We start from the raw sequence: 144,179 nt of genomic DNA, 5'->3' as shown, positions 1-144,179 counted from the left end.
GCAGCAATCAAGATTCAAAGAATATGTTACCCTTACTTGTGAAGTGTGATCGAGTGTGCATAATACATCATTAAATGTAAGCCTTAGAACCTATTTAGGTATTGAAATGAAGTCATCTTTTCTGAAGTGCTTTTTGACAGTCCAGTTGATATTGACTTTCCTCTTTTTTTCTTTTTAATGTCATCAGGGGAATTTAATGAAGTTGCATTTGTACATACTAGTGAATTGAAGGCTAAGCATTGCAACTACAGGCTCCTATATCAAAATAAAGTAGTTCTAGTTGTGGGATTCATTTCATATTATTTTCTTAGTTATCGTATTCTCCTGAGGTGTTTCAGTTGCTATAAGCATGTTCATCTTATTCTTATATTAAATTGTGTGAGAGAATTCTGGCTTATCAGAGATCTTCTCACTGGCCACTGTTTTAGATCTCAGATTGGTGCTTCAGAATTGAAACTCTTGCTCTTAGCCAGAATTGGTGGTGTCATCAACTTGTTAAAATGTCTATCCTGTTCTCTTTGTTTGTTTTTGCTTGCTTGCAGATGGAATGTCTTGAAGAAGAACTGAGCACCATATTTCCAAGTTATTCCTATTGCATGAGGATTACATCTCAGGAATTTGACGAACAGAAGATTTCTGTTTCTCAGGCAGCAGTAGCTGAACTTTTGGAAAATATTATTAAGAATAGAAATTTATCTCTGAAAGAGAAGAGGAAAAAACTTAAACAGGTAATGAGATTGGTGAACTGTTTAGACATCATTACTTGCCAAGAAAGCCTCAAGTAATTTTGGGGAGATTGATTTATTTTTGATAGATCTGGATAACAAAACTATTTTTTCTGGAAATAAATGTGTTCTGTGGAAAACATAGGACTGCATCCCTTTAGCTAGATTATTTTTGAAAGCTTTTTACAGTCCCACTTTATATCACCACTCTTACCTATTGTGGTGCAATGAGGACTTAGACTGCAATAGCAAAAGTGGTGTTTTAAGAATCTTTACCTTTTGTCAAGAATATCAACTTTGACCTAAACCGTTGCCTTAGATTTGTGAAGGATTTCCACTATCTACTCCCCTGCTAGAACCTTTAACTAACTATTATACTGGATCAGGCTTGTATCTCTGTTAAAGATATGAGGTGATATCAGCACATTTAAGAGTGGTGAAATAATTATTAGTCCTCTCTTTTTATATCCTTCTTGGATGAGTACAACATGGAAGGATTTTCTAGAATGGCAGGATGACAGTTCCTATCCCAGCCCAAACAGTTGTGTTAAAACCCATAATGGGTAAACACAACATCCTCTTTTCCAGAGCTGCAGTCTAGAAAATAACACATAGAGTCAGACTAAATGGCAGGGCATTTTGAAAACTAGATTTGCTGCCGCATTGTGTGTTACACTAGGAACAGACAATCCATGGCATTCCAGAGATATCACCGCAGGCAATGCTTCCTCAAGGATGATTTATAGTTGAGCAGTTACTTGAAGTGCCACAGGTTGCGTGTTATTACTATTAAGAGCAAATTAGAGATTAGGAAAATTAGAGATTACCACTAGAGATTGGGGAAATGTTCTTTACTCTTGGGATTACACATTCCCTTAATCCAGAGTGTGTGTTGGATTGTTACATTGTGTTTTGCAGTTAGCATCATCTCTGACATTAATACTTTTAAGATGAATATATTATGAAAACTTGCATATGATACTAGACAATTGTTTTCTAAATATTTACTTGCTTTATTCAAGTTCACCTGACACAGTTTATTGTAATCTGCTTTGTGGCAAAGTAGAACATCTATGGCAGAGCTTAATACAGAGGGATTTTTTTCTGAACAAATTGCTTCATAGAATTATACTTGTCCTAGAATGTATTAAACAAGTCTCATGACTGAAGACTGGCTTTAAATTACCAGAGTTTAAGCCACAGCATTGAAGTTACTGTTCTTTATTTTTCCCTGTTACGTTCTTTGTGAAGATTGAAAAAAGTTGAGAAAAAAAGTTGAAAAAACTTGAAACTATTTCATTTAAAAGTCCATGACTGTGTTTTATAACATAGCTAGACTTTAAAGTTTGACATCTGTTATACAGCAGCATGTCTTCTAAATGTGGTGGATTACAACTCACAAGATTCCAAATTAGTATGACTGTTGGACAAATGTGCTAGGAATTTCACTCCAATATATCTAAAGGGCAGCTTTAGATATGTACACATTCCATTTAAGAGGAACAGCAACGAGTCCTGATTCTCATATGAATATGTTAGTACTCACAATCATGAAATGCATCTGCTGTTATGTAATTTTAAGTGTAAAGGTACATAAGTGAAAGAACTATATCCCTTATTAGGCATGATAGAGAGATCACAACCAACCATTGTTTCTGTTCCAAATTCTGGCAGAACACACAACATTTACACATACGCACACACATACATCATCTCTTTCTGGTCTTTGACTACTTTTAAATTTAGAGTTGCTTGAATAAGAATTTATTGGTTGCTGAGAAAAGACCCAACAATTTTCTGATTCCAGATTTCTAGCTGTGTTTAGTTTCTCAGCTAGAAAACCATTGCAAATCACTGCCCATAACTTTTATAAATCCTATCTTTGTTTTGACACAAAATGGTTAGTAAAATTAGGGATTAGAAGTTATATATATATATATATATAAACAATGAACTTTTAAATAAGTTATTCTTTAACCTTTGAAACAGGTAAAGATGTAGGCCCATAGAATATCACACACTTCCTGCAATGTGATTTTTTATGGAAGTGCAAGACCAGAAATAGGAATTTACATTTACATGTACAAGTTTCCATTGTACATTTAAGGGTACTTGTGATTTAGGAATAAATATTTGCAAGAATTGTTAGTTGATTTGGCTAAAAACCTTGTAATATGCATGTGATAACATATATGATTTATATTGATGATTTACTGTTTTGATTTACAGTTCCAGAAGGAATATCCAGAGATTTATCGGAGCAGATTTCCAACTTCAGAAAGTGAAGCCATCTTGTTTGATCACAAGCCTACAATTAAACAGCCAATGCTTAGCTTGCGAAAGTCCAAACATGTTACCTTGAAAAGTTAATCTATACCTCATTTATATATTTATAAAGAAACTTTTTGAAAGTGAACATTAGAAATCTTTCAATAAGCATATTCATGCAAGTATGCATTTTATGAAAATTTCTTCATGAATCCTGAAGTGTATTTTATAAATGCCATTGTTTACAAAATAATTCCAAAATTATAAATAGTTCCATTTTTTTCATGCTTAATGAGATATAAAGAGCATATTAAATATACCAATAGCAAACAAATATAGTAGTAACAATTATAAATACAAACAACATGTGTTGTAACTCTTTGCACTGTTTTTAAAAGAAACATACTGTGTTCTGAATACCACAATACTGTGTTAATGTTGATCTTCAGTATATAATCTATTTATATATTGTATGTGTTAATGCTGAGTTAAATAACACAGCTGAGAATAGTGAGCATGGAGCATGGCCATAAAGGTAATGATTGCCAGCCTCACTTTTATTGTAGAAATTGAACTCTTGGTTAGAAAAAGTGAACAATATTGGTTATGCAGCCATAAAGCAACCATTCATTCATTCATTCTAATCGTTTGGAATGGTAATTAATGGTCCTCTTGTTTATATGTGCTCACATCTTTGTTATGCTTAACAAAGTTAGCATAACTTTGCTAGTTGTGGTTCATTTTTTTATGTTGCTTTAGTAGAATTAGATTCCTGAGACTATCTTCCCCATCTTACTCCTGTTTGTGTTTTCCTTCTAGGTATTTTCTATTTATGATATATATTTGCAAATATCAGATTGTTAAGAATCGCTGAAGAGATTGTTTAATGAAACCTATCTAAATGCTAATAACTCAGTTATATTGTGTATAAAAAAAATGTTTCAGAAAATATATTACTATACATATGCAGACCTGAATTTTAAATGGAACAATTTAAAAGACATTGTTTCATTCCCTTTCTATGCTCCACTATGTGAACCATTTATAATGTACCATAAACAAGCTTTTGCAGTGAGCCTTGAGTCTTCTGAAAGGAGCAGAAATATTATATTCTGTTATCTAACTATAAGAATAAAAAAAGGAGCTTGTATAGTGGGGAAATTATTTAGTTTTCTTATTTTATTAAATTTCACAGCAGATGGATCTGATTAAAAAATAAATAAAAATCAACAGTTAAAACTGTTTATAAAAACCAGTTAATACAAATATAAATTAAAAAGACAAAAGGGAACATATCAGAATAAAATTCATGATGCAGCCAACACATTTTAATTAGCAAATTAAAATGTTTTAACCAACTACCAATGTTAGTTGAGCAGGCTAAGAAACACTTAGCAGATATTGGTTAAGTAGCTGAATTGTTGATGAATTTTATATAACTGTTATATAAATAAATGTCATATAAATCAAATTACACTTCAATGCTTTAAATATGAATTCTACCTTTATAGACTAAATAAGACCTGATGCCTGTAACAATCTTACTGCCTGGCTAGTCAAAGTAATATATATATGCATTTAACTTCACCACTTGTGGCGAAGATTTTGTTGATTTTAAGTCATGCTGCAGTAGCAACAAGGAAACTACCGGTAAATGTTTTTGTTCCTTTGATTTATTTAAACCCATATTCTCATCAGAATTTTATTCAAATGCTGACTGTAGATCCCCTAATTGCAGCTGAAAAGTTATTCACTAACATCTTTAAGAAAATGCCCTCATAATTCAGCCTTCCAGATCCTAGCCAAAGCCAGCTGACAACTTTTTGACTTGATGCTGACATAGCATTTTTCATTTTTCTCAAAGCAAGTCTGTGTAACATTTGTGTGGCTCCAGCAGCAGTTGTAGCAGGGATGTAGTCGGGCTGGATCTGTCCTGCTCCTACTGAGTGACAGCAGTTCTTGCATACATATGCAGTTTTCTCTATCACCATTGACTTTCCATGACTACTATGGTTTGTGTTGCTGAATTGACATGACATTAGCTGCAGAACCCAACTACTAAAGGAAATGATAGACCCAGGACCATTTTAAAGCAGCCTGCCTCTGAAACCTGTGTACAGAATCTTTAGCAACTGTCTTGTTAAGTGACCATTTGCAAATACAACTAGTAAATGGTAATAAAAAAAACATTTTCTGACCAATGTGTACATTTATACCCACAATTCCGGGCATGACAATAACACGCTGGAGTGTAACACTGGTATTTCTGCATGAGAGAACTTTTAAGTGAAACAGCTTCAACTTGCAATCTGCAGCATGTCACTCCCTTGTGGTTTACTCAGTGACCATTTTGCTGGAACTTTGTGGTTGCTAAACAAGGATTATCTGCATACACTAAAACACAAGCAATGACCTCTAGGGCCTCCAATGCCCTAGAAGACAACCTGCCTTTTGCAGTAGCTATTGTCAGGCTTCCCTCCTTGAGTTCCAGACAGAAAAGTTAATTGAAGGAATAAGAATTCAGGGGATCAGATTGCTTTATTAGAATAAAAGTTTTTAAAACAATAACAACTACCTTACTTTCAAAGGAAGCACCTTTAGGCAATTCATGGTAGCAAAATGCTTCTCTATTTCTTCCTGCTTTTTTGATACAAAAAATTGGAATCTTGTCTTTTTAGCAAAAGCAGGTCTCTCTGTGTCTTCACTATTAAATAATAGCTATATTTTTGTGTTTGGCACTCTGCAGCAACAGAGCATATTATGTCAGAAATCTTTGCCTCCTGACCTGGAGAAATATTTATCAAATCAGTTGTTTGGATGTGCCCTCACTCTCATTCTCTTTGGGTAGCCAAGGTCTTGAGTGGCCTTGCTTACACTCCTCTCATCTTTCATAATATCTTACTCAATTTGTATTTGCCTTTGCTGTTCTTTGAAATTTCTTTGAACCTCTTTTTTAATATGATGTCCTTTTTTGCTCTCTGTTTTTCCCTTTAAGTTTCTCTATGCTTTTTCTTTTTTTAGGCTCTTCATGTTCCTTCTACTAACGAACGTTGATCCTGCCTTCTAGCCCACTGGTTTCTAAATTGTCTTTCTGATACAATCTGGGTTTCTATTGTGGAGAATCGGTATTCCTAGCCAAACCAAAAATATCCCCCTTCCAACAGAAGCTGGACTGCTGTTACTCAGACAACAAAAAAGTTAATATACAAAGCATCCAATATCATATCACAAATCATCATGTTTCACTCCCATTTGTACAATAACAATTAATTTAGTGTTCCTGGACTCAAATGGTTTGCTCTGACCCAGAATTAAAAGTAAAATTGAAATAAAGAAGGGAATTATACATTCTAATTTATAAAAACTTCGTGTTTATACATCACATAAATATATATAGTTGAATTAGTATTTATCCTTGAATCAGCAAACTCTTTGTTGGGCTTGTATGCTATTTAATTGCTGGCAACTCTGAGCACCCATAAATAAGGTTGAAAAATAAAGATGCAATATGTACAAATCCATCCATCCATAGACAAACTGACTGATTTTATCCGTAAGAAGGTCCCTGAGAAGATCAATGAAAGCTGCTGTGCAATTCCAAGGAAAAACTACATATTTATGTATCTTAAAATAAATAGGCAAAAGTTTTTTTTATTTTTTTATTTATTTTTTTAATTTGATTTATATGCCGCCCTTCTCCGGAGACTCAGAGCGGCTTACAATGCATTAAGCAATAGCCTTCATACTTTTGTATATTTATACAAAGTCAATTTATTGCCCCCATAATCTGGGTCCTCATTTTACCTACCTTAGAAAGGATGGAAGGCTGAGTCAGCCTTGAGCCTGGTGAGATTTGAACTTGCAGTAATTGCAGGCGGCAGATGTAAGTGGATGTTAATAACAGTGCTTTAGTCTGCTGAGCCACTAGAGCTCAGCGGTCAATAAATGAATTATTGTAAATCTAGGATTACCTACCTGTATGGCTCTACATTAGAAGGATGAAGCTTCCATCAATATGAAAGCATTATTAGGCTTTGCACAATGTGCACACCACAAATGACCAGAACCATGATGAATTTGGAGAATCCTTGAAGGTCTTAAGTGGAGGTTAAAGTATTTTATTTAACCCTAACCCATTCTTCCTTATCCTTTATCCATTCTTTTAATATGCAAACAAGAAGTTCAGGGAAGAACAAAAGGAATGTTGGCAGATGATATTTTTGTGCTGTGCCCTTAATAGATGATGATAATGATGAGTGGAGGCTTGCTCTTTGAAAATATATTGAAAAGTCTGTACAGGTTACCTGACTCAAAGTAATTCTGTATTAACTGCTGTAATCTTTTGTTTATTATTATCTGAGACTTCCTACTAAATAGAAGAGGGTAACCACTGAATCTGTGGTGCATTGGGAGACTCCTTTTCCCCCTTAAAATCGGAGTTAGCAGTATGCCAGTGTCTCTAAGCTGGAAGTTTGGAAATAGGGCAAAGTGCTGGTGCCAAGAAGAGCAAGTTACAGACTGTGTGACTATAGCTTTCTTTGTTTCCTCTTGTTGTTTCTTCCTAATCCATTTCTGCTATGGGGATTTAGGTCCCTGGAAAATATGCAAACCACAGCAGGACAAAATCTCCAGCAGAATTTGAGCCCTGAAAGATGCTTCTGTTTCTTGGGGCCAAGCTGATTGGTTCATACGTTTCCTTAGGTAATTGCTTCCATCAGTAAGACAATGTTCATATAAATATCCAGCACAAAACCCTTACTTCGGTGCTCTGTCTTTGGCTCAGGAAAGTCTCCATTCTTTCCTGAGGAAAAAATGTCCAGCCGGTAAGTATCCTCTAGGATTTTCTATGAATAAAGATTTACTGTTGACCAAATAAGTCTAGTCCTGCTGCTAGATAGCCTATTTCTAGAAGCAGGAGGGACATCCTGTATGCTGTCAAGCATTGTGCTAAGAATCTGAGGGACTTTATGGAAGAAAACAAGTAAAAATCCTATAGATGATGAGAAACTGAATATTTAGAAGCAGTTTTTTCTCTACTTTTAACTATTGAAATTGAACCTATTGTATAAAGATCTATTGAGTTAAACTTCCATTTAATAATAAAATTATTCAGTTGTTCTTCGATGAATTAGTTTTTTTTTTCTCCTTTGAAGAGCAGACCCACATACGTTTCATTTATTAATCTTTCTGATTGTCTGACCTATGGAGAACTGTTGCTATTCAAAATTATATATCTCCAGAGCTTCACTAAGCAAGCATAGCTGAAAACCTGATTTTCAAAAAAAAAGTCTTAGGAGGAGGTTACAGAAAATAATGCTACTGAAGGGTTCAGGTATATGCAAGACTGCAGGAATAGGAAAATAATTGGCACATGTAAGTGTACAATTTCATCTACTGAAGGAATTTTATATTGTTAGACTATTATAGCTGCTGTTGAAAATACCCCTTCATTCCCGAGCAGGTATCTAGAAACACAACAACTATGCTAAAACAAAAGACTTTCCAGATTTCTTCTTTCATCCAATTATTGGGAAAACTATTAAAGAAAATGCTAAATGCTTTGATTTTCTTAACATCTTGCAGATTTGAGCATCCAGCTGGTGGATACAAGAAGCTTTTTGAGACTGCAGAAGAACTGTCTTCACCAATAACTGCTAATGTTACAGGTTTGTGCCTTGCAAGCAAAGCACAGTCAGTCCCGATTAGCACATAGATAGGAGTCCAGTGTTACAGCCTAGCCTGGGAAAAAGAAATGGGAAATAATTTTTGTACAATTGTCAAGAAAACTATGGATGTGCCAATGTAGTCCTCATGAGTTGAGCTCATGTTGGTGGCATCTTTACCTTTCTGCAGCTTTCTTTTGCCTTCGTGAAAATGAAATCATCTCAAGATGTAGATAACGAAAATGAATAGGTAGAATTTACTGCAGAAAACCAAGCCCAGTTCACATAATTAAAACCAGATAGATTTGTATTTTCTAGGTGTTTAGAATTGCCATTGCTCCAGTACCTGGTCACTGGCCATGCTGATTGGGGTTGATGAGATCTGAAATCCAAAATTTCAGAATGATGTCAGATTGAGCACACAACACTAAACTGTAATGTGCTTTTTTTCTCCTTTTGCTGATATCTCAATAGAATATTACAGAACATAAGGACTCATATGAAAACAATGATTTCACATTATAGTTTGTGTTAATGCAACCTTGTTAAAATGGGAATCATTTTAGCGAATGAAAGTGGATAATCCTAAACTACATTTTATTTGCAATATTAATTTAATTACAGTAGATGTAAGGTTGAATTTCTGAATCTTTTTATTTCCACAAATGAAGAACTTGGTTTATTACCTTGCTCTAACTATAAATTCTGCAGCAATTCAAGCTGAAATCATTGTGTATCAGTCGGCTACAGTCATACAGTAGTTAAACTAGCAAGCAATAGGTACCAAATCACAGAGGGACTAATGTTAGAAAGCAAAGGATTCCAGGTGATATCAAGTTTCCTGTGTTACCCAAGATCAGAACTTATGCATCTCTGTACCTACTCCCCATAAGAGTATTTAGGTCTAGGGCTTTTCTAAACACTTAAATTGTGAGGGTAATATAAAGTTGTATGCTAAAAAGAGTCTAATTTGTTTCAGAGATCCCAACTGTTCTCACAGGTGGTCATAGGACTATAGTTGTTAATCTTGCTAGTGTTGAAAGAGCACACAAGCATTTTGGAATAAGAGCTGCTCATTTCCAAGTGATTTACATCTTAAGAGAAAGTTTAGAAGGAATGGTTTGGCTGGCAGTTATACAGGTAGTCCTTGATTTATGACTGCAGTTAGGACCAAAACTTCCGTTGCTAAGCAATTATTAAGGGAGTTGAACCCCATTTTACGATCTTTTTTGCCACATTTATTAAGGGAGTCGTTGCAGTGATTAAGTGAATCATGCAGTCATTAAGTGAATCTGGCTTCTCCCACTGACTTTGCTTGTTGGAAACCAGTTGGGAAGGTTACAAATGGTGATCACATGGCCCTGGGACAATGCAACTGTGATAAATCTATGCTGCTTGCCAAGGGCTTGAATTTTGATCACGTGATTGTGGGGATACTGCAACATTCATAAGTGTGAATAACAGTAATAACTTAATTTTTCCAGTGCTGTTGTAACTTCAAACAGTCACTAAATGGACTAAGTCAAGGACTACCTGTATATTCTGATTAAGATTGACCAAACTTTTTCTCAGTGTAATCTTCCTTTCACTGGTTGTGTGCAACCAGAGGCTGAGCAGCAATTTGTTGGTAATACTTAAATTAAATTTAGTGTATTAAGTAGGATGTGTGACCTAAATTGTCCTGTCTCATATTCTGATACTATAAAACAGGGGTGTCAAATACACGGCCTGCAAGCCGGATGCATCACATGCTGGCCATGCTCAACCCCGTTTTAGCGAAGGGGGGAAAAGTAGCAATATGTCACGTGACAATGTGGGTTTGACACTCCAGTTATAAAAGCAGCTCCATACAGAACATAGTACAGTTGTGCTGTCTGGATGCCAGTAATCTAGATAACCAAAGCGAGAAAGTTTATACCTATCTCAGACCTGCTATAACCTTCTATTCTTACTATAAGTAACCCTCCATTGTCTAAAATATGTTTCAGAAAGATGTGGAATGGAGGTTTGTGAGGCAGGCAGATAACTAGGCAAATATCCAGCCTTGCAATCCCAGAGGTGGTCAATCCTGCATTTCCAGCCACCATAACCAATCCTGAGCGAGATATTCTGGAAATTCAGTATTGTACAGCTTTAGCTATTTGACTAAGAATGCTGAACCCAATTCTGCTCAGGAGTCTCAAGTCCGTAGTAATAAATAAGAGGTATCTTTACTTCAAACAGTGAAACCTCAATAGGACCTTCATTTCTCAACCTTTTTAGTAGATATTTTTTGCTCGTTTGCAACAGGTAAAATTCCAGTTTGGCTGAAAGGCAGTCTGCTCAGATGTGGGCCTGGTTTATTTGAAGTTGGATCAGAACCGTTTTATCATTTGTTTGATGGCCAAGCACTTCTTCACAAGTTTGACTTCAAGGAAGGCCATGTCACTTATTACAGGAGGTAAGTTACACTTCCTGCCTGCTTTTTCCATCCTGCAGTCCAGCAACTCATCCACTCTTACCAATTCATTAAAATCCAATTTACATTAAAAGCTTATTCTGTTCCAAAAAGAGAATATGAATTTTTGACTGCTTAGGTTCTGTAAAATGAAAATCTGTTTCAGAAACTGTATGGAGGGAATATGAGGACTGTAAAGCACATAAACAATGAATATATAGGTAGTCCTTTACTTATGACCAGTTACTTAGTAAACCTCTGACAATCCGTCACTCCTGTGACCACATGACAATACGTTGAACACTTGGCAACCTGTCCACATTGGACTACTGGTCTAACATGGACATTTGTTGTATCCCACCATCACGTGACTGCCTTTTACACCATTTTTGCCAAAAACCATGCCCATAGCAAACCAAACCTTAACAACTGTAGATTCACTTAATGACCATGGTGATTTGCTTCACAATCATCACAAAAAAGGTGATAAAATAGGGTTGCTCAAATGACCAACCTGCTTTACGATCTTCACAGGTTATGACCGTGATGGGCAGTCTCCATTACAGTGGTAACTTGAGAACAACCTGTACAATTGTTTGTATCTTTATCCATGTCAATGTTTCCTTTCAGAGTAACTCTTTCAGACAACATTTAAACCAGTTTTTCCTTAAAGAACTTTGCATGTTTGCTTTCTTGCAGCATTTGCTCTTTTAAAATGAATATCTGCAAGAGGCTCATGTAGAAGTCAATTGGACTTCTCTATTGCAAGTATTTCCATATTAAGTCCAAAGAAAGCAGGGCATTTGTTGTGTCGTGAATGAATTCAGTGTTCATCCAGATTAAGTCTCTATTTGTTTGCCTTCATCAATTCCAAAAGTCCTTCCTGAAACATTGCAACACTTTCTCTAAGATTATTGGGAGGAAATAAAAGGAAGATTTTTTTCTTTTCATCCGTGTTCTGCTTCTTAGATGTGAATGGAGTATTTACTAGCCTCGTTTACGAACCTGGGATTGGGTTTCATCCCAGAGATGGCTCTGGAATATATTAATAGAAGTGAGAAATGAGCTGGTAAAATGTAAGTAGAACATAATACATAATCTTGCTTTATTTCTCCATAGGTTTGTTCGAACTGATGCCTATGTTAGAGCAATGACTGAGAAGAGAATAGTACTCACAGAATTTGGAACATATGCTTACCCAGATCCATGCAAAAATATATTTTCCAGGTGAAAAAAAATAAAGGTATAATTATGGAAAGCCTGAAACATATTGTTGTATTATGCAGCAATCTAGAAATAATCTACTTTCTTTGTGGTTGTGTCCGGCAGATTTTTTTCATACTTCCAAGGTGTGGAGATCACTGACAATGCCCTGGTGAATGTGTATCCTGTGGGAGACGATTTTTATGCCTGTACTGAGACAAACTTCCTAACAAAAGTCAACACAGAAAACCTGGAAACAATTAAAAAGGTCTTTTTATAGATTAAAGACAGACACAAGTGAAAATTGGAAATGAGTATTGATGGCACACATAATGTATCACTTACAGAACACCTAAAATGGGAACAGTAATTGAAGAAGTATTTATAGAGCATTTTATTGTAATATAGTCTTATACAGAGCTATATATTTTATCTGCTAATTAGAATCTCATTCAATCCCATTTTCATTTAGTACAAGAATTACCAGAAAGCACTATTAGAAATAAAAATAAGACTGTTTAGAATTAGTACTAAATCCACATAAGATTTTGTTATTTAACAATGGAAACAGAAGTGATGTTATAATTCCAGAGCAGTTGTGTGATTTTTTTTCTTAGTAACCATAGCTCAGCAGTTGAATTGTACATCCTATTTGTGGTCAGTAAGTGAAAGGGATATATATCTTTCAATTGAATGCTATGTGCTGGATGCAGGTGAATGCAATTGCACCCCTGTAATAATATTCTCTGATCTCTTGTATTCATCCCATCAAACCCAAAAAAAATTTGGAATGGTATAGATCTCCTGCCACGGACAAGAGAGTTGGACTAGAAGACCTCCAAGATCCCTTCCAATCCTATTATTCTATGTTGTATGTTCTTTGAATCTTGTTTGTTTACATTCTGAAAGAAAAGTTTTTCTAAGCTAAATAGAGAATCATGGCCTTCTCTAAATTCACAAAAGTTGCACCTGTAGTTGTTCAGAAACTCATTTCCATTGCTATTCCACAAAGCATTTACAGATACTGTATTTCTGAGCACAAGGGCTCAGTTTTGTAACATAAGGTTAAGATTCCTGTTACGCTGCCTTCTAGCCTAGGATACGCTTTCTATTCCCACCTAATTGATCAATCTAGTGTAGTATGCTTTATTTAAAAATCACAAAATACAAATTTTTAAGGATAATGAAATTACCGTCTATCTTATTTAAAATCATAAAATATATTCAACACAATGTAATGTGCTTATAATCAATGCATTTTGTTGGTGACCAATGTATGGATTTCCCCCAAATTACTCTGTTATATTCTTCAGGTGGATATCAGCAAATATGTTTCAGTCAACGGGGTCACAGCACACCCTCATATTGAAAATGATGGAACAGTTTATAATATTGGCAACTGCTTCGGAAAGAATTTATCCTTTGCCTATAATATCATAAGGATACCTCCCATCCAAGCAGGTCTGTTCGCTTTCAAGCAGCAGCTGCTAAAATCAGAATGTTTCTCCCTTCCAGTGCAGATTAAACCAACTTGATATAGTTTCTTTTTCTGAAAAAAAAAAGGCTTTTCTAATATTCAAAGAATCAAGACATGTATTTAAATTCTGAATGTTTATTTATTCACTAGAATTGTCTTTTCTTTTTTTTGTATGAATTTTGATTAATTAGCCTATACAACTAAACACAGGTAAATGCATTGCCACCTCCTTGTCTTTCTCAGATAAGAGAGATCCAATGACAAAATGCGAAGTGGTGGTTCAGTTTCCCTGCAGTGACAGATTCAAGCCGTCTTATGTGCACAGGTAAAAGACAACTCCTCAAAAAGATGTATTTAAATATGTTAGGCATAGCTTTATAAAATATTTATTTCTTTTATTTATCATTTTACTTATTTAAGTTTTAAAACCATCTAATAGCCAAAACTATTACAATAAACACCCTAAAGAATACAATCCAAGTTAAAACATATACAATCAAATCAAATACAAATACAAGTGGACAGGAGCAAGACAATAATTGAAAAACAAATAATATGCATTAAAACACTATTTTAAAATAAAAAATGCAGTTAAAACACTATATAAATATCCTGGGAAAATAGAAAGGTCTTTACCAACATGATGTTAATCTGGGCAGCATGGAGGACCACCTCATGGGATAGAGCTTAAAATCCAGGTAGGTACATGAGGGTGAAAATGCTCCTTCAGATAACCTGGCCCTGAGCAGTCTAAAGTTTAAAGTTCAAAGCTTTGAATTTGACTCAGAAATGGACCAGCAGTCATTGCACATGATAAAGTATTGGCCTAAAATAATTGTATTGGCCAGTTCTATTGATCAGTCTAGCTGCTTTAATCTAAACCAATGGAAGTTTGCAGATCACTTTCAAAGGCAGCCTTATGTATGTTTTGTAATAACCCAACCTGGAATTTAAGAGTATGGGTAATGGTTGCATAGCTGTCTCTTTCCAAAGAGTTGCAGTTTTTAGATAAGCTGAAACTGATGAAAGGCACTCTCCATCACTGAAGCTACCTGGACATCTAGTGACAACAATGAATCTAGGTTCTGTCTCTCCTCCCCAGTTATGAACCTGCTCCTTTGAGATGAAGGTAGACCCCTCCAGTCCTACATGGACCCAACATTCTTGTCATATGTATAAAAGTGTTTACTGAGTTCAAATTTGAAAGTGATACATTTAGCCTAACAAGAAGCAAAAAAGAAACTATTGGCATTTGAAAAATGAATAGCTACATTTTGAATCTCATGTACATATGCAAAATGCTATGCCATCTCATATATGATCATCAATTGTCTTTCCTAACAGTTTTGGGCTAACTCCGAATTACATTGTTTTTGTGGAAACTCCAGTGAAAATTAATTTGTTCAAGTTTCTTTCTTCCTGGAGTCTTTGGGGAGCCAACTACATGGACTGTTTTGAGTCAAATGAAAAGATGGGGGTAAGTTTTTTAAATTTATTAGTCCCTTTGCCATGCTCTGTGTGTGTGCGCGCACGGATGTGTAATTGTGTGTATGCATGTGTGTGTAATTGTATGTGTATATACATACATACAGGTGAAACTCGAAAAATTAGAATATTGTGCAAAAGTTCATTTATTTCAGTAATGCAACTTAAAAGGTGAAACTAATATGAGATAGACTCATTACATGCAAAGCAAGATAGTTCAAACGTTGATTTGTCATAATTTTGATGATTATGGCTTACAGCTCATGAAAACCGCAAATTCACAATCACAGAAAATTAGAATATTGTGAAAAGGTTCAATATTCTAGGCTCAGTGTCCCACTCTAATCAGCTAATTAAGCCATAACACCTGCGAAGGGTTTCTGAGCCTTTAAATGGTCTCTCAGTCTGGTTCAGTAGGAATCACAATCATGGGAAAGACTGCTGACCTGACAGTTGTGCAGAAAACCATCATTGACACCCTCCATAAGGAGGGAAAGCCTCAAAAGGTAATTGCAAAAGAAGTTGGATGTTCCCAAAGTGCTGTATCAAAGCACATTAATAGAAAGTTATGTGGAAGGGAAAAGTGTGGAAGAAAAAGGTGCACAAGCAGCAGGGATGACCGCAGCCTGGAAAGGATTGTCAGGAAAAGGCCATTCAAAAGTGTTGGGGACTTGAACAGAGAGTGGACTGAGGCTGGAGTCAGTGCATCAAGAGCCACCACACACAGACGGATCTTGGACATGGGCTTCAAATGTCGTATTCCTCTTGTTAAGCCGCTCCTAAACAACAAACAAGGTCAGAAGTGTCTTACCTGGACTAAAGACAAAAAGAACTGGTCTGTTGCACAGTGGTCCACAATTCTCTTTTCTGATGAGAGCAACTTTTGCATCTCATTTGGAAACCAAGGACCCAGAGTCTGGAGGAAGAATGCTTGAAGTCCAGTGTGAAGTTTCCACAGTCTGTGTTGATTTGGGGAGTCATGTCATCTGCTGGTGTTGGGCCACTGTGCTTCATTAAGTCCAGGGTCAATGCAGCCGTCTACCAGGAGATTTTGGAGCACTTCATGCTTCTTTCCGCAGACGAGCTTTATGGGGATGCTGACTTCATTTTCCAGCAGGACTTGGCACCTGCCCACACTGCCAAAAGTACCAAAACCTGGTTCTATGACCACAGGATTACTGTGCTTGATTGGCCAGCAAACTCGCCTGACCTGAACCCCATAGAGAATCTATGGGGCATTGCCAAGCGAAAGATGAGAGACATGAGACTGAACAATGCAGAAGAGCTGAAGGCCACTATTGAAGCATCCTGGTCTTCCATAACACCTCAGCAATGCCACAGGCTGATAGCATCCATGCCACGCCGCATTTTATTTATTTTATTTTATTTTATATAACTTATATGCCACCCTATCTCCATAGGATTCTGGACGGCTCACAACAATTAAAACAAGCCAATAAAAACATAAAATACATACATAAACAAATATTAAAACCCATTAAAATAATTGAAAACCCCCTCAGTCCAGGCTAGGTGCCACGAACAGCCATGTTTTTAATTCGCGGCGGAAGGTGCGGAGGTCAGGAGCCAGCTGAAGTCCCAGGGGGAGTTGATTCCAAAGGGTGGGCGCACCCACAGAGAAAGCTCTACCCCTGGGGGCCGCCAGCCGACATTGTCTAGCTGACGGTACCTGGAGCAGGCCCTCCCTGTCGGAACGCACCGGGCGATGGGAAGCTGTTGCTGGTTACAGATGGTCCGCCAAATATCCTGGGCCTAAGCCATGTAGAGCTTTATAGGTCATTACCAGCACCTTTAATCTCACCCGGAAGGCAACCGGCAACCAATGCAAGCTGCGCAGGAGAGGTGTTACATGGGAGTATCGGGATTCTCCCATCACAACCTGCGCGGCTGCATTCTGTACCAGCTGAAGCCTCCGAGTGGTCCTCAAGGGCAGCCCCATGTAGAGAGCATTACAGTAGTCAATACAGGAGGTGACTAGCTCATGAGTAATTGTGCGTAGGGCATCTCGGTCCAAATAGGCTGGCACACCAGACGAATCTGGGCATATGCCCCCATGGTCACGGTTGTTATATGATCTTCTAGACTCAATCGCGAATCCAGGAAGACACCCAAGTTGCGTGCCCTGTCTATGGGGTGGGGTAAAACTTCACCCCCTATAGCCAACGATGGAACTTCTCCTTCGAACTGAGATGCCGGTATCCACAGCCACTCAGTCTTGGCAGGGTTGAGCTGAAGCCTGTTCCTCCCCATCCAGATCTGCACCGCTTCCAGGCACCGGGACATCACATCGAGGGCATCACTGGGTTGATTCGGGGTGGATATAAAAAGCTGAGTATCATCAGCATACTGATGGTACCTCACTCCGAAACCACGGATGATCTCCCCCAGCGGTTTCATATAAATGTTGAACAGAAGGGGCGAGAGAACCGACCCCTGGGGCACCCCACAGTGAGGGGCCTCATGGTTGATCTCTGCCCCCCTGTCAACACCGCTTGCGTCACCACGAGAGATAGGAGAACCACCGTAAAACAGTGCCTCCCACTCCCAACTCCTCGAAGCGCTGCAGCAAGATACCATGGTCGATGGTATTGAAAGCCGCCGAAAGATCTAACAGGACCAGAATAGAGGAATAACCTCTGTCCCGAGCCCTCCAGAGATCATCCACCAGCACGACCAATGCCGTCTCTGTGCTGTACCCGGGCCTGAAACCCGATTGGTATGGATTGAGGTAATCTGCTTCATCCAGGGCCATCGAGAGCTGACGTGCATTGACGCAGTAATTGATGCAAAAGGGGCCGAAACCAAGTACTGAGTACATATGCATGCTTATACTTTTCAGAGGTCCGATATTGTTCTATGTACAATCCTTGTTTTATTGATTTCATGTAATATTCTAATTTTCTGAGATTGTGAATTTGGGGTTTTCATGAGCTGTAAGCCATAATCATCAAAATTATGACAAATTAAGGCTTGAACTATCTCGCTTTGTAATGAGTCTATCTCATATATCTCACCTTTTAAGTTGCATTACTGAAATAAATGAACTTTTGCACAATATTCTAATTTTTTGAGTTTCACCTATACATACATATACATACATATATACATACATATATATTTAAATCAGCTGAAATCGATGAAAGGCACTTTCCATCATTAAAGCTATTTACATATACAATTACACACACACGCATGCATATACACAGTGACACAAGAATATAGTTTTATTATTTAACAAAGTTTTAATAATATTTAATTTTTAAAGGTATGGATGCATGTTGCTGACAAGAAAACAGGGGAGTACCTCAACATCAAATACAGAACTTCACCTTTTAATCTTTTTCATCATATTAATACTTATGAGGATAATGGATTTCTTGTTGTGGATTTATGTACATGGAAAGGGTAGGTACTGAAAAACCTATGTGTACAGAAAATGCTACAACTATAATTAAAAGCAATCTTTCTAGCCCCGTTACTGGACTCCAGGTGCCATAATCTTCTAGCTGAGGATATATTTGAAGAATGTTAGTTCAGAAGACTAGCTTTTGAATGACTTCTATATATTCGTTTTCAATTATTCTTTCTTCATATATTTGCAGTATAACAGATTGCTTTCAGGGATTATCACATTAGTTTATTATTCTGTTCAAATGAGTAAACAATAACACAATAAAGTCAAGAGGTAGTTAATTTAGTGGCACACATAAAAATAGAAGAAAAAACAAAGGAAGCACAAGAATACAGGACTAGCATCAGTCTGCCTTTGGCAACCACAGTAAGGAACTCTGATTGAATAGAAAGTGAAATTTATTCTTAACAGTACAAGTGACATTTGTTAAAGGTCGGTTTTTCTTTTTAAGAGTAAGAAACAAAGATTGTGTCAGCATAGAATAATGCTGTGATGACAAAGAACTTAACAAAATATATGTGACTTTTCATGAGATACTTCAGGATATTGAAAGGATTCTGATTTGGCTAGTACTAATAGTTTTATTAATTTTCTTGTGGTTACTTTTTGTTTTATTTATTTATATGCCACCTTTATTATTTTTATAAATAACTGAAGGAGGCAAACATATCCAACACATTTTTCTCCTCCTATTTCCCCCACAAGAACAACCCAGTGAGGTTGGTTGGACTGAGATTGGGTGCTTGGCCCAAAGTCACCCACTTGTTTGCAGAGCTAAGGAGGGACATGCACTCATGGTCTCCTGCTTTCTAGCCTGGTGCCTTAACCACTAGACAAATTGTCTCTATATTTTGTTTGTAGCTGTACTTGATTTGGGTGCCATTAACTAGAAAAATATAAATTTACACAGTAATATTTTTTGGCACTTACATTTCAGTGACCCAGAAATTATTATTCTGCCATAGTCAAATAGGTAGCTGTTCGGCTAGATCCCCTGACCTGTTCATTGAGAAGCTGATGCCTTTTATTCCTCTATAGATATGAATTTGTTTACAATTACTTATACTTAGCCAATTTACGAGAAAACTGGGAAGAAGTGAAGAAAAATGCACTAAAAGCTCCTCAACCTGAAGTTCGACGGTATGTCCTTCCCTTAAATATTGAGAAGGTAAGAATTAAATATTATACACTGGAAAGAAAACCAATATTTTGCACATGTAATGTGTACAGTTATTTGCCAGCAAGGACTTCATAGAGAATGCAATGTACATTGGGCTGGTTGGGTGTGTGATCATGTTCAGACGTTCTTTGCAACATTATTTTCAAGCGCAATATTTTGTATTTTCCCAAAAAACAAGAGGCATTTATATACAGGAATAATAAAAAAGAATGTTTTGAGGGAACATGGTTGAATTAGTGTTTCAATTTCCCCTCTTAAAATCAAGACTTAAAAAAAAAAAAAGAGTTCCTGAGATCTTTTACTTATATTGTTGGAATGTTGAAAAATGGGGCACTGTATAGAATGTTTCTTCTTACTTTCTTTTTTTGGGGGATGTTCTAGGCTGATACGGGGAAAAATCTAATCACATTACCTAATACAACAGCAACAGCAATTCTGCACAGTGATGATACCATATGGCTGGATCCAGAAGTTATTTTTTCAGGACCACGACAAGGTAAGGCTAAGCTCAGCAAAAAGCAAAAAAGACCATCCTAGCAAATACAAAAAACCAATTAAATGTGTTTGTTTTGCTTTATAGCTTTTGAGTTTCCACAAATAAACTATGCAAAATATTCTGGGAAACCTTATACATATGCATATGGTCTTGGACTAAATCATTTTGTTCCAGACAGAGTAAGTATTAATAGACTAGATTTGTTTTTGCAAAAAGGCAAAGAAAAGTTCAAGTCCAAACTATTTTATGTGGCTCATAGGAATATAGAAGATAGGTGCATCATCTTGAACTGCTTCTTTTGCTATTCAGGTTATTACTACATTTACTTTTAAGTCTATTTCCAATTTAACAGGAAAAAAAAATATCATTGTTGGGGAGAGGGAATGCTCTATTTTCCCTAGGGTGTTTGCAAACTACCTATTCTGGATGTCTATCTTTATTATAGGAAAAAACATACCAAGTATGAAATCCATAGATAGCAACTATACAATAAATCTTTCTTCCAGATCACACTATATCAACAGCAGTCACAGTTAACACAACGCGAAAGGGTTGAGTTTCTCATAAAGCTTTGTTCCTAATAGATTTCCATTCAAACAGATCACTGCATTGCTCATCCTAGCTCAGACTGCTCCTGCGCTCAAACGATCAAGAAAATGCAATGTATTTGCCCAAATGAACAGATGCAAATGTTTCATACTTTGATAAAAATAGATTTGATGCCGTCTGAGACTTGCATTAAGATTCATCTTTGAGCATGCTGTATAAAACCAAATAGCCTTTAAAAATGTAGTCAATTCTAACTTATCTGTTTTGTGTTCTCGGACAAATCTGATTTGTATTTGAACAAAATAAAAACAAAATAAAACCCTGACTAGGTGGCTCAGTGGCTAAGACACTGAGCTTGTTGATCAGAAAGGTTGGCAGTTCAGCTATTCAAATCCCAATACAGGTCTCCTGTGTGAGCAGGGGGTTGGGCTAGATGACCTCCAAGGTACCTTCCAACTCTGTTAATTACTTAAAATACAAAATGTATTCTTTTTAGGCACTAAAATAATATATATTTTGTTATGCTGTTCTACAAAAGATTATGAGCCTCTTGTAAGGCTGAGTTTTCACTTTCAATATAGGGTGATCAAATCAATGTGACAGCTCCCTATCTCTTGATTATATTGTTGTGGTTCCATCTTATACCTCATTTTATTCCATTCACAAGTTGTTCAAGTCCATTGTGGCTTAGAGTCACATACAATATACAAAATTTAAATTTTAAAATTTACAATAAAACAATACTTTGTTTTACAAACAAAAATATTATCCAAACAAATTGATCATCATTTCAGATCAGACAACCCCCAGAGGACTGGCTGTTCTCTCTAGCCCAAAGCCTGGGAAAAGAGCCAGTCTGAGGGACTCATCTAAATATGGTTGGGATGAGGTTCATAAGAATATCAGGGGAAAGTTATTGCAGTGGGCAGATACTACAATACAAAAGGTGGCATTACTTCATTGATGGGATCCAGAACTTGCCAATTCTGCCAGACTAGATAAGGCACAGGTGTCACTCTCATGGCGTCACGTTGCCATCATGTGATGTTTCGCAACATTTTTCCTATTCATGGAACTGGGCTGCTTGTGGGCTGCTAGTTTGACACCCCTGATATAAGATGAGCAGCAATTATGGACCACAGGTGGTCGCTCAAGTAACCAGGTGCTATGCCATGAAGGGCTTTATAGATGACAACACCATGAATTGCACCTGGAAGCCTGCTAGTAAGCAGTGCAAAGCCTATATTGCCTGACATAATTAAATGGGCATACCAAAAACCTGAAATAATTACATGGGCACACCAGAGCCTGAAGTATCACATGAGCATACCAAGGCATCATCATCTGTAGCTTCCAGATGGTCTTCAAGGGCAGTCCCAGGTATAGTGCATTGCAATAATCCAAACTTAAGATAATCAAAGCACAAGCTACTGTCTTAAGAGTCTCTCAGTCCAGCTATGGGCACAACTGGTGAATCAATTGAATCTGTGCAAAGGCCAACATGGCCCCAGTTGCCATTTCAAGCAGGAATTGTGAGTCCAAAAGATCCCTAGAAGAACTAGTCACAGAGGGCATAGTATAATTCAGAACTAAAGATGGAATATCTAGATCAGGGTGATCAAATAAATTCTTAATCAAAAGAGTTAAGTTTTAATCTTCACTTTTTAAAATGCAGTTCATTTAAATGCACGATAGCAGCAAGTCACAACAAAATGCAGAGCAGACCAAAGCTTATGCAACCAACCTTAGCAGGATTATCGATACAAATGTAAAGTACAATATTGTACAGTAGTCCTCAAGTTACATCCATTCATTGAATGATCATTTGAAGTTACAAAGGCACTGAAAAAAGTGACTTATGACCATTTTTCACATGACCAATTGCAGCGTCCCTGTGGTCACGTGATGAAAATTCGGACACCTGGCAACTGGCATATACTATTTATGATGGTTGCAGTGTCCTGAGGTCATATGATCACCTTTTGTGACCTTCTGACAAGCGAAGTCAATGGGGAAGCCAGATTCACTTAACAACCATGTTACTAGCTTAACAACTGCAGTGATTCACTTAACAACTGTGGCAAAAAAGGTCATAAAATGGGGCAAAATTCATTTAACGACTATCTTGCTTAGCAACACAATTTTTTGGCTCAATTGTGGTTGTAAGTTGAGGGCTACCTAAATGTGCACTGACAGAATGGGACAACTTGCAGTGACCATGGTCATCTTGCCGCAGTCAACTCTCTGTGGCCAATTCATGGCAGCCATCTTGCCATGGCCAACTCACCACAAGAAAACTTACTACAGGACAACTCATTGCAGGACAATCCACATGGGGTAACTCCATGCATTAAATATTTTCTGTCACTATTTCTTTGACATTATTTCCATTGACAAAAATGGGAAATAATGAATTGATGTTCAAAACATTCAAAATTGCCATTTTAAGATTGGAAGGTTTAGGAGCCAGAAGGTTTTGTGCATCGTAGTAGTGATGCATTGATTGATTTACCAGCCTTTTTAGAAAAATGCGTTTTTTAAAAATGAATTTTTTTTCCAGATTTGCAAAATGAATGTTAAAACTAAAGAGACGTGGGTATGGCAAGAACCAGATACATATCCCTCTGAACCAATCTTTGTTCCTCACCCAGAAGATATAGAAGAGGATGATGGTAATGTTATGACATTTTGATTAAAGTTGAGAAAAAGACCAGTGGTGAAATCTAAAATTTGTTACTACCGGTTCTGTGGGCGTGGCTTGGAGGTGGTGGGGTAATGTGACTGGGTGGGCATGGCCTTCTTCTTCTTCTTCTTCTTTTTTTTTTACTTTTAAAACCATTTTTTCTACAACCTCTTCGGCGAAATAATGCTTTCAAAAGGCTCTGCCGATCAGGCAACTCAGCTGGGATCGTCAGAGCTTGGATCGTCAGAGGCATTTAAAAGTAAAAATCTTTTTTTCTTTTAAATGGCTCTGACGATCCCAGCTAAGTTGCCTTGATCGGCAGAGGGTTTTTAAAAAACTCTCTGATGATCGCGCGGCTCAGCTGGGCATGGGGGGGGCGGGATTTTTGCTACCGGTTCTCCGAACCATCCACCTGCATCGCTACTGGATCGGGCGATCCGGTTCGAACCGGGAGCATTTCACCCCTGGCTTTATCCAAATTTGGCTCTATACATAAGAAAAGGATTTAATAAATATACTTAATTTATACCCACTAAATATTCCCTGGGGGAATAATGCAAAAATTAGTATGTTTCTGAATTACTGTATTATCTAACCTACTATCTGTGCTAAAGTTTTTGTGTTTCTTTGTTTATTTATTTATTTATTAATCAAATTTCTATACCGCCCTACTCCCGAAGGACTCAGGGCGGTGAACAGCCAAGATAAAATACAGATAATACAAATATTAAAAATCCCTTAAAATTATTAAATATTTTGGCCGAAGCACAGATTAAAACACCCAATTTATAAAAGTAATTTGCATTTATTTTGATACAGGTATTATTCTGAGCATAGTCATCAGTCCTGGCTGTGGACCAAAGCCTGCCTACCTTCTGATCCTGAATGCAAAGAATATGAGTGAGGTTGCCAGGGCACAAGTGGACATAAATATCCCAGTTACTTTCCATGGATTCTTCAAAAGAGCATGATGTCTGTCTTGTCTGTCAATCTTTCTTTTTAATACAATGTGCAGAAAAACATAAAGCATTCTTCTAATTATCTGCCAGTAATTTGCAAAATTAGTTTAACATTAACGATTTCCTGTGCTGAGGCCCAATTTTAATTTTAATACTTAAGAAAGTATCCATTTTTAAGAATGTTTTCCTGACTATAATGCACCATAAATAAGGATAATTAAATGTTGTTAGTACTGTAGATTCTGAGGAACAGCATCAGCATTATAATCTCAGTAAACTTCAGATAAACATTTACAATTAAAATTAAAATTGTTAAAATTGTTTGATAATAGAACATGGGTGAAACACAACAAATAACCTTGAACTCTGGCAGATTAAGTAGTGAATAATTAGAAATAAGTATTTAGCAAATTATTAGTTTGGAAACAACTTTAGATTTCTTATAGTTTTAATATTTGAACATAAATTATTTTTAAAAATTAAAGTAAAATAATTCATCTTTGTCACTTATCAGAGAAAATGATATTTTGAATTTGATCTCTCTGATACCTTAAATATCTTTATTTTACAAATAATGATTTGTCTAATAAAAATTATGTAAAATGTGAATATTTTTTTAAAAAATATTCATAGCTTCTCCTTATCTTCAACTGTACTACAGGTAGTCCTCGACAATTCATTTAGTGATGGTTCAAAATTACAACAGCACTGAAAAAAAACTTATGACTTATGATACAGGTAGTCCTCGATTTATGACCGTTTTTCACACTTACAACCATTGCAGCATCCCCATGGTCACATGATTGAAACTCAGATGCTTAGCAACTGACTCATATTTTTGATGGTTGCAATTTCCTGGGGTCATGTGAGCACCTTCTGTGACTTTCCAACAATCAAAGTCAAAGGGGAAGCCATATTCACTTACCACCTTTTTATTAACTTGATAACTGCAGTGATTCACTTAACAACTGTGTTAAGAGTAATAAAATGGGCCAAAATTCACTAAACAAATGTTTCATTTAGCAACAGATATGTTGGGCTCTATTGTGGTCATAAGTCGAGGGCTACCTGTATTTGTATCTTCAGATTTGAACACCTATATATTCACAGTATGTTCTGTATAAACTCTGGGAAGTGAAAACCTTTGCTTTAAATCTTTGAGACTTTAAAAAAATAATTTCTTGATTATATAAATTCTACATAATAGTGTTCTAACATTGGAGTTACATTGGGAAGTAAAAAATACTTTTCTTCTATATTGTAGCCAAGATCACAGATGGATGTGTCACAATGGGCAGGAGTCAAGATTGACTTGAGAGTGTCTGTACTTTTACCTATAGCATATAGATAAGAAAAACACATGATTAAATGGCAATATATAAATATTTGTTATATCCAGGTACTTTTTATATGATGATGCCATAATGATATTTTACTGACAACTTTCTTATATTATTATTTGACATCAGCCCAATCTGATACTCAAACTCAGTTATTTATAAGCCCACTTACTTCCTTACATTCTCATGATAGGAAAAGAAGATTGTTGCACAGACACTATCCGGTATCTTTGTTGCTTCATAATTCTTAAACATTGTCCAATAACCTGTCAAAAGATAAAAATTAGTATCAGTGATAATAAGTATTACAGAATATAGTATTAATGTCTTAAAGAATCTTTATTCCAAAATTCAGGTATTTGAAATAACTTGGTTTGTACAAATAGAACAGTCCTAGACAATTTTTCTCCAGCGTTTTTATATTCCTGATTACTGCATTCTCTGAAACTCTAATGTTTTACCATGACACCATAAGCGATATTTTCTTCATAGAAAAATATCCACTACATTTTAATATAGCATAAACAAATGGCATTATCTTCTGATATTCCACTACAAAAATGTACTGCATTAAATGTAGTTTTAAAACAGAAGAAAAGCCAGGATGGATACACTACCGCCATACTGGTTCTATCAGGAATTATCCATAAGTCTGCAATTTTAGCAATATACCCTTCTGAAATGTGCCTCTGACGTTGTGGGCCAATTTTCACCAACAAGTATTTCCATAAGAGAAGATTAAAGACAGGATGATACCACAGGTTTCTTGAGAACAGAAAGGAGCACTGCCTCCTTAAGTGCTGATAAGACTATTCTCTCCTTCAAGCATAATCCATCACTACCTGGATCCAATAATGTGTTCTCTTTTCAAAAATATTGATCAATCAGGAAGGACATGCATCTAAAACATAGTTGGCTGTGCTTATAGCCCCGAAGACCTTGTCTACCTCTTCAGTCTATATAACCAAGTCCATATAACTAATTTCCCAGCCCAGGTACCTTGAGATTGTTACTTTGAGTCCAACTAAAAATGAAACCAAGTAACTTTAACTAATAGATGCTTTAAATAATTTATGCATAGCCCCATGGATTTTTCACCAGTCCCTCCTTACCAAGGAGGGATTGAGATACCTCAAACAGGATTGCTGGCTATCTGCAGACATGATAAGAAAACTATTTGTTTTGTCGCTTTTATTATTACAAAGTAATTCTTAACAAAGCATTATTTAGTTTTGTTTGTTTGTTTTTGCTCTTTGGATACCACTTTGCCTGAGTGAACTTAAAAGGATTTTATTGTTTTAAAAGAATGTTTCATTATAATCTTCATCATATGAAAGACTATTGCACAGCTATCTCTTGTGATTTCAGGTTTTCACCAGATTTTCAGAATTCTTTCTTTTCTGGGTTTGTTTTTCCTTAGAACAGCAATAAAGGTACCTTGATAGAAGGGATAAATGCTCCAGATGGACAAACTAGGAATGTAAGGAGGATTAGTCTGATTACTGATAGTCTACTAATCTACTCTACAGTAGTCCACAGAAGCTTTCTTTTTTAAACTGGGCAATCTTTGGAAACTTTTTACCAACAAAGTAAAATCATCATCTCTACCAAGTTCATAACACTGATTAACAATAAAATAAAGAAGGAAACATACTATAAATTAGACTTTTCAAACCACAATGCCTTCTGAAAGTATAGGTATCCATTTCCAAACTTTCTGCAGACATGGCCATAGGTGAGATAATAAGAATTAAGATTAACATATCCAAAGGATGCCCAAGTTAAGATAGATTTCACAATCTCCATATTGTTTTCAAATCTAAGAAAGCAACTTATGGTAAGGTTTGTCTGGAAAAAGAAGCATTGCATTGAATACTGCTCAATGTACAGCAGTGGATAATTCAGTCTATGGTATCTGGTAAGATTAACAAACTAAAATAACACAGGTGATTTTAAAAAGAAAAATAAACTGCAATTTAAAAAATGGTTCTCTTTTGGAGAACAAAAAGAAAGAAAAGTCCTAAAAACACATTTAGTGCATACCTTCCTTGAACTCTGGGGCAAGATTACTCCATCATCCCAGATCCTGGCAGAAGAGTAAAATGCATTACTTTCATTTTGCAGCCTGGAAATATAAGAATTTGTTTTTTAAGAGACACATAGCTATATCTTCAGCTTTATATAAATGAAGATTCTGTATGGAATTATTATGTGCTTAATAAAAAAATGACAACATACAGTTTTTTTTTTCCAAGAATAAGGAGCAAAGATTGATCATTAGGTATGTACAAAACCCGTTGTTGTGGGAATGTATCATTCTGGAGAATTCTGAAATATTCTATTTCTCCTCTAGATTACATTGATTCTGCTATCAGATGGTGGTTTCTGAAAGTTAACTTTACAAGTTAGGAACAGTCTATGCTATTCTGGAATACATAGACCAAACCAGATCTGTTTAAGTCACCATGAAATGACAAATGCACCATGAACAGCTATTTTGCACCAAACCCTTAGAATCCCAACAGCTATCAAGAGATTTTAGTTTTGGCTCATTTTGATGAGTTCTTTGGGTCATCAGTTCCTCAATTCATAAATGCTCTCCAAAATACAATTAAAAACGTGTCTTTCACTGCCAAAATCTGTCTATCTGTAATATAGTCACTTTGCCAAAGCATTTTCAGCACAAAAGATGCAGTAAAGACAGTTCAAATGTTTAAAGTTTAGAAGTTACACATTGAAATATCAATGCTTTAATGTTTTAATACACTTACTTTCCTTTTAATAATTTTAAGTCTATTTCTGGTTCTGAATAGTTATTGTTCCAGAGCTGTGTGAATGTGAAACAATGTCTTGAATCCACAAGGGCAATTCTTGCATTCGGCCAAAGAAACAGAAAGTTTGGATCAAACGATCTTCCACACTAAGAAGGTTAATAATATAAAAATAATTAATTCAGAACAAAGCTCATTTTAAGTTAGCTGAACAAATTGATGACTTATGGATAACATTTAAAATCACAGAAATACTAGGAAACTTAATGGCAGCATTTGGCTCAAAAATTAAGTAGGATCAGGGTTGACAGTACATGGATGGAAGATATCCAAGAATAGCAAGGATGCAAGACATATTGGTAAGTTAAAAACATTCTGAAAGAAGGAAATGGCAAACCACTTCCATACTACTGCTTAAGAATATTAAATGGATACGTCCATTTCATCACCAAGAGATGGTCTTCATTTCAGAAACGTAATTTTTATCTTAATAATTGCATGGAAATACTTAACAGGTTCCACGTTACAGACCTAAAATGACTGCAACAACTATAGCACTAATTAATGTGTATATTTTATAAAAAAATATCATGAAGCTGTTAAAAAGGAGCCTGAGTGGCATAGGAGGCTAATGCCTCCTACTAAGGCAGCATTTAACATCCAGCTGCCTGCAATTACTACGAGTTCAATTCTCACCAGGCTCAAGGTCAATTCAGCCTTCCATCCTTTCTAAGGTGGGTAAAATGAGGACCCGGTTTGTGGGGGCAATAAGCTGTATGAAATATACAAAAGTATGAAGGCTATTGCTTAACACATTGTAAGCCGCCCTGAGTCTCCGGAGAAGGGCGGCATATAAAAATAAAAAAAATAAAAAATAAAAAAAAGGAGGGAGCTTGTGTCAAATCTCACTTTTGTTTTTAAGCTATTAATTGTTGCAAACCTACTGAAAACCAGCATATCAGTTATTTTACATTATTTTTATTGTATAATAGAGACTATTCATTAATTTTATAAAAAGTGTTGTGCTATGACTGTTTGAAATTGGTGATTAGGACAGGCGAGCTGATTCTCACACATAATATCCTAAAATATCATCAGGCCTGAAGAATACTTTTAATCAAAGGACTTCTAATCAAAGGGCAAGAAACCTCAGATTACCCCCCCCCCCAAAACAGGATGTTCAGCATCTTACCATAGCATAACTTTCATTTCCTAAACAGCCACCAATCACAACTGTTATCTTTGGTACAGAGGCACAGGCAACTGCAGCCATCATGGAGGCCTGTGCCTTTAACCTATTAGCTTGATCTTCTGCCTAATTTAAAATGCAAACAATTGAGTTATTTTATTTTATATAGAACAAAGAGGTTCTATTTATTCCTTTTAATTAAAAGTTCACTTGATTACACTGTTCAATCAGTTCTGATTTGGAATAGACAGATAAGTTGCAAACAAATAAAAATAAAATGCCAGAAAATATTTCTCTGCTAACATCCTGTTAATATTTCCTGTTAATATTTAATCATTCGTCAGATGCTTTGTTTTTAGCATGCACAAATAGAAGAAATAAAAAGATATGACTTTTCAAAACAAATCCAAGCTATATTCCCAGTGAATAATTATCACTAGAGGTAAATATATAATTTCTTATGTTTCCATCTTGGCACAACAATTTTCATCTTAGAAACATAAATTGTCGTTACTGTTCATGCATCCTTTTTCTACAATGTGCTGTTAAATCAATGGAAGGGAATGGGAATCCCAAAGGTGCTTTTTCAAAGGCAACTGGACTTTCTGATTTTTCTTTGAAGACATTTCGCTTCTCATCCAAGAAACTTCTTCAACTCATTCTTGGATGAGAAGTGAAATGTCTTCAAAGAAAAAACAGAAAGTCCAGTTGCCTCCTGAATAAACACCTTTGGTCCAACCATGACCTGGATGACTGAGAATCTCCATAGACAATGGAAGGGAACCAGTGAGGACCCAGGCTAAACATGGACAAAGCATCGCAAGATCAGTTGAGAAAAAGAATAAGATCATTGGTGTTGGTATCTTGGGTCATGGGCAAGAATATCCCTTGTTATTTATATATTTATATATGCATGGATATGGAAAAGAAACTTACCTTGATCTAGTGACTGAGATGCATACAAACAAAATAAATAAATAAATAAATAGTTATTTTAATAGAAAATCCAGCAGTAATGAATTAAAGCTCCACAGGAGAGACATGATATACTATCTCAGGATAATTAAATGTAAAGATCCTTCAGTTGTTCCCTTCATTTCTCTCAGAATCTACAACTATCAAAAGTGGCAACCAGTTTGCTAAAAGTTATAAAGAAAAGTATGTATTGGTTTAACACTAGTTACAAACCACTTGTCTCTATCCTAGCCAAATAACATCCTATGAAATATTTCACAATAATATCTCATCATTCCTCAGTTGATATACAATACTCAAGTAAAAATGGCCTAGGTTTTGGTTTTCAGATTTAGATTTTGAGAGAAATGCCAACATACAAAGAATTCCTGCCTGTTGCAATAATATATAGCTATACTAAAAGAAAAAATAGAACCTGTGAACATGGTCTTTAAAAAAATCCATAACACCCACCCTTAACTAAGTGGCAGTACCAAATTGATCTTAACTGATTTAAACATGTAAAGAAAAGTTGACCTGGTTATTACTAGGATGGTGAGAGATATGCTAGAGCTATAGGACAAATTAGAAAAAAAAAACATTCCCCAAAGGCATTGGAAAAACCATTTCCATACTGCTGCCAAGAAATCCATAGGGATACATGTGTGAAATCACTGTGAGAAGCTAAGCTTTACCTTTTTTTATATTCTTCTTGAAGGAAAACTGATCATTTCTGAGCCAAAGGTTGCTTGGAACAGAGTTTAAAAGTCCACTATCCTAGATCTCTCTCATACTCCTACTTGGCATAATAGATATTAACTTTTTATCAACTACTTGGGGCAGTAGAGATCTAGAATGGTTGTTAAGACTGTTGCTCTTCACTATCAAGACTCTGATCTTTTGAACTAATAAAGCTGAGCTTCCAAGTTAGAGCCACCTGAATGCATTCCGTATTAGTTACTTACCTGTATGGGATTAGTTGCCTCTGCAGTATATGGAGCAGTATTCATGAGAAACAGGATAGGAATGTTTCTTTGGCTACAAAGCTGTATGAAATGGCAACCTTTTAGAGAAGCATTCTGTGTCAGCTCACCATTGTTAGCCACTATTCCAACTAGTTCTCTAAGAAAAACATAAAATACAGTCTGTACTGCAAGAACACTGGCCATCCTGAGGTCTGAACAGCAAATGTTCTCTAAACATTTAATAAATATTATAAATAATATTGTAAAAAAGCTTCTGAAAATATGTCTGATCTGCCCACAAATTAGTTTGGAGGCTAACAATGCAGTGGCTTATATTTTTGCAAAGCTGTTTATTCATTAAATACTACATGGTTCATCAAAGGATGAATACATAAAGGAAATGGGCATTGGTCTTACCTTGAAGGGCAAATTTCTTTCATAGTTGTGTCATCGTCCAGATGTGGGCTGCTTCAGTCGGATCTGTCATTGGCTGAGCCATAGTTTTGTGACCACACCCCTTGCTCCTCCCTTTGGGGCCCAGTTTGGCGAAGGAGGCCACAGGAAAGATCTGCAACAGGAACCACCACCGTCAGAGATAGAAACTGGTCCAACGGGACAACTGGAAAATAAACTCCTTTAACATTAACAAACTGTACAGGCCCTGAGACAGAGGGAGGGGATGGACGATGACACAACTATCAATAAATTTGGCCTTCAAAGTAAAACCAATGCCCAATTTCCTTGATTTGGTTGTGTCATTGTTCAGATGTGGGACATACCAAGTTTTGGCAATTCTAAGGGCGGGATGACGAAGGGCCTGGGGAGACCTCTGTTCGGTGCACCTGTTGCAAAACCCTCCTGCCAAATGACGCTTCCACAGAAGCAAAGATATCTAACTTGTAATGTCTAATAAATGGCGAGGGGGTGGACCAGGTAGCCACCCTGCAGACCTCCTCGAGGGAAGCGAGTTGCCCAGGCCGCCGATGTAGCCGCACTCCAGGTGGGGTGAGCAGTAATTCGACCGGGAATAGGGACCGCCTGGGTTTGATATGCCGAGGCAATGCATGCTCTGATCCAACGACCAACAGTTGCAGAGGAAACCTTATGTCCTAGGGAACTTGGCAAAAAGGAGACAAACAAAGCCTCAGATTTTCTGAAAGGGGCAGTTTGTTTAATGTATATTTTTAGAGCCCTCTGCACATCTAAGGTGTGCCACTTTCGCTCCAAGCTATGGGAAGGTCGAGGACAAAAATTGGGGAGAATGATGTCCTGAGATCTATGAAAAAGGGAATTAACTTTGGGAATAAAAGAGGTATCGTGTCTTAAGATGACAGTGTCAGGTCTGAAGATACAGAGATCCTCTCTAACAGAGAGAGCTGCCAGCTCTGAAATACGGTGAGCTGAAGTTATGGCCACTAGGAAGGCTACTTTAAGAATGAGGAAACGAAGGTGGACTGTGCGGAGGGGCTCAAAGGGAGATTCAGTTAAGGCATCAAGGACTCTGGGTAAATCCCAAGTGGGATACCTATGAATTGAGGAAGGTCGTAAGAGCCTGACTCCTCTTAGGAATTTTTTTATAACAGGGTGTTGAGTGAGTGGCTGGTCAGAGGGACTGGATAAGCCACCATGTGCCTTCTAAGGGTGCTGTGGGCCAGACCGCAGTCCAAGCCATCCTGCAGGAATTCTAGGACCTGGGGAGGGGAGGCTGAAAGAGGGTTGACCTGGCGGGACCTACACCATCTTACAAAGGCTAGCCAGGTGATATTGTAAAGCCTAACTATGGACCTGCATCTATAAGCCTATACAGTAGGAATCACCCTATCTGAATACATGTCCCATCTTAGGAGGGCCCTTTCAAGTGCCAAGCAGTCAGTTGGAGCCATTGAGGTTCCGGATAGGTCATGACTCCTTGCCGCAGGGTGATCTGGTCTGATGGAAATCTCCAATGTTGTGATATGGAGAGATTGACCAGATCCGCAAACCACGGGCACCAGGGCCAGTGTGGAGCTATGGGGATTATTTCCGCCCTGTCGGCGACCACCTTCCGAAGCAGAGCTTGGATCAGAGGCAGTGGTGGGAAGGCATAGTGAAGACCGGGTGGCCATGTGAGTCGGAGAGCATTGATCCCTTCCGCCTCCGGAGTCGGGAACCTCGAGAAGAAGCGAGGAAGTTGAGTGTTCAGGTTCGTTGCGAAGAGGTCTATGTTCGGAAACCCGAACCTATTGCATATTGCTTGGAAAATGTCCAGATGGAGCTGCCACTTGGCATTGTCTATCTGGGTCCTGCTGAGGAAATCTCCTTGGGTGTTTTCCGTCCCCACTATGTGATCTGCTCTGATGGAGAGGAGATGTTGCTCGGCCCACTTACCTAGACGAAACGATTCCTCCATGAGACATCTTGAGCGAGTTCCCCCTTGACGATAGACATGTGCTTTTGCAGCCATGTTGTCTGTCAGCACCAGAACGTGATGGTTTTACACAAACTGTTGAAATTGTGTGAGAGCTAGGGGGATGGCCTTCAGCTCTAGCCAATTTATAGGGTTGGTCAGGTCTGATGGAGACCAACGACCCTGAGCCACATGCGATTCGAGATGAGCTCCCCAGCCATGGAGACTGGCGTCTGTCATGAGGGTGAGTCTGTTCTGGTCCATGAAGAGACATCCCTTGTCTAGAGAGGGCGATGTCCACCAGTTTAGCGATCGCCTGACTGAGAGTGGGACTCTGACAGTGGCCATGGTGTGAGCTTGCCGCTTTCTTTGGAAAGGAAGTAGAAACCACTGCAAATGTCAGGCGTGAAGATGTGCCTAGGGAACGATCTGAATGTAGGAAGTCATCTTGCCTAGAAGTTTTGACAAGGTGGCCAACGGAACAGAAGGGTTTTTTTGAATGTGAGCTATCATGTCTTTGATATCGGCTCGTCATTCCAAGGACAGGTAGACTGCGCCTTGATGTATATCGATAATGGCGCCCAGGTGGACAAGTCTGTGGACTGGCACTAATTGGCTCTTTTTGTAGTTGACCAGGAACCCGTGTTCGTTCAAGGTTCAAATTGTGATATTTAGATCGTGTAAGGCTTGGTCGTGAGAGTGAGCTAGAATCAAAATATCGTCCAGGTAAGCCTGGAGTCTTACTGGTTGTTGTCTCAGGTGAGCTGCTACGACCGCCAAGACCTTTGTGAAGACCCTCAGGGCCGATGCCAGTCCGAAGGGAAGGGCTCGGTACTGTAGATGTTTCCCTGCGTAGCTGAAGTGGAGATCCTATCGATGCTTTGGCAGAATGGGAATGTGAAGATAAGCCTCCATGAGATCTATGGAAACTAGAAAATCGTTGGGACAAATCCCCTGAAGGATAGAGTTTAGTGAACACATTTTGAATCTGCGATACACTATGTAAGAATTGAGAGACTTTAAATCCAGTATTGCCCTCCACCACCACCCCCTGACCGTTTCGGAACCACAAACAGGATAGAGTAAAACCCTTGCTTCCATTGGCTTTGGGGAACCTCCTCTATGGCGTGTATTTGCAGGAGGTGTTGAACAACTTGGTCCATCAGATGGCGTCTGGACTCGCTGCTGTAAGGTGGGTACTGAATGAAACGGGCTGGAGGTATGGAGAGAAATTCCAGAGGGAGGCCAAATGTTACTATAGAGAGGACCCAGAGGTCTGGGGTTGAGGCTTTCCACCTGTCTGCGAAGAGGGCCAGGCGGCCTCCAATGGAAGGATTTGGCGATGAATCACTTATGGTCACAGGACTGGCAGTAGCCGGAGCCGCAAAAGGACCATTTAGATTGTGTGAATTGCTTGCCCCTATCCCGAAAGGACTGATGGTCCGAGGACTGACTTGATCCCTGAGGGTATCCCTGCTGGGAGGTGCTTCCTTGGTAATAGGGACGAAAGGATGCTCCCCTGTAATAAGGAGAGGCCCATCTGTCAACATGTGTAGATGTTGAAGGCAGAACCTTATGCTTGTCCCGTGTTTCAGTAAGGAGAGGATCAAGTGACTCACCAAATAATTTCTCCACAGATAGGGAGCTGCAGCCAAACGCCATTTGGCCCGAAGATCTGCTGGCCACTGATGAAGCCAGATCATCCTGCAGGCTGATACAGTAGAGGCTAGGGCTCTAGAGGCAAATTTGGCCAAATTTAGAGTGGCATCAGCTGAGAATTGAATAGCAGCTATGATTTTATTGATATCCTGATGGAGGTGAACCTCACTAGGGGGCACTCTTGCTTGCAATTGCTGAAGCCAAAGGATGGTTGAACGGTTGAAAAAGGAGGCTGAGGCAGCCGATTGAATTCCCATGCTGCACCTTGGTGATTCTTTTTCCGCAGGAAATCTAATTTTTTATCCTCTGGTCGTAGACCTTCAGAGGTATCCTGTCACATAGGAGGAGGAAGATGAGAGAGCTGCTACAGGGCTGTCCACTGGAGGGACTTGCAATAGCTGAGCAAATTTGGGTGCAACAGTATAATATTTCTTATCTGAGGCAAGGGCAGAGGCCATGGTTGCAGGACTAGACCATTGTTTCTTAACCACATCTATGAATAATTGAGGAATTGGAACAAAGGTTTTATGACCCTGGTGAGTTCCTTGCATTTCTTTAATGTAATCATCGTCTTCTAGAGCCGCAGTAATGTAACAGAGACTTAAATTTGTTAGGGGGAAATAAACCTGTGAAGGCAGGTTGATCCTGAATTACTCCCTCATCATCTGATAAATCAGAATGGTGATCCTCCTCCAATGCAAAGGTTTCACTTGCTCTAGAAGCTGCAGGGAAATGAGAGCCAGTGAGGCTAACTGCAGGAGAGGCTCTAACATGAGTGGAATGCTCAGAAATTATTGAGCCAGAACGATGGCCTTGACAGACATCCGCCACCCGAGAGGCGATGGCCCAATCAATTAGGACTTTTAAGCTTTCAGGCAAATTTTTAAAAGGGTCCTCTGAGTTCTGTTCTTGCAAGGGCGACTCCCTTGCAGCATGAACTGGTGCCACATTTCTGCCAGAATCAGGAGTAGCAGGAGTAATTAATTTACTTGCAAATGGATTTTGCAGAGTGCCTTGTTCTTCCTGTATAAGAACCCCACCCTCACCTTCTGAAGACCAAGCCTGGTGAACTTCAACAACAGGGAGGGGGGGAGTAGTAGGGGAGGAGAAATCTCCTTACTGGCCACATGAACAATAGCCTTTATAATGTGCTTTTCTAAAGCTTTATGTCTCCGTTCCAAATCTTTTTCTTCTGCTTTAGAAGAGTGCTTACGTTTGCAGGCTGCTTTTTTTCCTGGAGACATGGTATTTCCCTCCCCTTGGGAAGAACACTCCGCCATTGCAATAGTATACTCACTGCAACCAAGATGTCGACTGGAAAGATTTAGTTTCACTTTCGCCACGTGGTAAGAGAAACAAAAGGCGGAGGCTCTGGCATTTTGCTCAATGGCTGCCAGGCAACACGTGAGCAGGATATACGCTGCTCTAGAGGTGACTGTACAGGAGAACCTAGAAACAGCCCCTGTTAAGTGCCTTCACAGCCACAAAATTCCAGGCTGTAATATTGCCACGTGGAGAGTGCAAGGAAACCTTACAACTCTCCTCCTATAGAAGCTCCGTTGGTGGTATAGGAGGATTGAGGCCAAAAACGTTAAAAAACCTATGGACTTGTTGGTGGCAAAGCGGCAATTATTACCTTCCTGAAGCGCCGTGGCACTTCAAAGGGCCACCCTACAGCTGATTAGCGGTCTGGGAGCTGAGGGCAGCGGTGACGGCCGATTTTAGTGATTCTGGGGTTTTTCCCAGAAATTCACTACAAACATTGGTGGCAAAGTGGTTTAAAACACCTGCGCTTTCATTGGTGGTATAGGGCTAAAAAGCCCCACCAAAGGAAAAAAGTTTTTTTTTTAAAAAAAAAGTGCACGAAAGACTTCCAAAATGGCCGCCGCCTGGAGCAAGTGAAGTCTGATAGATCAGGCTGCTCCAATACAGGGTATACCGGTAGGCTACAAAAATACAAAAAAAAATTTTTTTTAACTAGCGTGGTAGACCGGTACCCTCAGAAAAAATACAAGTTAAATTTAAAAATTAAAGTCTAAAGAAGAATTAAGGAATTAAAAGGTCAAAAAACTTACGATTTAAATGAAATCGAACAGACCTGGGCTGAGAGCCAGATCTGTAGGAGATGTTACTCTCAGGCCATCTGAGCCTAAACTGGGCCCCAAAGGGAGGAGCAAGGGGCTGGTAAAAAAACTATGGCTCAGCCAGTGACAGATCCGATGGAAGCAGCCCACATCTGGACGATGACACAACCAAATCAAGGAAATCACTGGTTTTTACTGATGTGATATTTATACAAAAAAATACAAACAAACCAGTTTCAAATACCAATACAGGAAATAATTAAATGTGTTTGCTACAGAATTTCAAGCTCTTGGTGCATTTTTAGCCCTAACTTATTTTTATGTTGAACCATTAAAAAAACCATCTTAATAAATTACATTTTCACCACTGGGGAAATCAAGGAATTTAAATTTGCAGTATGCTTTATTAATCCTGGCAAAATAATTTACTTTCTAACCCTATTTCAAAATCAGGTTAATATTATCAGAAAGTATTAGGATTTAAAAAATAGCTCTTTCACAAACTAAATTAAATTTAAATATTTGTTTAAAGGTTTGAAGGGCTTATGAGAATAGCCTTATTAACACTTCTAAAGAAATAAAACTTGTTGCTTAGGACAAGATTAATTTTTACAATGTATTTGTACTGGGAGAATTTCTTCAGGTTCTTTCTTGTTATATTATAAATACATACTGGTCTAAACTCATCTTAAACAGCTGGTTTTATAGACTGGGTTTTCTGCACAAAAAAACATTACATAAGAATAGAGTATCACTACATTGCTAAAATAGAAGTAGCCCAATAACGTCTATAGGATTTAGTTACCAGTATACTGAATGGACTAAAACAGAGATGATCAAAACATCACTACACTTAGAAAAAAAAACCCAGCCTTATCTAATACTATATTTCATTCTAAAGAGGCTGTATATGTATGAATACTGAAGAATACTGTAAGAATGAATGTTATGAAAGACTTGCAAAGCTGCAATGTTATGTATGAAAAAAAAATTCTTACTAATATTTGTCAAGATCCTTCTTTACTCAATAATTTAAGGCTAGATGAATACTCATAATCAAACATCACTGAAGAATACAGCAGGGAGAAATACTTTCACACAAAATACTTTGAAAAACAAATTGAGCTTTTGAAGGGAGAAAAACTGGAAGAGGACTTTGTTATGTATCATTAGTACTGTGGCAGCTAATACAAACACACAACATCAATGATAGTCTAGTTACCACTCGTATACCATTTAAAAAAACCTTCCCTTCTTACAACCCTGTAATCCCTTAATTCAGGGTAGAGTCGGGGTGACTGGATGGAGCTGAACATTTTCTGGCCAGATGCCCAGCATTCACATACTATATGCAATAAAAATATTGTTGTAGGGAAGATTAAAAAGCAGATTTCCCTAGGAACTGATACAACAACAATACGCAGAGGACTGCAACTACCCAATGATTTTATTATATAAAACAGTGTTTTTCAATCTGTATTCAGAAGAATCCTTAGGATATACTGGAACTTGATTAGGATCCATGAGAAACTAAGGACAAAAATAAAAGGTCAGTTCAGCTGAGTGAATTTTCTATCACAAGACCTTTATTCTCTTCCTTTTTTAAAACTTACGGGTTCTCCAGTTTGAAAAACTATAAACACCTCTGATCTAAGAAAGCTTAAAGGTAAAGGTAAAGGTTCCCCTCTCACATATGTGCTACTCGTTCCTGACTCTAGGGGGCGGTGCTCATCCAAAGACATGTGGCCGGCATGACTAAATGCCAAAGGCACACAGAACGCTATTACCTTCCCACCAAAGATGGTCCCTATTTTTCCACTTGCATTTTTTACGTGCTTTCGAGCTGCTAGGTTGGCAGAAGCTGGGACAAGTAACGGGAACTCACCCCATTACGCGGCACTAGGGATTCGAACGCTGAACTGCCAACCTTTTGATTGACAAGCTCAGGGTCTTAGCTTATAGGGCATCAATTAAAAAAATATTCATTTTTTGAAGATTATTTTTGGATGCTGGCAGTAATTTGCAGCACATAGGCTTCCAACTTCAAAAAATTAAAATATTAATTAAGGAGCTTTTAAATGTTGGAAGGGGCAAGGAGTCTAGTGTGCATCAAGAAAGGTCTTGCAGCCTAAAAACAGGCATAAAGGAAATAACATTTGGCAGTAATTAAAATTAAGATAACAATAAAAGTGGAATATATCTGATTTTTGCAGATAAAAGGGTTTTCACAAAGATAAAGTACATCTGATTCTTAGTCAGTAGAATTATTTTCAGTGCAACTCTATAAACTTAATTCAGAAGTAAATCCTGCAAAGTTCAAAGATGATTACCTCAGTATAAGCATACTTAGGATTTCAGCATCTGAAATGTGCACATATTACAATACTGGGGTTATCTAAATAAAAGGACTCAATTATAGTTAATAAAATTAAATCATTTATTTTGAATAATGCATTCATAAAAATTATTAAAATAAGTTGGCCAGTTATTTCAAATTTCACTCTCACCCTTCTATGTAGGCAAATCCTGTTACCAAAGTTATACCATAATTAACTTTGAATTCTTGGAATCTGCTGCCATCTATTATCCGACTCAGAATCTGTAAAATATTGTTAAAGAAATGAAAAATCAGCATGAAGTCACTTTTCTTCAATAAAAAAAATATTGGCTCATTTTCAATTTTGTTTGATAAGAAAATCAAATCAAATACAGAATTACGTATAAATGTTTAATTTGATGCTTAGGCATCAAATGTATACTCAGAATTTAATTTTATTTTCAGTCCTGAAAATCCTTCTTTTAATTAATTAAATCACTTCAACAGAATATCTACACTTAATGTAGAGTCCTTTGAGGGATATGGGTGTTTCAAAAATCTTGAAAAATTAATTAAAATATAATTGCCAGTAACAATAACGGCACTAGTCTATTATAGCAAAATTAATAAAAATCCTAATAAATCCCTAAACACTTATTTTAAGTATAACATCTCTGGAATTTTAGCCAGCTTTTTTAGATGTATACTATAACCATCACTGAAAAGTAAACTTATATGTGAAAATATAGGTTTACACTTCATATATGAAATAGACTCTGACCCACAAAAATGTACCATAATAAAACTTAAGATTTTAAAATGCTCGTTATTGTTTTCAGCAATAAAATAAGCTTCCATGAATGATCTAAGCAGGTTAAGGATCTCAAGACTTCTGTTTTAATCACTGATTTAAATACCCAAATAGGCTGCTCAGTCTTTCTATATCAGAATGATGTAAATCAATTTAACTGTGTTCCTGCAACTGGATTCTTACCAATTTTATATGTAATGTGTAACTATAATCTTGTGGTGCAAGTCCTAGGAGGTCATCATCACCATACAAGGGATTATCAAATTCTAGACTCTCTTCTATAGGAATTGCATAATTCAGTGTTGAAATAGCATTTTTAATATATTCAAATGCTTCTTTTTCAGAAGTTGCGAAATGATCAACACAGCCACTGATCCTAAAAGAGAGATTTCCTTTATATATAAAACTAGTATAAAATACAACATTCAGGTTAAACCATTAAAATATTAGTTTTAATAGTGAAAGCATGAAAAACTAAGATCTATTTCAAGTAACAGCGAGACCCATGAAAAATATTAAATATTACTTTTCATTATGCTACTTCAAAATGCAGATTTGAAAATATTGCCAGTATATAAAAGCTTATATGAAATACAGTAATTTCAATAGAGATATGCCTATGTTCAAGGCAACTTGGCAGTCACTCTTCCTAAGTCAGATGGCTTCTCATGTATGACTTAGTTATGGGCAATACATCATACTAATAAGACTATGCAGCAATCTGGATTTGAAGGACAAAATGTGATTTAGCTTGCATTTAAGTAGCTATTACTTAAATGCTTATAGCACCTTAAAAGTAGCTGCATCTTTTATCCAGCTCCATCAGCGATCTCCACTGGTGACATACTATTATGGGAAAGATATATTTGGTTACAGGCATTCTCAATAGACAAATGGAACATGCTGATGCATCCTCCAAATCACAATTTGCATCTATATAGCTGCACAAATACTATTACTATTATTACAGCATTCACAAAAGTTAGAAATTTTGTTTTCAAAGCAGGTAATGGGACTGAGCCCTTTATGCATTTGAATCAAATTAATTCTGTATTGGCAAAGCTTAGTTTCGACTTTTAAAAAGTTCTTCATTCTCATGATGTATTCATTCACATGAATGGAAGCAGTTAAGAAAGGGAGGGGAGAAGGGAATGGATGATGTTGGGAAGATTGGGAATAATGGGGGGGGTGATTTTATTTTTTATACTATATTAATTTATTTGATTCTTTTTATTAGTTTTATTGTTTTAAATGTGATTTTATATTCTGTAAACCGCCTTGACTCACCATGCGTGAATAGGTAGCAATATTAAATAAATAAATAAATAAATAAATAAATAAATAAATAAATAAATAAATAAGACAGCGTAATATGCCGGGCTGAAAATCTGTTCCTTTCTATAGTACTGAGACCATCATAATAAAGTACAGAAGCTCAAGCCAGTAAATCTCTTGGAGAGGCAATGGAAGGAGGGAAGAGAAGAAAAAGCTGGAAAGAAGATGGTGATAGGTTGCCCAACATTCAGGCTATGTAGAGGAGGGTAAAGAGGAAAATGTGGGCCAGCCCTACCTACTCCTCCTGCAAATCTGTCTATATACTGTTTGTGTCAAAACTTGGAACAAGAACCGCCAATATATCCTGGCTTTGTTTCTGCACTACTATGGCTGATCCAAAGTGGTTTAGCATATAATCCAATATGAGGCACATTTTTTTTCAGATTAGACAAAATGATGCAGGGTATGTTATGTAGGGGCCATCTAGTGGGACCAAGAAGAGGGCCTTCTTAGTCCCACCAAGAGAGGGTGACACTCCCTCTCTGTGGAACATCATCCCTGTGGAGATAGCAATACCGATAGCGCTTAGATTTATATACCGCTTCAGAGTGCTTTACAGCCCTAAGCGGTTTACAGAGTCAGCATATTGCCCCCAACAATTTGGGTCCTCATTTTACCGACCTTGGAAGGATGGAAGGATGGAAGGCTGAGTCAACCTTGAGCCGGTGAGAATCAAACTGCCAAATTGCAGTCAGCCAGCAGTCAGCAGAAATAGCCTGCAGTACTGCATTCTAACCACTGCACCACCACGGCTCAGAAGATTGGCTCCTGCCTTGATTTTCTTTCAAAAAGTCCAGAAGACAGGGGGATATGGAGCCCATCGAGTGGTTTTTTTTATTGTTGTCATGGGAGGGGGTGTCCACTGAGTTTTGTATCTGGGGTTTTAGTTCTGTTAAGTAGCTTAGAGTCACCGGAGTTACCAGAGTTGAGCGGCCATATCACTATATTACCATTTTGTACACACACCCTATTTTGTTTCCAGTCTCCTGACTATTTTGATAATTCTCCTCTGGACATGTTCCAGTTTGGCAATTTCTTTTTACATTGGCTTTGAAATATGCTTTTCAATACCGATAGTTTGAGTATATTTCAGGCAAACCTTCATTATAGAAAATTACCTATGACAGAATGTACAATTCAATCAATATTAAGAGCTGAGAAACTAATGTTTTACTTAGCATGCACACTGGCTCCTCCTAATTCCTCAGGATTAGTATCTTCTCCTGTGGCTGCTTTAACTAAAGGGGGACCACCAAGAAACACTGTCCCAATTTTGTCTACAATGGATGTTTCTTCTGACATCACAGGAATATAAGCACCTCCAGCAGTACAAGAGCCACATACAATTGACACCTAGAAGACACAAGATAGCTGTGTAAGAAAAAAAATAAATCAAATTAAATTTAAATTTCTAAGTAAGTTCTATAGGCATGCTGTCTTCGTAACATATTTTGGAGAAGCATTTAGTAATTTCAGAAAACCCCATAGACATACAAGAATAAAGATTTTTATTTTAGGATACAGAATCAAAACTCCCTTCTAAATTCTACATTATAGCAAAAATATTTAACATATAAACAGTATATTAACAAACAAAAAAAAGCATGTGTGCACATCTCTATCTATCATATATCTCTGGTAATAATGGAAAATCTGTACTTGGTTTGATATAATACCCCAAAACAAACACAGACTATTGGAATTTTGAAATGACTTGTTTGTTTCTGAATAATTGTATATGATCCACTTACTGTGCCCCAATAATTCATTGCAGAGAACAAGATAAAGAAGCTATATAAATGCTTAATACCTTCATTAAATCATTAACCAGAGAGTATCTACAAAATGTTTTCTGAATCATAACAGAATTCCAGCACATGAAAAACAATAGCTCTTCTGAAATTATTAAGTGCTATGCTCAACAGTTGTTTATTCTTCTGCTTATTACTTAATTTTGCTGAAAATACATTTTGAAATGTACTGTCCAATATAATATTATACCTGAGGGATTTTCAGTGCAGACATTACAGCCTGATTATAGAATATTCGGCCTCCATGGAATTGGTCAGCAAACAGCTCAGCCTAACAATTCAGAGGCAGAAAAGAGGAAAGGAAAATAAGCGTCAGCAATGTATAAATTTAGAACCTATACATATCATAATTTTGCATTTTAACAAAAGTCATATTATGTTTCTGTATTTCCTTCACCCAGGTTTAGAAAAGCAATATTATACAGGTAGTCCTTGATTTACAACCATTCGTTTAGTGACCATTCAAAGTTACAATGGCACTGAAAAAAGTGACTTATGACTGCTTTTCATACTTATGACCATTGCAGCATGTCTGTGTTCAACATGATTAAAATTTGGATGCTTGGCAACTGACATGTATTTATGACGGTTGCAGGGTCCCTGGGTCATGTGATCACCTTTTGCAACCTTATGATAAGCAAAGTCAATAGGGAAGCCAGATTCACTTAACCCTTTACAGCAGTGGTCCCCAACCTTTTTATCGCCGCGGCCCGCTGAGCGCGCGCAGGGGTGGGGGCACGGCCCAGGAGCTTTTGTGCACAGCCCATTGCGCATGGCCCAGGAGCTTTTGCGCACGGCCCAGGAGCCTTTGCGCTGCAGCGTTCATGTCCCCCGGCCGCTGCGCGGCCCGGTGCCAGGTACTCCACGGCCCGGCACCGGTCCGCGGACCGGGGGTTGGGGACCACTGCTTTAGAGAACAAAAATAAAGTTACATGGTAAAAACCTCCTCTCCATTAATTTGCTTATGTTTCCAAACTAAAGCAAAAGGATCAGATACTACCACAAAATGAATACAGAGTGTGCCTTCCTATGCAATTAAATAAAAATAATTTATAAGGCATTGTGTTGGGAGCCCAATCTGTTTTACTTGTCTCTCTGAAGAAGAAAGCAATGAAAAGGGGAAAAAACTATGTTTCCTAATTGTTGTAGAAAATCTGCATTCAATTTTCAGTTCTTATAAGACTGCATGCAATATCAAAAACATTTCTGTCTGCTATTGGCAAAAATTTAACATGTAATTTTTGTACTGAATGTTGTGACTCTCTCTGGAAAACAATATTTGCCTGGCAGCGAGGCATAACTCTTCTGTATATATGCATACTCACATATGCATACAAAAGCATGCATCATGAAGCTATGATAAATCTGCTATTACTGTAATAATAATACTGTACTTCATTTTATATTTATAATTTGAATCATGTACAACATTCAAGCAAATTCCATTATACAATGGCAATTTCTGTGCCTAAGCAATGTGGTTGTAAAATGTGATATTACATGACCAGATTGCTTAGTGACGGCAATCTCTCCAGTCCTCACTGTCAGCCCTGTCCCTACTTGGGTGTTTAGGAACAAAAGACCCTTGACTCCATTTGTAGCGAAAGGTATATTTTTACTAAAGCCAAGTGGTTACAATGTAAGCATAGCCAGATCTGAATATTCCTGTGTAAACCCAGTAATTTTTTCCTTCTCCCAGGTCCTCCACCCCTTGGTCATCTAAATGTCCAATGGTATTCAAATTGTTAGATGACAGTTCATTATGTTCTATGATTGCTTAATTTAAATCTATTCATTACAGATATTTTTCAATGTGCAGTTTGCTGACTCAAATTTTTAGTAACAAACTTAAATGCTTAGTCATAAGGAGGTAGACAGACAGACAGACAATCTATATTTGATTCTGCTCTTGTGATTTGAGTTTGTATTCTACCAATATATTCTTGGACCCAGGAAGGAAAACCACACCAGAAGCTGAAAAGAATATTTTTAATGTAGATTTCAAAAACTTAACATACTGTGTATGTATTTGTGAATAAGCCAAAAATTTTAGGTGTCAAAATACACCTTAAAAATTGGGTTTGGCTTATCCATGGATAGGCTTGTTCAGAAGTACATAAGGCATTTTTTAAACTACAGGTAGAACTTGATCTATATGACCGGTAACTTAGTGACTGTTCAAAATTACAATAGACTCTCCAAAAGGTAGTTGTGGCCTGCTTCTGAAATTCTCAAAGCCAGCCCCACCCCACCCCATCTCATGATGACCAGCCCGCATTTACAATCATTGGTTTAGGAACTGGGTACTTACAAGATCGCCTTCTGCTACCGATAGCCTCCCACCGACCAATACGCTCCCACAGAGAGGGACTCCTCAGGGTGCCATCGGTCAAACAATGTCAACTGGCAACCCCCAGGGGGAGAGCCTTCTCTGTGGGGGCACCTGCCCTCTGGAATGAATTGCCCCCGGAGATACGGATGGTCCCTGACCTACGCGCCTTTTGCCGTGCCCTCAAGATGTTATTGTTCCAACAAGCTGGGCTGGCCTAAATATGAATTTTAATGGTTGTTTTAGTTTTTTAATAATAGTGAGGCCAAATTATTTAATATATTTTAAATTGTTTTTAAATTTTATGTATATGTGTGTTTTATTGTTGGTGTGCACCGCCCTGAGTCCCTCGGGAGAAGGGAGGTATAAAAATTTAAATAATAAATAAATAAATTTGTAACTCCTGCAGTCACAAGACTACAATTTACATTTTGCCAAAACCTAGAATTTACTTTCCAATTTTATCAAGTGTGAAAAACTACACCCACTTGGAGAAGTTTCAGATTACTGATTTATTATTAAAGCATGTGCACAGGAATCTCTCAGACTAACAGTTAGCACCTGATTAGAATAAGTGTCAACAGCATTCAAGTATGTAACGATTCTAAACTGATGCTTCTTTTAACTCATTCCCCTGGCTCTGCTAGTCCTCCTATAGGTTTTTGGTACAAAATTCCATAATGAACAAAGGGTTCTCTTAATGACCACAGCATTCATTTAATGACTGCTGCATAAAAAGACAGTAAAATTGGATTATCACATATGTGAAAACAATAAAGAAAAAAGACATCATACGAAACCAGCATGGTTCCACAAAAAGCTCTAAGACAAATTGAGGAACAAATATAAAAAATGGAAAGAGGGTCACAAAACTAAAACAGAATACCAGCAAATAGCCTGAATCTGTAAGGAAATAGTTAGGAAAGCTAAGGCTCAAAATGAGTTAATACTGAGAACTAATGCAAAAAATATATATAATTAAGAAGTTTCTTTCAATATATATAAGGAACAAGAAGGAAGTCAAGGAAACAGCTTGACATAAATACTGGGGAAAAGCTTCAAAAAAATAATCAAGTAGAAGATCTTTGAGCACATCTGCCAAGACTTATGACTGTAACTGGCAGGCTCCATTACAGTCATAAGTCAAGGACTACCTGTACCTGTATATCCTGTATATACTTACATATATGAATGAGATGCATATATAAGATGACTTTCAAATTTTTAACCAAACTGCTGTGAGAAATGGATGCTCTGTGAATTACCCAGAGATTGGCCAATTGTGGAAATTAAAACAAATGAAAATTTGAGTTGGCTTATTGAAGGTGGCACATTTTTCACAGTACTTTGGTTAAAAATGTGACAGATAGGCTTATACACCTATCCGTCTTATAAGCCTTATATGCCTAAGTCTATACAATATTATATGTAATTATAACTTATTTGTTATATTATTGTTTTACCTGAAGTGGCAAGAATGCTCCCCCACTGTCTACCACGTAGACAAATGGAAGTTTATTTTTAATTGCTATTTCTTGAGATCTTAGTATTTTCTTCAGTGTAATAGGATAAATGGTTCCACCTTTTATTAATGAATCATTTGCCATGAAACAACACCAGATTCCAGATATTCTTCCAATTCCTTCAACAAAAGTGAAAAGAATTATCGTGAGAAAAACATTAGCAGGCTTTCTACAAATGTAAATAATTTATAATTGTATACAATTTTAAGGTATACTACAGAATATTCCAGTTAGTTTTTGATAACTTTTGTAACTGAGCTACCAAGGAGATAGCTTGATTTTCAATATCTGCTGCATCACTATGATGATAGGGTTGAAAAGCAGAGACAAAACAAATAACTCGTTTTTTCAAAATCCCCAAATACTGTATTTTTCGGACTATAAGACACACTGGAGTATAAGATGCACCAAGATTTCAAAGAGGTAAACAAGAAAAAAAAGGTTTTTGCCCTCCCCGGCCCCAGGAGCACTCTGCAGGCCTCCCAAACCTTCTGCACATCCTGTTTTTGCGAAAAGTCAATTTTTCCCAAAAACGGGACGCGCAGAGGGTTTGTGAGGCTTGCAGAGCGCTCCTGGGGGCTGGGGAGGGCAAAAATGTGGTGTGCGGGGGGGTTTTGGAGGCCAAAAATGAGGTGCACAGAGTGTTTGGGAGGCTTGCAGAGTGCTCCTGGGCCCGTTTTTGCCCTCCCAACCCCCCCCGTCACATTTGTGCCCTCCCCAGTCCCCAGGAGCACTCTGCAGGCCTCTCAAACCCTCTGCACATCCTGTTTTTGCGAAAAACAGCTCCGTTTTTGGAGAAAACGGGACGGCACGGGGCGGGCTTTCAGGAAGGCAAAAATGGCTGTATTCGGTGTATAAGACACACCAACATTTCCACCCTCTTTTTTTGGGGGGGAGTATGTCTTATACTCCGAAAAGTACAGTATATTAAAACCAAATTATCCTGAAAACTCAGTTTGTGCCCCAATTTTATTTTGCTCTCCTTTTAGTTATTACCTTTGTTTTAAATATAATTTGCTTCTATCAACTTGAACTATTTAATTCATTAATAATTTGGTTTTCAACCGATCTGTCTATAATTTATATTTATTTCTGAATTAATTGATACAATTTTGGAGCTGCTTTTCATTTTAAATTTACAATATGTATTAATTTATTCCAGGTTATTCTATTTATAACTATGTTCAATCTACTTGCTGTTCTTATTGTAACAATGTGACTACCAGATGTTCAGCATTTAGTGGGTTAGGGTCAGAGGATCAGAGACCAATCTTGTCATTTATTATAACACCAACAGCAAGTAGATATACCGATGACCAATTTACACACCATGATACAACTAGCAAAGCCACTGGGGCCCTCTGTCTTTCTTATCTGATTGTTTCTTAGGCAGTATCTCTTCTCATCATTCCTCAAGGTCATCCACACATTGTCCCATTTACAACTTTCCCAGAGTATCGTCCCTGATCACAGTACTAAAATTCAGAGATAAAATTGACAATTTTCATCCAATTTCCTGTTTTTGTATATGTTTAACACAGGTTAAATGGGTACGTTTAAATTTTACATCTTTTCATTTACCTCTTAAACCATCTTCAAGCACTCCAAAAAAAACCTAAACATTTCAGTCTTGCATATTCTGCCAATAACATACCATTGCCATGTTTTCTAGGATCTCAGTCACCAGTAAATATCACAGGCTTTCTCATCATAAATTATATCATTCTTCCAATCTTGTATATTAAATTCTGCTTCTAATAATTATCTGCCACTTATATACAATGGGTGGTACAGCTAACCAGAAAACCTACAGATTAGCTAGGTATTCAGAAATTTTCAATTACTAAAAGAAATATATATAATGTTATTTTAAAAGTATCCATTTTAAGCACATCTTCACCTAGAAAAGTGGTAATTGTAAGCTGGTGTGAATTTGGGTCAAACTATGACAATTTTATAAGATGTATCTTAAAAACCCCAAAAATGTGTCTAAGAAGTCACAAAATTCATACTGATATCTCCCCTAACTCTGTATTCAAAAGTATATCTTTCAATATGCATCAAATTTCTTTTCTTTTTTATTGCTGTCATTATTGACAGAAAGTCCAATTCCTACCACATCTGAACTGGTTAGGAGTTTTGGACACACAAATGATGTTATGTATAGGTAGCCCTTGATTTATAACCACTCGTTTAGCAACCATTCAAAGTTGCAATGGCACTGAAAAGAGTGACAATAGGGCCTCACTCTTATGACCATTGTGACATCTCCACAGTTGCATGTTCAAAATATGGGTGTTTGACAACCAACATGTATTTACAATGGTTGCAATATTCAGGGTCATGTGATTACCCTCTCAGTTTGCTCCTGACAAGGAAAGTCAATGGCAGAAACTGGATTTGCTTAATGACCACATAACTACAGGGATTCAATTTTAAAAAGTGGTAAAAAAGATCAGAAAATCAGGCACTACACACTTAACAATTGCCTTGCTATGCAACAGAAAGTCTGGTCCCAATTGTGGTTGTAAAATCAATGACTACTTGTACATTGAATTTCCCTTTATACCAAGAGTGGGCAACTCTGGAAATTTTACGAGCTGTGGACATCAATTCCCAGAATTCCTGGGCCAGTTATGCCTTATACAAAACTTACCAGTAATACATCCTCCAGCAGGAATATCACCATAGGGCATATTAAGCCCTGCAAGAGGAGAAAGCTCAAGAAAAGATTCATCATCAAGAAGCAATTTTAAGCGTTCATGAACAAGCAATTTCTTTTTCCTCTGTGTATGAATCAATATTGCATTTTTTGTTTTGCTTTTGACCTTCTCAGATAGCTCTGAATATCTAATATGAAAAAGAAACAGTCAAGAGACCAGAAATGTTTCCCAAATCTCCTTATCAATGTTCTTATAGATGCTAAACAGCAGTATGTATATTATTTTGCTATCATACGGGTATGGTAGGGAAATAATGCGATTGTATATAGTTAGATGAAAATTCCACATACTTAATAGTTACTAGTATTTTTATTATTCAGTATGTAAAGAAAAATAAACTTATATGAGAGTCTGGTAGAAATAAAACAGCCTGAATTAGCATGCTTAATTGTTCATGGTAAGCCAAAATTCTTGGCAAAACTGGCTGCTTCCTGACATATAAGCATGCCATTCTTGATTTAGATTTGACTACTGGTATGTCTGATCTGTTCTATTATAAAGAAATCTTTTGCCATGATAGTGAATATCCCAGATCTTAAAGAAATCTACCATTTAAAAATACTTCATTCTGATTCTTGGATTTTGGCTTTCTCAAAAGATTCTCTGGAAATTATTAAGCTGTAAGAATTTATGAAAAGTTATTCCTTTGCCTTCATGTTACTCTTTCAGTTCTTGTTAATGACTCTGAATAAAATCCTTGTAAAGTTCTTGCTTTCTCTGTTTTTATCTGTGGAACATGTTTAACTGAAGTAAACAGGCATTCATTTGGTAGGATTTTACAAAAGATCGAGTAATTACAATATAAATATCTTGCATTCAAATTAAAATTTAAGACCACCTTTCAATAATATAGATTATTTGTATTTATTAAAAGTATCTAGTTTTGATTACTTTCTTAGCCTTGTATAGCTGCTAGAAAGAGAGCTGCTGAGTATTTATTTTCCTCTGAAATTATATGGAAGATGTTTAAGGAGGAGGAATTAACTTATATTTATAAATAGCAGTGATAGAAGGCCTTTCTGTAATACCTTTTTTAAGAATAGAATGTGTTATCATAATATTGATACTTATGACCCTATATACTATTTAAAGATGTAATGATTCTTTATATTATTATATTATACTTAATATAATATTAATTATTATAATTACTTAGTAATTATATAGTATAATTACTTAATATTATATTAAGTAACTCTTCATTCCAAATACTTTGAATCAGATTACTGATTTTAAATATTACATCTTGGTACTATATTCTTGATGTTTTTGAGATGACAATATAATTTTCTGCCATTCTACACCCAAAAATGATTCTAAGAATGTACATAACCTATGGGTAAAGAATAAATATATGTGTATCTTTATCCATCCATCTTCTATCCTTAATAATCTATGGAAACCTTTTGAATACAGTATGTGAGATGCTTGTGGGGACTTCTCAATTATTTCTGCCCACCACACATTGGACAGAATCAGCATGCACTGCGTTTTATTGGTGAAGAGTATCACTTGGTGGGCCCATGGAAACATCCCTATATTGATACTTGTCTTGTGAAACAGCCTCCCTTCCATTAAAACCATGAAAACCTGGCTGTTCCCCAATACACTAGGCCCAGAGTACTAATTGAGTTCCCCTTCATGGTTCATTGCCTTGTCGTGGCGAAGGGGCTTGTGTAGCTCAATGAAGCTATGAGGTATGCCATGCAGGGCCACCCAAGATGGACAGGTCATAACAGAGAGCTCTGACAAAACGTGATCCACTGGAGAAGGAAATGGCAACCCACTCCAGTATCTTTGACATGAAAACCCCATGGACAGTACCAAAGGGAAAAAAGATATGACGCCAGAAGATGAGCCCCTCAGGTCGGAAGGTGTCCAATATGCTACTGGGGAAGAGCAGAGGGCTAGTACTAGTAGCGCCAGAAAGAGTGAAGCAACTGGGCCAAAGCCGACAGTTCACTCAGCTGTGGATGCATCTGGTGGTGAAAGGAAAGTCTGATGCTGTAAAGATTTTTTTCGCCATAGGAATATGGAATGTAAAATCCATGAATCAAGGCAAGCTGGACGTGGTCAAACAAGAGATGACAAGACTGAACATCGACATTTTAGGAATCAGCGAACTAAAATGGACAGGAATGGGTGAATTTAATTCCGATGATCATCAGGTATACTACTGCGGGTAAGAATCCCTCAGAAGAAATGGAATAGCTTTCATAGTCAATAAAAGAGTAAGAAAAGCAATACTGGAATACAATCCCCCAAATGACAGAATGATCTCAGTTCGAATCCAAGGCAAACCATTCAATATCACAGTAGTCCAGGTCTATACCCCAACCACTGGTGCTGAAGAGGATGAAATTGACTGGTTCTATGAAGCCCTACAGCACCTTATAGAATTAACACCAAAAAAATGATGTCGTCATCATGGGATATTGGAATGCTAAAATAGGAAGCCAAAAGAGCCGAGGTGGCGCAGTGGTTAGAGTGCAGTACTGCAGCTACTTCAGCTCACTGCTAGTTCAGCAGATCAGCAGATCAAAATCTCACTGGCTCAAGGTTGACTCAGCCTTCCATCCTTCCGAGGTGGGTAAAATGAGGACCCAGATTGTTGGGGGCAATATGCTATTTAGTATACTGTCTTTGGTGTAAGCCGCCCAGAGTCCTCGGAGAGTGGGCGGCATAGAAATATGACAAATAAATAAATAAATAAATAAAAGATAACCGGAATAACAGGCAAGTTTGGCCTTGGAGAACAAAATGAAGCAGGGCACAGGCTGACAGAATTTTGTCAAGATAATACAACGGTCATAGCAAACACTCTTTTCCAACAACCCAAGAGATGACTCTACACATGGACATCACCAGAAGGTCAGCACAGTAATCAGATTGACTATGTGCTCTGCAGCCAAAGATGGAGAAGTTATGCTTAAAATCCTACAAGCTAGGCTCTAGCAGTATGTGGATTGAGAACTACCAGAAGTACAGGCAGGATTTCGAAGAGACAGAGGAACTAGAGATCAAATTGCCAACATAAGCTGGATCATTGAGAAAGCTAGGGAGTTCCAGAAAAACATCTACTTCTGCTTCATTGACTATTCTAAAGCCTTTGATTGTGTGGATCACAACAAATTGTGGCAAGTTCTTAAACAGATGGGAGTACCAGACCATCTTATTTGTCTCTTGAGAAACCTATATGCGGGTCAAGAAGCAACAGTGAGAATTGGACATGGAACCACTGATTGGTTCAAAACTGGAAAAGGAGTCCAGCAAGGCTATATACTGTCACCCTGCCTATTTAACTTATATGCAGAGCACATCATGAAAAGGGGGGGGGGTGAAGAAAGAGAGTGCAAAAGTTGGCTTGAAACAACATTAAGAAAACTAAGATCATGGCATCCAGCCCTCTCAATTCCTGGCAAATAGATGGGGAAGAAATGGAGGTAGTGACAGATTTTGTTTTCCTGGGCTCCAAGATCACCGCAGATGGGGACTGCAGTCAAGAAATTAAAAGATGCCTGCTCCTGGGGAGGAAAGCTATGGCAAATCTTGATAGCTTACTAAAAAGCAGACATCACCCTGCTAAACAAAAGTACGTATACTCAAGGCTATAGTTTTCCGTTGCAATGTATGGCTGTGAAAGTTGGACCATAAGAAAGGCTGAGCGCCAAAGAATTGTGGCCTTTGAACTATGGTACTTTGGCCACCTAATGAGAAGGAAGGACTCACAGGAGAAGAGCCTAATGCTGGGAAAGATTGAGGGCAAAAGAAGAAGGGGAAGACAGAGAACAAGGTGGCTAGATGGAGTCACTGAAGCAATAGGCATGAGCTTAAATGGACTCCAGAGGATGGTAGAGGACAGGAAGGCCTGGAGGAACATTGTCCATGGGGTCGCGATGGGTTGGACATGACTTCGCAACTAACAACAACTAATGGTGTTCTGATGTATATGCAATTGTCTCTCTTACATTGTTTGTTTTTCTTAAGTATTTGATTGTGATTCTGGTTTTTCTTTATCTAGTCTGCCCATAGTATCTTTGGTAGATGAGTGCTGATATAAATAAAATAAAAAATAAATTATTGATTATATATAACTCTGGTTATGTGCTGACAAGTTAAATGAATCCACAATCTCAGCTAAAACAATACAAAATTACTTCCGATACTAATATATAGAATGTTTATTGTTACTATTACATTTTTAAACTCCTGTTTGCTGCCCAAAATTGCAATTGTGAGATGAGCAATATATAAATCAATACAGTAAATATATGCATATATAAATATATTACTCCAAATTGTTTGATGATGAAGTGAAAGATGAAAGTGGTAGGAATATTGCGAACAAAAGAATTACCTTTGAATACATGTCTTGCTGTTCCTCACATTTCCCTCAAATATATGTCTACAGAATGAAGGTATTTCACCTTCCAATACTGGAAAATTTCTCATATCCTGACACTTATTTTTTAGGTTTAAAATCACAGGTGTAGAATGCATCATGTTATATGGAATTTTATTGATCGATTTTATTGTAGACTTGCAGTTCAGCAAGTTCCATATTTGTTGTTTGCCCATGTCAATTTCCTGCTACTGCCTCTTGGTGTTTAGAATAATCTGAAGTAGGATGTAAACAAAGGGCACTCTGAATTCCTGGAGAATGGAATAAAGGGAACACAATTCTACATCATTCTGGATTGAAAAAACAACAAAAACAGTTATTAATTAAAAAAACCCATAATTACAAAATCACATAATGTAATAAAAATCTTTCCCCAATTTTATGGTCTCCAAATAGGTTGAGCTATACCACCACAATTTTCCAGGTTATTTGACCAATGACTTTACAACCCTAATTGAGTCCCAAACGTCCATTGCAAAGCAAGACAATTAAGTGAATTTTGCCCCGTTTAATGACTTTTGTTACCCCAGTTGCTAAGTGAATCACTGCAGTTGTTAAGGTAGCAACATGGTTGTTAAGTGAATCTGACTTCTCCACTGACTATGCTTGTTAGAAGATCGCAAAAGGCAATCACATGACCCCGGCACACTGCAACTGGCATAAGTACATGCCAGTTGCCAAGCATCTGAATTTTGATCACATGGCACAGGGATACAACAAAGATTGTTAAGTGTGAAAAATGGTGATAAGTCACTTTTTTCAATGCTGTGTTAACTTCGGCCTCTAAACTCATGGTTTTAAGTTGACGATTATCTGTACAGTTATGTTTGTTATATTATTTATCCTAATTCAATATCAGATTTTCCTTTTAGATAAAATGTACCAGCCTCTTGTCAGATTCTGAATCAGAGCTATCACATCTGAGATGCAAAAGTAGAGAACAGTGAAGATACTGTTGGAAGATTAGTAACTAGCAACTAGTAACTGGATATCAAAGCTTCAGTATTATTTGGAAACAGTTACTAAAAAGTTATTATTAGTAACTATTTTCTCAAGCTTTACTCAAGCTTTAGTATCCAGTTCCAGGGATTTTTCAGAATTAGGCATGAAAATGAAGAAGGAAGATGAAAATGAAGAATTTCCCAAACATTTTAAAGCCTGAACAAGCTCAGAAATGAGTAGTCTTCCAGATAATAAGATTGCAAATATTTGGGGGTTCACTACAGTCATAACTATCAGTTGGAATCATATGTAAAATAGATCAGCTCCTAGGCTTTTTGCCATCAGTACAGAAGTCCACTGGCCGTTTCAGATCGTTTCCAACCCCTTTTTGAAAACACTTCTGGACAGAACGTTTTGCAATAGTAACTGAGATATAGTCACAGCAGAAAACGCATTTGATACATCTGGGGGGGGGAGGGAAAGAGTAATTTATTAGTGGCGCAAATGCACTTCGACTGCTCCGAAAACCTGGATACCCAAATCCCGAAAGGACACCCCACACTGCAAAACCTGACTTTGCAACTGTTGCATACGGACATGCTGTGGCTCGGTATTACTCCATAAAGGCGGTCCCCGACGAGAAATCCTGTAATTCCGTAATCAAAAAGCAAACAATACGACCCCGCACCCTTCAGACCGTTGAAAATTTTGTAGCGAAAAAGAGCGCTGACGGAGCACAGCGGAGCCCGCCGAGAGTTAACGATCCGAATTGGCTCGAAGCGGCCCCGTCCGCCCCAAACTCGGCCGTTTTATACCGTTTACCAGGCGTAACGCTTCCCAGAAGCTTCACTCCGCACTACGACAAGCGGCGCCGCGCCTTCAGGGAGGGAAGGGACGGACGGACGGGCCGCCTCTCCTGGTCTCAGTAACTCCGGTCTCCACAAGCTTGAACTCCCAGCCGCTCCGTGGCGGACTGCGCAGGCCCGCTCCGCTTCCTGGCTGCTTTTACGGCTCCGTCCTTCACTATGCGCCGTGGAAGCGCTGAGGCGGTGTTGCCTCATGTGAGACCCAGGAGCCGTTTGTTGCCAGGCCGGTCGGTAGGCCGGCACTTTTCCCGCCAAAAGTTTCCCTGAGCCTCACCATTAGTCGTTCATTTTGCAGTCTAAAGTAGGAGCTCGTTTTATTTTCCTTCCAAAAGCCCCATAGCTCCCTTTCTTTTCGTCTTCGTTTTACCAGGCGCTTTTTAAAAACATCGTCTGGACGGGAAGGTTCAGGAGGAGCCTCACCTGCGATGGCGGCTACTAAACCTTGGTTGGATTATTTTCCTTCGGGCGTGTTAATTTCACTCCGTGAAAAAAAAACAAAAATAAAGCTGAAGGTTACAGCGGAACGCTGATTTGTGGGGCGGGTCCATAAAATGGGTCAAAACTCACTTAGTGGCTGTCTTGCTTAGCAGCGGAAATTTTGGATTCGATTGGGGACTGGGATGCTACCTCCCACTCCTCATGATTGCTTGCTGGGATTTTAAAAGTGTTATTTGTTTTTCAACAGAAGCTTTCAAACCATTTGGGATTTTGCAAACCCCTGGGAGAGTCTTGGGGGACCCTCTGTGGTCCTAGGGCAACAACTGAAGAAATACTGCCTGCTTCAGTTTTTTTTTAAAAAAATATGTAGAAAGTTAGCACCCACCCCTCTCCTAAATGAATGAAATATTTTGGGAAATATTAAAAAAGGCAGAATATTATATTTCCCTAAAAGGGAAACTTGCTCTTGGAAAGCAGCCCCCACCTTTCTTAATATCCCCAGCAGGACTGGGCCAGCCTATCTACAAGACAAAAGACCTTCAACTTCAGGGTGATGGGATTAAGACATGACCCTTCAGGACATAATAGGATTAGCCCTCTACCATCTAGCAGCAGAGCTCATGACATGGCACAACAAGCCCCTTCATTGCATCACTCAGCAAGCTTCAACCAAGCCTGGGACTCAGACAGCCTACTAAGTTAGCAGTGACCTACAGCAACCAATAGAATACATGCTCTTTCCACAGGAACAGGAAGCTCAAGGCCCAGGAGAGGGTATAAATAACCCTCACTCTCCATTCCATGTGGTCAGTTGCCCAGGACCTGAAACCCATGTAGTCCTGTCCATCAATAAACCATCTTTCCAATTAGCCCCTACATTTCCAGTGTCTTTCTTTCCACTTGGAACTGAACCAGATGGTTATTTTTTTCAACAAATATAGGAACTGTTGAAGGAAGAGGATACAGGTAGTCCTCAATTTAAGACCACAATTAAGCCCAAAATTTATGTTGCAAAGCAAGACAGTTCTTGAGTTTTGCCTGATTTTATGACTTTTTTGCCACAGTTATTAAGTGAATCATGGCAGTTGTTAAGTTAGTAACACTTGTAGCTAGCTTCCCCATTGACTTTGTCAGAAGATCACAAAAGACGATCACTGTCATTGCAACTGTCATATGAATCAGTTGCAGGCATCTGAATTTTGATCACATGACTTTGGGGAGGGTGCAACAGTCATAAGTGTGAAAAATGGTCATGTCACTTTTTTTCAGTGCTGTTGTAACTTCGAACACTAAAAACTGTGGTAAGTCAAGGACTAAACAATCTTAAACATGATTTGTGTCATATAGTATTTAAACAGGATTCAATTATGTGTGCTTGTTAAGAGTTCAACCTTATGTTAGGAGCCTGGTTTAGCTCAACAGACAGAAGCACTGTAATTTAACACCAGCTGTCTGCAATTAAAGTAAGATCGAATCTCGCCAGGCTCAAGGTTGACTCAGCCTTCCATCCTTTCTAAGGTAGGTAAATTGAGGACCCAGTTTGTGGGGGCAATAAGCTGACTTTGTATAAATATACAAAAGTATGAAGGTTATTGTTTAATGCACTGTAAGCCGCCCTGAGTCTCCGGAGAAGGGCGGCATATAAATCAAAGTAAAATAAAATAAATAAAATAAATGTTATCTGGGTTAGATGGACATGGTTTTTATCCATAGATATTTTGTTCATAGACATAGATAATTGTTTTTATTTTTCTTCCACATATATTAAATATGGCCATTTTCATTTGTACTCCTTCTAAAGAAGTACCAATTGGAAAGAAAAGTAAATGTAATTTAATGTAAATTAATGTAAATTAATTTAAATTTTTATTTTAATATTTATATCAGCAAATATTTGATGTTATACAAACTTGTTTACTCACATGTTACACAAGACAGTGCTTCCTTTTACTATTCCACAACCACAGTCCTACTTCCCACTGTTTCTGGAGCTGGTTTGAATGGACAGGCTAAATTGCTAATAGAATTAACCACTAGTTTCAACCCATTTGAAACAAAAAGGTAATTTCCCCTTTTTTTCAGTTAGGGTTACAATGTAATCGTGTACTGTACAGCATTTTAAATTCAAAGGGAGTAAAAGCGCTTTGGAGCATGTGGGATGGCTCATATAAAACCTTTCAGTTTTTAATAGCTGCAGTTTTATTGTATTACATGGCTGCCCTTCTCAGCTGTGATGTGATCCCAGGAAAAGACATGTTTGGTTTACGGAGTTGCTTAAAATCTGAAGTGCTGGTTAGCCTCCGCTGAATAAAGTTTGCATTTCTTTCCTTGAAATTAGTGAGGAAAGGGACATTTAATTAGTAGTTGCCGAAATGTTTTCACTCGGAAGATTCTCATGTTGACTAAAACTGAGCTTCAGATATTGATATAGATGACAGTTCTTCCTCCTGAATATAAATTTATGGGTTGGCACCAAATATCTCCAGGACCATATACACTTAACTACAACAGTGTAATCAATTTGAATTTGTGGCAAAAGAGCTGGTAGATCCCCACTTTTAGCAGTTGTAAACCTAGAGGCACGCTTTTCAGTACTAATACTGGCCTTCTAATCCAGGAAGTTAAAAAAAACATTGTGGAATAAAGAAATGACAAATTTCTTCTGAACTTTGCCAAGAAAATAATATGGCTAAATGATCAAGTCATCAATCATCAATACTTGACCTCAACCTGAAGAAGACTTCATCAGTTTTGTCACATCATGAAAGAAGAAAGTAATAGTTGCCGAATCAAAGTATAAAGAGTGTTTAGTCCCATAGAACAATAATGACAACCTCTAATATTTCAACCAGAGACAATGTGACATGAAAGTGGCATTGTGTCCCTTTCCTCCTTTTTTAAATCATCCAGTAAATGAAATATTTGAGGAAATTGATATATTTGTATAATATGACCCGCAGATAATTTTATGTTTAGAAGAGAAATTCTCAAAAGTCTCAGGGTCAGCTATGTTAAAGTCATATTGCTTTTCCACTGGATCACTAATCCTTAAAATGTTCATATATAAACTTGTTAAATATATTAACATCTCACTTTGTCTGACAGCCATCTGCTCAAGATTGGAAAACATTCCTTCAGAGTTACTCGCTGGCATATTTTTATTTAATTAACATGGTGTCTCAATGTTCAGCATCACTGGTAGCAAGCTGTCATAATCCTCTGAGGAAGGAAACATTTGCTGATGAAGTAAAAGAGAAGAATACAGAATTGGCAATTAAAATTCTATTTTCATGTGACTTTTCCCACTGCTTGCTTCTTTATCCAGAATCTTTTCAAGGCAAGAGTGTAGAACTGTGTTTTCCAGTCAGTGATGAAATAAAACTCCTAGCAGCCTGTTAGCTTGACCAATAGTGATGTCTGCTGAGAGATTCAATTCAGTAATATCCATAGAACTTCATTTTCTCATTTTTTGCCTAGAGATGTATATATGTTTTTTATTTCTATCCTACCTTTATTTCTGTACAAATTCAGGCAGCATAAATAATGCTTCTGCTTACTTCCTCCACTGCAACAATTTCTATGTGGTGAGTTGGGCTGAGAGAGTATTATTGACCCAAAATCAACCAGATTACTTTCATGTCTAAGGAAGGACTAGAACTCACCAGCTCTTGGTGTCTTAATTCAACGTCTTAACTACTACTATACCTTTTAATAACTTTTCAATTTTTCTGATTTTTGAAGAATTTCAGCTAAGCTTAGAGTGTTTTTAAAAGTGATTTGCAATATAACACAGTCATAATGTTTAATGTAATGATTTACTTTTTATTTATGAGTACATCCATGTACCAGTATAGCAAATATACTTTCTTGTACTATCAGAGCTAAGAATTGATGAAGTAAATATATTGTCAGAGTTAAAAGTCTCCTAGACATTTATGGCACATGCTATTTCTTATTTAGACATTCAGCAATGAACCATACATGTACTAAATTAAGACCATTCTGCTGTGTGTTTGCATTAGAATTACAAGAGCCAGAAATTATAATAATTTGAAATGCATGTAAAGGGTTCGCTCTAGAAAAACACATGAATATTTTTATTGATTTGAATACATATGAGTTACTATCAGGCGGTAGTGAAACACTTTGAGTGCTTCTTTTAAAAATCTGATTGTTCCACAAAGAGAAAATTAGCTGCAGATGGAACAATTTAGCCTGTAGATGGAACAGTTTAACCATATCTTGTCATTTCACTTTCAGTTCAGTTCAGCATGTATTCTTAAGTACCTTCTACGCTCTTATAAATTATCTAAGATAAATTTATTCTCTGTGTATGAGTGTGTGTGTGTTATATATGTACTATTTCATGCAGTGTCCTATGTGCTCTGGAAATGCTATGCACAATTGTGGACGAGCAGTGGTGTTTTAATATTAGCTTTCTATATGAGTTGACCACGATACCAATTAGATTGTTTGGCTGAGATGAGATAAGAAAACACAATTTGGCAGTGGTTCTGAACAGGGGTAAAATGCACTTATCTTCACTACCGGATCACAAATGTGAGCATGTGCTCCTCCTCCACACATGCGCAGAGCCTTTTGCACATGTGCAGAGGATCAAAAACGGGACATGATGACATATGGGCGGGTGGGCGGAGCCTCCTGCCACCGGCCCTACCGAATTGTGCGAGCCGGATAGATTTGGCTGAATTTCACCACTGGTTCTGAACGTATATGAATAGCTAACTTTGCATTTGCTACTATTGATTTAATGGCCTGGTTTTCTCTATTATATCCTACTGCTTTCCATCTTGTCTCGCATACTGTTTAATACTTTTTGAAACATCAGGATTATTCATATATCTTTAAAAATTACATTGAAACATTTATAATATCTAACTACATTTTCTGTCACATTCCAGAACAATCTCAATATCTTGAACTAATCCTTTAGTAAGAATGTGGGTTAAGAAGCTAAAATCTATATCAATATATCTATAAAATAATTCAAATGTACAATCACTCAGGATTTTTCTTGACATGGCAGCTTTCATCTCTTACATGAGCATTGTTCTTGTATAAGTTATTTATTAAAAATGCTCTCTGAATTGCTGGAGCCATACAGATCTTTTTAAGGAATGAGCAACCAACTAGTGTTATCTGGCATGAGTGTCATATATGTGTGTTTCTGATTTGTTTTTTAGCCCTTTAAGTGAAGTTTCTTCTTCATTTTTTTTCAGATTTATTTGATTAGTACTCCAAACTAAATTTAAATTCAGCTTCTTATGAACAGGCTTAAGTTGTAGCAAATTTTCAGCAGAGGGCTATAAGTTACAGCACAATGCCTGGCAATTTTATCCAAATACGTCTTGCTTTGGTTTTTACCTGTACAGATTCTGAATAAAAAATACCTGGACGTTGACTTCCAAAGACACTATGTTCATTAAGATTTCTTAAGAAATATGGAAAATGTTATGATGCAAATAGATTTGGTTGTTATTTCAGGGCTACAACATTTCTTTCCTGCTGCCTTTATAGAATTAGTAAGTTGAAAGGAGCCATTTAGTCACAAGTCCAACCACTTGCTCAGTGCAGGAGTCCCAGTTAGAACATCCCACATGAATTCATCTCATTTGAACAAATCCAGCCAAGGGGAGTCTACTATGTATGGATAATTTGATCTATCAAATACCTCTTGCTATTCTGGATATTCATCCAGAATATGTTGTTATTTGAATTTATTTTTCTGAGTCCTTCACTCTGGAACAAGGTAGATCAGATTTTAATCTTTTGTGCAAAATCCTTTCAGATACTTGATCTTTTCTCAACTCAGCAACTCAGCTCAGCTGGGATCGCCAGAGGCTTTTAAAGGCATTTTTGTTTCTACCACCTCTTCGGCCAAAGAGGTTGCAGAAAAAAATGGTTTTAGAAGTCTCTGACAATCCCAGCTGAGCCGCGCGATCATCAGAGGCTTTTTTTTTACTTTTAAAAGCATTTTTTCAGTCGAAGAGGTTGTAGAAAAAATGCTTTTAAAAGTAAAAAAAAAACAGCCTCTGATGATCTCGCGGCTCAGCTGGGCATGGGGGGGGCACAGGGATTTTTGCTACTGGTTCTCTGAACCACCCGCCACCATCGCTACCAGATTGGGCGATCCGGTCCGAACCGGGAGCATTTCACCCCTGAGCTGTTCTACCTTATGAATTCTTCTCTAGGAAGGAAACTATCCACCTTCCAACTGGATCACCCCTTTAAATAGGCAAAAACGTCTTCTAATTCACAAAGTTACAGAAGATACTTAAGCTTTCATCTTATGGAAGGCTACAGATGACAAAAGGGCATCTTCCCGGGAAATCAGCCAGGAAGCAAGATAAGCAAATCTCCTAAATCACAATACTATATCAGATCCCTCATAATATTCCACATCTGGGAAGATCTATACATCTACCACACTCTTTACGAAGAAAGCCCATTTTGGACTTTTACATGTCCTCAGGACAAGAGCAACTTGTAGCCTACCTTTTGATTGCTGTACTCCACATTATACTGTCTGAATAAACTTTCCTCTGTGTGTTCTATGAGAATCTGGCTAGATTCAAACCCAGGCATTTTTTCCAACACTTCCTAAATTTGCATGCTCAGAACAAGATACAGTAGACTGGGGTGGGGGTGTCTAATTAATGCAAAATAATGTGCAGTTATTAGTTTCTGTGATTTTGATATTTCTGTTTATTTATTTATTTATTTATTATTCAAATTTATAGACCGCCCTTCTCCCGAAGGACTCAGGGCGGTGTACAGCCAAAGTAAAAAACATAGATACAAAAATTAAAAAACAATTTAAAAAGATATATATAAGTTGATGAAACCTATAATTTTTTGCAGTGACATCATGTTGCTGGCTTATATTTATTTGTTTTGCAATAAATTATTATTCCAGTACTTTTCCACAAGCACCACCATCAAGACAGATATTCTAAATCATATAGCTGTGAATTAGATTTTTTTTTTGAAAAATGAAAACTTGTTTCTGCAGTTTTGAAAGTTTCATAATTCTTCAAAAACTAAATGTTTCAGTAATTTAATTCTATGGTATTTTCTTGCACTTATATCTTCCAGTTTCTGCCTTATGTCTTTGGAGAAATTACATGTTCCTGAACAATAATGTAATGTACATTACCCCCAGTGTAGTTCTCCCCCACCCAACCATAAAAGTGTTTATTGCTTTCCCTTGGTGATGGGTGAAGCTGTTTTTTAATGTGCATCATCAAGTCTCCAAGCTTATATCATTTAATCAGAAGTTAAAACATTTTTCAGTCTATAAAATAAAAGTAGAAAGACTGGTTATTGCCAAGTTTCTATAATCTGTTGAACAAGAAACCAGAATCCATTCATATCAGAATCCATTCATATCAGAGTACCAAATTGGTACTCTGAAAATGACTTATCAGGATCACATGTGCTCTTTCTCACTAGTTGATGTCAGGTATCTGCTTTTTTCCCTTCCATTCAGTTGTGTCTGACTCTCAGAGTTTGACTGAAGAAGTCCCTACAGCTTTTTTGGCAAGATTTTTCAGAAATGGTTGCCATTGCCTGCATACTAGGGCTGAGAGAAAATCACTGGCCCAAGGTCATCTAGTTGCCTTTGTGCCTAAAGTGGGACTAGAACTCATGGTCTCACTGTAAACTGATACCTTAATCACTACATCAAATGGCTCTCTTGCTTCTAGAGATCTACATATCAAGGATTACTGTGGAAAGAACAGGAGAAAGGAATATTAGGTATGTTTACTGTCTTGAGTTATTAATAAAAATAATAAAGGTGGAATAAAAATTCTAAAATAAATGTTTCTAAAAACAGCCTCAAACATAGCACTGTCCTAATACTATCTGTAGCCTGTAAACACTAGACAAAAGCACTATTTTTGAGAAAAATGGTATGTAACAGGGTCCTTGGTGCTGTCCGAGGTAGCACTAATGATGTTACCTGGTTTGGGTAATAAAATGTCTGAAAGAAAACAGCAAGCTCAGAGAACACCAAGAACCTTTCATTTCAACCTTGAGCTACAAATATTATCCTTTATTGGTCTGTAACTGTTGATGCATTCTCATCTACGCAATGTACTTATTTGTGTTATGTGTGGTATAAATATGTATCATTTGAATCATCTTCACCTAAATTTGACAGTAGGAAATACAATAAGAGAACCATTTGTTCATTATTCATGTCAGTTAATTCTGCAGGGAGCCTGCTAATTGAAAGGAATGTTTAAAAATTTTTTTTGAAAGAACTGAGTAAGTTAGCTCTTAAAATGTTTCTATTACTAAAACTTGCCAATTAAAATGTATTGTATAGAAATGTTAGTTTGAACTATTTTTGAATAAGGATCACCTGTGGTTTCTTTGCAGAACTTTTGTTCAGTAAAGTGGGTCACAAGGATTTTCAAATTGAAGGTTCTTCCTCACTGTCTTTTTCTGTGATTTTATAATCTGACAGTGTGCCAGCCAGATCTTTAGTTTAGCGAAAGAAAATTTTAAAAGTGTTAACAGTGACAGTAGTGAAGCAACTGAGATCATTTGTACAATTTAAGTTTTCTACCTCATATTTATATTTTCTGTAAGAAATGCGTTCAACTTTGTATCCTGAGTATGTGTCAGAATATTATATAAGGTAGTCCTTGACTTATGACTGTTCATTTATCAATGGTTTGGAGCTATGATGGCCTTGGAAAAACTGACTTATCACCTGTCCTCAATGTTGTAATTCTTGCACCATCCCCATGGTGACATGATCACAATCAGGGCACTTTGTAACTGTCTTGCATTTACAATGGTTGCAGCATCCTATAATCACATGATGGTGATTTACAACTTTCCCAGACAGCTCTCAACAAGGTAAATTGGGAAATCTGGATTCATTTAATGACTACATGATTCATTTAACGAGATTTAATGACCATAGTGGTTCGCTTAACAACTATAGTAAAAGTGGTTGTAAAATCAGATCTGGTCATGTGCTAACTCATCTAACAACCACATCACTAAATCAAATCACTTAGCAATCAAAATTACAGTTCCAACTGTCATAAGTCGAGGATTACTTGTATACTTTTGAGGTAATGTGATAGTAGCAACAAAACACTGGCTTTGCAAGGCAGATTAGATATTCCATCTTGCATAGAATACTGTGTATATACTTGAGTTAACTCTGGACTTTGTTTGCTTTTCTGATCAGAATGCTCCAAAATTGAGAAATATTATTATCATTAATAGACACCTTCTCTAAACACCTCCTCTATATTATTCAAAAACATTTTATAAAATCCTCACTTGATTAAAAGCTTAATGGGCAGCCGAGATCAATATGTATAGGCCCATCTGGTGACAACCATAATATATAAAAGTTTGTAAATTGGAATATAAAAAGTAATTACTCATTACCATACAGATAGTCCTCATTTAGTGATCATTTGCAGACAGTGACAAAAATGTAAGTTTGCAACCAATCTTCACATTTATGATCTTATGCAGGTGTGTAAAGCAAAAAAAAAAGCTGAAGTAAGATCATAAGCACAGTCTCAGTTTCATTTAGTGACTGCTTTGCTTAACTATCTATTTGCCAGGGTCAACTGGAATCACTCAGCAGAATACTTGTGTCATAAAAAGTAAAACACAACTGAAGCTAGGTACCGAGCAGCAGGGAAGGATGAAGACACTTGAGAAAAATATAAAGATTTGAATTGCTATTTTTTCTAATGAGTAGCTTGATTGCTGAAAGATAAATAACTTCATTATATTACATTTCTCAATATACATTTTTAAATGTATAATTGTCTTGTGAGTTTTGAAATTCATCAAGCCTATGTAAATATCCTTATATCAAAAAACATTTTGATTTACATATTTGCAGCAGCAATTTATATGTTTATATAAGCTTTCTTTTCTACTAATGGTTTGTGATGACAATGGAAAACTTTTGTTAAAGACTGGCCAAGATCTATCACCCATTATTTAAGTATTCTGTCTGTTTCCCATGTTTGCCTCTCTTCTGAACTGTAAAATACTGTAATTTTATTGTACTGTGAATCAATCCAAAGTTATTATGATTTTGGATTTGGATTATGATATGTCATGGATTTGGAGTTTTAAAAACTAAAAAATTCAGTTAGATACAAGTGCCTAAAGTACTTTAATCATTTACTTCCTGAAAACTAGAGATTATAAACCAGACTTTTTGTTACATCTACATCATTTAATACCATAAATGTTCTATTTTCACTTTCTTTTTTTTAAACTTTAAATGCATCTATTTTATGAGAGAATGACAGTATCCTAAAAAATCATGGTTGAGTACCTTATAAATTGTTAAATGCCTTATGAATAATTTAATCAAATAAAGTTTTTATTGAATTTCCTGGGAGCATATTGTCCTTTAAAAATGCAACTATGTAGTTAATTACATTTGTTTTGTTGCCTATTTTAAAGTCAAATCTTTGAATTAACTGTTAGGTGGAATGACTTATTTGTGTAAGGTAAGTTAAATACTATATGCCACATTTTATTATTTATTTATATTTAAAACAGGCATTTTTTCTTATAAAAAGCTAGATAGAACTCTACTCAGGTAACTACTTAAGGAACAACCTATTTTAGGAGACTAGAAATATATTTTTATAACATTATATAGGAGAAATATTGCAACCTAAAGTAATTCCAGCAGAGCATGTCCATAAATTTAGTTTTGAAAAGCAACTTGGAGTTATTCTTAAGTAAATTTATGTAGAATTTTAGTCCTGTATAGAAGTATCTGATTCTGCTATCTGCACTTAACTCCTTAGTGTGTGAAATTTCAGGCTTTGGTACATTTTTAGACCTATAAAACAGAGTATTGTATTATTATCAGCATGAAGGGACAGAATTATAAATATATGTTTGAAATACCAGCCTAAAACTTTATTAAGGTGCAGCTTTTTCTGCAACCAATCGGTTCTTTCCTTGCCCTGCAGGCCTTGGGTTTAGCTTGTCCCTCTGGGTCTTCACTTCCCAATATCCAGGATAGTTCTCCTCTCCCCAAATAGGAACTGATAGTTGCCCTGCATGCTACATCCTCAAACACCTCTCTAGTCTTTTCTGCCTAGCTTCTCCAGATTCCCTCCAGACTAGAAGCAGACTTTTAGTCTGCTTGCTTTCTCTCTAATCTACACTTTCTCTTTCTCTGTAAAGTTTAGACTTGCAACATGTCCCACAGTGTCTGAGGAAGTGGGGTTCTAGTCTCCATTACCTATTATTATTATTTATTTATTTATTTATTTATTTATTTATTTATTTATTTTGTATACCGCTCTTCTCCCGAAGGACTCGGGGCAGTGAACAGCCAGCAAATAAAATACAAAAAATACAAAAATTAAAACAATATTAAAAACCAATTAAATTAATTTGGCCCACAGTTAAAACACCCCCATATTAAAAAACCCATAATTTAGCAATTTAAAATTAAAGCAACTTAAAAAATATGGTCAGGTCAGCCCAGCTTGATGAAACAAAAATGTCTTTAAGGCATGGCGGAAAGTGCACAGATCTGGGATCCGCCATATCTCCAGGGGTAACTCGTTCCAGAGGGTTGGTGCCCCCACAGAGAAGGCTCTCCCCCTGGCAGCCACCAGCCGACATTGTTTGGCTGACGGAACCCTGAGGAGCCCCTCTCTGTGGGACCGTACTGGTCGGTGGGAGGCTACTGGCGGCAGAAGGCGGTCTCGTAAATACCCGGGCCCTAAGCCATGGAGCGCTCTAAAGGTGGTAACCAATACCTTGAAGCGCACCCGGAAGACCACTGGGAGCCAGTGCCGCTCGCGCAGGAGAGGTGTTACATGTGAGCACCGAGTTGCCCTATCACAACCCGTGCAGCCGCATTCTGGACCAGTTGGAGCCTCCGGGTGTTCCTCAAGGGGAGCCCCATGTAGAGAGCATTACAGTAGTCCAAGCGGGATATGACGAGGGCATGAGTGACCGTGCGTAAGGCATCCCGATCCAGAAAGGGACACAACTGGTGGATCAGGCGAACCTGATAAAAAGCCCCCCTGGCCACAGCCGTCATATGCTCTTCTAAAGACAGCCATGTATCCAGGAGGACACCCAAGTTGTGAGCCCTCTCTATGGGGGCCAACGACTTGCCCCCAAAAGTCAGCGATGGTACCAACTGACTATATCGGGATGCTGGAAGCCACAGCCACACGGTCTTGGATGGGTTGAGCCTGAGCCTGTTTCTCCCCATCCAGATCTGCACGGCCTCCAGGCACTGGGACATCACATCAAGGGCATCATTGGGGTGGTCTGGGGTGGAGATGTACAGCTGAGTATCATCAGCGTACAGATGACACTTCACCCTGAAACCACGGATGATCTCACCCGGGGCTTCACATAAATGTTGAACAGAAGGGGCGAGAGAACTGACCCTTGTGGCACCCCACACACAAGGTGCCTCGAGGTCGATCTCTGCCCCCCTGTCAACACGAACGACCAGTTGGAGAGGAAGGAGGAGAACCACCGCAACACGGTGCCCCCTATCCCCAACCCCTCCAGTCGGCGCAGCATGATACCATGGTCGATGGTATCAAAAGCTGCTGAGAGATCTAATAGGACCAGGACAGAGGAACAACCCCTGTCCCGAGCCCTCCAGAGATCATCGACAAATGCGACCAATGCCGTTTCCGTGCTGTGCCCAGGCCTGAAACCCGACTGGAACGGATTTAGATAAACCGTTTCCTCCAGGAACCGGGGAAACTGTCGCGCCACCACACTCTCAACAACCTTCACCACAAAGCGAAGATTGGAGACAGGACAATAATTTGCTAATACAGCTGGGCCCAGGGAAGGCTTCTTAAGAAGGGGCCTCACCACTGCCTCCTTCAAGGCATTGGGGAAGTTACCCTCACTCAGAGAAGCATTGATAATCCCCTGGAGCCAGCCTCGTGTAACCTCCCGGGAGGCCAGTACCAACCAGGAGGGACACGGGTCCAGTAAACATGTGGCCGCGCTAAGCCTGCCCAGAATCCTGTCCACGTCCTCGGGAGCCACAGGGTCAAACTCCTCCCAAATGACATTCTCAAGGCCTGCCTCCGTCACCCCTCCTGAAACTACCCAGTCAGAGTCCAATCCTTCCCGAATCTGAGCGATTTTGTCATACAGATATTGCACAAAGTCCTCAGCTCTTCTGTGTAAGGGATCATTTTATTTTATTTTTTTATTATTTTTAATTTGATTTATATGCCGCCCTTCTCCGGAGACTCAGGGCGGCTTACAATGCATTAAGCAAAAAATCATCCCCCGCTCCCTGATGGAATAGGGAGCGGGTCACCCTAAACAGGGTGGCTGGGCGATTATCTGATGATGCGATAAGAGCGGAGAAATACTCAGATTTCACTGCTTTTATCGCCACTAGGTAGGTCTTAATATGAGACCTCACTAGTGTCCGGTCGGATTCGGATTGGCTGGCCCTCCAACTGCTCTCTAGGCGTCTTTTCCGGCGCTTCATTTCTCTGAGCTCCTCGGAGAACCAGGGAGCCACACGGGATCGTCACCGGGTCAGAGGCCGTAAAGGCACAATGCGATCCAAAGCTCCGGCAGCCGCCCTATCCCAGGCGGCTACCAGGTCCTCGGTCGAATCGTGAGGCAGAATCTCAGGAAATGGCCCAAGCTCCCTCTGGAATCCATCTGGATCCATCAGGTGCCTGGGGCAGAACCACCTAACCGGTTCCGCCTCCCTGCGGCGGGGGGCAGCAGTACAGAAATCCAGTCAGAGGAGCGAATGATCAGACCATGACAAGGGTTCGATGACTACATCCCCTATATCTAGATCATTCAGCCACTGACCTGAGACAAAAATCAGGTCCAGAGTGTGTCCCCCTGTGTGCGTGGGGCCATGAACTACCTGGGTCAGGTCCATAGCCGTCATGGAAGCCATGAACTCCTGAGCCTCTTCTGACGTCTCGCCGACAGATGGCAGGTTAAAATCCCCCATAACCATAAGTCTGGGGTATCCACCGCCACCCCGGCTATCACATCGAGCAGCTCGGGCAGGGCCACTGCTACGTGGCAGGGAGCCAGGTACGCAGTCAGCAGGCCCATCTGAACCCCACGATCCCAATTCACAAGGAGGAACTCACATCCGGCTAACTGAGGAACAGTGGCCTCCCTCAGAGTCAGATCTTCTTTAATAATAACCCCCCCCATCGCCCCTACCCTGATCCCTCAGCCGATGGAACGCGCAGAAACCTGGTGGACACAGTTCAACGAGGGGGACCCCCCTCTTACCCCAACCAGGTCTCTGTAACACCCGCCAGGTCCGCACCCCCTCCTGTATGAGATCGCAAACGGGGGCTTTATTTACCATGGACCTGGCATTGCACAGCATCAGCCAAAAACCTGGGCCCTGAGGATCTGGACTACCCAGGGAACAAGAGGAGCCTTGGGGGCCGGAGCGCGCAATCGCTTGAAGATAGCGAGTGCGCGCTCCCCAAACATGATATGGCCGCCTGCTCCCGCCATATCTGCCCCTCCCAACCACAGTACAGATGGAACAACCCTCCACAGTATGGACACTGGCCCCCTCCTTAATCCCGGACCGCACATCCCCTGTAACGCCGTCCCTCGCCGGGCTAGTCCCAACCCCCCATAAAATATCCCTCCCAGAATCCCTTAAAATACTATCTAAAATCTTAGTCAAGAAGCTCCTCAACCCCCTTCTCGCACCATGCCACCTCTCAGGGTTCCAAAACCCGTCATCAAGGTAGGCCCTCGATAGAGTGGAGGGCCAAACCTGCGAGAGGGGGGAGTCTCGCAGTGCACATAGCTCCGCCACCAGAGCTATAAATCTCACTGCACCAGTGGGACTGTTGAATCAAAATCTCTTCACACCAGCCCCAACTAGCAGTCAGCTCAGCTCATGAAGCCTCATTTAGCCCTTCAAGGCTAAAAGTGAGCTGTTTTTTCTCCTTTTCCTCCTTCCATATATGATTCATGCCAGCAGAAGAGCAATCAGGCCAAGCCACAAAATTCATAGGCCATATTTAAATAGCAAGAAATATGGAGAAAGAGGGGAATATGATTCAAGACTGCTGATGTGTTTCAAAGCTTTTTGGGAAAAAGTGAAAAAGTATAGTTTGTTATTTTCTCAATGTTTCTTCATGAATTTGATAGAACTGTGGACAATGAAATGTATCTTAGTACTGTCAGTTTAATTTTTCACTGAATTAATATATGTTTCTCTAATGTAGAGGAAATACAGAATATAGGTTACTAAATGTATTTGTATATGTGATGTAAGAAAATAAGGCTCTTTATTTTGCAAAAGAATTAAGATGATTATTTGGCTCTACTCTTTAAAGCAGAAGTACCAAACTTGCGGGCCCGTGGGCCAGATGCCTCCTGCAGTGGCCACGCCCACTCCCATTTTAGTGAAGGAGAAAGTCGTGATATGTCATGTGATAACAATGTGAAGATGCGAGTTTGGCAACCCTGCTCTAAAGCTTTTTTGGACTAAAGACGTTCAAAAGACGTTTATGGCATTTAATTAAATAGTAATTTCTTTCTTTATGTAATCATGTCTAGCCTAACAAAAAACACAGTTTCTGGCTTCAGGCATAAGATTGTCTTTATTATTAGACACAATTTCATTTGTTACTCTTTCCATCTGTTGATTACAGACACAGAACTTGATCTTCAGTTTAAATATCCCAGGTGTGGAAATTTCAGAGATGAAGCAAAAGAGAATAAAACTCTGATGAGAAAAATTAATTGCCACAATGAAAACATAAACCAAATTCACCATCTTGAGTTGACCAAAATATATATTAAAAAGGCGGGATAAAAATAAAACAAATTCCTAACATAATTCACAGTTTTCCACTATTGATGAGAAGGGCAGAGTAGTCAGCACTTCATATAGGAATTAATGTTCATTAGCAATTGGAACTTTATATTATAATAAAGTTAACACAAGGAATGTTTTAGTTTTCTATAATGAAAAAAATAAATTGAAATTGTAAGATGTAACTATCTTGGTTATTTCTCATTAGCTAAATACATAATTTGTTCCATTTAGTTTTCTAATTCTGTCCCTAGGCCCACATTATTTTCTAATAATTAATTTCCTTTCTGATTTTTTTTTCCACAACTTTCCCCCCCCCCAAAAGTACAGAAATCTGTTTTCAAAGTACAGAAATCCTCTTCTTCCTAATTTCTTTTTTTTTTTTTCAGAATTTCCCAACTCTTTTAAACTGTTGTACCACAACTGTTTTTCCCTTCAGGATGTTCATCCATGGAAATCCTTTCTCCTTTTTCTGGTAACTCTCCCCGAAGGATCCTACCACTTTTCACTTTTTTAACCATTTCTTTTTTATTACTAAGTAAGTCCAATATAATTGATCTTCTGGTTGCCTTTTCATTTTTTGATAATGAAACTTTCTACAAAACATATCTTAGAATTTGATTCCTAGTTGATTTCAGGGAAGTTGAAAACAATTGTGTTTCCAGAATATCTTGACTATTTGATTTGCAAAGATTCCATAGCTAGCTTCTGCTTGGTTTGTTGCATTGGATTTAAGTACAGTGGTACCTCAGTACTCATCATTAATTGGTTCTGAGAGGCTCAATGAGTACCAACGATGAGTACCAAAATTTTCCCATAAGGAATAATAATAGTGAGCCACAAAGCAGCTGATACCAATAAGTTCTAGCTTGTGTGTCCAACAAAATTTTTGTGCCAAAATGTGTTGAATACCAAATTAAATGAATTTCAAAGTAGTTGAGTACCAAGGTACTGTATATATCCACAACGATGGTATTTTAGTTCTTTCTCCCTTAATATTCACTCAGACACCTTTAACAGGATTTTCATTCTTGTACAGCTAATTCCCACACAGATGTAATCATTCTTTACATATAATGTGACTCCACTTTCCCTCTTGTCAGATCTGTTTCATTTGAATAAAATCTATCCTTCCAGTAGTATGTTCCATCATGACATCTATCCCACAGAATAGGATTCTGCATAGCAAAAGTTCCTGAAAAGCCCCTGAAAATTTTGGGTGCAGCTCTTTTGTACCTCTTCAAACATTGCCTCTGAATTGTAATGTTCAATATGACAGGAGAAAATAATTAAATACATGTGGAAAAAACTACAGTAATTCATTCACTTCAATTTTAAATAAGTTTAAATAATTATTGGTTTTGTTTGGCCTTTTGTTTTTAGAGTACAGCTCTGGTCATGTCAAAAAGTGGTTACTGGTCTATGGTTAAAAAAAAGGTGCATTATTTTGCTGCATGGAATAATTGCAATTGTTCTGTCCATTCACTGCACCTCTAGCAGTATAACAGAAATAAGGGTTAATATATTATATCTATATCTATATCTATATATGGGTTTTCTATCGAAGCAACCTGGTCTACCCAAATATGGGAAGGAGCATACTGCTTCCTTTCGCCTTTCAGCCCCAATCCCAGAAAGCCCCAGAAAGTGACTGCCTGAGGGCTCCTGGATTGGGGCTGAAAGGCGAAAAGAAGCAGTATGTTCCTTCCCATATTTGGGGAGACCAGGTTGCTTCAATAGAAAACCCATTTAATCTCCCCTGGTATAAGTTGACAAAGCGAGGAGAACCTGTGGCTTAGAGGTTAATACATCTGACTAATATGCCGGCAAGCCCAGGTTTGAATCCCAGAAGGGTATGGCTAGCTGATGAGAGCTAAATAGCTTGAAATGGATCTATACTAGTCTCCCTTTATTTCTTTGTCAGTAAATATAAATTTCACACACACACACACACACACACATATATCAAGGTTTAAAAGCTATTGCTGCTGTTCTTTGTTAGAGAGAGAAAGGCATGCAGTTTAAACACTCCCTTCTGCACTAAGTCCACTAATCCTGCAGAGAAATGTAGATAAGCAAGAATCAGCTCATCCCTTCAGTTAAACTGGAAAAACTTAAGTTGTGCATCTAATAAAGTTCCAATCCTAAACATATTTAGTGAAGTGTGTGTCCAATTTATCCTGAGGAAATGGGAACTTAATTTTCAGCAAACAAGCTTTCAATTGTGGCATGATGCAAACCAGTCGTATGCATAGCATTTCTCAGAAATACATATGAAACAATAAACAGTTTTGAGCAAAATGTTTATAAAATTAAATTGCTGAGCACAGAAGACAATCTTGGAATGTGTGTGTGTGTGTGTGTATTTGGAAATCTGTATTTCTGGCACTGCTTTTTTTTTCATTTTGTGCTTCACTTCCCTTTGGTCAGGCTCAATTGAAGCAGTATCCAAATAATCCAGTGTGTCTCTGTGTTAGGAACTTGGGAGAGAGATAACTGTCTGTAGCTTAATTGAGGCAAAAGTGAGATAATGTTTCTGTCTTGAAGGAATCTGTGAGAAGAGGTAGAAAGGCAAATCCATATTGGCAGTGCAGATAGAGCAAAATGCACAAAGCCTTGAAATGGAGGATTCATATTCTTAGCAGTAGGGGGTGTTCATGTTATTATCCTTCTAGACTGCCTCTCACAGGGCATTCCTTCACAGAGCATTTATTTCTTGGCAGCAGAGCAATGTATTTCAAACCATGCCAAAGAAATGCATGCCCACACTGTGAAATCCTGTAACACTTCCTGATATGCGCTCTCTTAAGACTAAGACTGTATTATCAGTCCTGAGGAGGGGGTGGGGGAAGAGTTTGAAAACTCATTTCACTGCATTTTTATTCTGCCAGGAAAGGTCAAAGAATGTCAAGGAAGAAGACTGTAGTTTTGTCTAGCATGCTTCATTTAGTCTGTGAATTAAGTTATGACTTATGTTTTCAGTTTTACCATATAATTGGCTGTTCTGCAAAATTTAAAATGAATTTATTTCTCCTAATTAAAACAATACTTTTCTCTTTTGCAAGGAAATCATATTACTATGTGCATTATGATTTCTCTGTCTCTCTTCCCCTCCCTCTGACACCCCTCCCCCACAAAACATTTTGTTTTTACTTTTTTATATACCAATAATAGAACTGGGTGGGGGCATTTAATTATCGATTAGTCAAAAAAACAAAATCTTTGTAGTTCAGTTGCAAGTTACTCTGTAATTTATTAAGATGTCCAGATATATGTTACTCATATTTGATTTCTTAAGGGTATTGGGCTCTTTCTAAAAAACATTAAAAGTCTAGATATTTTCTTTTTTAAAAGATTTCCTTGATTATAACTCCCAGATTTCCTGGCCAGCAAGATCACATTTGCTGCCTGGAAATTTTGGAAGTCCTGCACAAGTAGATGACACCTGTTTGGAAAAGGCAGCTCTTCTCCCAAAGTGTGATCCTTCAGGATCTTTTAATATTGGAAGAATATTATTTACTAAGTATTTGATTGCTGAGATAGGCCTCAGTATCATACAAATTTAATAAATTCTTATTCTATTATTTACAAAAACTATAATCAAGTTAACAGTAAGGCTGAACTACAAGTATCTGTTTACATATACAGGAGAATCTGATGCAAGATAAATCCTTTTGACCTTGCATGAGCAGTTTCTCAATGTTATCTATTAAGCAGGTCCTCTTTTTCCAGGCTTCCCTGCAAGTTGATTCTTGTCACAGAAGCATTACTTTTGTCATGGTTCATATGGAAAACTGACAAAAAGGAGACTTTAATGAGTAACAGAAATAAGCTATGCTAGCTATCTGCTAAAATACGTCTTTAGAACCAATTTTTAAACATACCCAGCAGCCTTGATTTCAAAAAGTATAATCAGACCTAATTAGTACTAGGATAGGAGACCACTAAGAAATCTGAAAGTTTTAGTCTAGACTGGAAGTCTAAAAGTATCCTGAAAAAAGGCTGTGGCAAATTAAGAAAAATTACATCGGTATATCATGTCAAGCCAGATTTGAGTGGGATTTTTTTTTCTTCAACACATGTTCATAATAAAATTACAATTTGTTTCTGGATCAACAAACTAATTGTTTGGTTTAGCAACCATCTAGTTGCTTTCTGGAAATATTATAAATAAATGACAGCATGGTTCTGGTTATAGCAGTTGCTTTTGTTAATATCTGACCACTACAAAAGTGTATACCTCTGACTGTATATGAAGAGTGTGTCTTGGCTGCTAGCTAGTACCATGCTTTACTAATTGTTCTAATTTTCATTTAATGTATTTTTAAAATAGGCAAAAATCTAGGGAATGCAATTTGGCTGGCTGTTGCAGAATAAAAATATTTTTATTATGTCTTAAGATAAAAATCTTAAACATTAAGATATGAATGTATATGGATTTCCTACAGTTTCCCAGATCATCATATATCATATATCAAGAACTATTGCTGAATGTGAAGTAGCCAGTAAATGTAACTTAATAATAGCCAACTTTTGTAGGTAGATTATGTTACGTGAGTTCATTGCCCAGATAGATAAATGTTTGTTCTCCTTTTTCTCTGTGTCTGAATGTAAGATCATTGATAAAATTGTCTTTCATTTTTAAAAGTCATTGTTTTGTTCAAAATATGTGAAGATGGTTTAATAAGCAGCTGTCAGTGTCCTTTGCAAACAGATGGAGTAGGTATTTATTTATTACACATTAATTTTTGACTAGAAAAGGCTGCCTTTTCATCTAGGCTGTAAATTTCATCTAGACGAAACCAGGACATCTTCCATCCTCTAGTCCTATGTCATCAATAACAGACATTTATAAGATATTGTGCTTATCTTCCTACTATGAGAAGCTTCTGCTGACTTTTGGAGGTACAGTAAGTTGCTAAAACAAGAAAAAGCAGGCCTGGTTGCATTTTTTTTCCTGAATAGTTGGTAATTTTAACATTGAAATTTACAATTTATTTGCAGAAGGAATCTTGTGAATCTTATTTTAGCCTTAGCTTTAGTAATTTTTATTCCCTTAGATTTGGACAATAATCTTGAAATAAACCAATGTAGTTGCTTCATACTGATTTAGCATGTTGTATGCATTACGCCCTTCTATTTTATAGGTCATATTGTTGTTTAATGCAATGTATGCACTTGCCAATGTGCTTTATTCAACTATAGCTAAAAATCTTGTTTTACTATAATCTCTAAAGTTGTACTTTTGTTTATTACCAAGTGTTGAGTAATGTGATCACTGTAAAAGAAACAGTGTAATTTTCTGGAGCTTTAATCAATTTATATTAACAATATTGCCCAATTAAATATACAGAAATTTTACTTTAGAGCTTCTGTACAAATTCAGATTCTGTGAGAAGAAATGTTACGTATGACCATATTTAAAAATAGTTGATACATAAGTACAGTTTGAGCAGAATAGTAGTTGTCAAAATTAATATTCATTCTGCTTGATTATGTCTCCATACATTTTAAGATTGCAAGCCTATCCATACTTCCCTGGATATCCAGTCCTCTTATATTAAGTGGGATATGCTTGTGTGGAAAAATATGCTTATAAATCATATTTATAGTTCCAGGTAAGCATGTTTTTCCACTCAAGCAAATAACATGTTTGCCTGGAACTATAAATATGATTCTTTGAATTTTTTAAATAAAACCCTTATAAATTCAGTAGAATTAAAATTACATACAGCACTGAGGAATAGAAACAATTATGAAGTCGATATTGAAAGGTTTTGTACCCGGATTCATCCACCTTCTATTTGTATTCATGTTTAGATAGAGGGCTGGGTTCCAGTTATCCTTCCTCTTAACGTGACTCTTACTGCCCAAATGGAAGCTTCACAAATGAATAAGAGGAAAGTTGGCAGGGAGTGGGGTGGGAAGAGTGACTAAGCCTGAACTTTATCTGTTAGATTTTGTAATTTCTTGAGTATTTGGCATTATAACATTCCCAATGATCAATTCAGTTTACTATACTAAGCATATATGTGACTGTTTACTCAGAAGCAAAACTGTGGTTTGTCAAATTTATTCACATGTAGAGCCAATTAGCTAGTTTAGCATGATTTAGTATAACAGTAAAGAGGCACCAATGTTAGATGACATGGTGCTAAAACTATTAAATATATATATATTGGTTTTACTTAAGTTTTTAAGAAGTGTGGGTTATATTTAAAAAGGTTATATAACACACACATACACATATACACGTGTGTGTGCGTGTGTATATAGACACACACACACACACACAGCAGGATAAAACTATCCCATTTAAAATCATAGTAACTGGATAAATTTAGGTGGTGGGCAGATTGCCTCTCAACCCCACACATCCCAAGGGAAGGAATGGCTCAGACATATCCCTTTCCAGATCAAAAACTCTTGAATGGGCGAACTCAGAGTCCATAAAAAGGCATATACTCTCTTGATCATGGAACAAGCATTTTGTAGCAAGATGAGAAAGAAACATGAAAGACAAGATTTCTGAATCCTAGTTGTAATGCAACTGGGTTTCCAGAAATTACATCAATGAATAACAATGTGTAAGACAAGGCAAAGAAATGCAAGAATGGACTCAAGATAGTTTTGGCTTGATTATATTAGGGATATTTCAGTAAAGTTGGATGCTTATTCCCAGTCCCCATTGGCTCAAATTTCAAAAGAAAATTCACCTGCTAAACTGAATATAGATCTAATATTTATGTTGCAATGAAAACTATACATAGTATTAACCTGTATATTATAACTAGGTTACAATGCCCTTCAGATCACAATATTCTAACAATGATCATTTTTGCATTGAAGTGTACCACCCACATTAACTTGACCCCTGGATTTTAATTTTTTTTTTTTTATCTGAAGGGCATTGTAAAAATTTTTTCAGTGGAACAAGAATTTCCCAAAGCCACAACATCTCCTCAAACAAGTTTTTTTTATTAGAGACAGGCAGATGTGAGACAGGCAGATGTGATACAGAGGATGCCAGCTCTGAAATCTGGGACTTTAGGCAAGCATTTGTTGTCTCATTTATCCCCTATATGACATTGTCCAGGAGTGCTTCCCAGGCATTTAGATTTCTTATATTTGGTGTTTAGAATTTGAAAGTTTGGAAATGCCCTAGTGCACAATAAGGCTCCTGGAAAGCTGGATCTACTAATTCAAGCTGAATTCATAACAGATAAGAGACTAGATAAATGATTTTTGTTCATTCCCCACTCTTCAGGCTTCTAAATTGTAAACAGTTAACAGGAATGATTTTTGCTTTAACGCAAGCGTGTGAAAAACAGATCTTTAAAAAAAAGGAAATGAAAGACAGTTGACCATGGGGAAAAGTTTCAAAGTATTTCCCACTTTCAGCGCCTTAAAAATAAATGAATTTTTAAAATTACTTTCATCGTTCCTGCCTCTATTTTTCCAAAATCTGTTAGACCTTTTCAAGACGTTGTCTTGTGACTATCATTCCAGAATTCACTAGATGATGTCCTGGGAAACAAAATTGCGAGATCTTCTCGAGTTATGGGAATCCATCCGTCTCCCTTCAAGTTGTTAATTTAAGCAGCCTTTCTTCGGCTTTTCCCCATTCCTATGTGAGACTGACACCAATTGCTGCTGAATAGCTGAAGGGGAGAGAGGAGGAGGAGGGAGGTGGGTATCATGTGATTCGCTTTCCTGCTCCTTTAAAGCAGCCACATGCACTCGAGGGCCGGCTACAATCACAGCTCCCGGTAGGGAGGGAGACAGGTCCGGGCTTTCCCGGGCAATCAGTCCTGAGGTTCCTCTCTTCCTTCCCATTCCTTTGCAGCTTTAACTTTTACAGCCGCCGCCGTCGCCGTCGCATAGAGTGCAGGAGAGAAAACACTGCAAAAATGGCTGGGGCAATTATCGAGAACATGAGCACTAAAAAGCTCTGCATTGTTGGCGGGATCTTGCTGATTTTCCAAGTCGTCGCCTTTCTGGTGGGGGGTCTGATAGGTAAGTGTTCCAAAAGCAAACTTTTTCCTCTTCTTCCTCGTCTTTCCCCGACTCGGGCTTCACCTCTTTCTCTGTCTGGATACTTGTTACTGTATCCCTGGCTTGCTTCTATGATCTCATTTGCCCTGCTATTGTAGTTAAGAAAACAGCGCGCCACGGGCCTCTTTGTGCCCACTGCTGTCTAGGGCCGCAAGCAAAGGAAAGCAGGGAGGCGTCGAAAAAGTTTAGGACAGAGGGAGGTTTGCCACGGCTTTAGGATCTGCTTCACGGAAACAAACGGCAGGATGAACCTCTAAGCATGGCGACTCAGTTGGTGCAAAACCCCTTGGGGTGGAAAAGTTGATCAGTCTCTTAATTTCTCTCTCTCTCTCGCGTCCCCCCCCCCCAAATTCGCCTTTCCTCCAACTCGGCTGCAAGAAGGGCCCTGATTTCCTTCAAAGAAAAAGTGGGACCGCTCCAGCCCACGAAAGGCATGTTGCGGCATTGTATCCCACTTAATGGGTCTTTGCTTTCTTCCTTTTTTTCTCTGGAGCACTGCGTGATTTTGCCTAGGCAGCCTCTCTTTAGATTGGATTTCAGACTCTTAAGGGCGGGGAAGGGTTTAGCAGAATGGGAGGAGGAAGTGCAGGAGGAAAGAGTCAGGGATGCCTTCCCCCTCCAGGGAGAGAGAAGAGTTTTGCTTTTGACTTTTTAATTCCCCATCCCTTCCCACTGAAAGTCTTGTGGCTTCTTTTGATGTTGCCTTGACTTCCTCTGTGAGACTATTGAGAAAGCTTCAGAAATGTACATTGTGATTTTGAGGGTAGTTTCTTTCTCCCTCCCAGCTACATAATCTATGCTGCTGGCTGCCTTAAACGAAAATAAAACATCTTAATAGATTACCTCACGAGAATGAGGAACATGAGAACACAAACTAAGGATACAGGAAAGGGTATCTTAATTCTTTTCCTTCAAACATGTAAAACCTTTTATTGCCCCATTTTCAAGGCCCAGGCAGGTCTTAAAATTCCTCTATGGAAATACTAAAAAGAATGAAAACTATGCTAGCCACATTGTTAATTAGTTAATGCTTATTTTGCAGTTTGGACCCAGAGCCACTATTTTCTCATCCACTTTCTAGTCTCAGACATGAATCATTCAATTTGGTATGTCACTGGATCATAGATAAAATAGCTACAGCACATATATGCTGGATGGGCTTGTCCCTTCATTTTGTTTCACAAATAATAGCTCTCTATTGGTTTTAAATTAAAAACCATTAGCCAAATATTCTCTGGAGAAACAGTGCCAGTTCAAGGGGAAAGGAGAAATAGCTTCCCCAGGAAATCTGTTTATGTTTAAGAAACAAAATAAGGAACAGCCTCACAGATTTGGGGGGGGGAGGAGAAGAAGAGAACTTTTAAAAAGCCAGCCCTGCAGATGCTCAAATTTCACCTTTCAGCAATTTCTTTTGAAAGGTGATCTTGGAAGAATATTCTCAAGAAAAATGGAAAACATTCTGTTTTATGGAAACATTTAAATACATGGCCTACAATTGAAAGTTTTTGTGATGTAAATGTTAAGGGTGACTTAAATCTGTTTTGGTATTGTTCTTTATCAGTGTGAAATTCTTTGCATGCTGCAAGGTCTTTGAATACTGCTAAGGTTTTTCTAAGCACTAGACAGTGTGAGTCTGCCAGACACCAAGAAACCAGCTGTAATGGACAAAACAGACATGTTGCAACACATTTCAGCCAGCTTTTTGTCTCAGACCAGACCAGCATGCTTGCACTGTGAATTTGATTGTGTAGTCATTTTACCTAGGCATAATTTAGAGGCAGGGGGAAAAATCTACTGTATCCTAATGCATTGTGTTACTATGAAGCAAAAGTTGTTGTTTTTATACTCAAATTTTGCATTCTTCTGAAATTCATACAGATGTATTTATTCATCTGCATGTTTGTGGTTCTTTTGAATATTGAGCTTCACAGATAAAATGTCTTGGGTATTAAGTTATAAGTCACTTTTAAAGCACTTCATTTTATACAACTGAATTTAATCTTTGGGAATACAATACAGTGCTTCAAGGGATTCCTTGTGTTGGGGGGGTGCAGGAGTGCACATTTTTTTTGTAAATATAATGGTTAGATATTTTTGAAAGGACTTCCAGTAGTGACTTCTGTGTGTTTTTTTTTTAATGTGCAGGTGTGCATGCCTTTTTCTTTTCCCATGGTATAAATAAACTCAAAATCATATGGTATTCAGACTTCCTGCTGTGATGTCCCATAATGCATTGCAAAATCTGTATTGAGTGTTATATCCAAATCATAGAAGCTTTTACTATATACAGCTACAACACAGTCATAGCTGAAGCTTGAAAAAGCAATAGCTGTCTTTTCTGTGGTATATGGAGTCATCCAAAGAATGTGTTTCTGTTATTACATCATCTTTTTCAAAGACAAGCTTGGTTCAATTAAGCATTTTAAATAGTTTAAATAGGTTTTTTTTTTAAAGATCTGTTTGCTTTTGTACTAAGCAGATTTTCAAAGCAGTTTATGAATCAATTTAGTCAAATTTAAAGGCAGTGAAAACTGTTAGGAAAGCATATTTTTCTGCAATTAAGTTTACAAAAATTGGAAGTTGATAAATGAAACAGCAGTTATCCATCCAGTCCCAGATTTTTGTAAATAAAAGAAAAACAGTGTTGATCTGCCTTCTAAAGAAGATGAGTGAGCAAATTTGGTATGCCTTCCTGGCATGAAACTCTACAGTGGGGTTTCCATTACTGAAAAATCCATATTCATAATAGTCATCAATATGAAGATTTATTATTTTTGCAACTCTCTGTGGAAAAAGGTAACCAATTAATCATTGATTCTTAGATCTGTCAATGATCAAATTACCTAAGCATATTACTTTATAGACCAGGATATAAATATACCAAAGTACCCATTGGGAATTCGTGTTGCTGGGCAATGTTGTAAATGTGATGTGGTATGGAGGGCTATGGGGGATTTTTGGTTTTTTTTATAATTATATTTTGAAATAATGGATCCCACTATTGTGATGTGATTTCCAGAACTGATTAATTAAAATTGTTGGTCTTGCTTTTGTCTGTTTAACATGTATCTAAACCCTAATTCAGACATTCCATTTCTAATCCCGTTTCTTTTTTAAAGATCTGGCATGTATATGGTACCCATCTACTTCTAATGCAATGTGAAATTCCCTCACTTTTAAATTGCAGATTATGATGATTAGTTAATGTTTATTTTCAGGGACCGCTCAAATCACAATTTACTATTTGGATATCACAATGTCCATGAAGACATCAGGAGTTGAGCTCAACTTGAAGGTGAATTCAGAGAAGCTAGGAAATCTCATATTAGTTGCAGAGGGAGAAAAACATACATTTACATGGGACGTTCCTAACCCAATAAATCTGCCTTGGACAAGAAATATAGTTACTGAGCCAGCTATGTGGAATATTTGAAATGAATGACATTTTAATTCATACTGCCAATTTGTAATAAATGCAATTCATGATGCATCCTTACATGAATGGACACAAATGTATTTTTCTATTAATCTTTCCCTAGGGATACTTTTCAGAATCTGCAGTTATGGGACATTTAGTGATACTTCTTTATAGCTTATTGATGATCTTATATCCAAATGGTTATTTTATTAAATTTATTGATCCCCCATCTTACCACAAGGTAACTCTGGGCGATTATCAATATTAGATATGTGGTTTGCTCTTAATTTAATGTAACAACATTTGTTTACTGTGGAATAATTTATTGTGAAACATGCCATGAATGTGTTTATGCTGTAGTGGTGAACAGGAATGTATTACATTTCAGATCTGAATTTCATTTGGTGGTCTTCTATATTTAAAGATGGTGGTTGTGACATACAGTATTTTTTTCTGTCTAGTACCTGCTGATTTTTTAAACTTTAATAGCTATGATAGCCAGGCATTATGGTAATTGGGATCCAATATATCTGAAGGGCACCAGGTTGGAAAATAAGGGTAGAAATAGTTAACCACAGAAGCAGCTGCTATTTTCATGACCTTCCAACATTCTTGCTTTATTCCATTTCTACTAAGATGGACCAGGGAGCTTGGCATCTTATTTCTGGCTTCTTTGGGAGATGTATCATAGTAAAAATATTATGAAAAGAATGTCCATAATTATTTAACCACTCCCATTGTTGGGAAGGCCAAAAAGAATCAGTCACTGGTATCAAATTCTAGCTCATCATGAAGCAAATGCCTTATAAGATGTGGGATAGAACATAGATTGCATTAAACTCATTATTTGAATTTGGTTTTGTCTTTTTGTTTACAGTTAGAAAAGGTGCACTTTCTGCAGTGCTTTATCACTTAACTTTTATGTGCAATCATTCTCTTTGTAGTTATCTAGAAATATGCATAAAGATTTAAAAAAAGATTCCTGAATTTGAATGTAAAATGTTATTGCTGCTTGTTGTTGTTTTTAAAAAAGATTTTTTGCAATGAAGATGTAGATTAAGATCTCACTTGCAAATAAGATTCAGAAACAGCTTGCAAAATTAGATTTAAAAACTTTTGCAGCTATAAGGCCTTTTACATGGCAGCTTCATTAACTTATTAATCTCAAATAAGTAATTGTCATGATAAACGAGGGTAGGAAGCCAAAATGATGATAACCATGTTGGAAAATAAATCTAAAGCAAATGTAAATATTGAGAACAATTACCTTATTTAAATTAAAGTTCTTTGCCTGGATTAAGGATTATGATTCATTTAGGAGAGAGATAACTATCAAAGAATTCCTTTCGGCTTGTTTGGAACTAAAAATCTAACTTTTGTGATGCCTATATTGAGATGAAAGCTTACATGCACATACCAGAGATGCTTTAGCATTCCTTCAAGGCATAAATGTGATACATGTGCAGAAATCTGCCTTTGAAATGAGAAATGCTTTCTATCTATAGAAATGATTTCAATGTTCCAGTTGTTACCTGAAAATCAAATGTTTTAAACTCACTAAAAAAATTGGTTGCTATTTCAGAGATGGGCTCTCTTCACTTTGAATACAATGGGCTCATCATTTTTATTTAGACCTATTTGTGAACTGATTTAATAGCTTGGCTGCAGTAGCAAGACACATGGCTTTTCAAAAGTAAAAACTGACAAAAGAAAGGCTTAGGCAAGGCCCAACCATGTTTTGCTGCAATGAGCCAATTAGCAAGTTACAGTATAAAATTTAAATAATTGGTTTTCAGTTATAATCACAAGCAGTTAGCCATGGTAAACTTGATGCCTAATCATATTTGTGACACAGAATGATTAGCAGCACTTGTGCTCTTTCAGAAATATTTTATCCTTATTAAGGTTTTAAAGAGATTGTGCTACCTCATGATCCAGGGAAAGGATCACTGAAAGATTTTGTAGTATACTGTAAAGATGCAAAAATGAGAAAATACTGATCCTCTTTTGATCCTCCTAGTTAAGTAAAAAAAAATTTTAAAAAACTTCTCGAGTTCTGTATCTCTTGGCATGAGTTATTTGAAGGATAGTTACTCTGTATCTGGTATTGATTTTGCAGCTGGCAAACCCAAGATACAGCATATCTGAACTCCACAGCAAGAGCTTTAAAAAATCTACAGTTAAGAATGAAATTGTTCCTTAGCAGTACCATATTTCCAAAAGTGATAAAAAGTCAGCAAAAATATGTATGTTGCAGGTGGATATATTACTAGTATGTTAAAGGAAACAAAAGGTGAGAATGCAAATTGCCAGTTCTCCCAATGATCACAACTGATAGGCTTTTAAATTTCATTTTTACATGTTAAAATTTATTTTATTTGCTGGCAAGAAATAAATAGGCCGCTGTTCTCTTTCTCTTTTTGTATTTATCTACTCCAAGCTATGTTTGTCTTGCTTAGAGAAATATGATTCTTCTGTGTCTCAGTTTTATTAGAGGCTTACATGCTCCTGCCTAAGTTCTGGCAACCACACTTCTAAATCGAAGCCTACAAACTCACCATTACTAAGAAATGGACCATTTCAACTTGTCTCATTTCTTGTATTAATGCCTAGTTCCCTTGGGTGTGTGTTTGTTTGTTTCTGTTTATAGCCTGTTCCATTCTGCAGTAGCCTTAGCATGAGCAATACAAGGGAAAATAAAATTAAAAGGTAGCACAGAAGAAATAGTAATCAAATCAAATAGTAATGGCTCTATCTCCACTTTCCTGGTCTTTCTGCATTTTATAGAACCTGGGATAGAACATACAGCCTTCAACGTTCATTAATGGAATTTTATGTTCTTGGGATGCTTCATAAACCATGAGGCCGTGATTTTAGTGCCTCTGGTCTTGAAGCAATAAAGAAGATGGTTGCTCTTCTGCCTTAGGAAAATAAGGCCCTCAATTATGCTGCTGGCTTGGCTTCATTGAAATCTGCCCTTGTTACCTGGATATTGTAGTCTTTGTTTCTAAATATCTGAGAAAAATAAACCATTTGATAACAAGAAGCATATTAATTGACCACAAATTGATTCAGTTATGTACTTTATTTTAGTTATAGTCTTAAGATTCCATATCTTTAAAATCTGTTACATAGGGATGAAATTACAATCCTAAATAGGTTTACTCAGATCTTTTAATTTCAGTGACATTTACACAAAAGAGTATATAGGCATGAAGCCTTTGCTATACAAAAGCTGGCAAAAAGTATCTGCTAACTTTCAGAATAAATAAAACTGGTTAGCCAGTAAAAATGGGAAAGACTGGGGATGATGGTGTTATAATCCAATCCTTCTGGAGGGCCCTGGGTTGGTTTAAATGCTATGAATTTAGCAAGCTTGATGTTCCTGGATAATTAAAATGAAGAAAGAAAAAAAAGAAAAGATGCTAGGCTTGTAAGATGAGAGAGGTAAAGATGATAAATTAGCTTGTTTATTCCTATCCTGCTGTTGAGTTAGTGTAATGAAGCAGAAGACCTTTGTATGCACTCATTTGGTGGTGATAGCCTCTGCTCAGAAGGGGGTAATTGAATAGAAAAAGAGAATGCTGTTGGAGCATGGGAGCAGTTAACATCACATGAGGTCACTAGGCTTCAGACTTTAATCAGTGTAGACACCATGCAATTGAGATTTTTCTAAAGGATTTGTAGGAGTGTGAATAAGGGTCAGAAAATAACACTGAAGGAGCTGTAGAAAATTATGGGCAAAACTCCTGTAGATATGTTTTAATATCAGGTTGGATATAGCATAAATGTTGAAATGAGATCCTGAATATGTTTAGCTCCACTAGTGCTTAATTAGGTCACAGTAGTTGTGTCCCCCATGGTTTCCGACAGACTACTATTTATGAGTTGACTTAAAGGAAAATGATTGAAACTAAGGTCTATTGCTGCATTTTGAATTTTGGAATAAACTCTGGTTGAAGAAGGCTATTCAGAAGAAGGTCCTTTGAATCCGTTCAAGAAAGCTCCCTAAGCCTTCCCCACTTCCGTATATTTACAGTTGCAAGAAAAAGTATGTGAACCCCTTGGGATTACGTGGAGTTTTGCATGAATTGGTCATAAAATGTGCTCTGAACTTCATCTAAGTCACAACAATAGAAAAACACAGTCTGCTTAAAATAATACTACACAAACATTAGATGTTGCCATGGTTTAATTGAACATAACATGTAAACATTCACAGTGCAGGGAGGAAAAAGTATGTGAACCTTTGGACTTAATAACTGGTTGACCCTCCTTTGGCAGCAATAACCTCAACCAAACATTTCCTATAGTTGCAGATCAGACCTGCACAACGATCTGGAGTAATTTTGGACCACTCCTCTTCACAAAACTGTTTCAGTGTAGCAATATTCTTGGGATGTCTGGTGTGAGTCGCTCTCTTAAGGTCATGCCACAGCATTTCAATCGGCTTGAGGTCAGGACTCTGACTGGGCCTCTCTAGAAAGCGTATTCTGTGCTATTGAAGCCATTTTTTTGTTGAATTACTTGTATGCTTTGGGTCATTGTTCTGTTGCATCACCCATCCTCTGCGGAGCTTCAGTTGGCGGACAGATGGTCGTACATTTTTCTGCAAAATGTCTTGATAAACTCTGGAATTCATTTTCCCATCAATGACAACAATCCGTCCAGGCCCTGAGGCAGCAAAACAGCCCCAAACCATGATGCTCCCTCCGCCATGTTTTACAATGGGGATGAGGTTTTGATGTTGGTGTGCTGTGCCTTTTTTTCTCCACATATAGTGTTGTGTGTTCTTCCCAAACAACTCAATTTTGGTTTCATCTGTCCACAGTATATTTTGCCAGTAGTGCTGTGGAACATCCAGGTGCTCTTTTGCAAACTTCAAACGTGCTGCAATATTTTTTTTGGACAGCAATGGCTTCCTCCGTGGTGTCCTCCCATGTACTCCGTTCTTGTTTAATGTTTTCCTTATTGCAGATGTGTCAACAAAAATGTTAGCGTGTGCCAGAGATTTCTGTAGGTCTTTAGCTGACACTCTAGGATTCTTCTTTACCTCATGAAGCATTCTGCGCTGTGCTCATACAGTCATTTTTACAGGACGACCTCGCCTAGGGAGAGTAGCAACAGTGCTAAACTTTCTCCATTTGTAGACAGTCTGTCTTACTGTGGATACATTCAAGGCTTTTGGAGATACTTTTGTAACCCTTTCCACCTTCATACAAGTCAACAATTCTTGATCGTAGGTCTTCTGAGAGCTCTTTTCTGCGAGGCATGGTTCACATCAGACAGTGCTTCTTGAAACCAGTAAACCCAAAACAGGTGTGTGTTTTTAAAGGGCAGGACAGCTGTCAGCAACACATCCAATATCATCACACTGATTGGAGTCAAGGTTGGCTTACTCCTGGCTCCAATTAGCTCTTGGAGAAGTCATTAGGCTAGGGGCTCACATACTTTTTCCTCCCTGCACTGTGAATGTTTACATGTTATGTTCAATTAAACCATGGCAACATCTAATGTTTGTGTAGTATTATTTTAAGCAGACTGTGTTTTTCTATTGTTGTGACTTAGATGAAGTTCAGAGCACATTTTATGACCAATTCATGCAAAACTCCACGTAATCCCAAGGGGTTCACATACTTTTTCTTGCAACTGTATATTATATGCTTTCACATATTTATATTAACTCAATTTATATGCCCACCTATCTCAAGTTTATGACTCAGAGTAGCTAACAATTAAAATAGCATAAAAACAACAAATAGCAGCATGCATATGATGATCCACAGCTGGAATAAAACTCAGCTTACCAATAATAAGTCAACAGTTGCAAGGACTCTTGGCCAGACCTAAAAAATCCCCAGGGCTGGTGGCAGTGCCTTGAAATAGATTGATGTAGCCAAGAGAACAGAAAATACTTTCATCCTGGGCCCCACCAAATGGCGTAATTTCAGTCAGACCAAATGGATGGGTAGATATCCCCAGCAGTCCTTCAAATAACCCAGCTCCATGCCATAAATGGGCAACCACTGCCTCTTTTAAGACTGCAGAACAACTCTCTTTCAAGGAAAAATTCCCCAGCACCAGAAGCCATCCACTTCTAAACTGAACGGGAGTGGGAAGGAAGGGTCTAAGTCACCCCAGTTTCTAAGGCAGCATTGGCTGTCAATTCAGTTTTATTTCAGTCATTAATCAGTGATCTGTCATTTATGTCATTAGAGTCAGGTGAAAAAAGCCAAACATTTTACTCTTAAGCATCTGTAGATATACATTTAAAAAATTGGGAAGCAGATAGTGCTTTTTATGGAGAGGTTTGCTTCAAGAGCTATGGCTTAGGGGCTGTACATCACTACAGCAGATTTAGTTACTGCAGAATAAGTGCAAAATTATAATCTTTGTCATATGCAACTGAACACGTGCTGATAACAGTTACCCCAGCCTGTGATGAGGATGGTGATCTTGTCAAGTGTTCCAATCCCAAATGAAGGGCTTCCATGTTCAGTTCAAAACCTTGAACTACATACACGTTCTTTCTGAGGCAATGCACTCTCTCCCAATTATTGTACTGGAATTATTTAAAAGGACTGTCACAGTTCAGCTTCATCCATACAACACTGGGTCCAGGCACTGGCTCAGAATATGCACAGCATCTCTTGACTCCTATGAGAAGATGTGTTGAGTGTTGTCAGCATATTGATAACATTCTGCCACCCAAACTCTCTTGACTCTGCCAGTGTTTAAAGGAATGATGAATACTTTCTACTATCTGATACTGTTCTTAAAAATACCAGGACAGTGTCAAGTTTGACAGTATCGGATTGTTCGAAGAGAACAAGCAAGATCAACCAAGTTGTATTTTCTCTGTCTCGTTCGTAAGTCATCTATCAGATGAATAAAACTAGCTCCATCCCAAAAGCTCGCCTGTATTCATGCTAAAAAAAGTTGCAAAATTAAGTCTGCAGTTGTGCAGATAATGTACCCTCAACCTCCTTAGTTCAAAAATATATATGTTGATGGGTCAAAACAGCTGTGGAAATATTGTGTGCTTCTTTGATAGACGCTTTTCTTAAAACTTTTGAGACTATATCATACATAGTTGCGCTTTTCATTCTCCTTTTTAGCAAGATGAAATAAGTCAAAATGAATATGATAGTATTGACATGTTGGTCATTCCACATAACCTGCCCTCAAAAACAACAAATCCTGCCCTACAAAAAACATTAACTCCTGTTCTCTGTTATAAAATAAACTTCATTTTAGCTGACCTATCACAATTATAAATTGTTTTAAAACTAGCATTTCAGCAAAAAATGCACATTCAGGAGAGTGGATTCAGATTTAGGACTGCCTGGTTTGCTTAACAAATACATCATTTGCTTAATGAACACCATAAAAATGGTTGGAGAATTGGGTCTGATCATATAGAGTGCCTCAACTTGCAAGTGCAATGACATACAACCAAAATTTCATCTTAGTTGTGGTTGTAAATTGAGAACTACCCGTCTGCTAAAGGACATATGATTAGATTCAGAACAAGCAAGGTATAACTCTAAAAAATTGCAAACAGTCTGCCTGTTCTTCGATTTCATAGGAAAGGAAGTTTTGTTTAGTTTTTCCTATGCCTTGGAAAACAATTTCTGGATAATATTTTTTTCTCCTGAAATGGTATTTTGCTAAAAGATTATTTTGAAAACTAAGGAAAAATTCCATTCATAGAATATTGAAAATGTGATTTTAAGACCAAAGTAGATAGCTATTAGCTCATGAAAACTTTTAGTTCTTAAAATAGGGTTGAAACTGGTCTGAAGCATGATGGTTGGGATACCCATTGGGCTTACAGCCCAATGTTATACTCTTATTTTTTTAAAAAATATATTCCTTTTCAGTGGAGTATAGGTGTAACATTTAATAATAAAAACTAGTAACTGAGCCAATCACAGGCAGTATATCTTTGTCAGTGAGGGAGAGAAAGAGATAGAATAAATTTTTTCCCAGTGGGATGTCTATGATTTGGCTTCAGGTATTTAAGAGCTTGTTCATCATACTGTAAAATAAATTTGTATAATCCACTATCAGACAAGAAGAGATCTCTAGTTGGTAAGAGGCCCAGGGAGATTCATTTGGTTCATTGGAGCAGGTCACTGCTTGATGAGCAGGATTAAAAGACCGGCTAATTGAGTAGTGATACAAGTATGTGCACTATAAGACAAAACAAAAAGCAGACTGTGTAGGAAATAATTGTCATTTTGGTGACACATTGGTGTTTTGTGTGGCAAGCCACAACCTTATTCTGTTGTGTTATGTGATTCTGAAATCTGACCTGAATAGATTTAGCAGCAGATTAAATCACTTAAATTACTTTTTTTTTTCATTATATTGTATTGGATCCATAGGTAAGGGGTGCCTCACTCATCTTGATGCAGCTAGGTTGAATTCCAATAATATCTGTCTATGGCAGGGGTGTCAAATCATGGCGTCACGTGACATGTCGGGATTTTTTTCCCCCTTCGCTAAACCGGGCACGGGCGGGCCAGCACGTGACGCATCTAGCCTGTGGGCTGCGAGTTTGACACCTCTGGTCTATGGAGTCTTTGGTGCTCTCTGAGCTTGATGGGCTTCTTGAAGATGTTTTGTTGCCCAATTAACAAACATCTTCAGTGCTAGATGGGGGTGGGGTTTGCTCTCGGTTTATATACAGTAGCTTGTCATATCAGTGTTACTGGGGGTGTCTCTTGTCAGTAGGAGAAAATGGCTTATAAATTGTAGGATTGCAGGTTACCTCTATGCTTTGCCTTGCATATTGCATATTGTTGAATTAGATAGGTGTGATAATACACTCATAAATACATTTATATACATATTATAATTTAACACTTTATTTATTATTTTATTTTATTTTATTATTTTATTTTATTTTATTATTTTATTATTTTATTTTATTATTTTATTTTATTTTATTTTATTTTATTTTATTTTATTTTATTTTATTTTATTTTATTTTATTTTATTTCTATACCGCCCTTCTCCTGCGGGACTCAGGGCGGAGTACAGCCAAGATAAAACATTGCATATAAAATTTAAAAACAGTTTAAAAAACAATTAAATAATTTCGGCCCAAGATTTAAAACAACCCAATTAAAACCGAATTCAATTAAAACTGAGAGGATGGGATCAAGCCAGCCCGGCTAGATGGAATAAGTGTGTTTTCAGGGCCCGACGAAAAGTCCGGAGGTCTGATATCGTGCGTATCTCAGGGGGTAGGTCATTCCAGAGGGCAGGTGCTGCCACAGAGAAGGCTCTCCCCCTGGGGGTCGCCAGCCGGCACTGTCTAGCTGACGGCATCCTGAGGAGGCCCTCTCTGTGCGAGCGAACCAGTCGGTGGGAGGCTATTGGCGGCAGAAGGCGGTTTCGCAGATACCCCGGCCCTAAGCCATTTATTAATACTTTAATAAATATTGCTTTATTAGCCTATTATTGCACTAGAAACTTTCATGGACACCAAAAGGAATAATAAATGGAAAAAGATGGAGCTTTTATATATATAACAAAGTCTTTGAGTCATTTACAGTTTCTGGCTAAGCTTGGTCACTAAATATAGGTGATAGGTATTTACAATTCCCTTTTGCCTTTTTAGAGACTTCTAAGAGCAGAGACCTGCCTGTCAACATTTTTTTGTAGCCTACTAGTCCAGCTCCTTTTGCCAAGTTTGCACTAAATCAAGATACTTTGGGGGGGAGGGCTTGATGCTTTGTGTGAATTGAGCTATTTGCATTATTCAACAAATTACGTTGAATGTACAAATTATGTGGACTGGTGTATGACACCACTCACAGAAATAGAAAGATCAAGAAATCTATCTAGATTAGTGTGAAATTTCAGTCAGTGAATAGTTTGCTTTTTTCATCCTGTAACATTGATGTTTTATACGAAACATTTTTGGTAAATTGAATATTTAAGTAATGTTATTTTGTACACGGCCATATTGATTTGATTTATTTCTTGTTTCATTCAGGAGCTCAGAACAATTTTCATGGTACTCCTTCATTTTGTCCCATTCTCTCCCCCCCTCCCCCCTTTCGCAACAACCCTGTAAATTATGTTGGGCTGAGAGACAGTGAGCTTTTTTTTTGTTGTGTATTTTGTGAATGCTAAAATGCTTATGTATGAATTTTGTTTGTTTGTTTATTTTTCAGCTCCAGACCCTACTGCTGCTGTGCCTTATATGGCGGCAAAGTGCATAGACTTGCAGAAAGACCATCATAAGACCAAATGGTTTATACCGTGGGGACCTGACCAGTGTAATAAACTCAGAGACTTGGATGAAGCTGTGAACAGACAAATAGAAGCAAATAACATTGTGTTTGCCATTCACATACCACTTCCCAAGAATGAGATGAGTCCCTGGTTCCAATTTATTCTCTGCATTTTGCATATGGACATTGCTTTCAAGAGTAACAACCAAATTAGTAAGTAGCAAAAGGCATTTCTAAGTTAATGAAAGTTAATGGAATAACTGTAAATAAATGGAATTGGAAATTAGTGTCCAAAATTTCAGTGAAGAGTGGCTATATTTCTGTCAAGCGCAGGAAATGAGCAGCCAAAGTGGTTCAAATGAATACAGGTTTATTGCACGCTAACTCATTTTTTACAAGAATCTGAATTGCTAACAGTCAAAATGAATTGGCAGTCATTTTGGACTCTTGATAAGAATAAATGGAATTCAAGGTGAGCTGGACTTAGATCTCTTGAGGGCATGAAGGAACTTGAGAGTGATGACATGCTTGACCTCCCCTCAAGCTCAGCCTGGTCATCTATAATTTCATTATAATGGTCCATATATAATCTGCTTTTTCAATCTCTTAGAAATGAGGAGGATACGGAAAACCCATTCCTATTATCCAACCATCAGTATATATACAACTGTTAAAAATAACAAGGATATCTGATAATATTAAAATATTTCTCCCAATTCAGATTAATATATGTAAAGTAAATTTGAAATACATTTTTTCAGTAAGTCATAGTTTAAATCAATTGATTTTTTTTTCATACATTAAGACTATCTCTCACTGTATAGATAAAATGGGGGGTCTCCAGTTCTTTATTCCAGGCAATATTTAATATTTCCATATAGAATTAATTTATTGACAATTAATTTATAACAACTAATTTTTTTAGTCTCATAACATTTAGTAATCATTCCTAATAAATACAGGAATTTATGACCTCAATTTATGAGCACAAATGAGCCTCAACTATATTTCTGTTGCTAAGCAAGACATTTGTTAAATGAGTTTTATAACTTTTCTTTTCACAGTTGTTAAGTGAATTACTGAATTGTTAAGTTAGTAACATGGTTGTTAAATAAATCTGACTTCCCCATAACTTTGCTTTACAGAAGGTCACAAAACATGACCCCAAGACACTGCAACACTCATAAATACGAATCAGTTGCCAAGCATCTGAATTTAGATCATGTGACCATAGGGATGCTGCAACGGTCATAAGTGTGAACAATGGTCATAAATTATTTTATTCAGTGCTGTTGTAACTTTGAACAGTCGCTAAATGAATTGTTATAAATCAAGGACTACCTATAAGGTGTTTCTGCAATAGAAATGCCACTGATTCAAATCAATATGTAACAGAAATTATAAAATATTGCCAGTTTTTTTTAATGTATTTTCTCTATAATATAGAATACTGGTATAATAAAAACTCAAGTCCTTTATACTCTCTGAGCTTGGTTATTTGTTTGCAGACCTGACTTGGTAGCATTATCAGCACCATGGGCTTCACAGTTCAACCCTGTTATATTCTCTTCAATTGGAGTAATAAAACCTCATTATCATTCATTAAATCACAGTATCAATTTAGATGATCCAAATAACAGACTTTTTATGAATTTTAACTGGCTTATTCCATAATATCAGTTTTAACATAAGCAAAAGGATAAAAATGGGTTTTCCACAAACAGTACTCTATAATCTTTGAATTGACATGATGGTGTTAGAAGCTGATATTCTATCCAATTAACTAAATATATAAATATTCCAAGTAGAGTTTATAGTAAATTAAGCCTTTCAAGATTTAGTACTAGTAACACAATATGTGTAGTGATTTAACTTAAGATATACATACATACATACATACATACATACATACATACAATCTTTGTCTTAACAATTGCATATTTTTCCAGGAATATATGAAACATTAAAGAACTACACATGATAATACAGGTTAAAATTCAACAGCTACTTTAATTTCAAATTAATTCAGTTCAGTGAACACTGAGATTTTTGTGGGATTTCCTTTTAAAACTTGCAAGGAATATGAGGGTGCCAGCAAGATTAATCAGGATAATAATTGTTTAAAAAATGATAGTCTGCAGCTAATGCTGGCCAAAATAATCATTCCTTCCAAATTCATCTGATATCAGAAGTTTTCGTTTCTGACTGATTTTGTTTCTGCAGTCAATAGCCATGAAGGTGAAAGTCATTTGAGATCATTCTTGGCTTGCTTTTCCTCTCTAATTTGAGTGAATATATTTCTGCCTTGTCTGTGCCATTTCTAGATGGCAAATGAAAGTATCAGTTGGCCTGATTCCAAGCCAGAATTTATTCTTAACAGCCTTTTTGTAGGCTTTAATCATCATCCAGTATGTTGCTTTTCCTAATCCTTATCCTTTACTAATTTGCATTAACATTAGGTAATAGTTGGCAGTGAGTTTGATTGTTTGAAAGTGGCTTTAGCTTTTTATCTTAACTATAGAAATTTAACATTGTCTGTACTCAGTACTGGCCAGGAAGTGCTTGGTTATTATGTAACTTCCATTCTTGAAGATGTACTGTAGACCTTGACAGCCATTCACCAGCATATCTATAGAGCTATAGTAGAAAGGGGATTTGGACTTGACGTAAACGCTCAACTAGCCCAATTGAAAAAAGTCCATGCTGCTGACTGTGCTTGCAAAACTCCCATAGAGGGGATTTTTTAATGTCAAGCTTCCCCATCATAGGAGCCCTCTAAGAACATATGTCATTTGGAAGATTTAAGAGGATACCAAGTTGTGGCTTCAGGATCTATTGTATTCATCTATTTATAAAATTTATATGCTGCTTCAGTCTTGAAGGACATATAAGCAGTACACAAGAATCAACTGACACAACCAATGTAAATACTACAAAATGCAATAAGAGCTAAGAAATTGTATCAGTCCCTTTTGGCTGTGATCTCCATCTGCTTTTTCACCAAGAGTTATGAATCAAGGAGGATATCCAAACTGTAGGTCTATTTTCGGTGAGAGAACACAACCCAATTAAAATCCAAAGATCATATCATCCCAGAATCAGAAGGTTTCTGAATCTTGCTTCATTTGACCTTGTTTTTCCACCCTAGATCCTGACAGCTTTCAGGACAGGAATTCTACCACATTCCCAATTGGCCTGGATTGGAAATACATAACTAGGTTACAGAATAACAGAGTTAGAAGGGACCTTGGTGGTCTTCTAGTCCAATTCCCTGCTCTCTTCTTAAAAACTTCCAGTATTGGAGCATTCACAACTTCTGGAGGCATTTGTTCCACTGATTAATTGTTGTAACTTGTCAGGAAATTTCTTCTTAGTTCTAAGTTGCCTTTCTCCTTGATTAGTTTCCATCCATTGCTTCTTGTCCTGTCCTCAGATGCTTGACTCTGTGCAGGAGGTTGGACTAGAACTCTGTTATTACAACACTTTGTTTTTTGTATTGGTAAATTCTTCATAATTACAACTTAAATATGATAATGTGTGAGTCAAGTTGAAAGTTTACAGATTTCCAAAGCAGAAATTTATTTAGATTTATCATAGATTTTAAATGATTCTAATTGTTCATTTTATATTTCTGATGTACTTTTGTTACCATGCTGTGAATTGGCTTGGGATGCATTTTAAAAAAATATAAAAGGAAAGTGCATATTTATCTACCGTATTTTTCGGATTATGAGATGCTCCAGACTATAAGACGCACCTACCTTTTTTGGGGAGGAAAACAAGAAAAAAAAATTCTGCCTCTGCCTCCTAGCATCCATCCGGTATTATCTGGTCCATTTGTTGCCACCTGTTCGCCGCCGCCGGGGCCCATTCGCCACTACCCATCCGTCGCTGCTGCCTGTTTGCTGCCGCCCATTCAATGCTGCTGCAGCCCAATCAGTACAGCCCATTTACTGTCAGCCATTTGCCGCCTCCACAGGCTGTTTGCCGCAGGTCGTTTGCTGCTGCCATGGCCCTTTCGCCACCATGGCCCATTCTAGGACAGCTGATCAGTGCCACACCACCTCTCCCCCGCCGCAACATTTGCTGTTTAAGACACACCAAAATTTTCACCCACTTTGGGGGGGCGGGTGCATCTTATACTCCGAAAAATACGGTAAATGCCCTAGTTTACATAATATGTAATAGGCTGCCTAATTTTGATGATTTGACTATGATAACCAAAATTAAATGGGTGGGGTTTTTTTTAGCCAAACCATCTACTGGAGTGCTTTTAGGAAATAAATATTAAATACAATGTTATTCTCTGATAGGATTGAAGTTTTTGATCCGGGATAGTTGTATTAGCAATATGTGAGTTCACTTTTTTTTTTTACACATAATTCAGTAGTCTTCTAATTTTAGTAAGATTCAAGAGGAGCCAGAGGATGCATACAGATTCTGTTATCTATAAGGCTGTACAACATTCTTTGCATTCCTGTATCTGTTTTTTCTCCCTAATCCTTTACTAACCTGGCTTTCAATACATTTCCTCTCTCTCTCCCTCTCTCTCCCTCTCTCTCTCTTTGTCTTTTTTTTTCTATTCTTAGGCAATGCAATCAGAAACCTAGTCCTAAAATATCTGCCACAATTTTTTGCTTCCAATTGTTTCCTGGTGGGCAGAGTTATTTTGGCATTTGACATTAAGATTTGGAGAGGGTGTGTGTATAGGAACATATAACATTCCTGGGGGACACCAATGGAATAAAAATGGGTTCACTGACTCACTTACGTGACTCAGTCCACTTGCTTCCTTTGGCCAGTACCCCTGGGCTGATTTGAGTCACAAAATGAATATGATGGGAAACTAAAGTCACCAGTCTACCTAAATTTAATTCCTGGGTTTTGTTTATTTTGCATAGTGCTGAAATTCAGCAATGATGTGAGTAATAATGTTGAGTTCTTAAAAAAATCATCATTTGATGAGCAGAAGTTTTTTGATGGTGACCTAAAATCTGATTCTTGGTAGGATTTCTTCAAAAATATTGGGATGTGTGTGTTCCAGATAATGCAAATTCTAAAATACATCTTACAAGCTGTTTGTGACCTTGGAGAGTGCTGTGTTTTTCTTTCCCCTGGATATTATTTATTATGCAGGCTTATGGAAATTAAGTCTTTCTTCTGGCTAAATATTGTATTTCACTTAACTACTGCTATGAATAAAATTAGTGTAATATTTAAATACATGAATCAATTATCTTTGTGCAAGCATTAGATTGACACAAAGAAAAAGATTGTTCAGCAGAATATTCCCCCCCCCTTTTTTTTTAAAGTATTAAGCAGAAGAACGAGCAACTTCTTGAAATGAAGCTAGGTCATTGTGAGAGCTTGTTCTGGCAAGGACAGAAGCAAATTGATTTAAGACCCAGGTAGTCTGTTACAGTACTGTAATAAGACATAAATAGAAATTGTTCCTACTGCCCCAAAGTGGGAAGCTACACCTCATGAGCAGGAGAAAGAGGCCCTAGAATTTAACCTTGATTTTACTATACATATTATATTTTACATTTGGCAATCATTGGAATATTCTCCCCCCCCCCCCCTCTCTATGTGGTTGCCCAACTCACTAACTCCAAGTGTCATACATTATTATCTCTTTGCAGTCTTTGTCAATACGATACTTTTTTAAAAAAAACTGGAGGAAACCACTTATCTCATAGAAGTGACTAACACATAATTTTAAATAGTGGTAACTCTTGAATATTTGGGAGCCTCTTTTATTTTCTTATTTTGAGGTCGCCAAACTGATTTCAGTTTTTGTTCTGATGCAGCACCAAGTCACATTTTGCACAAATCCCACGAAACAAATACACTGTGTGAAAAATATTGACTGTCTTCCAGTAATAACACAGCTGCTGAAAGAGCTTAGTCATCCAGGCAGTGGATGGAATTCTGAAAGGAAATACTTGTATGCAGGAACCTGACATTTGACTAGATGGGAACATGAAGCAGAACTAAAGTGGGGAGAAGTGCCAGACAGACTAAAGAGAGAATCCCAATTTTCTACAAAAGAAATCCCCTATTTGGGCATGGCTAAAAAAGGATAATTCCAAAACAAGATTGTAAAATGTTTGGAAAGTTATCTTTTCAAGAAATAAAGACTTTAGCGTTATTTTATTCATTATTTCTGTAATTGTATTTTCAGTAGTTCCAATTTTCTTGCTTCAATAATTTAGACTAAATTCAGAGGGCAGTTTGCTATTTTACTTTAACAACATGGGGCTTGCTTTGTGAGAGTTGACTGTCATGATTGTACATGTCTGGAATTGCAGAGTCACCTTCTGTTACTTATTTAATCTAGCATCCCAGATTTCTATTATATTCTCTCAAATATTGTTGATGCTAAGAACAAAAACAACAAAATCACACAACAGGGGCTTGTGCATCTATGCCCTTCATTTACTATTTAAAGAAAGAAATCAAGGGATGGGAACTGGAAAATTATAATAAAATTATGAAAGACATGTAGACTTCTCTACCAAAGCAGAGTATCCAATTAATGGTAAGTGTTAGTTACCTTTATATTCCACTTGGAGCAGACCTCAGTTGTAAGACTAACCTGTTCTGGCATCCAGTTTAAAAAAAGAATATTGATAGATACATATAGATATAAATATATATACTGTATTTCTCTTTAGCCAGGTTCTTCCTATGTAAACCAAGATTTTTATGCAGCCCTAGTTCAGTGAAATCACAATCCACTAGTTTCTAGGCTTTTTTTTTCTGGCAGCCAGCAAACACTCTGCTGCCCATTGGGAGACTAAGGAGACTATCTAGCAGAGTGTATCTTAGTCTCCTTAATCTCCCAATGGGCAGCAGAGTGTTTGCTGGCTGCCAGGGAAAAAAAAAGCCTAGAAACTAGTGGATTGTGATTTCACTGAACTAGGGCTGCATAAAAATCTTGGTTTATGTAGGAAGAACCTGGCTAAAGAGAAATACACATAAAGCCTACGAAAAGGAAAGAAAACAAATATATATACTGTACATACATGTATGTTCTAGAGAGACTATCACTTATTTTGTAACATCAGAGGATAAGATGCCAGGATGTTTACCAACAAAATTATTTAGAAGCAAATATAGGAAGAGATTCCTGACAACACAGATATTTTCACATCTAACAGAAGAGATAGCTTTTTAACTTAGGTTTAAGCTGTGTCTGGGTGGCCACTTCCCAGAAAGAAGGTTGATCAAATGATGTTTCAGATACCATCCAGATGTCTTTCTTGTGTACTGATTTGTGGATAAGTTTTCTTTGCATTTAGAAGTCACATTTATGCAGTAATATTGAAAATTCAAAAGGGCTCACACACTTTTACGTGCCACTAAAAGTGTGCACAATAAAACAGAATGGATGGACTTTAATGTAGGAATTTGCATTTAAATCTGAAATATACAGTTTGTGCTTATTGCAAAATAGAAAAGTAACTGGAAAAGGATGGTGCACCATAGAAAAAAGAAACACCTTCAAGTACTTTATAAATAGCTGGTCTGAACCACAAAGCCCTTCCACACCCGTTCCCAGCATTCTAGATGAGCGTCTCTCCATGTAATCCCAATAAAATTATAACTCTGAAATGGTAACAGATGTGTAGAAAAGAAGAGCTTTAGAGAAGTTCTTACTCAACTGCGGACTGGAAATAAACATTGTGAATGATACGACACTGTTAGTTTATGCTGTTTTTAGTGCATAAAAGTACCTAAGTGAAGCTGAGATTCTCGGTAAGTAGAGAGAAATACAGAGATAACCTTGAAGAAGAAATTCAACCACCATAAAGCTTAGCCCTGGAAGACAGGAGGGAGTGAAAACGAAACTTGCTCTTACATCAGACACACTTTGACATAAGAGGGGAAGACAAAAAATCATCAGGCTTTCAAAACTGTGTTACTACACCCTTCAACAATAGACTTCTGGTAGTTTTTGTGGTATCCAATTCCTGACCAAGCCTACCTTGAAGGGCTCGCATCAATTTTCTCTATTCTTTATTTAGACAGGAATTAACCCTTGCCTTTGGTCATGGAGAGGGCATCAGATTCTTGAGCACCCCATCATCTACAGAACAGTTTGCTCAAGCACTGTTGCTGTCAGTTTGGACATCTTCCATAGCAATATAAAAGATGGAACGTTTGCTGCATTGACAATAATTGCCCAGCAGACCATTGCTAGGCGACTAATTCCTTTTTTGGGAAGAACCACCTTGTAGCGTTACCACCTGGTTGCTGTGAACAGTTAGTACAACGTTTTGCCATTAAAGCCACTTAACAAGAATCTTGATTCTACTTGGCAATAGCACTTAGATTTATATACCACTTCACAGTGCTTTACAGCCCTCTCTAAGCTGTTTACAGAATCAGCATATTACCCCCAACAATCTGGGTCCTCGTTTTATCAACCTCAGAAGGTGGGAAGACTGAGTCAACCGTAAGTTAGTGGGCTCTTACTTGTGTCTTTAGACACTGGACACTGTTTAGGGCCGCGATGGTGAACCTATGGCACATTTGCCAGAGGTGGCATGCAAAGCCCTCTCTGTGGGAATGCACGTCGTTGCCAGCTGCTCTTCTGGTTTCCAGTGCACACATGCGTGCCGGCCAGCTGGTCTTTGTGGGCCCTGGAGTGCCTGAAAATGGGCCAAAAAATAGCTGGTCTTTGGGTTTTCAGCACTTCAGTGCGCGCACATGCACGCGCATTTCGGTTTGGGCACTCAGTGCCAAAAAGGTTCACTATCACTGGTCTAGGGGTTTTGTTGTTTTACCTATAATCTCTCAGGAAGTAGACATTGCAGTAGTCTAAGTGGGTAGTGATGGGGGTATTGTAGCAAGGTATTCACATCCCAGTTAAGGCTGCAAATGGCAACTTGGCATCCTTCTCTGATTCTTCTGCAATCCGTTTCTGCAGTAATGAAACTCCATTCAAAGGAATTACTGGGACCATAGGAAAGTCCTGATGTACAAAATCAATGTTCTGCCTTGCTGGGATTCAGTTGAGGCCTATTCTGTTCCACCCAGATCCTCATAGCTTCCGGGCACTGGGATAAGACTTTGACAGCATCTCCAGCACCATCCAAAGTCATGATGTAAAACTCTTAGCCAAATCCCATGCCCCAATTATCACCTGCTTAGCTTACTGCAATGTGCTGTACACATAGAGCTGTGTTTAAAGACCACCTGGAAGGGCAGATTGCAGTGAACTAGGTGCTCAGTGGGATCGTATTATACCTGAATTGCAGGCCCTACATTGGCTGTCTAATACATTTGTGCTGTTTAATACTGGATAAACAAATATCTTATCATCCAACAAAGAAATAAAAATAAATAAGTAATTAAATATAATGAAAAATAATGAAAAATAAATACAAATTTAAAAAATAATTGAAATAATAAATTAATTAGAAAAAGAACAAAGAAACAAAAACTCAAAGGCAGACTCAATGGGTCTTTTTCTGTCATCTGTTTTCTATGTTCCTGTCTTTAACCTGTAAAGCTCTTTATAATTTTACTCCAAGTCACTTTCAGGACTGCATCTCTCCACTGGAGTCAGCCCTTTAGATTCAGTCATACTAACTAGAAGAACCAGCTAGTAATTCCTGATTTTCAAAAAATTGGGCAGGTTGAAGCCTGGAAACCAGGTCTCTAGAATCATCCTCCTGTTGGAGGTTCAATAGATTCTGACATGAAAAAGTTAGAAATAGGAGTCTTCCAATGGGCATTTGAAGTGTGGTATCACCTAATTGTAGTAATAGGTTCTTTTATTTATTGTGATTTTTCTATTATAAATTTTGTGTCAAACCTTTGTGGCAAGTTGCTGAGAGTCTGATTAGACTGCAGCAGGATACAGATTTGATAAATAATTTTATGTAGATCATTCTTGATGGTGTGGAGTAATATTGATCTTGCTTGAAAATGTATTTTGTTAATCTAAATCCAAGCAGTATTGGTTTTATATAGATTGTCAGTGACACACTAATTTTAAGCAAAGCACAGGTGTTCATAAAGATGTGCCACCCATGAAAAAAAAATCGAGAAAGTAAGTGAAGGGAGTGGGGTAGGATTTTTAGCTACACCAAGGAAGATGTAAACTATAATACAATGCACAAAAGGAATTGTCACGCTGCTCTTTGTCATGGCATAAGGGGAAAGGAATGTCTAGAGTTACAGTCAATCAATATTTGGGGCAGCCAAAAGTAATTGTTCTGATTTTGCCATAAAAATATTATTTGACACATTTAACATGTTGTATCCTGTTGTTTTTGCAGGAGAAAATGCAAAAGTTAGTCTTGATGTGCACTTAGGATATCGTGATGATACAGTCAGTGAGTGGACAGAAATGGCACATGCAGTAGAAACTCGAAAGCTCAACTGTACATTTGGTGCTCCAAAAGTAAGTTCTTTGTGGTTCTGTTCCGTTTTAATACACTTGTCCTAGTAAAATGCAAAAACTTTTGTATAATTTGCTTTCAAATGCACTGAATTAATTCTGCCAAGGATACAGCATAGTTGGAGACTGTCCTAAGATTTCCAACTTTAATTAAAGAACTTTAAATTATAAATATAAATATAAATTTATACAGAAATATAAATAAATTGTAAGGAGGCTTGTTTCTGAAACTTTGTACTTTACTATTAACCTACTAGGACTAGTAAGTATATTAATAACGGTTTTATTGATAACCCAGCACTGGAAAACTAAAATTTTACTCCACCAGTGTTTTTCACAATCACAACCAAGAACCATTTGCCACACTACAGATGTTCATAAATTGCCCCCTCCCTCGCCTATAAAAGTATTTCAGTATGTGGACTACAGTATAGCATAGCTAGTGGAAAGCATTAACATTATGAATTATTTCACACTTCCAGGTTTGGCTGAACAAATGTTATAGTTTGGCTTTAGTAAGATGTAAGTTTCAATGTTCTTTTTATTTTATTTTATTTTATTTTATTTTGCTATGTTTAATTGTACTTACTTTGAATGATATTAATGATATAACTAAATATAGTCTTTAATTACTTTGACAGCCAATTTTGCTCGGGGAACATATAATTGTAAAGTTTTAGGGTTAGAGGAGAAAATGTTTTCCATTTCAGAAAAATGCATACAGTATTTTTAAGTGAACTTGTCCCATTAAGCTGAAAGTCACATAAAGAAAAACCACACAATCGTTTATTTGTCCTTAGCTTGGTGGGAAATATGAACCTATCCCAAGAAAGCAGTTATAATTTCCAAAATACAGTGTATATGTTCATATGTTATAAAGGAACAATAGTTTTATGAGTGGATATGTTCTATTTTTATAGCACTGTTTTCTTGTCTGGTTTTTCAATAGACTGTAGAGCACGAAGGGAAGTTTTACGATTGTGACTTTCTCCCATTCATGGAGATTGGAACCGTAGCTCACAAATACTATCTTCTCAACATTCGTCTTCCTGTGAATGAAAAGGCAGGTATTAATGTAGGAATTGGTGAAATAAAGGATATCCGTTTAGTGGTAAGTATCTGTCAATATTTTTTTATACTATTTTCCTTCTCTGTATAAGCATACACATAAGCTGCAAGCCTAACAGAATCCAAACATCTGTATTTATTTCACATATTTGTTGAGATATTCTGAAATTCTGAATATGGAATTAATTGCGCTTACTATTTTATTCTAAATTCTTTGTGGTTAGAGTCCACTAGAAAGAAAACAGATTAAAAATGTGGACAATAGAATTTGTTTCAATAATTTAGCATGAAAATGAGCATATGATGCTCTTTACCATTCAAAAGAAGCATTTGGAAACCCAATTTCCACAGTGTTTTAAAACCTTCTCAACTAATTTGACTAGTAGGTTTGGTAGCTGGGGAAGTAGAATCAGAACAGAATTGCCATGCAATTGTTTGGGATGTTTTATATTGATTACAGGATCTTATGCAGCTGAGACACTGTGCTAATTATAAAGCAAACAAAAATAAAGGTTGTCTCCCACCTCCTATAATTACTTTTTAAAACACAGAATTAAGTGCATAATCTTTGGGGTGGGGGAAAAGAAGAAGAAAAGAATATGATAATTCAGTGGTTGGAAATGTGGAATGTTGTCCCTATACATAGTTTCCAGGTTCCCTGCAGATTTTCCCCCTTTGATGCCTCTTCAGCCATTATGCTTCTTTGCACCCATGAAATTAACTAATTTTTCACTTACTCTGCTGGTAATCGCTTCCTCGATGCCTCCAGGAGCAAGCAGCCATTTTGCTAGACTATCAGCACCTGTCTGTCACCTGACTTTGAATTACACTTTGCAGACAGAGCAAGAGCAATACTGCTTTCTTTTCTTCATCTTCCAAGAAGCTAAACTAAGCGAATATGGGGTATGATAAAAGGGGCAGACTTAGATTGCATTTTTATTTATTTTCTTTACATAAAATTACAAAAAAGTGACTAGTCTCATTTAAATTCAGATATCAATTTATGTGGCTTTTTCTTTGAGGACAATTCAGAAGTTAGTGGAGAATACTAGCACTCTTCTGAAACCAAATAACGTCAGTCCTAAGAATTGCGCTGAAATTTATTTGTTTTTTATTTACTTTATTCATTAAACATGAAATTCAGTCAACTGAACATTCAAAAATGCATCACAAATACCATTGACTGGTGCTAATGGTTGATATAGGTTGCTGCCAGTGTCCTAGATATCAACCAAGTACCTTCTTAAGATGTACGATGTTCCAAGTAGCGCAGTTTTTTGCAGTTCCGCTGGTGTTATTGCATGAAGCTGCAATTTATTGATGTACCTTATAAAATTCTTGGATATGGTACCAAGTGCCCTGATGACAATGTGTATCACTGTTACATGTTTCATCCATAGCCATGTAGTTTCAATGGACAGGCCGTGATATTTCATGATTTTTTCCAGTTCTTTTTCTTCGACTCTGGCATCTCCTGATGTCATTTATTGATGTCAATAAATTGTACGTTTCGGTTTTTGACAACTGTGATATCTGGCGTGTTGTGTTCCAAGTGATGATCTGTCTGTATTCGAAAGTCCCACAAGATCTTTACCTTCTCATTTTCTATAACTTTTTCCACTTTATGTTCCCATGACTTTTTGGATACAGGTAAGTCGTATTTTTTACCTAATGACCAGTGGATTAATTTAGCAACTCAGTCATGTCTACCTTTGTAATCAGTTTGTGCGATTTTGCTGCATTCACATATTAAATGTGAAACAGTTTCTAAATGACTAGTCTCATTTAAATCCAGATATCAATTTATGTGGCTTTTTCTTTGATGACAATTCAGAAGCTAGTGGAGAATACTAGCACTCTTCTGAAACCAAATAACATCAGTCCTAAAAGAATTGTGCTGAAATTTATTTGATGATGATGATGATTCAATTTTCTTTGATATATATATGATTTCCATATTTGCAATAGCAATGTACTGTCTGGGTACAAGCTCTCTGAAATACACATAATAGATCTTATACACACAATAATTATGACTTATTCTCAAAATCTATTCACCATGGTCTTCGCTTATCCTTATTCAACATTTTCCATTGTTTAATTAAACGCTCTGTTCAGTTTTGTCTATAATCAATTAATAATGTCCGACATAAACATCACATTTATAACCATTATCCTCCAAGTCTATTAATCATAATGTTTACTTATCCTAATTATTCAATATTCATTATTTAATTACAAGTACTTCATCTTTGTTTACATATCTTCCTTGATTCTAAATTTCTAACTTCTGCTTCTATTTTCTGACCATTAATAAAATAGTTCCCAAGTTAAAAAGTAATATTTTCCCCATTTCTAGTTACTGCCTCTATACTATTTTTAATAGAACAACTCCTATATTAAACAGCATTTTACATCTATCCCTCATCTCTTGCCCATTTTCATATCTCATCTCTTATTGACTTCTTCGCATATCTCCCATACTCTTCCCTTGGGGTCTTATATCATTCATGTTTGATCTAAGTATTTCATCTGTCTCTATTGCTTCTTCACTCTGTTGAATCTTCAGTAGACCTTTCAATGATCCTTTCCTCACCTCACCATGTACCCTCTTCTGTTTTTTGAAATTTATTTGTTATTAGTCAAATTTCAAACTTGGCAGCTTAAGGCCCTAATACTTAAAAGAGCCTCTAAGGATGCCCTTCTTAACATCCCACCTCTGGCAAAAGCTTTCTTGATTTCAGCACCCTGTTTTTTGAAGACCTTTTGCCTTGAGGTCCATTTGACATTTCAACATTACCACCTTTTAGCACCAGATAAACGTTTGATTTATTTATTTATTTTTACTCTTCTGTTTACCACTTTCCCATGTCTTATATTCCCCAAGTACAACTCATCTCTGCTACTGTGATTGTATAGCGCATATTTTAATATAAACGGTGTGTTTATATTATTTGTCTTTGTTGCTTTAACCTTTAACTTTTTATAAGATCATCTGGATAAGCGGGAAGGCTATGGTAGCTTAAACAAATGAAGCATTGCAAGACTAGGATTTGTAATAGCAATGTTAAGAAAAGCAGCACTGACACTTAAGTTCGCTTTCAGGGTATCCATCAAAATGGAGGCTTCACAAAAGTCTGGTTTGCCATGAAAACATTCCTTACACCCAGCATTTTCATCATCATGGTTTGGTATTGGAAACGGATCATGCAGATGACACGGTCCCCTGTGCTCCTGGAAAAGTAAGCAATGATCTTGAAAGTTCTGTCTGTTTTTTTGAAAGAGGAGACCAAATCTTGTGTAGTTGCTGTTGGAATGGCAGCCATTGCTCCCCCTTGAGAAGCCCATGCTACCAGTTTATTCTACAGCTCTGTTAAATCAAGATTGGCTAATCCACAGCGTAACATATAATAAAGTAGGTAGGGATAGTCTGGTGTCCTCTAGATGTCTTGGATTGTAACTGCCTTGAGTTTTAATGTTAAAGAATTCTTGTGCTAGCAATCTTAAGACATTTGGAAGACCCCTGTACTGAAACATATTCTCCCTCTATTCACTTCCTAAATTTGGCAGTGCACTATTTTATCTGCATCTTGTAGAACAGCTAAAACAGCTTTCTCCCAACCTGGTGACTGATCCTTGTTTTCCCAACATACTGTATTTGAAAAATAACAAGAAATCTGTCTTATAGCATTCAAAACGTTATCACGTTATAGAATCATCTACTTGCCATAACTATGGCTGATAACAAATTTACCAGCTGTGGACAGATTCACTGAGGCACTAATTTCTTTTTCAGGTAGACTTTACTAACTAAAGATAAGGTGAACTTTTCATGTGAATTCAGAGAAATGTTTTAAAACAGGCCTGTCAAAACTTGTGGCCTACAGAGCGGATGTCACATGCTGGCCATGCCCAGTTTACCGAAGGGGGGGGAAGTCCTGATACATCACATGACATCGCTGTGACGACACAAATTTGACACCCCTGTTTTAAAAACTGAGTCAACTTGATACCATTGCTAGAATTGTCCTAGATAGGTAGACAGACAGACAAACATATAGAGTCAGGAAGAATATTGAGTGTGTCTGTCCCATTCCTGGTACCTCTATATATTATGGTGGTGTGCAGCTTCCATCAGTGCAAAGTCTGTATCGGCCTTTGTAGCAGGTCAAGTAGGTGGAGCCAGGGATCATTTTAGGAGGCATTTACCTGAATATTACATAAAGCTTATTGGGACAACTGATGAAAGTGGAAGAGTTTTTGAAAACATTACTATTTGTTTCAGGATAATCTTTACCCTTGGAATCTCTATGACTTTCATAAACATTCCAGTAGAGTGGTTTTCTATTGGTTTTGACTGGACTTGGATGCTGCTTTTTGGAGATATTCGTCAAGGGATCTTCTATGCTATGCTCTTGTCTTTTTGGATCATCTTCTGTGGAGAGCATATGATGGTAGGTGCTCTCACATGACCTTGTGAATATACACTGCTCAAAAAAATAAAGGGAACACAAGCAGAAGACATCCGAGAACTGAATGAATGAAATAGCCTTATTAAATACTTTGTTCTTTACATACAGTAGTTTATACACTGCTCAAACAACTAAAGGGAACACAAAACTACTGTATGTAACAAACGAAGTATTTAATAAGGCTATTTCATTCATTTAGATCTCGAATGTCTTCTGCTTGTGTTCCCTTTATTTTTTTGAGCAGTATACTATTCTAGGATTTTCCCCCCATTGTCCATTGTTATATATTTTAGAGTTTGTTTTCATTCTGCAAAGCAATTCCCCACTTTATAGCACTCCCATTATTCTCAGAAAATAAGCCATAAATTAAGATGGGTGGGGATTATGAGAACCGTATATTACAACTGGAAGTTAGGAACATAGGAAGGGCTTTATTATTAAAATAAATGTCAAATTAATAATTTCTTAGTGGAATAAGATTTTATGTAAAAGAGAGTGCTGGAAAATGAAACTCAAGATCCTATCATTTTTATACTGTTTGGATCAACCTTAGCTGTAATTGGCTGAAGCTGACAGAAAAGCTTCATCCTTGTATTTTCTTCTGGGAATCAACATGTACAGGGTTGCTGGGAATGGGGAGTCATTCCATAGTCTTAATTTAGCTTTACTAAAGCATGATAGTTTACATTTTATGGCAAGACATGTCCATGTCTTGACCGTTGTTCTAATATAAAGTATGATTTCGGAATACAAATCCTTTGCTACAGTTCCCGTTCTAATTATACCTGCGAAATCAATACTTTTACTTTTGTTTCATCTAATAATGATTTTATTATCTTCTTATTTAATCTGTTTTAGGATCAGAATGAACGAAATCGTTTCGCAGCCTACTGGAAACAAGTTGGACCAATAGCTGTAGGTGCTTTCTGTTTGTTTGCCTTTGACATGTGCGAGAGGTAATTAGAATGCCTTGTTTTTCATAGCTTTTGTAACTTAGCTTTACTGTGGATATTGTTAATTTGATCTACTGGGGTTTTTTTTGCAGAGGAGTACAATTAAAAAATCCATTCTATAGTATCTGGGCTACAGATGTTGGCACAGAGTTGGCTGTATCCTTTGCATTTTACTACATTCAGAACCATTTGTTAGCTACTGTGTTCTGCCCCAAAGCCTCTGAAATTTGGGAAGGGGAGACTAATAAGCTGATAGGGTTTTTTTCACTTGAACTTCATGGAGAGTTTAAGCATCCTTTGAATTACCTTCATTTGCATTACCTTCATGAATTTAAGGTAATGCATACACATGAGGATGTTCTTCTTCAAAGTTTACGTTCTGTGGACGTCATTAGAGCTAGTATGTGTAACATTGATTCAAGGCTGCATTACTTTTCCTCCCTTACCATTATGGCATAAGATTGCCCTTGGGTTTATACTTCTCCATAGTCCGGTCCAAAGCCTTTCCAGATTCAGACATTCGGAAATGGAAGCTGAAATCACCCAACACCAAATGATACAGGGTAGACTCCAATACTTGGGTAGGATCCCCAAACTGTCTCCATGATCCAACAGAACAGAGAAACATTTAAGACCAATATCTCTCAGATAGATGTCATGGTTGTAAACAATTCTATAGAACAGTGCTTCCACCTGCTGGTTTGGCATCAAGATTGCTGTAAATCATGAAATCCAGAAAGGCAGAATTCTATGAGGGTGACATTGCTACCTTTATGCAACCAGGTTTTAGTAATGTAAGTTGCCAGGTCTGCCTCTTCGTCCACTTTCAAGTCATCAGTGAACAAGATCTTATCATAGATGAACCTGGAATTGTCTGTATCAACTTGAGGCCACTAGAGATTGAATTTAGGAATGAGACCACAGGGCAGAAGCAAAAACTGGTACCAGCTCCCCTTCCAATGGAATGGCTTATCTGTGCTCTCCCTCATATCCCCCGATCTTTGCTACTTGATAAGTTCACTTTCCCCATCAATATCAATATTACAACATGGGATATCAGGATCACCCACAACCTCCCTTTATCCCCTTAAACACATTCCTCTCCTTGCTCCTGCTGTCAGCAGTCTGATAAAGATGCACACACCAGCCTTTTCATCTTATCTCCCACACCCATCAAATTATCTATTTCCTAAATTCATACAGTGGCAGGAGCCATTTCTGAATACTATAGATCAGTGATGGCTAACCTTTTCTGGACTGAGTGGCCAAAGCGCATGTGCGCGAACACCCAAAATGCAATGTGTGCGCAGCCCCCTGCATCTGCCCTGCCCCCCCTGCATGCGCCTTACACATGCACAGCAGAGACCCGAAGACTATCTGGCTAGCGGGAGGCGCGTGTGCATGTGCAGCGGAGCTGAACTGGGGTGACGGATCGCGTGCCATCAGAGAGGGTGCTGCATGCCACCTCTGGCACGCGTGCCATAGGTTCGCCATCACGGCTATAGATAGTCCTTGCTTAATAACTGCCATGTATAGCAACTGTTTGAAGTTGTGATGGTGCTGAAAAAATAATTTTACAACCAGTCCTCATACTTACGACTGTCTCAACATCACCGTGGTCACATGATTGACATTGAGGCACTTTGCCACCAGCAGGCATTATAATTTATCAATGTCCCCATGGTAACGTGATCACATTTGCATGCTTTACAGCTGATCAAGTCAATGGAGAAGCCAGCAGTAAAATCACAAGTTGTGGTGTGATGTCTCGCTTAATGTCCTGCTTGACAACCACAGGAACTACCTGCAGTCTTAGAAGAATATTTTCTCCAGCCAACGTGGCTTATTGTTTCACTGTAAACCAGGGCCATCCTCAAGCTCCCCATCTCTTTTCCAGAATGCGATCCAAAACCAGGTACATACTAGTACATGCAAACACAGATTTTATTCTCAAAGTGATATAACTGTTCCTCTTGGGACACTGGCACCCCTGAAGGTCCTCCTATCTGACCTACCCTCTCACATATCAGGATTTAGCTGGCCATTCTTCCTTTCAACACCAGTATCTGACTACTATCCCCACTCTTCTCTCAGCAGCTGGCCAGTTCCCTTCCTCTAATCCTCCATTGTCAATCTTGGTGAAAGAGAGCCCGAGATCTCCATTCCGCATCTCCTCCTCTTCTGAGTTTCTTTGCCATTAATGCTCGATGTGAAGCTGATGAAATAATGCTAAGTTACAAGGTCATGGCAACTCAAACCTCTAACAGGCGTTTTCTGAGATTTCAGGGTAGTTAGCTGCTTTTTTGCCCAGGATTTTTATATGGAACACAATTGTTAGGACTCCTTGTTTTAACCTATGTATTTATTTATTTAAATTTATTGGCTGCCCAACTCCAGTGAACTATGAGGGGTGTAGAAAACTGGGGGAGGTGGAAGACCATAAAAACAGCTGAAAACATAACTTCAGACAGACAGACCAGACTAAAATGACTCAATAAACAAGAAACTACACAACACAAAATAATGACCTTAAACAAATATCAAGCATCAATCCCAGGCCTGAGATCAATGTAAATTTTCCAAGGTTCCGTCTTTAACTGAGGGAGGCATAGCAGAGAAGATACACTACTCAAGACTTACAAAATATTGCTTAATGGAGGGGACCTGGAGCACACCCACTCGGCTGGAATATACTGGGTAGGCAGAAATGATTGGAGACATTAATAACACAATGAGCTTGCTGAACAGTAGCATATTTGTTACAGGCTAACTTCCAAGTTTATTTTATTTGTCAAACATCAAGTGTGACAAATGCAACATTTCTTACTGTGCTTGTATTTAAGAGCAGAATAGGATTTTGCAAACAAGATGCCAAATGAACTACCTATTGCTATTTCCCTTAACTTTACCATTTAAGATGGCATTTATTATTGTTGCCGGAATCTGCCTCTGCCTCTACTTCTTGTTCCTGTGTTTTATGGTATTTCAAGTGTTCAGAAATATCAGTGGCAAACAATCCAGCCTGCCATCAATGAGTAAAGCCCGCAGGCTTCACTATGAGGTAAGGAACCTGTAAGATGTTGGGGGTAGTTGTGTTTAAAAACAATATCAGTTTCTGTTGGTATTCCAGCAAGACCATTGTGTGGAACCTAATCCAGTTCAAGGGACAAATTATTCCTACTAACAAAATCTCGTAGACTTGGATTTACATTAGGAACCCTGCAACATTGATTATAGTAATGAAGGCTTTGGTAAACTGAAATTTTGCCCCTAAAGCCTTGCCTTGAGCTATTCTTCCCCCTAAAGATAAAGGTTCCCCTCGCACATATGTGCTAGTCATTCCCGACTCTAGGGGGTGGTGCTCATCTCCATTTCTAAGCCAAAGAGCCAGCGCTGTCTGGTGACAATTCCGTGGTCATGTGGCTGGCATGATTAAATGCCAAAGGCACACGGAATGCTGTTACCTTCCCACCAAGGTGGTCCCTATTTTTCTACTTGCATTTTTCCATGCTTTCGAACTGTTAGGTTGGCAGAAGCTGGGACAAGTAACGGGAGCTCACTCCGTTATACGTGCTAGGGATTTGAACCGCCGAACTGCCGACCTTTCTGATTGACGAGCTCAGCATCTTAGCCACTGAGTCACCGCATCCTCTAGGACTGTGTAAAAAGAAGCAGTCCTTTTCCTATACGCAAGTGTAAGGAGAGTTGCTTTTCTCAAGAACCAGAGCAGGTAGCAAACAGAGTCCCTTCTTATTGTCTGGCCCCTCCATAAGAAATGGGTAACCAAACCAGTCCAATCACTGTGAAATGGGTTTTTTTACCACTACAGCTAAAAAAGATATTTAGAAATAATGGAGACTCTCCAGTAGGATGAGGTGTAAGACATGAATACACCATTTCCTAAAGTGACATTTCTCAAATGGAAGAATCAAAGCCTTTCTGTTTTGCTAATGCGTCTTGCCAAAATGCCATAGAGAGATAAGATAGGATTTGGATAAAGACGCCTGAAACCTTTCTTATTGTTACTTAGTGATAAAGGTAAAGGTTTCCTCTGTCCGACTGTTGTATGACTATACACCAAGATGCATAAAATGCTGTTACATTCCCATTGAAGTGGTATCTATTTATCTACTCGCATTTGCAAGCTCTCAAACTGCTAATGAGGCAGGAGCTGGGACAAGTAAGAGGTACTCACCCCATTGCACAGCACTCAGGTTTTGAACTGGGGCTGTCAACTATGCAGCCAACAAGCCCAGTGTCTTGAGCACTGAGTCATCATACTCCATAATTGTAAGATACACCTGCTTGTATATTGTTTCCCATTCTGTCCATTGTAGTGCAGGTGAAACTCTATGTGCATTGAACTTGTTTCCTAGAAGGAAAGATTCAGACTTGTATCCAATAAGCAACTGGAAAGCCTTTATACATAGACCAGACTGCAAATTAAGCAGCTTTTCAGAAGCTTTAAAAAGGTATCTTTTTAAGGTATCTTTATAGAGGGTACATTTATCCTTGGGTATTAATTCCCATTCCATAAATGTAGCAGCAAGTGTTTTGTTATGGAAAAAAAAGTAAAAAAGATTGAGCTGGATGGATCTATCTTCTCAGGTCACGCAGCAGAGCTGGGAATAAATTATCTTCCTGTGCCCTCTATGCAAAAGGGGGGAAAAACCCTGCTATTAGAAAGGATACATTTATCTGGATATTTCCCAGATGACAAAAGAGTTTATTTCCTTTCCCTTTCAGATCCCACGTTTCTCTAAGCACAAGCTGGCTTTGATAAAAGATCAATGGAATGTTACAGGCTGGTTTGTCTATTGCTTGTTTACTCTTCACCTCACCTACATTCAAGAGCACAAGACACTGTAGGTGGAGCTCTCTCACCTCCCTATTCTTAATCCATCATCTTGAACACTACACTACATTTGCTGTCGACCACTGTTGACAACTGTTACTGACAATTGCTGTCAGTGACAGTTGCCTAAATCTAGAATTTGTTGCCCTTGTGCCTTTTATTTCAAGGCCTGCACTTGTATGTCTGCAACTGCATAGCACAATCAACCAAGGGAATAGTAGCAGATGGGATTTTTTTTTCTTCCTTACTCTGTCAGTTTTGAGTCCTGCCACCATGTAAATGAGTCAGCTCCTGTCACTTGCCTCAGCTCCTGCCAACCTAGCAGTTTGAAAGCATTTAAATGCAAGTAGATAAATAGGTACCATTTTGATGGGAAAATAACAGCATTCGGTGTTTTACCATACACTTTGCACTGCAGTATGATGTGATGCAGGCCATATAACTGCAGAAATGTCTCCAGATAGCACTGGCTCAATAGAGAAGAGAATCACCTCCAGGACGTCTCCCCCTACTATATAGGATTTCTTCTTCAGAATCTTCGATTTGGAATATTTCAATATTTTTTGTTGTTTCTCTCTCCCCGATTAAATTTGCTTCTCTTTCTCACAGGGATTGATTTTTCGGTTCAAGTTCTTGATGCTGATCACATTAGCTTGTGCTGCCATGACAGTAATATTTTTCATTTTCAGTCAGGTGAGAAATCTAAAATGACTACAGAAAATTATCTATCTAGTAACAATGTGTTCTGCTACTTTGTTTTTTATATCCTGAAGCAATGCATCAACAAGGAATCTTTTCATATCTTTATTTCATAACTGAGGGAAAAGAGGAAGCCTCATAAATTTCTTTCCCTGGTTTAACATTAAACCCAGCTGTTTTTCTTGTTGTTAGCTCACTGCAGATAGGGAGAACATTGGGTTAAAGCCATGCAGTGGAGCGAAGACCAGAAATAACTGTTTTGGAAGAGGGGGAAGTCTCTCTACTGGAGATGAAAATCATTGACTTTGTTTGTTTGTGCTAAGTCTACTCTTATGTCTTCGCTGCTGGATTATATATCAACTTTTTATCCTGTTTAGGTGACTGAAGGTCACTGGAAATGGGGCGACCTTACATTTCATTGGAACAGTGCCTTTTTCACAGGGATTTATGGAATGTGGAACCTATATGTCTTTGCCCTGATGTTCCTGTATGCACCTTCCCATAAAAATTACGGTGAAGATCAGTCAAATGGTGAGATGCACTTTCCTGCAGTTGTGATTCCGTTACACTGATTAGTACAACTAATCAGTCAGTTAGGACTTCAGCATGTTTAGAAGATCCCTAGCATTATATGCATAGTTCTATTGATTATGGGTGTCAGGTTCCGAAATAAAAGACTCCAAACCTTGATGATGATGGTTAGAAGATGCTTTATCGGTACAGACTGACATCCATAAATAATGAAAGGAAATATTGTTGGAGCTATTGCTCCGTGTTCCCCACCACCTTATAAAGTCTTGTGCCTAAGTAACCCATTAAAGCAGCCCCACCCTTCTACCCGCGCTCCTAATCCATGGGCTGCCCACCCACACACTGGTGACACCCACCTCATTCCTACCTACTTCCTACTGCGTACAGGGAATGTCAGCAAGCCACAATCAGCCCCGGTCCTGCCAGCACTTTCAGCCCCGGTCCTGCCAACACTTTCAGCTCCCAGTTCAGGCCAGCACTTTCAGGGCTGCTAGGCTTAATACCTTCCCCCAGGGAGCCTCCCATCGCTCGGAGATGCTTGCAATTCAACAGCGGAGAAGGCTGGCGGCTGCCTTATGACGTCATCCTTCCTTTCAGGAATGAGAGTAGGCTGTAGCAGTGGCTGGCGGCCTCCTGGAGGCAGTAGGATCAAGGTTAGCTTGGTGGGCTGTGGTTGCGCCGGCCGCGCCAGGACTGACAATCGGTTTTAACTGCTAATACATACCCCAAGTTAGTGTAGTTATTTGATTTGATTGATATGACCACCCATTTGCGTGGTCTGAGTAGCAAACAATATAACAATAAAAGTAATCATTAAAAAAGCAAAAAGTAACATAGGTTACTTTATAGGTTCAGCTAATCTCCTGACCCCTGGGCCTAGGAGAACAGTAAGGTCTTAAGGGCTTTTTGAAAAGGTTAAAGGAAGTTTAGATTGTGGAAACACATACTAAGGAAAGAATGGAAAAGAGATTTCTAGATCTGATTATTGTTTCTCCCCCCCCTATTTTAATTACACATGGTACAACCCATCTATAACAGCTTGTTGCATAATCCTGAATGAAAATAATTCTTGTACTAGATCCTGAATTGAAAGATTATTCTCAAGATTCTTTATATCCTGAGATTTATACACACTTATTAAATGGATGTCCTACTGCACAATGTTTATTTTTTAATAAAAATGTCCTATTGCACATTTATTTTTATTAAAAATAAACATTGTGCAATAGGACTTCCATTTTGTGCTCACACACACACACACACACACACACACACACACACACACACAGAGTCCTGCTTGTTGTTAGAAAGAGGGACTGTTACTGAACAAATATGTAGATGCATGTAGAATTGCACAAAGTGGAGAAATAGCCCATATCCCCCATTTTTTTAATGGAAACTATGTCCATTCATGAAACTTCTCCATTGGAGTCTGCTTATTTCTTTCTAAATGCTGTGGTAATGCTGCGATAAAACTATCATCCCAGTTACGCATTCATCTCAAATGCAATTTTATGTTTTCAGGCGATTTGGGAGTTAATACTGGAGAAGAACTTCAGCTGACTACTACCATCACTCATGTGGATGGACCAACCCAGGTTTACAAATTGGCTCGGAAGGAGGCCCAGGAATAATCACTTCGGCACAATTTTACTTGTGTTCTAAATACAAATTACACAGCATGATGGTAGTATTTTCTTGCAAGGATTTGTTTGGAATCATCTGAAGGGTGCGTTGCAGAAAATAATGACTGTCTGGCAAGAACTAATGGGATGCTTATTATCCATGTATCTTTTCTGGGGAGAATCTTTTGTCAAGTTTGAATTCTTTTAATTCTTCATCTTGATCAATATTCCCCAATCTCAAAATACATTGGGTGTACAATTCCCACAGCCAGCTAAACTAACCAGTTTGGGTAAGACTGGTCTTGAGTATTAGCACCAGGAATGAGGTAGGAGGAGTGGTTACTCCATAAGTATTTCCTCCTTACCTTTGGGTGTATTTCACTACTTACCAACACTCCAGCTGATGCTGCTATGGATGTTCTTGGGAAACTAATTGGAATACATTATATGCTTCCTAAGTCAAGGTTTTATACAACAGTCCCAGTGCATATGTCTGGAACCAGTTTAGTTATTTGCATCATATGTAGCCAGTTCAATATTTACATACTTTAATGAATGTGTTCATGATCTTTTTTTCATAGTCTAGTGTAACACTGCCTTTTCTAAAGTTTGGTACAAAAAGAGGATATTTTGAAACCTCTGTTGATGTATGAATATGTGTCCTGAACTCTTAACAAGTCTTTTTGATGTAGATATCCTTTTATATACTTTAAGAATTCTTGTTTACTTATATATAATTCCATAGAACTGAATGGGGTGTGCAAGCGTGTATGTATGTGTTTTAAATTCTTATTTTCTTTCTTTTTTAAAAAATGCTCTAAGTAGCCCTGGGGACCACTATAGTTCATCTTTTTGTACTACAAATAAAGTATAAAAATATGTTGTTTTTTGTTGGCTGAAATTGGGGGGGGGATATTGCTGCTGTATTTTAATCTGTCATCATCACTGTGCTTCTTTAGAAATAGTAAACATAATTGGGATAATGCTGACATCTATTGGAGACCCAATGCTCTCTCATGAACCACAGTTACTCTAATTTCACAACTGAAAATCTAGTTTAAGCAAATGAGTGGAATAATATCTATATCTGAGAAACCAAGATAGTAAAATATTCCAAACAACATGAATAAAATATGACATGCCTTTAAGTATCATTTGGAGCAAAAATTCAAGAAGGAATGCCTGAACAGATGCTATTCCTCTCCTCTGTTTTACAGAACCCTCTTCAAAGACTTAATTCAATGCTGTTGAAATTGGGTAGATTGGAAAAATTGGGGCAATGCCTTCCAGAGTTAATGTACAGAATCAGCTCAGAAATGAGTTCTATTTGGATCATGGAAACCAGTATTAGTAATTTTCACCCTTGTTTATTGTAATGATGAACATGTGGAGGATAATTCTTAGAGATGATAGCTTTCATATAAACTTCCCATTTTAGGCAATTTCAAGAAGTGGTTTGAGGATGGATGCTTTTTTTTTGCTCCCTCTTTTGTAACAAACTTGGAAATAGAAATTGAGCGGGCAAAAGTCTTCACATGGATATCAATGAATCTATGAGAAATAGTATTATGTTTAGGAACTTCCATGAGCTATACAATATATTCTGGATTTATTAGACCAGGGGTGTCAAACTCGATTTCATTGATGGCCGGATCAGGATTGGGGGCCAGAGGGGGGAGGGGTGTGGCTGGGGTAGTCGCAGCTGACTGGGTGCTGCCTGGGGGCACAGCCAGCTTGGCATTGCTCACATGGGTGGTGCCTGTAGAGGCCAAGCAGGGTTAGGGAGGGAATCCAGGGGTCTCCGGTGGGTAGGGCTTGTCCAGCAGGATGAAATGAGGCAAGGCAGGGGGAGGGCAGCTACAGCAGGAAACCATAGGCTACCGCATGCTTGCCACCCTTTGTGTGCAGAGGGGGATGGTTTCCGGTAGCCACAGCCTGCCAGCCCCTCAGCTGGGCAGCTAGAAAGGCTGCAATACCAAGGTGCATCGGGTGCATGAGTGGCAGACCCAGGAGGGGGAGGGCGCAATGCTTCCCTGGCCACTACCAGACACAACACATGGTGCTTGCCTGGGCTTCCCCAAAGCACATTATTAGAACCTCCAAAATGGTTTTTAATTTGGCCACTACAGTATTATGGAATAAGTAACTCAAGATTCCTTGTAAAGTCGGTTGAGTCAATTTTGCTTGTTAAAAGCTGTAGGCTTTGAACCAAGTCTAACTATTTCCTGCATCCAGTATGTTTACTCTTAGATCTGTCAAGTTGGGATCCAAACCTCCTCTCCAACAGTTATAAAACCCTAGAGGCCCTGAATTTTCATGTGTTTCAAACTATAAAAAAAATACTTAGCCAGAATTAAAGAGGAAAACACGCTAAAACACGTCAACATATAAATATTCATTTTTAGAACAAATGCCAATCATACCAACTTATATCGGTCAGTATTTCTATTGCATCTACAAAGGGCCATTTGGAAGATTGAAAGCAACAAAACATGTCCTCAATTCAGTGTTCTACATCTGGGCTGGTAAGAGTTTTCCTCCTCCAACTGCACATTATCTAGTTTGCTACATTCTGATATGCAAGTCTGATATATCCAAAGTTCATTAGAAATTCACATATTCCAAATTTTTGGTACATAACTGAGCCTTAAGTTCACATGTTTAAACCTTAATACTCATCTTAAAATCTTATTAATAAAAATACAAATCTTAAACCAACACTGGACAACCAAAGACAAGCTCCAAATCAAATGGATTAAATGATTTAAATGCATTACATCTCCAGTATTTTTATTAAATGATAGGTAGCTTTCGGAGGGGGGGGGACATTTGCTAATAAACATGAAGTTTTTTTGATGAATTAATATTTTAATATTGGAAGACACAAATCCAACCTTTTTTAAAACCTGAAGTACTGATAGGGTATTCCAATTCTTTATTTAAAAGTTTGCGATACATTTTGAGACTGGATAGAATGAATCCCAACAGCTTCAGGTTTTCAGGCTATCAGACAAATAGAGTGGAGCAAAAGCTGTATCTTCCTGTCACAAAGCTTTTAATTCCATCTATATGGCATATTTCTGTAAAATTGTGTTGATGCTGGAGGCCAGTCGGCATAATGTAGAACAGTAAAAGAGAAAAGCTGTCAGAGTTGTAAAAGACTGCTTTTTCTTAGAGAAAAGTAATCTTAAAGTACATTTAAAAATAAGGGGTAACGTTTCTGAAATTGATCCCAGGATAAGATGGTGATGATAGAATGGTTTTGAAAATGTATTTTAAACTTCTTCCTTTCCATTTTCAGTGGTGATAGCACATGTCCCCAAGACAATTGCTTTCTAACCTCTCCCAAAAACACCTCTGTTAGATACTTTCATTAGTTGAGGCTCCCAGGATTAAATGAGTCTGACTTGACCTTGTTTAGTTTTAGTTTAGTTTTATTAAATTTCTATACCGCCCTTCTCCCAAGGGACTCAGGGCGGTGTACAGCCATATTAAAACATGAATTTATAAAATTTAAAACCAATTAAAATCAGATATATAAAATTTGGCCATCAATTTAAAACACACCTACACCCATTTAAAATTCATATTAGGCCAGTCCGGCTTGCTGAAACAGAAGGGTCTTAAGGGTGCAGCGAAAAGTGCGCAGGTCAGGGCTAAGACGAAGCTCTAGGGGCAGCTCATTCCAAAGGGCTGGTGCCCCCACAGAGAAGGCTCTCCCCCTGGGTGTCGCCAGTCAGCATTGTTTGGCCGACGGCACCCTGAGGAGCCCCTCTCTGTGGGAGCGTCTTGGACGGTGGGAGGTTGTTGCTGGCAGAAGGTGGTCTCGTATATACCCCGGTTCTAAGCCTTGGAGCGCTTTAAAGGTGGTAACCAACAGCTTGAATCGCACTCGGAAGACCAATGGAAGCCAGTGCAGCTCACGCAGGAGGGGTGTTACATGGGTACGCCGAGTCACACCCATAACCACCCACGCGGCCGCATTCTGGAGCAGCTGGAGCCTCCAACTGCTCTTCAAGGGGAGCCCCATGTAGAGAACGTTGCAGTAGTCCAGACGTGACGTGACGAGGGCATGAGTGACTGTGCGCAGGGCATCTCGGTCCAGAAAGAGACGCAACTGGTGTACCAAGGGAACCCGATAAAAAGCTCTCCTGGCCACGGCCATCACATGATCTTCCAAAGACAGCCGTGCACCCAGGAGAACACCCAAGTTGCGAGCCCTCTCTGTGGGGGCCAAGCTTTCACCCCCAATAGTCAGTGATGGTGCCAGCTGACTATACTGGGCCGCCAGAAGCCACAGCCACTCAGTCTTGGAGGGGTTGAGTTTGAGCCTGTTTCTCCCCATCCAGATCCGCACGGCCTCCAGGCACCGGAACATCACATCAAGGGCATCATTGGGGTGGTTCGGGATGGAGATGTACAGCTGAGTATCATCAGCATACTGATGGAATCTCACCCCGAAACCACGGATGATCTCGCCCAGCGGCTTCACATAAATGTTGAACAGAAGGGGCAAGAGGACTGACCCTTGTGGCACCCCACATACAAGGTGCCTCGGGGTCAACCTCTGCCCCCCTGCCAACACAAACTGCACATGATCGGAGAGGAAGGAGGAGAACCACCGCAAAAGGGTGCCCCCCCACTCCCAACCCCTCCAATCATCGCAGCATGATACCATGGTCGATGGTATCAAAAGCTGCTGAGAGATCTAATAGGACCAGGACAGAGGAGCAACCCCTGTCCCGAGCCCTCCAGAGATCATCGACCAATGCGACCAATGCCGTTTCAGTGCTGTGCCCTGGCCTGAAGCCCGACTGCAATGGGTCTAGATAATCGGCTTCATCCAGGTACTGGGGAAGTTGTCGCACCACCACACTCTCGACAACCTTCGCAACGAAGCGAAGGTTGAAGACTGGGCGATAATTCGCTAATACAGCCGGGTCCAGAGAAGGCTTCTTGAGGAGAGGCCTCACCACCACCTCTTTCAAAGAAGGGGGAAGTAACCTTTACTCAAAGAAGCGTTAATAATCCCCTGGAGCCAGCCTCGTGTAACCTCCTGGGAGGCCAGCACCAACCAGGAGGGACACGGATCCAATAAACGTGGTAGTGCTAAGTCTCCCCAGAATCCTGTCCACGTCCTCGGGAGTCACAGGGTCAAACCCCTCCCAGATAACATTCTCAAGATTCCCCTCCATCAGTCCATCCAGATCTACCCAATCAGAGTTCAGACCTTCCCGAATCTGAGTGACTTTGTCATGCAGGAATTGCACAAAATCCTCAGCCCTGCCCTGCAAGGGGTCTTCCCTCGCTCCCAGATGAAGGAGGGAGCAGGTCACCCTAAACAGGGCAGCTGGGCGGATCTCTGCAGACCCGATAAGAGTGGAAAAATAATTAAATTTTGCCGCTTTTATCGCCACTAGGTAGGCCTTACTATGAGACCTCACCAGTGTTCGGTCAGATTCGGAGTGACTGGCCCTCCAATCACTCTCCAGGCATCTTTTCTGGCGCTTCATCTCTCTCAGCTCCTCGGAGAACCAGGGAGCCAGTTGAGATCGGCACCAGGTCAGAGGCCGCAAAGGCATGACACGATCCAGAGCTCTGGCGGCCGCCCTATCCCAGGCGGCCACCAGCTCTTCAGTCCAACCATGAGCCAGAGCCTCAGGGAATGGCCCAAGCTCCATCAGGAACCTATCCGGGTCCATCAGGCGCCTGGGACGGAACCACCTATTCGGTTCTGTCTCCCTGCGGCAGGGTGTAGCGGTTCGAAAGTCCATGCGAAGGAGGGAGTGATCAGACCATGACAAGGGCTCAATGACTAAATCCCCTCTTTCCAGATCACTCTGCCACTGACCAGAGACAAAAATCAAGTCCAGAGTATGTCGCCCCAAGTGAGTAGGGCCTTGAACTAATTGGGTCAGGTCCAAGGCCGTTATGGAAGCCAAGAACTCCCGAGCCGCCATAGACATTTCGCCGACAGATGGCAGGTTGAAGTCCTCCATAACCATAAGCCTGGGGGTATCAACCGCAACCTCGGCTATAGAGTAAAGATGCTTTTCTTTTTTACAATCTGAAGGCCAAAGTATGATGTGCTTTCTTCAGGACACATTAAAACTCTTCTTGTCTTCTCGCTCTCTCCTTTAGTTTAAGAACTAGGGACTCATTCACCTTGTTCGGCTCTCAGCTTGATTTTTAGGATTAACCTAAGCAAACACACACACACAAGGATTTTAGATCTAGCAAAGAAAAATTCAGATCCAGCAACAATTTAGCCAAAAACGCCTTACTATTACAAGAAAGGAGTAAGCATGCTTCATTGCCCTCTTCCATCTAAATTCCTCTCAACTGGGTCCCCCATAATTTTTGCAGAGCGGCTGCTTAAGTGGTGAGTGGAATGACAGAAGATAAATTATTTCTCTAATTCTTCTAGACATCTGAAACAGAGAGGAGTTTAATCAGAATGACCTTCATTCCTTCTAGTGCTGTTATAACAACTGTGCAGCCCATTTTAGGATGGCTAATTCTGTATCTGTGCCTAGAGCTCCTCTGAATAATCTATAGTAAGCCTGGTGATGAGACATGTGCTTGGAGGTAGCTTATATTTTACTGATATTAAAATAGCTTAAGCAGAAGACTAAAATGATCCCAAGGCTAATCAGAGAGCATTGGGGCTCAGCATGGACCAAGCTTTGTAGCGCTCCTGTCAAAACAATGTCTGCTATCTCAACCTAGATTGTCAAAGAGATGTCACAGAGGGTCTGTTCCCTCAGCATGCTTAATCCAGGCAGTCAATCCTTAGGGCGCTACTGACAGTGTGCTGTCACACCAACAATTGAATCAAGTCACCAATTGGGAAATAGAAGCCCTGCTTATGTCCTCCAGAAAGTGCCTGGCGAGCCCATGAGTTTTAGCACCAGAAGATCTGTAAATTTTTATTTGATCATGCAGGCACGTTCTGGACTACTAGACTTTGGTACAGAGTTTTGCATTACAGAGGTTTGTATTTCCAGATATATTTACTTTCTAGCTCTTATCGCTGTTTTTGGAGGACTAAGTACACAAAATAAGAGAGATGAGTTTAGCATTATCAGAAAATGGCTGCCTAGTTGGAATAGGAGTTTGACAGGATCTAATCCCCTGGAATTTAATTTATCCCCTGGAAAGTAGATAATTAAGTCAACTAACTCCTTTCTGGTGTTCCCATCACTCTTATTGATCCAGTTAAATGTGTTGTGGGAATGGGAATACAATACAGTAAATCATTTTCAGTAAATCATTCTCATGATAAAATGGGAACCTAGAAATTGATTTTTACCTTAGAATTGTTGGACTAAATGATAACTACCGTAAGTTCACACATCACATTAAGATATAATGTGGTTTGTTAGGTATCATATTGGTGAATTCACAAATTGTGACTTGGTATCTTATCATAGTCTTTCCCAGCCCAAGAGCTTCAGCTCCCTAACTTTTCTACATAATATTGTCCTTTTTGACAATTCCAGTTTTTTAAGTCCACATGCCAAAGGCCTTTAGAGAGAAGGAAGACTGGAGTTAGCATAATAAGTGAATCTTGGACTCAGCAACCATCCCCTCTCCTGTCTTTTTAATTGTTTTCTCCATGTTGTCTATAACCAACCTGAAATAATAGCTGTAGGTTAGGGAAGGGATCAGTGGGAAAAGGGACAAGAAAAGCCATAAGTACTCAGGCATCACAATTTGGTTGGAACTGCTAATGAACCTTCATTTCTGGGTATGGCTTAACCAATCTAATCTAAAAGAAAGGAATCAATAGGCACACCAACTTTATTGACACATCCTGTGCACGCAGAGATAAAAATATTCTCGATTAGGAAATGTTTTGCTCAGACAGAGCTTGTATGCTAAAAGGTGCCTAAACTTGGAGACACTTTCTCAATGCAACAACTGTTAAAATAATTCCATGAAAAGCCACTCCTAACTTGACTGGAAAAACTTAATCCAACAAATGTAGAGAGACTTTTGTGATTTATGGCACGATCCTCTGTGCTCCTATTAAATTCCTCTCACGTTGTTCTCCTGGAGACATAGAATCCAACCTTCACATTATACACAATGGGCATTTTAATGGTGATGTCACTGGGGATTATTATTGTCTAACTAATCATGTTTTCTCATTTAAGTAGCAAGGTGGTATTTCATGGTGTGTGTGTGTGTGTGTGTGTGTGTGTGTGTGTGTGTGTGAACAGCAGCATATCAGTAACTCTATAAGGGAGTGAATATTTATATGCATTGGTGTCCATTAAAAGGGAGGGAGGGAGGGAGGGAGGGAGGGAGGGAGGGAGCTTTTCTGTAGCTTTCAGTCAATGCATAGAAAAGCGCTCTCTTCAAAGGGCAGGCACGAAAGGCTTTCAGTCACCATGGTTATGTCCTCCAGTTCTCTGATGAAGAAAGCCGTCAGCAAGATTAATCAGCATTGATCGTGACCAGCTTCCCTCAGCCCACACGCTATTGAAACAAGCTGGATCATAGGAGCTGACAGCAAGAACAGGAGCTCTTTGACTTATGACTACAATCAAGCTGACAATTTCAGTCATACGTCGTGAGGGTATAAAGCAGGTCACGCGAGCATGCCCGATTTCACCTTTTTTACGTCAGTCATTAGGTGAACACAGCGATTGTAAAGTGAATGTTGCAGCTATTAAACAAACATTGTTCGCTATGAGTTGTTTTTTTGCTGGGAGTAAATAGCAATTTCTGGCAAAAAATATCAAAAATCAGGGTCACAGGGCTGCAGGGTGCTGCAAATGTCCATAAATGCAGTTCGATTGCCAAGTGGCCAAAATGTGGTCATGTGACCATGAGGCAGTGTTGGTGAACCTTTTCGACACTGAGTGCCAAAACGGGAGTGTGCACACAGGTGGGGACTGCTAGAAACCAGAAGAGCAGCTCCCTGGCACGCATGCGCATGCTGGAAAGCTGAGCTTCCAGTTTCCGGCATGTGCATACATACTGGCCAGGTGGTCTTTGCCCGTGTGTGCACACCAGAAATTGGAAGACCAGGTGACCAGTGCACAAGTGTATGCCGGAAACCGAAAGCTCAGCTTCCTGGCACTCACATGTGCACCAGGGAGCTGCTCTTCCGGTTTCTGGCGCTCCTGTGAAGACCAGCGACGGCTGGTGTGCCCCGAGAGATGGCTCTGCTTGCCACTTCCAGCACACATGCCATAGGTTTGCCATCACTGCCATAAGGGGTGGTCATCAGGACTTTGAATCCCTTTTTCGGGGTCTGTCATAAATTTGATCACTCGCTAAACAGCAAGTCGTAAGTCAAGGACTACCTGTATCAAAATACCAGTGTGGATAAATGTGGGCAAAGGGTCTCCATCCACAAGGCGGTGAACCAGAGGTGGTTGCTACCGGTTCTCCCCAGTTCTTGTGAACCGGTAGTGGAAATTTTGAGTAGTTTGGAGAACTGGTAAATACCACCTCTATCTGGCCCCGCCCCAATCTATTCACTGCCTCCCGAGTCCCAGCTGATTGGCTAGAAAACAGAAAAAAACTGTTTAAATTCTTACCGCGGGGCTTCAAAGGGCCACCCTACAGCTGATCAGCGGTAAAAGGCAGTGTGGTGGTAGACCGGAACGCTCCAAAAACAAATGGGTAGACTGGTGCGCTCCAAAAACAAATGGGTAGACTGGTACAGCTCTGCAAGCAGTTAAAAGCCTGGTAGACCAGTACCTCTGCTAAATCCTAAAGAATTGTCACATGACCATCAAGCTATGCCCACAAAATAAGCCACACCCACAGAACCGGTAGTAAAAAAATTTATAACCCACCCCTGCGGTGAGGGTACCTAATATTCCTTGATCCTCCTGTTGCCCCGCTCCAACAACAACTCTGTGAGGTGGATTGGGCCGAGAGAGAGTGAGAGGCCCAAGATCATCGATCTGGCTTTCATGCCTAAGGCGAGACTAGAACTCACAGTCTTCTGGTTTCCAGACCAGTACTTTTCGTTATCGTATCTTCCCATCACCAGATGAACAAGCAGACTTAGAAACCAGTTTTGCAGCTCTGTAAAGAACCCTGAAAAGGTTAACGTTTAAAGTAAGTTAGCTTTTAAAATTAATGTTCTTGATAATGCAGCCACCCAAGGCCAATTAAGTAGCAGTTGGAGCATGCAGAGAAAGAGGCAACCTTCAGTAAACGCTGCCAGCTCTTGAGTATTTTAAAGACTGTAGTATAGAAAAGAAAAATAATTCTGTTTAGGAACCTTTAATTGTTTTGTACTATCTTTACATAGCTCAAGAATTTAATTGGGCTGAACGGGCTTAGAATTCCAACTAAAATGCCAGTTAAATTCCCATTATAGCTTCCATTCCCCACCCCCCACCCCCATTGACTTAAAGTCGTCTCCATTTTCAGTTTCGTACTGAAGTTGTGCTATCTTCTGAACGTTAATTGAAGGTTAGTGTTTTCTCTCCAGCAGAAGGCAGCTGAAAACTGCAGCTGAAAAAATCCCTCTTACAAAAAGCATTTGTGGATACAGGATCAGTAGAAACATTCAGGATAATGAGGACAGAGCAAAAAAAAAAAATCAGTAACAGTAAGAAACTTTCTAAGGCAGCAAGAAAAAAACTTCGATCAAAAATATCCTGAAATCAGGTATTATTATTATTATTATTATTATTATTATTATTATTATTATTATTATTATTTATTGAATTTCTATACTGCCCTTCTCCCGAAGGACTCAGGGCGGTGAACAGAATAAGATTTCATATACCTATAATAATTTTTTTTTATAAACAGTAAATAATAAATTGAATCAACTTAGTGTATCTGCTAAAACCTTGGCATAGAATTTAGATAATAATAATAATAATAATAATAATAATAATAATAATAATAATAATAATAATAATATAATAATAATAATAATAATTTTATTTCTATACCGTCCTTCTCCCGAAGGACTCAGGGCGGTGTACAGCCAATTTAAAAACACAGGACACAACAATAATTAAAAATTAAAATAAATAGATTTGGCCGATTTAAAACCCCAAAAATTTAAAATACCCCAATTTAAAATTATTATGTTGATAGCCCTGCCTGGCGGAACAACAGGGTCTTCAGTGCGCAGCGAAACACCCGGAGGTCGGAGATCTTACATATTTCCGGGGGCAGTTCATTCCACAGGGCTGGGGCTCCCACAGAGAAGGCCCTCCCCCTGGGTGTCACCAGCCGACATAACTTGGCTGATGGCACCCTGAGGAGACCCTCTCTGTGGGAACGGACTGGTCGGTGGGAGGCTATTGGTGGCAGAAGACGGTCTCGAAGGTACCGAATGTTTCTGCTAGCCCTGCTTGTTGAAACAGAAAGGTCTTCAGGGCACGTCGGAAAGTGCGAAAATCTGGGATTATTCGTATTCCAGGGGGCATTTTGTTCCAAAGAGTAGGTGCCCCCACAGAGAAGGCTCTCTCCCTTGGAACTACTAGACGACATTGTTTTAATGATGGTACTATGAGTAGGCCTACTCTGTGAGAGCATATTGGTTGGTGGGAGGTTATCGGTTGCAGCAGGTGGTCTCGTAAGTACTCAGGTCCTAAGCCATGGAGCACTTTAAAGGTAAGAAGGTATGCTGGGGATCCATAGCTCTCCGAGCTAAAGTGAAAGAAAGGTGCTGTATCCATCATTTAATCAGAGTTTCCCTCCATTCTCATTAATTGGAGGAAAAAATTTGGAGGAAAAAAAAATATAAAGTGTTTCTTTCTACCAACCTCTCTCCAGCCATCTGGGTCTCCCTGGATGGTTGCGCTTCTATTCCGTCCCAAAGAAAACATTCTTCCTTTAGGCATTTTCAAATTAGGAAATGGAAAAACTGGGAAGGCTGCAAACTGGGAGAAAATAACTCCCTGAACAGGTAGTCCTTGATTTACAACAGTTCATTTAGTGACTGTTCAAAGCTACAATGAAACTGAAAGAAATTGACTTATGACCATTTTTCATACTTAATGATCTTTGTAGCAGCCCCAGAATCATGTGTTCAAAAACCAGATACTTGGCTACTGGTTCATAGTTACGACCAGTGGTGAAATCTAAAATTTGTTACTACCGTTTCTGTGGACATGGCTTGGGGGGGGGGGTTAATGTGACCGGGTGGGCAGGCCAATTTTTTCCCCCCTTTTAAAACCATTTTTTCTACAACCTCTTCGGTGAAGAGGTTGTAAAAAAATGCTTTCAAAAGGCTCTGACGATCCCAGCTGAGTTGCCTGATCGGCAGAGGCTTTTTTTCTTTTAAAAGCCTCTGCCAATCAGGCAACTCAGCTTGGAACTACTGGATCGCTACCGGATCAGGCGATCCGGTCCGAATCGGGAGCATTTCACTCCTGGTTACGACCATTGCTATGTCCCAACATCATGTGATCACTTTTTGCAGCCTTTTGACCAACCAATGGGGAAGCCAGATTCATTTAAGAACCGTGTTACTAACTTATCAATTGCAGCGATTTGCTTAACAACTGTAGCAAGAAAGAAATGTCGTAAAATGGGGCAAAGTTCATTTAACAAATGTCTCAGTTAACAACAAAAATTTGGTGCTCAGTTATGGTCGTAAATCAAGGACTACCTCTATTGCAACAAAGCACCCCATCTGAAGGAAGTCTAACTCCTGGAAATCATGTAGAAAGTAGAAGGGGACAAAAACATTAGGAAACTATAAAACAGATTTGAGCCCAGAATTAATCTTCTTTAGCAGTGTCCAATCACATTTTTTGTGACTTTAACAAGCAGATATGCAAATAAGGACAAACCAGGTTTAGATTTCCTCCCCATTATGTTCAGCCTATTTGCTTGCAATTCTTCTCTGCTATAGTAATTTTTCAATGTCAGGCAGCTGTTAAAAGCATAGATTAGATCGGCCAATTAGAAAGGCAAGCAATCTTAACCTGCAGCATGGTTAATACCATTTTTAAGGGGGGGAAATGGGTGTGCCCTACAAAGAAAATTGCTAATCTGTGTCTTTAAATGAAGAGCCTAAAAAGCTGGGTCTATGTTTTGCAATACATAAAGGGAAGCAGAGCAGAAATTATATATTTTCTCTCTCCAGCCTGGGCCTGGTTAAAGGAGAAGATAATATATTTACTACACAGCTTAGTGCATCTTTATTCTGGGGAAATACAATAATGTGTTGCTTTTAGTAGCTGAAGAAGTGCAGCTGTCCTGAATAATAAATAATAGAAAACCTTTGAAAATCAAGCCAAGATACAGAGCTGTAATTAATCTGTCTGCTTTTTAAATGCAAATAAATAACCCATGAGTAAAAATCAAAGGAAATATGCTGTTTAGCAATAGCAGTCCTCTCCTAGCAGCTCACAATAAGAGAGATAGATAGTTGTTTATGATATATTAGCAGTAGGGCTGGGTTCTAAATTTTGTTACTACCGGTTCTGTGGGCGTGGCTTATTTTGTGGGCATGGCTTGGAGGTCATGTGATGGTGGGTGTGGCTAGCTGGTCATGTGACTGGGTGGCCATGGCTATGTGTATAGGGACTACTCAGAGGGCTGAAAAAAGTCATTTCTGACAGGTCCTCGCACTTTTGACTGGTCCTCACACTTATGACCATCACATTTATGCCCGTGCAGCAGTGGTGGGTTGCTCCCAGTTCACACCGGTTCTAGTAAAAAAAATTAATAGTTCGGAGAACCGGTAATAAGATTGGCTGGCCACGCTCCCAAACCGGTTCCCAGCCTGATCGCTGTTGGCTTACCCCGCCCACTCCCAATCTATTGCTGCCTCCTGAGTCCCAGCTGATGGCTAGAGGGAAAAAAACTGTTTAAACTCTTGCTGGGGGCTTCAAGGGGCCGCCCCACAGCTGATTAGTGTTAAAAGAAAACAAATGAGTAGACCGGTGCATGCAAAAATAGAAAAAACAGCCCCTTTCAGCTTCAGGATAGGTTAATTAGCACAAGTTGATTAGATTGGCCTCCCGACTCTCAGCTGATTTGCTCTCAGCTGTTTTGCAGAGGGCTCTGTTGCTAGCTGCAAAGAGTGCTGGAGCAGATTTTTTTCCCCCTAGCTATGCTGAAAAAACGAAACTGAAAGTAAAGCAGAGTCTTTGCTGCAACGTGACAAAATGAGGCAGAGAGAGATTTATTTTTATTTTTATTTTTCCTTACCAAAAAAGGTAGGTGCAAAACTGCAAACAATGGGAAATTTAGGGCAAAAGAGAGTTCAAGATTTTAAAACACAAAAGAAAAAAAGCTCTATTTAACTAGGGAATGGTAATAATTGAGATACTATTAATTGTATATTAAAAGCAGAAATAGTTAAATTGTGGTTTGGAGGAATATATTTTATTATTATTTTATTATTATTGGTAAATATAATTAATTGATTTGTAAGAAATTGGATTGCATGGAAATAATTGGAATATTCATGTTCATATTGATTAATATACAAAAAAGATAGTTATATAACTAATTGATTTATATTAAAATGTTGAATTTGTATTAAACAACTGTAATATTACATAATTAACCACTGTGAGGATGGATATAAAAATAGATGACAATGGGAAGGGGTATAATATAGAATAGAAGGGAAAAATTGAATTTGATTAAGATTAGAGATGAGGATGAAGGGTAATATTGGTTTTTTAAAAAAATAGATGAGGAATAAATATGGCAAAAAGGAAATATAGAAATTGTAAATTTAATTGAAATGACTAAACACTGTTTAAATTTGTGAACCGGCCAAATACTCTGTTCAAAGAAAATAAATTGTATGTTTGTATGTCTGTTTCTAATTATTGCTATTTATTTATATTTGTTCTCTTTTATTCTTTAAAGTTTAACAATTCATTCTTTATCTTAATATCTTTATATTTGTTTGGGGTTGGCTTTTTTTCCTTTCATCTTTTTTATGGTACAGCAATCTTTCTCCTCAAACCTACCACCTCTCTCTTTTCTTTCCTTCTTACTTTCTCTTCTCCTCCTCCCTACTTCCTCTTTCTTTCTCCTTCTCCTCCTCTCTTCCTCCCTCTCTTACCCTCCCTCCTACTCTAATTTCCCTTCCCTTCCTTCATCCCTCTCTATTGCTGTATCCTTTTATGCATATGGACTACTCAGAGGGCTGAAAAAGTTATTTTTGACTGGTCCTCGCACTTTTGACCAGTCCTCAAACTTACGACTGTCCTCACATTTTACGTTTTTTGCCCTATCTTATCACCATGGTGAAGAGAAGCAGTTGTGAAATGAGTGACATGGTTGTTAAGAATGCTGCACGGGCATAAATGTGAGGATGGTCATATGTGTGAGGACCAGTCAAAAGTGCGGGGACCTGTCAGAAATGACTTTTTTCAGCCCTCTGAGTAGTCCCTATACACATAGCCACGGCCACCCGGTCACATGACCAGCTAGCTACACCCACCTAGTCACATGACCTCCAAGCCACGCCCATGAAATAAGCCACGCCCACAGAACCAGTAGTAACAAAATTTAGAACCCACCCCTGCCGTGCAGCATTCTTAACAACCATGTCACTCATTTCACAACTGCTTCGTCACCGCTACCGGCTCGGCCGAACCGGGAGGAACCCACTTCTGATTAGCAGGGATCTCCAAACTCGGCAACTTTAAGGTTTGTGGACTTGCTGGCTGGGGAATTCTGGGAGTTGAAGTCCGCAAGTCTTAAAGTTGCCAAGTTTGGAGAACCCTGCTATATAGGATTGCCTGCAACATCGCAAGCAGAAACTATACAGATGCCGCTCTTCTGGTCAATACATATGTGTTTATGCTAAGAAAAGCTGAACCTTAGATATTTGTCCACTTTTACAGAGATGACCTCTGATTTTAATCTTTATTATCTATTCTCACTGAGAAAGCAGAGCTGCTATTTCAACTGGTTATATGTATCAGTCAATCGGTGAGATTGAACTGATTTCTTCATGCTGATTATTTCTGGCTAGCCTTTATCTCTAGGTATACTCAAACTTTCTAGTATATAAAGGTAAAGGTTCCCCTCGCGCATATGTGCTAGTCATTCCCGACTTTAGGGGGCAGTGCTCATCTCCATTTCAAAGCTGAAGAGTCAGCGCTGTCCGAAGGCATCTCCATGGTCATGTGGCTGCCATGACTCAACACCAAAGGCATATGGAACACTGTTACCTTCCCACCAAAGGTGGTCCCTATTTTTCTACTTGCATTTTTTACATGCTTTCAAGCTGCTAGGTTGGCAGAAGCTGGGACAAGTAACGGGAGTTCACTCCGTTACGCGGCACTTGAGATTCAAACGGCTGAACTGCTGACCTTTCCATTGACAAGCTCAGCGTCTTAGCCACTGAGCCACCGCATCCCTTTTTTCTAGTATATACATGCCTGCATTTGCACACATTTACCACTGTGCTTTCCCTTCTTTCTCCAGCTCAATAAATCTAAAGTTTTCTCTGTGCAGCTGTGAAGTGCTACACACATGACTGGTATTTAGAAACCATAGGTGAAGAACAAAGGGAGACAGAAAAGAAAGGTCTAAAGTTATCTCTTCTCCACCTGGTGTCTTTCCATTGTATTGTGCCTACAACTTTCAAAATTTCCAGCTAGTGCACGATGGGACGTGGGGATAGTTCTAAAATGTGGTTGATAAATCACCCATGGTAGACATTGCAGAGGAGAGCTATGTTGGTCTACATTCCTATGTCTTACATAGCAATAAAAATTATGGTCATAAGTCAAGGACTAGCTGTTGCAATTGTGGTCATAAGTCAAGGACTACCTGTTGCTACGCAAGACAGTTAAGTGAATTTTGCCTCATTTTATGACCTTTTGTGACACTTAACCACACTTGTTAAGTGAATTGTTGCCGTTGTTAAGTTAGTAGCATGTTAAGTGAAGTGAATGTGGCTTCCCCATTGACTTTACTTGTCAGAAGGTCGCAAAAGATGTCCATGGGATACTGCAACTGCCATAAATACATGCCAGTTGCTAAATCTGAATTTTGATCACCTGCCCATGGGGATGTTGCAATGGTCGTAAGCAGTGGTGGGTTGCCCCCAGTTTGGACCGGTTCGCAAGAACCGGTAGTAAAACCAGCGGGAGGCCCCACCCACTGCTCCAGATGTCATCATCGGCGATCTGCGGAGCGTGATCTGTGCAGCACGATCCCGTTGCGAACCGGTAGTAAAGGTAAGTAGAACCCACCCCTGGTCGTAAGTGTGAAAAACATATTACTTTTTTTTCAGTACTGTTGTAACTTCAAACAGTCACTAAACAAACTGTCGAGAATTACCTGTACTGCTTTGGTTTTTATCGCTGCTTTAATATAGGACCTTCTAGATTTATTAGCATTTTGTTTTATAACGGACAGCTGGGACTGCTGCAAGGAAGAGGGAAGTATTCTAGATCCCCTTTATTATTTAAAAAAATTATATATATATTTGTTTTCGTAGATTTTCACGGGTACAGGTATGCAAGTCTTGAGGTATTCGTGTCTTTTCCCGTGTAAGATTGAGAGTAATTTGGCGATGTTTCAACGAGGTCTCACTCGTCATCTTCAGGCTGGTGTCTTCGGCTTCGTGCGTCGTGCTTGTGCTATATACACACACACACACACACACACACACATACAATCAGGGGAATGAAAGGGCAGCAGCCTATATATAAAGGCTGCTGCCCTTTCATTCCTCTGATTCTACTTCCATGTGTCACCGTGAATGACCAAGCAAGATAATTCAACAGGTATAGCACTTCCCACATTCTGATCTTGGCGCACTGCTCGCTTCCACAGAGAAAGGGGAGGGGTCTGTCGCCTGCGGGGAGATCCCGTAGGGATCGCTTCCCTATAGCCCACCGGCTCAGCCGCCGCTTGGTCCCTCCGCAATCCTAAGAACTTCACCCGAAGAAGGACAGGCGTCTTCCCCCTTTGGACGGAACAAAGCTCCCCCACCCTCTCCCGAAGCTGTCTCTCTCTCAGCGGAGTTTCGCTTTGGTGTTCATTCTCCAGGTTCGGATTCTTTTAACGACTCATTTACATTGCTGCTATTGCTGCTTATGACGATCGTCGTACTCTAGCTGCATGGTTGTGGTACGTTCCCGGGGGTGGGGAGGGGGATTTAATGAATGAATGAACGGAGCGGCGGCGGCAGCGCTGGGCTGATCTCTCTCCTGGCTGCTCGCTCCGCTTTCCAGCCGGACCGAGCCGGAGAAGAAGGCGGGCCACCGGGCAGATGCCAGAGTGTTGAGCCGCCGCCAGGGAGGCAGATAAAACGCAAGGAAGGGCTACTCCTTCCCGGGGCGGAAAGCGGCTCCACGGCCGGGGCTTGGAGGTGGCTCGTTTTCAGGGAGCCCGGTTGTCGTGAGGACAGCGGTCCGGCCTCCCCAGCCTGTGGAAGGCGCGGAGGCGACCAATACCGGACCGGATTTCGGCTCGGCTCCCTCTTGGCTGCCCGTGAGGTGCGTGTTTGGCCGGGCTGCCGCCTCCGAGCCTGCCTCGCTCTTCGGCCTCCCGATGATCGGCAGGCCTGCTTTCCTCTCTGGGTGTTGGGACGGAGGAACACGTGTCGTTTCCTCTGGCCTGGAGGGATGGTGGTGGAAGAGAGTTCGGTCTGTGAGCGCGTTTCCACGGTCGGAATCCACGCTTGGCTGGAATCCCGGTTAGATGATGGGCGGGCTCTTGTGGATGGCGCTAACTCCGGGTGTGAGAGAAAAAACGCGCGTGTTGGCTTGATCTCAAGCCAATTTAACCGTTGCTTGAGAGGATATTCTTATAAACATTTAGTACTGCAGGCTTGAGAAAGGAGTGTTCATGTATCAGAGGTTATTGGGCCGCCTCCACCACTTTTCTTTCTGGAAAAATTGACCTCTGGTGCTTTTTTTTTTTTTTTAAGGTGGTTTATCAGACAATGTAGATAAACATGACTGGGCCTGGTTAGTATTTGGATGAATTGACCTCCAGGAAGTGAATCATACAATTCTAGTCTCCCCAAGCAGGGAGCAACAAGATCCTATTACTAAGATCACTGCATCCTTGTATCCATGAGGTTATCAGGAATCAGGCTTGACTCTAGGATACTGTTTACCTTTTATAGATCTGATTTTCATGTAATGTGAATGGAATTTGGGAATTCTCAATTCTGTGTAGGTATGAACATTCGGACTGTGCGCTCATGGAAAAAGACAACCATGTGGTTTGGAGATCGGCTTGTACATGAAGCATTAAACTAAAAAGCCACATTGTGGTTTGCTTAACGTTAGCTAACCGTGAAATAGGCCTCTATTATATCACAATATAGGCAATTCTTTAACTGGGATGTTGCCGGTCAGCTTTCAGCTTGGCTTAGCATTAAGAACATCTAGGCCTGTGAAAATTTGGATTGTGGTTAGTAGGCAGTAATGAAGGATAGAATACTGTTAAGTCTTCGCTACTCTTGGTTATCTCAACCTCTGTAGCCCAAATATCTTTAAGAACATGCAGTAGTTTCCACCTTTAATCTCTAGGTCTATGGAGATTCTCAGTCATCCGTTTGGGACTTTAATCTGTGGTTTTTCTTTTTTTTTTCTTTTTTCTTTTTTTGTAATTGGAGAGCTAGTTATGAGAAGGAGTTATGCCTGAAACTTTGGAATCCCTTTGATAAATCAGGCTAGAAAAACAAATAATCTGAACAAATACAAGGCACTTTTCCTATGACGTTAGGGCAAACTTTCCCTATTTGGTCCCCCCCTCCCCAAAAAGCATGGACTTTGGCTACCAGAATCAGGGGTGAAATCCAGTAGGTTCTGACAGGTTCTGGAGAACCAGTAGCGAAAATTTTGAGCAGTTCGGAGAACCGGCAAATACCACCACTGGCTGGCCCCAGAGTGAGGTGGGAATGGAGATTTTGCAATATCCTTCCCCCAGGAGTGGGGAGGGAATGGAGATTTTGCAATATCCTTCTCCCAGGAGTGGGGAGGGAATGGGGATTTTGTAGTATCCTTCACCTGGAATGGGGTGGGAACAGGGATTTTGCAGTATCCTTCTCCTGCCATTCCCACCAAGCCACACCACGCCTACCAAGCCACACCCACAGAACCGGTAGTAAAAAAATTTGGATATCACCACTGATCAGAATCCTCTACTGTAGTTATGCTGATTTGGAATCAGTATCTGGAAATTACATTCAACACATGCAGAAAATGTTCAAGATGGTGGAGACTGCCTAAGCTATAGTTTAGACCAGGGTTGGGCAGTTAATTTTCCCAACGGGCCACATGAGAAATTGGGATTTTGTGGAGGGCCAAACCAATCTATATTTTTCTACCATATTTTGGTGATTCTTCCCAGTAGCTGCCATTTCATTTTGTCTAATGGCAGGGTCATCCCTGTGCACCATGCTCCTTGCTTAAAACCTTGAAACTGTCTTTTGGAGGGAAGGGTACTGTTGAATTTAAATCCAAGTTGGAACTTCAGTTGCTGATATCTAACTTGTTTTCCCTTGACAGGCCTATTCACCAAAGGAGCATGTAAATTCAAGGTTCTTCCTTGGTCCCCAATTGAACAAGCAGGATGCCAGAGCAAAGTAATGATTACCGAGTGGTTGTGTTTGGAGCTGCTGGTGTTGGTAAGAGTTCTTTGGTACTCCGTTTCATACAAGGGACCTTCCGTGAAACATACATCCCCACTGTTGAAGATACATATCGTCAGGTTATCAGCTGTGACAAGAGCATCTGTACTCTTCAAATAACAGACACCACCGGAAGCCACCAGTTCCCTGCCATGCAGAGACTCTCCATCTCAAAAGGCCATGCATTCATGTTAGTATACTCTGTGACCAGCAGGCAATCTGTAGAAGAGCTCCAGCCAATCTATGAGCAGATCTGTCAGATCAAAGGAGACATTCAGAAAGTCCCAATTATACTGGTAGGAAACAAGAGCGATAACCCCCAAAGAGAAGTGGGCACCAGTGAAGGAGAAGTCCTTGCCACGAAATGGAAATGCTCCTTCATGGAGACCTCCGCCAAAATGAACTATAACGTGCAGGAGCTTTTTGAAGAGCTCCTTAATTTAGAAAAGAGAAGAAATGTAAGTCTGCAGGTGGATGGCAAGAAATCAAAGCAGCAGCGAAAGAAGGATAAACTGAGAAGCAAATGTTCTGTGATGTGACACCTACTGTGTGGCTAAAATAAGAGCATAATCTTGATCTTGCAGGACATCTAGTCAGAGAAAATTCTGATTATTGAGATTTTCAGAGGCTAAGTAAGTGTAAATGTGGGTTGGATTGTTTTAATATTTATTTAAGGGCGGTTGGATTTTGCATGTTCCTTTTTGCACAAGCATCAGCTATGCCTACTGCAAACCGGTCAATACCGTTCTGTGGTCAAGTGCATGATAAAAGTGGAATAAATAATCTTAAACCTGCAATGTACTGCTACATTTTTATAGTTTCTTCGATTTGCAACATATTTCCTCTTACAAATACTAATGTGAATGAGCAAATCGCAACAGGATTCTACTGAGTAAACCAGTATAATTAGACAGTACTGCAGCCAATGCTTGCATATACTTGGAACAAACAATAAATGCTTACAGATAGAACTTAACTATCTGATTATTGATAGTTCTCTGATTATTGTAGATTATTTGTATTTATGATAGTCCTTCTAATATGTATATTTATAGTAAAGAGACTTTATTCTTAAGTGTTCCACGTTATATGTAAATACTTCGTATGTGGCTACATCGGCAAGATTTTATGTGAATAATTAAAATTAAATGAGTTTTTAATGTGTATCTATTGACTTTCTAACTTAATTGCCCAAGATTGATTTTCCAAAAAGACATGTTTGGTGGATTTAATTGTTGGGGGGGGGGGAATTTTGGTACTGCACCATCTTTTATTCTTTTTTATCTTGCTACAACTGGCATGGAACACCTGATCTTCTAATACACTCAGTTTTAGCTTACCAAATTAATAATAATAATAATAATTTCATTTATATACCGCCCTCCTCCCAAAGGCCTTGGGGCGGTGTACAGCCAAAATTAAAACATAAATATACAATATCATAGTTAAAATTAATTAAATTAAATTAATCCATGAATATAGATTTAAACATGTATTGCACTCATCTATAAACCAGAGTTTCTGAATCAGTTTACAGAATATCCTATTAAAAAGCCAACTAACTACATCATGGATAAAAGAGAATATTTTTAGCTCATGGTTGAACTGTGAGGTCCTTGGTACTTTCTGAGATTGATTTTCTTGAAGACATTTCATTACCAAACTTGTTAATATTAATGCTCTGATGGGCACTGATGATGTTGTCTAATTTGGTAATGAAATGTCTGCAAGAAAACGACCAAGTTCAGAGGGCATCACTAACTACATTATGGCTTAGTATATTGCTTAGTATATTATGGCTTAGACATTTTATGCTGTGGTCCTTGGAATTGCTCCATTTTACTCTAGTGATAAAATTGGATTTCCATACAATGAATGAGCATTTTCTCTCAATTTTGTTACCCAGAAATTTGTAGAATTTATAGAAATAAACTTATTTTCTACAAAGTAATTCTACATAGATAGAATTTGAACTATAAAATGTTGTACCAATATAGGATAGCAAATTCATTGTATGCAGTCATATAACTGCTTATAAATTCATTCTATATTTTATTACCAAACGTGTGCCTACTCTCTGCTGATTAATACATTTGCAATTGAAAATATAAGGAATCCAGATTCAAAAAATGACTTGTGTTATAATAAACATATAATGTAGCTTTTACACTTAATACAATTCCATAGAGAACATAGTAAGCAATAATTATAACTGCTATCATCAATGTCTCAGTAGCATTATCACCTCAGTTGCATAAAAGTGCTGAGCCTGAACGAATAAAAATGCTAAATAAATATTTACAAAGCTGCAGACAGCCAAATATGATTTAAATTGGCTTTAAACCAGTTTAGCTCTCTGGACTTTGTAAACTAAAAGTATGCTGATGGAATAAATAGAGTAGAAGACAAAATTATGAGAGACGTGACTTATCAGGTAAGGGTAAAAAAAATCTTAGCAGTTATTAAAGACAGACAGCAGCATAATTTACCTTTTCTCTCTATTTTTAGACACAGTTGTTTTTACACATTGTGCTAAATTAAGCTTTAATAATATTTTCTAACACTAATCGTAGTGGCCTACTTCATATAAGTTGCATTGTAAACTAGACTTTACAAACCATTTTATAATTATGTGTTGTATTGTAATTTATTGTTTTGTTTGCTTTGGTTTAGCACAATATTTAAACCCAGTGGCAAACCAAGTTAAATCAAGGGTTACTAGTGTGAGTAGTGCTTGTTCTTTTTCCTACACGTGTCTTGATTAGTTACTTCTCTCCACATTTCTTAAACTAAAGTTTCCTGACTCGTTTATAAAAATGACTAAAACTTGGTTTGTAAACTAAGCTATAAAAGCAAGTTCTGGGTATTTCACAGGCAACCCTATTAGCTAGCTAGATGGTTGTGGAAGAATGAGTTCAAGGGTTCTGATATTGATGACCGTCAAGTGGGCGGTGGGAAAAATCCTATCCTGCATGACTAATGTTTTTATAGATCTATAAAAGCGGTTGGAAAGACAGGCTGTTTCTACAGACCAGCTTTCTGCAATATTCATTAGCAAATTGCATGGTCTTCTTTCTTGCCTTTAGCCATGCAGAGAATATGGATTTGTGCTTGTAAACCACCGTTTTTTGCCTTGAGTGATTCCAATGACTTTTGATAACAGTATTCTGTTTTATAGCTCATCTCCCGAGAATTGTATATGGAGAATAGGCCATAAAGGAGGTGGAAAGATTTAAGAAAGATGATGTAAGTTTCAGTCTGCAGGGTGTCTTATGGTTTGAAAGCAGACTTATTTATGATGCTACCTCTGTTTGCGAATTGTGAAGCAAGCTATCAAAATATATCTTTTTTAGTTTACACAATCCATGTCATTTAGGTGCTACAGCCTTCAGACAATCGAAGAATTGACAAGCTTCAAGCCATTTGAGTTTTTAAGAAGTGGTACATACAGCCCTCAGAACCACAGTCCCATTTTAACCTAGCTTGTAGCTTGCTATAGTTTAATGTGCAATTGGGCTGAATAAACCATACATAAGATAATATAGTTAAGCTTGTATTGCAGGCATTGTCATAAACTACAAAGTATTTGCTAATTAATCATGTTTTGTGCTGCAGCAAACTCAAATTATTTATTTAAAGAACTTATATAACTCACCCATCTCAATTTAGTGTCTCTGTGTGCCTAACAGTGCATAAAACATAAAATAATGCAATATAAAAGCAGGGGGAAAATATACAGCCAGTTGATACAGCCTTGTCCTATATAATACCCTCCAGCGACATTGGCCTGCAATTCCACTTCGCAGCTACCATAAAATTTATGGCCTAACAATCAAATTGGAGAAGATTGGTTTGAAGATTTGTCACATCAATGCTTTGTTTTTTAGTTGCAAAATGAATCACAGAAAATCCAGTCCATTTTTCTGTTTATAGCAGTTCTCAGTCAACATCCTCATTTCTCAAATGAAGGTATAATTCTTCCAGGTCTTGGGGTTGAGGTGGTAG

The 144,179-nt window shown here is 38.4% G+C and overlaps 5 protein-coding genes across 19 annotated transcripts in view; 4 read left to right on the top strand and 1 right to left on the bottom strand.

The window, feature by feature from the left end:
- DEPDC1 (DEP domain containing 1) overlaps positions 1–4,143 on the top strand; it is a 14,118-nt gene extending 9,975 nt beyond the window's left edge. The window contains exons 11-12 of the mRNA XM_034433224.3: positions 543–728; positions 2,955–4,143. Coding sequence (XP_034289115.2) covers positions 543–728; positions 2,955–3,095 — 327 coding nt within the window. The 3' untranslated portion in view covers positions 3,096–4,143. The remainder of the gene's footprint in view (positions 1–542; positions 729–2,954) is intronic.
- A 3,583-nt stretch (positions 4,144–7,726) lies between these two features.
- RPE65 (retinoid isomerohydrolase RPE65) lies at positions 7,727–24,640 on the top strand. 4 transcript variants are annotated; one of them, XM_034433236.2, is made up of 14 exons: positions 7,727–7,816; positions 8,577–8,659; positions 10,946–11,096; positions 12,213–12,320; positions 12,423–12,564; positions 13,610–13,757; positions 14,017–14,098; positions 15,118–15,250; positions 18,545–18,684; positions 19,730–19,859; positions 20,253–20,367; positions 20,452–20,546; positions 23,477–23,588; positions 24,419–24,640. In XM_034433236.2, exons 1-14 carry the CDS (start codon positions 7,806–7,808, stop codon positions 24,568–24,570), a joined length of 1,602 nt encoding a protein of 533 aa, XP_034289127.1. In that variant the 5' UTR covers positions 7,727–7,805; the 3' UTR covers positions 24,571–24,640. The 4 variants fall into 4 exon arrangements, 3 of the variants coding, with proteins under 3 accessions (XP_034289127.1, XP_087745930.1, XP_034289126.1); XM_034433235.3 differs by lacking the exon at positions 7,727–7,816 and having other exon boundaries at positions 8,385–8,659; XR_015733129.1 differs by lacking the exons at positions 7,727–7,816; positions 20,452–20,546 and having other exon boundaries at positions 8,384–8,659.
- On the bottom strand, positions 24,214–57,374 carry LOC117674965 (methylcrotonoyl-CoA carboxylase beta chain, mitochondrial-like). 10 transcript variants are annotated; one of them, XM_034433230.3, is made up of 14 exons: positions 57,240–57,374; positions 55,113–55,408; positions 50,689–50,882; positions 47,973–48,151; positions 44,371–44,451; positions 43,544–43,722; positions 41,218–41,410; positions 40,414–40,505; positions 31,778–31,934; positions 29,862–29,984; positions 28,670–28,818; positions 27,942–28,023; positions 26,071–26,164; positions 24,214–25,892 (listed from the first exon to the last, which is right to left on the bottom strand). In XM_034433230.3, exons 2-13 carry the CDS (start codon positions 55,331–55,333, stop codon positions 26,075–26,077), a joined length of 1,740 nt encoding a protein of 579 aa, XP_034289121.2. In that variant the 5' UTR covers positions 55,334–55,408; positions 57,240–57,374; the 3' UTR covers positions 24,214–25,892; positions 26,071–26,074. The 10 variants fall into 10 exon arrangements, with proteins under 10 accessions (XP_034289121.2, XP_034289118.2, XP_087745928.1 ...); XM_034433227.3 differs by lacking the exon at positions 57,240–57,374 and adding an exon at positions 56,922–57,158; XM_087889802.1 differs by lacking the exon at positions 57,240–57,374 and adding an exon at positions 56,922–57,158 and having other exon boundaries at positions 27,942–27,984.
- Positions 57,375–80,888: 23,514 nt separating this feature from the next.
- On the top strand, positions 80,889–120,487 carry WLS (Wnt ligand secretion mediator). The gene is made up of 12 exons (XM_034433237.3): positions 80,889–81,281; positions 94,929–95,201; positions 105,281–105,405; positions 106,352–106,513; positions 109,576–109,712; positions 110,756–110,924; positions 111,801–111,898; positions 111,988–112,051; positions 114,813–114,956; positions 117,360–117,443; positions 117,827–117,980; positions 119,505–120,487. Exons 1-12 carry the CDS (start codon positions 81,176–81,178, stop codon positions 119,612–119,614), a joined length of 1,626 nt encoding a protein of 541 aa, XP_034289128.1. The 5' UTR covers positions 80,889–81,175; the 3' UTR covers positions 119,615–120,487.
- Positions 120,488–137,298: 16,811 nt separating this feature from the next.
- On the top strand, positions 137,299–141,340 carry DIRAS3 (DIRAS family GTPase 3). Of its 3 annotated transcripts, none has more exons than XM_034433238.3 (2): positions 137,299–137,659; positions 140,053–141,340. In XM_034433238.3, exon 2 carries the CDS (start codon positions 140,117–140,119, stop codon positions 140,711–140,713), a length of 597 nt encoding a protein of 198 aa, XP_034289129.1. In that variant the 5' UTR covers positions 137,299–137,659; positions 140,053–140,116; the 3' UTR covers positions 140,714–141,340. The 3 variants fall into 3 exon arrangements, with proteins under 3 accessions (XP_034289129.1, XP_034289131.1, XP_087745925.1); XM_034433240.3 differs by lacking the exon at positions 137,299–137,659 and adding an exon at positions 137,730–138,027; XM_087889799.1 differs by lacking the exon at positions 137,299–137,659 and adding an exon at positions 138,159–138,227.
- Positions 141,341–144,179: the final 2,839 nt, after the last annotated feature.

The sequence above is a fragment of the Pantherophis guttatus genome, chromosome 3 (assembly GCF_059756535.1).
Source record: "Pantherophis guttatus breed Tessera chromosome 3, ASM5975653v1, whole genome shotgun sequence".
NCBI lineage: Eukaryota > Metazoa > Chordata > Lepidosauria > Squamata > Colubridae > Pantherophis > Pantherophis guttatus.
The sequence above is the reverse complement of the archived record's forward strand: the minus strand, read 5'-3'. Positions and strand labels throughout refer to the sequence as shown.

What these genes read in the sequence shown, in the direction of transcription:
- DIRAS3 (XM_034433238.3), top strand. Translation starts at nt 140,117, where the DNA reads ATGCCAGAGCAAAGTAATGATTACCGAGTGGTTGTGTTTGGAGCTGCT.
- RPE65 (XM_034433235.3), top strand. Translation starts at nt 8,476, where the DNA reads ATGCTAAAACAAAAGACTTTCCAGATTTCTTCTTTCATCCAATTATTG. An exon ending in ACCTGGAAACAATTAAAAAG is followed by an intron (nt 12,565 to 13,609) that starts GTCTTTTTATAG and finishes TATATTCTTCAG; the next exon opens with GTGGATATCAGCAAATATGT. An exon ending in GATTTATGTACATGGAAAGG is followed by an intron (nt 18,685 to 19,729) that starts GTAGGTACTGAA and finishes ATTCCTCTATAG; the next exon opens with ATATGAATTTGTTTACAATT.
- LOC117674965 (XM_034433230.3), bottom strand. Translation starts at nt 55,333, where the DNA reads ATGGGCAAACAACAAATATGGAACTTGCTGAACTGCAAGTCTACAATA. An exon ending in GAAATGAAAGTTATGCTATG is followed by an intron (nt 28,819 to 29,861) that starts GTAAGATGCTGA and finishes TAACCTTCTTAG; the next exon opens with TGTGGAAGATCGTTTGATCC. An exon ending in TTAAAATTATTAAAAGGAAA is followed by an intron (nt 28,024 to 28,669) that starts GTAAGTGTATTA and finishes TTATATTTCCAG; the next exon opens with GCTGCAAAATGAAAGTAATG.
- WLS (XM_034433237.3), top strand. Translation starts at nt 81,176, where the DNA reads ATGGCTGGGGCAATTATCGAGAACATGAGCACTAAAAAGCTCTGCATT. An exon ending in TCCCCTGTGCTCCTGGAAAA is followed by an intron (nt 109,713 to 110,755) that starts GTAAGCAATGAT and finishes TATTTGTTTCAG; the next exon opens with GATAATCTTTACCCTTGGAA. An exon ending in TCTGTGGAGAGCATATGATG is followed by an intron (nt 110,925 to 111,800) that starts GTAGGTGCTCTC and finishes AATCTGTTTTAG; the next exon opens with GATCAGAATGAACGAAATCG.